This window comes from Girardinichthys multiradiatus, chromosome 15, assembly GCF_021462225.1.
Source record: "Girardinichthys multiradiatus isolate DD_20200921_A chromosome 15, DD_fGirMul_XY1, whole genome shotgun sequence".
In the NCBI taxonomy this organism is placed as follows: Eukaryota; Metazoa; Chordata; class Actinopteri; order Cyprinodontiformes; family Goodeidae; genus Girardinichthys; species Girardinichthys multiradiatus.
This window is the reverse complement of record NC_061808.1, coordinates 40,593,295-40,718,864: the sequence shown is the minus strand read 5'-3', so window position 1 is coordinate 40,718,864 and position 125,570 is coordinate 40,593,295. Positions and strand designations below refer to the sequence as shown.

At 39.4% G+C, this 125,570-nt stretch overlaps 1 protein-coding gene across 2 annotated transcripts; it reads left to right on the top strand.

Moving 5' to 3' along the window:
- Positions 1-42,429: 42,429 nt before the first annotated feature.
- nus1 (NUS1 dehydrodolichyl diphosphate synthase subunit) lies at positions 42,430-112,588 on the top strand. 2 transcript variants are annotated; one of them, XM_047388491.1, is made up of 5 exons: positions 42,433-42,912; positions 76,637-76,768; positions 87,996-88,148; positions 95,544-95,643; positions 111,131-112,588. In XM_047388491.1, exons 1-5 carry the CDS (start codon positions 42,453-42,455, stop codon positions 111,219-111,221), a joined length of 936 nt encoding a protein of 311 aa, XP_047244447.1. In that variant the 5' UTR covers positions 42,433-42,452; the 3' UTR covers positions 111,222-112,588. The 2 variants fall into 2 exon arrangements, with proteins under 2 accessions (XP_047244448.1, XP_047244447.1); XM_047388492.1 differs by lacking the exon at positions 95,544-95,643 and having other exon boundaries at positions 42,430-42,912.
- The last annotated feature ends 12,982 nt before the right edge of the window (positions 112,589-125,570 follow it).

Below are 125,570 nucleotides of genomic sequence, written 5' to 3'. Positions count from 1 at the left end.
TTTTTCCATTATTTTACATAGATTTGATGTTAAAGCTATTGGTACTATAATTGATTCCTTCCAGCTCAGTGGTAATTTTCCCTCCTCCCATATTTTATTATATAATTGTAATATTATATCTTTCGATTTTCCACCAAGTTGCCTTATCATTCTGTACCAAATTTGATCTTTACCTGGTGCTGTATTTTTTGTCTTCCTAAGTGCATAATTTAATTCAGCTTTTGTAAATTCAACATTTAACAGATTATTTGTTTCTTCAACACTCTGTAATACATCTTTATATATAAGTTTTGTATTTTCTCTTCCTTTTCTCCCCTCTTCACTAATATTATTTGAACTGTTAATTTTACTAAATATTCTTGCCAATATTTCAACTTTATCTTCATCTTTTACTATATTTATATTATTTATTTTTAATATAGGATATTAAAACTCTCTCTTTATGCCATTCATTCTTTTAATTATTTTCCAATTTTTTTCTATTTTTGTTTCTTTCCCTATTGTGCTACAGAAATTTCTCCAATATTCTCTTTTTACCTTCTTAATAGTTCTCCTTACAATTGCTCGCTTTCTTTTATAATCAATTAAATTCTTATAAATTGGATTTCCTTTTAGTACCTTAAATGCTTTATTTCCTAACTTTATTGCTTCTTTACATTCATTTGTCCACCATGGTACCATTTTCTTATTACTTTTACACCCTACTTTCCTTATAGAATTATCTGCTGCTTCCATGATTACCTTACAAATTTTTAAATTTACATCATTTATATCCATTCTCATATCTACTTTCTCTAAGTTTATTTGACTCAAGTATCTAAATTTAGTCCAGTCTGCCTTATTAAAATTTAGTTTTTTATTGACACTTATATTCCTATTATTTAAAGTTAATCCTACTCTTATTGTAATGGGATAATGATCACTACCTATAGTTGATTTTTTCACCACTCACAACTACCAGCTAAACCATTTGAAACCATTGTTAAATCAATAACTGATTCCATCCCTGTTCTTACATTGATTCTTGTTCCCCTTCCATCATTAATACATACTAGATTTTTTATTTCCATTAATTCTTCTATAACTTGTCCATTTTTATCATTACAATTACCCCACAATGTACTATTTGCATTAAAATCTCCACACCAAATAACTTTCCCTTCCAAATATTCATTTAACTCCTCCATTATTTCAATTGACAATGTTTTACATGGATTATAAAAATGTATTATTTTAAATTTACCTTCTTGTTCCCATATCTCAGTCACTATATATTCAAGTTATTTCCCTTTCCCTAATACCTGATATTGTATCCCTTGCTTAATAGATATTCCACATCCTCCTCCACTTCTCTCCTGTCGATCTCTTCTTACACCATCATATCCTTTTATCACAAAATCCAATGTTGTTTTTAACCATGTTTCCTGAACACAAATCATTTCTGGTTGTTCTTCAAGACTATCATTATAACCTTTAAGTTCTTGTCCGTTAGCGATTAAACTTCTTGCCTTCCATTGTAATATTAACATGTACTTTCACCAGATGTTCCTTGTCTCCCATCTACCTCCAACTTTTTATTTATGTTCTCCCACGATCCCTCCTTAAACCCCAAAAACTTTTCAGCTCCTCTCACTATTATTTTAATCTTCTCAGTTTTATGCTTGGCTTGGTCAGTACAGTTGATAACATATGCTACGAATAATATTAGTTTTTCTACTGATATTGTAACATTTTCTTCTGACTGTACTTTGCTGTGGAATTTGATTCGCTATTTGTTCAATCTTTCTTGTTTTTTGTTCCTTCACATTTTTAACTGCTTCTGCATAGCTTATGTTTTTAGTCATTTTAATCTGTATGATTTCTTTTGCCTTCTTCCTTACTTCACATCCTCCATACGTAACTCTATGTTGCCCTCCACAGTTACAACATTTTTCTTGTACTTCTTCTTTACATTCTTCAAACTTGTGATCTTCACCACATTTAGGACATCTCTGCTTCCCTTTACAAACTGCAGCTATGTGTCCATTGCTATGTGACCTTTGACATTTGAAACAACGAAGTGGTGGAGGGATATAAGGTCTAACCTGAAAGCTAAGATAACCTATTTTAATGTTTTGTGGCAACTCTTTTTCTTTAAATTCAATGAAGATTGACATTCTTCCTACTTTTTCTCCATTTATTGTTTTTGACAATCTCTTCAAGTTATTCACTTTTGCACCAATAATACTTCTCTTAATTTTATCAAGATCTTCATCTAGAGGGATCCCATAAATCAGTCCTCTAATTTTTTTATTTTCTCACATGATTTTTTTCTCCAACACCGTTTTCTTGCAGATATTATCCACCTTTAAAGCCTTGTTCTTTTGTTCTTCATTTTTACAAACTACCAATAAGTTTCCATCTCTCAAAATCTTTACCATTTCAACATCTCCAATTTTCTATTTTATCTCTCTTGACACCACAATGGGGCTGATGTTATCCTGTTCTTCCTCATTCTTAAGTTTTAATATTAATATAAATTCCTCCCTCATAACTTTCCTCCTAACTATCCTTTCTTCTTCTGAACTGCTTCCTTCCTATTCTCGTTTACTACCTTGAATATCACCAATTCCCTTTCCTTCATCTATTTTATTTCTTCCACGTCCTTTCCCTCTTCCTCTCCCAGCTGGCGTCCACCCTTCAAAATCCATGTCTTCCTCATTTCCTGTCTCCATTTCCAACCGAACCATTCACATACCAGTTTATGCCCAAATCCACCTTTTCCGAATCCGATATATTTCTATTTTTGTTTTTCCCGCGCCGCACCAAAACCATTCTTCTTCGACGTAGTCTCACCGCCGACCGAGCTGCTGGTCAACACCGGCTACTCCTCATGTCAAACTCCTGGCCTGTGTTCAACTCAACTCCTTCTGAAAGAAGCCTGGCCCTAGCAGTGAGTTGCTGGCAGCCTCCTCCTTAAATACTCCTCAGCAAGTAATCAAGGGAATAGAGAACACATGTCACCTCTCCTCCAGGATCCACGCCATCTAGGGGCTAAGCACAGTAAAAGCACCAAACAAACAGACAACGCACAGATCTTGACAAGCTCCTTCTTATGTAATGCTTATTTTCCTCCCCTTTAGTTAAGCTATCTTAGTATATTCTCTTTGTCAGTCCCTCAGGTTTCAGTTCCTGTCTGACAATAAGTTGTATTCTGTATTCAGTATTTCTTAGTATTATTTGGCTCTTTGTTCCCTCTTGGGTTGGTTACTATTTATTGTTCATGTTTTTGGATATCAGTTATCTTAGGTTTTCGTTTCCCTGCTCCTCCCTGTTAACTTTAAATTTGTTGTAATCAGTTTCCAGGTCTCTAGTTTTGTATGTCTCTAGTTTAGGTTCTCTTATGTCTCTGCGTTTCCAGCTTTGTAGCCATAGTAACTTCTATTACCTCAGTTCCCTCACCTGGCCCACCCACCTGTTACTTATGTTGTAAATATGAATCTGAGAATGTTATTTAATATTTAATATAAATATTTTAATAATATTTCGGTCTGTTAAGGGTTGTCCTGTGAATACCAGCCCCATTAAGGTGATGGTATTAGGACAGAATGGAAAGGTGTGAGATGAGCTCTGGCATTATTGAACAGCATAAACTCTGCACACATATGGAATGAATTCACACAATTTCTTAAAATACAAGAATTAATTAACAAAAATAAGTCAACTCAAAGTCAAACATATTTCAATCAACAAACTCTTTACTTTGCTAAAACAATCCAACTAAACTACCAAGCAGAATTAAAGAATAATGAAGACTAATGGACTATGTACAATATAAACAAGTTGATTAAAGATGATTAGAAATTATGACCAAAAAGAGTGATGCAACATTACCATGCAATGTTTATGTTTGAGAACCAAGGATTATCTTGAAGAATCTGGAAATGAAGTTAAGTTAGTCTTGGAACTAACTTAGGAAATAATCAGCAAACGTTTAGACAACCATTCACAATGCAAGATCAGATAACATATTATTTTAATAAAATAATGTTTTAAATAATGATCTGCTGAATAAACCACCCTCATGGATGACTAATTCTCAATGGTGTCTAATTAACTGCTTTTATTTATTGAAATAATATTTGAAGAAATATTATTGAGTATTTTGGAAAAGAGCCAAATCTTTCTGGAGAAATGGGGCTTAGTGGTGTTTACTTATGTATCAAATCTCGTAAATGATGTTCAGGGACTATTATTCACTAGCTTGAAAACCAACAACCTTTCTTTTGAATAGTCTTTAGTAGCACATGTTCTCTACCGGTTAGCCGTTAAGCTAACAAAGAAGCTAGCTAAAGTGCTAAGCTAAAAGATAGCTTAGCACCAGAATCAACACATACCTTTATAATACCAGGGTTAATAAAAGGGTTAAAATGCATAAGCGCGGACGGCGCGTTATGAGCAATGTTCTGGTTAAAACCACCCTTTAAATAAAGTTCATCTTAACTTTAAAACATACAAAGAACACAAACAGGGCCCGTGTGCTGCAGATAGCCTGCTAGCACTAAGGTAGCGGAGTTTCACACAAACTAAACTTCCTAAAATGAAAACGTTTAGATCATTTCATCCTAAACCTATCTGTTAATCTGCCCAAATCTAACCTCTGACCATGTTGAGGGAATGTTGTCCAAGGGCGAAGTTTGAAGAAGGTATCCAGTCAACGACCGGTTGGCTCAGTAGCTAACCTCTGCGTTCGCTCTGTGAACAAAAGAGTTAGCTCCGGAGAGCTGGCGGCTCGGCCTCTCCGCTGCCCAGCTGTTCGTTACCTTAACACGGTGGTGCAGGCCGTAGTAACTTCCTTCAGACTCGGCTTGTAGAAACAGCTTCTCAGCCGGTGATCTCTCTCTGCGACACAGGTTTGCTTCTGCGGGGCTTCGGAGAGAAAGGTAAGCAACTCTTACACCTTAATTTCCCCGTTCATGAATGAAAATACCGGATACACAGACAGTATTTCATTCTACTTAACTTTGCATATGATCGATGATCGTATGGCTTTGGATCCAGTTGAATTTATGTCTTTTTGCCAACAAAAGACATCAGCGCGCTTTCCTCTCCTATCCGGTCCCTCTGCAAGGCCGCGTGGAAGAGAGTGATAAGTGGGAAGGGTGGGGGTCTTATACGGGCAGTGGCATCACTGGGACGTCCTCTGCTACCCCCCTTCCCCCTTTGGAGATGTGCTTTATTTTGGGTAATGGCGCCACAGGAAGTCCGCAGTTATCCCCTTTCCTGGCTGTGCTGGAAGAACGTTAATGCACTTTATTTTGAAAAGTTCCAGAAAAGTCTGTACCGGAGTTTTAATGTGGAAATCCATGGCTGTAGGTCCCAACATCCCCCCTTTTTAGTTCCGAAGAATGGGCTGAAGTCCAGTCTTTGGGGCTAACAATCCATCCTCAGCCATGAGAAAAGAGTCACCAGTTCAACAGTTCATTTTGGTTCAGAGGTTATTGTTTGGACAGGAGTGAGGCAGGCTTGGGCAGAGACTAATACTAATAAAATGTTTTAAAGAGAAAAAAACAAAAAAAACAAAAGTCAAGTAATAATTTTCACACCATAATAATACTGCTTTTAAACCTTACTTTCTGAAGTTCAAACCATAAGAAAGAAAAACATTAAAACAGAATATAGGGTGTTGGAAATTATTTACCATCTTCATACCTTGTTTGATAGATTTTACAGGCTTGCCAGGTCTTTTAGGAACGCCGTTACCTCAGTTATAACACACCTGAAGATCATCTCAAACTCCTCCTTTGTGATGACATCTTTGGAGTGGCTCCACTCTTTACCACCAACCTTACAGTTCGATGTTGCACTGTGAAAAGGTGTTTGTCTTTTACCACCCCCCTGGTTCTGTTGCATCACTTGGGGACTTACTTTGCGCCTCTTCTTAGGCGTGCTCTCTGTTCTCTGTTTAACACTCTAACTTTACCTTTTCCTACTCTGTCTGAACTGACACGTGTTTCCCACACAAGCTATATCTACGAGTCTCCTGCATAGAGAGATTCTCTGTTATGCAATGCATGGTCACGTCATACTGCACGCTAACGTGGAGATTGTGAAGAAACAACGACTAAAAAGTGTGGTCTTTTTCATGATCTGAAGCATAACATCCCTGAAAATAAGCTGTCTTCAAACGGTGGAAATATTCTCTGGGAGGTTTGAACTGTTTTTGCAAAACTGTCAAAGCATTAATAGTGGCTGCGGCTTCATCTCTGTAAACATAGTACTCTTCTCTAAGAGCCTGGCAGAGAGCTGGATAGCTGTCACTAATTTCTGGAGGAAGAGTTTTTATGAACACATGAACACTCTTAGCTGTTGTTTTCCAAATAGGCCTCAGCTTCTCACGATCAGAAGGAAAACGCAAGTTAAGAAGACAATGTTCAACCTCACACAGGTAAGCATCAATATTTGACTCCTGGCTACCTGGATCAAAAACTTCTATGTCCTTAGCAAGGGATTCAGGCTGTTTGAAATGGACACCATGCTTCCAAGGTGGACCACGTCCATCTGAGAACTCACGCTGGTTAAGTTCATGAAATGGTGGAAGATCATGATAAAACCTCTGGGGAAGGAAACAAGTTTTCTCATGATTTAAATGAGAGCTTTGTAATGAATGGACTCGTGCAAGTGGTGGGGGGTCAGGTTGGATTGAGTCACTTGAGAACCACGTGCTTCTCTCCTGGTCCCTAGGGGTCGACACAGAGTCAGAAAGGAGAGGGGTGCCGATCAGGCTGGAAGGGTGCTCCTCCCACTGAATCGGGCCACTTGTGCACGCTGAGTCTGGCACTTGGTCATCTTGGTGGTCGTTCACTGCAATGGAATTTGGCAGGAAACCACTGGAGACCATCTGACTTCCAACACTTCTGTTAAGGTCTGTGGAAGTAAGTTGGACACTTTGGCTAAATTTAGAAAGGGGAGACTCTGACCTAGGTGCTGGATGCCTGCTGTCTGAGTCTGCTCCCTGCTGTGGCTGCTGCAGCTGCTGTGGGTGAAAATGCAAATTGGGTACCTGAACGGTGGGGGTCGGTTCCCCCCTTTGGGGTGAAGCTTTCTTGAGCTCATCTGCCTTCAGGTCCACTAACTTTGCTTCATCTTTCTTGGTCCTCTCCTCAGCTTTTGAGAGCTCAAACTTCACAGCATTCTCTCTTTGAAGGGCCATCTGATGGGCAGCCTGTAACTGAGAATATCTTTTAGCTTCCAGTTGTGATTTCTGCTGATACAACAAGGTAAGTTGACAAAGAACATCTGAAATCAGAATCTCTCTAGTTGGATGTTCAATTAGGTCAAGAAATTCTTGAATCTTTTTATCACATGCAGCAAGGTCAAATTGATTTAAAGCATCTCGCTCATCTGGAGACAAACGGATGAGATCAGCAACCACCACCTTCTGCATCTCCACGTCTGCTGAATTCATAATGGAGTGTGATTCCATCATTCTGGCAGACACTACAAAACAACAACAAAGTTATGAGAATGTTGCTAAAAGCAACAACATCTAACAACTGTATGTCCAGCTATATATGTATATCTGACTATACATATATTGGAAACATTTGATGGTAAAATGGGTGCACCAGTTGATCATTCAACCTGTGACTTATGATAACACTATGCTCCAAATGTTACAATGCTACTCCTTTCTCTAAGGATATTTTCTGATTTTAGCATTAATGTTTCACCTTTCTTGGGAGGAGCTAGTGATTAGACACTACTCTTAACCTTTAAGGGAATTTTGTTTAAAATGCAAAGGGAAAAGACAATTGCTACACCTCCTGAGGGTAATAATTGCAATTTGACTTTTGATTCACCCCCCTTTATGGCAGGCAGGGTGATTAGATTAAATTTCGGATTTAATCTGGCAAAAATCCTGTTCTTTCAAACCATAAAACAAACTATAAAGTTCCTGAATGGATACAGGCATCAAAATTAAGTCAGATACTAAAATAACTGCAAAGTTAATTCAGTTTTAAATTGTGGTCTTACACAAAACACATCCTCTGGATACAGATGTGCAGCAACTGTCGGGACAGTGAGGTTAACTGAAGTTAAACCAAGTCTCAAGTTATTGCTTACACAGAAGAAACCAGACTGAGTCAGAACATCTAAAATTTAGCCTATGTAGCAGAGTTGATTGTTACTAGCACGGAGATATTGGAGTTATTAATTTTGACGAAAGTCTAAAATTGTGAACTCCTGGAGTTGTCACGAGTTATAATGTTCTCTAAACTATAATCAGTGACATCTGATGTTAGAACTCTGATGTTTTGAGTCTTATTGTGACCAGTGACAGCTGGTTTTAAGCTAATCACTTGGTACCTCAATAATGTGCAGTTGTGGTTTTATTCATTCACATTTATGTACAGTGCAAGCTGTTATAATGATAATGCCAGCAAAAGACATCAGCGCGCTTTCCTCTCCTATCCGGTCCCTCTGCAAGGCCGTTAGAGCTGCCCAGCTGTTCGTTACCTTAACACGGTTGTGCAGGCCGTAGTAACTTCCTTCAGACTCGGCTTGTAGAAACAGCTTCTCAGCCGGTGATCTCTCTCTGCGACACAGGTTTGCTTCTGCGGGGCTTCGGAGAGAAAGGTAAGCAACTCTTACACCTTAATTTCCCCGTTCATGAATGAAAATACCGGATACACAGACAGTATTTCATTCTACTTAACTTTGCAAATGATCGATGATCGTATGGCTTTGGATCCAGTTGAATTTATGTCTTTTTGCCAACAAAAGACATCAGCGCGCTTTCCTCTCCTATCTGGTCCCTCTGCAAGGCCGCGTGGAAGAGAGCGATAAGTGGGAAGGGTGGGGGTCTTATACGGGCAGTGGCATCACTGGGACGTCCTCTGCTACCCCCCTTCCCCCTTCGGAGTTGTGTTTTATTTTGGGTAATGGCGCCACAGGAATTCCGCAGTTATCACCTTTCCTGGCTGTGCTGGAAGAAGGTTAATGCGCTTTATTTTGAAAAGTTCCAGAAAAGTCTGTACCGGAGTTTTAATGTGGAAATCCATGGCTGCAGGTCCCAACACTTATAATCTGATTACCTGCTCCCCTCATTCCCATTGTTCATCATTCACATTCCTCTGTATTTAAGCTTTCCGGGTCTCCTCGTTCCTCGTCGCAGCATCCTGCTATTTTCCACTAGTTTCTGTCATTCTTACATTCCTGCATTAAGTTATTTTCGTTCTTGAGTTTTCTGGTTTCTTGTGAATCTTGTTTGCAAGCCTCGGCTTAGCACTTCATTAAAAGAAGATGAATGCTCTCACGGTATGGCTTCCCAGCTTCTATTTGCACCCTGGTCTGAAACAAACATCCAGTCTGATATATTCCTTAAGTTGCACTGCATCCATACGCCAGCAAATTTTAAATTATTATTTTCAAATAAATCAAACAAATACAGAAAACATTTTTCTTAAAAAAAAATAGTATTAAAAGAAAAGAAAACAATAATTAGTCCAGAATGAAAGAGAATTGATACCTTGACTGCCTAATCATAAGCAAATATTTATATAAAGTATAAGATGCCTACAGAGTAGAGCAGAGGATGACAGGATCACTGAGTTTCTGCATCTAAACCTGGAACTGCGATCTCTCCTCCTGCAGTCATGATCTGCCTGTTTTAGGTTTTTGAGTTTGTGTTTATTTCCTTCTTCTCGGCCATCTCTGCCACTGTCAGGATGTGAGATTTTGGACTTTGTTTGTGGTTTTGTGTTTTGTTTTACTAGATGCTCTTGTTTGAAGTTTTGTATTCTTGTTCATTGCTTTTTGTGTTCTGACAATTCTGGTTTCCTTTTGCCTCCCTGTCTGTTCTCCTCTCATCATTAGTTTTCTTCTTTTAGTTGTTAATTACTCAGTTTTTGTTCCCTTTACATTCATGGTCCCTCTTAGCTCTGTTTCTTTTGTTTATCTTTATTCTCCAGTTCCTTGTATAACAGGTTAGCTTTAGTTACTGTTTACTTTTATTCTAGTCATCATTTCTCCTGCTTCATTCTCAGTTTGTTCTTTCAGTGTTTGCTTTTGTAGTCAGGGTTTCTTCATGGTCCCCTTTTTCTTAGGCCTTAGGTTCTGTTGTTTTTCCTGTTCCTTCCAGATTCCTCTGTTTCCTCTATCTTCTGGTTATTCTAGATTTCTTATGTTTTGGTTATTTTACCGTAGTCTCCTGTTCTGCTTGGGTTTGTGTTTCTCCTTATTGGTTAATCTGTTCCACCTGTCCCTTCGGCCTCCCTGTCTCTTTGCCACACCTGTTCTGTGTTTTTTGATTATCTGTCCTTTGTTCTCCTCTCACATCCTACTGTATATGAATTGTTCTGTGCTCTTTGTTCCCTGCTGGTTCCTTGTTGTTGATCATTTTTACTCTGTTCTGCCTGCTCGCTAGACCAGGACTTTGTTCTCTGTTTGCTTCGTTCCTGCAAGGAGTACACATGTAAGTTTTGGATTAGTCATGTTCGTACCTGCAGTGCTTTAATTTTTGCTCTTTTGGAATCCTTAAAATAAAGTTGAAGACTGTTTTTTGAAAAGCCGCATCCAGAACCTTGTCTGCATATTGGTCCACACCAAAACCGCAACATGACAGCCACCTGCTTTTCTGTTTATTTCTGTTTATTAGATTCATTCTGTTTTGTTTTTGTAACTTGTAGTTTTGTTGCTTCCTGGGTTCCTGCGTTAGAGGTGTCTAGTTACATTTCCTTTTAGATCTGGTTTCCCTCCTGTTTATGTTCTTTAGTTAGTTTCATTGCTTACTTGCTTCAGTTCATTTAGATGTGTTTTGGTTACCTCCTTGTACTCCCTGCTCTTCTGTGTTAATTAGTCACTTTCCCTCAGTTCCCCTGCATCTCTGGTCCCCAGCTGTCTACATTCTCCTGATCAGCTCATCTCCCGGTTCATTGGTTCATACTCCATTTCCCTCAGTATATTAGCTTCCTGGTTTTTATTGTTCCTGGCTGGTTCCTCCTGTTAACATCCCTGATTACTACACTGTATGCTTCCCTGTTGCTACCTGGCTCCATGTCCGTTTTGTATTAGTTGCTTTAACTCAGTACGGTCACACTCTTCCACAAATTGGTGACCCCGACGTGATCAATTCAATCTACAGGGAGAGACTTGCAGTCCCCTCCAGAGAACAGAACCTTGGGCGGCTGCAATTCAGGCCCACACCAAAAAAGAAGGTGTGTTTCTTATCTCTTTTCTTGTTAAACTGTTACGGCCCCCCCTCAAGTTGAAGGAGGGAGAACACACAGGATAACCATAATAAAATGTCAGAGTCTTTGTAAGTGTGGTACAATGGGATTTATTTTTCTCTTTTAAAAAAAACAGACCCCAAAAGGATTGAACAACCTGTGGGGGGGAAAGGGGCGGTTAGGTTGTGCCAAATCAAAGAAATAAATAAAACAAAACAGGGCCTAACTGTCACCTAAACTAAGCCAGAAGAAATAGAGGAAAAGAAAGCTCTGCTATTCTAGACTAACAAAACAAGGAAAAAACATTACATGGGTGGCACCAACCTACTTACCTAGTGTGTATAACAGAGAAAAAACTACGTGATGGAAATGTACAGGGTACCCCAAACTTACCTAGCCCACAAACTCCCACCACAAACCTCCAAACAATGCTGGAGAACAAAGCATGTGCCAAAACGCCAGCCAGGTGAAGCCACACCCCCTGCCCTACAGGTGAGCAGTTTATGTAGAGCTGCCTGATCGGCTCCCTCAAGCCAATCAAGGCAAATTGGCATCACTCTGCACTCTGAACCTGTGAGAGACAGGAGACACAAGGGGGGAGAAAAATACACAGTCCAGCAGACATGTAACATAAACTTTGAAAGAATACAGTAGCCTGGCCCTCGATTTGGATGGAAATAGATAGAGGCTTCGGTCTCTCTCTTTTTCTCCTCACAGTCTCCATGACTTTCTGCATGCAGGAGGACTGCCAAAAAACATAAAGTTGGAATTGGCAACTTGGCAGTCTTGAAATGAGTATTCACCTACCGGACAAATACACCGATGTGCAACACTTGCCAATTTTGGTCAAAGGAAACACAACCCAATATGTTTCTTGGGCCTCTGGGGACCCGGTTGGATTGGTTGCATGGTTGCCAAATTTGAAGAAGAAATAGTAGGAGAACTGCTGGCATTGGGAGAAATTAAAGCAATTTGGGCATAATGTCTTGAGACTCCCGCCATGGAAAACATTTTAAAGCAGAAATATGCTGGGATGCTTCATCATCGAGGAGATGGAATTGAATTGAATGCATTTCAGACTGTGCTCTGCAGGGAACTGCGAGCAGAATACAGGGCCAGGGTAAACTCTTAGAGCGCTGAAAGGGGAACCACACAAAAAGTATGATTTAAATAATAAAATAATGTCTTAATTAATTGATAAATTAATTAAATATAAATAAAACAAATGTTTTTATCATTATGATGAAGAGGTGGGTAGAATACCCAAAATGTGTGCTCATGACAGAATAGCACTACTTCAACATAAACATTAAACTATACTTTAACGGATCTCTTATTTATTTTCTTTGTCTGCCATTCTCTCCATCTCTCAAGGCAAGTTTATTTGTAGAACAAATTTCAATGATAAGGCAATTACAAGTGCTGTACATGAATAAAACATAGGAGGAGAAACAAAAAGATATAAAACAAAGTACCTTACAGTGTCATGTTAAAGGCAGGAAAAAAAGTTGAACTATAGTCTAAAACTGATGTTTTAATGAACAGTTTAAAAAGAACAGTTAAAGGCAACTTTAAACAAACGGGTTTTTAACCTTAATTTAAAGAGTTTCAGCACTTTTACAGTCTTCTGGAAATTTCAGTTCAGTTTATTTATATAGCGCCAAATCACAACATGTTGTCTTCTTTAAGAAGATAATTTTATAGAATCAAAACAGACAGATATCAAGTCATTTAATCCACTTGTCTATAAAGTATATTCTCTGAGATACAGGGTTCCAGTTTAAGAACTTTAGAACTGGGGTCATGTGCTCTACATTTTTTTCTCTCACACATTCTCTTTTTGGTTTTCCTACTTTAATGTGCCACCATGTTATTCAAGATGAATATTTTGCCTCTATGTAGAACATTATTAAAATGTTTTTTCTGCCACTAGTACTTTACGGGATGGCTGCGATGAGCTCTAAGGCTTCCATACGCTTAACCCCCAACAACAACAGCATTATGCCCCCGGTCAGGTTTAAACAACCTAACATACGTATAACAACACAAAAAGAAGAGAGAGACAAAGTATTAGTTATTTTACTCGCTTTGCGAGGAGAGACGGTCAGAGATGTGTTCAGTTACAAGTCTCCCAACCGCTCTGAAACCCATCTAACCGCTACCTCTTTTTATTGTCTTTTGGGGGTCCCTAGTTTACAAAAACATTAATTTCTAAAGGATGGGAAAACAACAGCTGCATCGTAAACAAGTCATAAACAGCTTTATCCATTAACAACACATTTCCACAGTCCCCTCCATCTTCCAGGGTCAGTTGCCTTTTGTTCAGTGTAATCAGCCTCTCTTTATGACCTCCTCAACTGGACTGCTTCCTTTCCTGCAAGCTCAGCTCCATTTATGATCTTTGCCTGCAGACAACTCATCAGATCATTTACTCACATACATCATGAATGATTATAAGATCAAATGGTTAAAATAAAGAATAGGAAGAAAATAAGACAAACTTTATTCAATTATTCCAACATTTCCCCCCTGTTTGTCTTATATGTGCTCATATTCTCATATCACTTAAACAGCCACTTCTCTCAGATTTTTAAATGTAAGATTATCTTCATGAGTACAAAGACAATTATACTCAGAGATACTTACTGACATTTAAATCACAGAATCATATAGAAATGGATCTGCGTACAGGTCAGAAAAGTGGTCAGTCGCATCCTCATCATCTTCATCATCCTGATGTTTAAATAACGGATAGAGTTGGGTATCTCTGTCTTCCATAGGAGAAATAGCTGTGGTGATGAGACGGTTAAACAGAGAACGAAGGCAGGGAATTCAACAACATCCACACAATGTCAAAATTGCAGCAAACACTGCAAAGGAAATTATTACTGATGATACTAAAATTTTATACTTCCCAAACACATCCAGCCAGGAGTCCCACATCGAGGCGTCTACTCCAGAATGCTCTTTCATTTTGCCTTTTAGAGATCTCAAACCTTCTATGGCTTTTGTTAGGCTGCCATCAGCAGCAGTGTTGTTAGGTGTAAATGTGCAACATTTTTCTCCGAAAATAGCACAAACTCCTCCTCTTTCAGCTAACAACATGTCCAAAGCAATTCTATTCTGGAATGCCATCAGGGAAGTTGAAGCCAATTAGTCATGAACAGCTTCAAACCCGCTTTGTGTCCAATTTCCTAGTTTTTGTACATTGTAATGGATATAATTGATCCTGTCTACATTCTTGTTCAACGTACACCACCAACAGATACTTGATTCAAATCCTGCGGCTACTTGATCAGTTAATTTATATTAATCTATAGCATCTATGTATGTAGAGTCTCCCTCAGTCTGCCAAGCTGCTTCTCTGCACTTCCTATCACAACAATCATGTGGATTTAACACTAAATAGTCCATCTGTTACTTCATCTACTAACATAGGATATAACCATAAAGTAATTAAGCACAGAGTCCTGTTACTTTTGAAGGTAATCAATCAAACAACCACCACCAAATGTCTCCTCTAGAGACTAGTTTAAAACACTTATTTACTTTTACAATTGTAATACACCATACTGCAATGAGATTTCCCAATTTATTACCTCTCTCTGTCATATTTATACATGTGTAGTTTCCAGTGGTGACTCGCTTATGGAAAACTGATTTATCCTTATCTGCTCTAATTACAGGAAAAAACAGAATCCCAGTGTTGACACATTTCATTAGGATTAGTTTGATTCATTACTTCCATCACACAGAGTTGTGGTATCACAGCTGGAATTACTTGTAATAAAGGCCTGGGACCCATACACACAACACAATCTCTTTGAGTCATGTTAGCTGCTTGCTCTACCATCAATAACCAGTTATTATTTGTTCCTGATACTCCAGTAATAACCTGGAACCAATCATCTGTGGTTAACTTTCCTAACATAATTTTCACTCTCTTCGCTCTGTTACCTGGATTACATTATCAGCTTTATGGAACTTAAACAACTTCTTTTAATAACTAGCATAAGTAGTGGTGCACCACTCTGGTGTCCAATTATTTCCTTCATCAGCTACCATCATGGACCATGAGGTGTCTCTTCTATCATTAGTTAAGTACCATTTATAACTTCTATAATCCTGTCCTTTCCTTCCTCGTTTAGTCAAGCTAATGAGTGGGATCAGCACCACAGCTATGGTTTTAGATTTCACGCACACTTGTATGCCATAAGTATAAGAAGTTTGTTTAGTACACATAGTTAGGTTATCTTGCCTTCCTTGATTTAGCTCTACTTGTTTCATATAACTCATAGCAGGTGTTGATACATTCTGATTCATCTTGACTGGTTCCCAGAAGTACCAGAAAAATAAAAAATCAATATGAGGAAAAAAATATAAACACCCAGCATCGGAAAGCATTGCTAATCCATCTAGAAATCATTTTGGCTGAAATTTTCACTCCTCTAAGTGGTTCCAGTGTCTTAATTGTCTTCACTGACTTTCGGGTCTCTCCAGCCTCTAAATGTCTGGGTCCACCCTATTATCAGTCTATAAATCACTTCCCCTGACGGAGCTTTCAACCAAAATGACCTACATACTCCTCATATAATCAGCTAGTTTAGCTTCTTCATCTAACTCCCACTTATTATCATAGGGTGTTAGCCCTGAGGTGCTTGTAATGTTTAGTTGGAAATAGTTCTATCCGTTTAGAAAATGCATCTATAATGACTAAACAGAACTGTGGTTTAACTCAATAAAATCCATATGAATTGTTTGAAAAGGGTATCTTAGTTTTGAAAATTGTCCCCTTTGTTGTCTTAAATTCCCTTGTGGATAATGTTTTACACATGCTAAACATGTTTTACAAAAATGTTTTTTTAATAAGAATTTTAGAATTTAATCAATATGTTATATAATATTGATATATCTGTCCTACTATTCCCCCCTGTTGAGACATTGTGAAACACGATGGCTCAAATATTGCTTCCATTTATAGGTTCTTTGGTAGGACAGGTTTATTATCTGGTCATATATAGTTTTCATCTTTTAATGCAGCTCCATGATTTTTCCACATTTCTGTCTCCTGTAGTGAGCTTTGTTGTTGCATCTTTTCTAACACTATATCCATTGTCACCAATGCATATTGTAATGGAAATTATTTTATTAAGTGTTCCAAAGTGTATGACCTTTGGGTTACCTCACTCCTCTGAACATCTGTGTTAGAGGAGGAAGCTGTAAAAGCCATTATCAGAAGTTTAATGGTTAAGGCCATTTGTTAGGGTGATGCCTCGGGGAGAGTAGATGGTTGTTCCTAGGTAACCTTGTCACCTATGAACCCGAGAAGGGTCTGGGGTCATAAAACACAGACTCTTTGAAGTTGAGATAACACTGTCATGTTTGGTATAAATACGGTGTGTAAATGTTGATCGGGGCTCTGTTTCACTGACTAACCTCAGTGACAGAGTCTTCAAACGCTGAATGCCTTTGAATAAAACTTATTGAGACAAAGTCCGGATTTTCTCTTGTTATGAGTCAACTTCTATCCACTTTGATAAGAAAATTCCACAACAATTTTAGCGTCACGAACAGGATCTAACGTGCCAGAGGAGACCGCAGGAGGGGGACACGGACGCCTGGCCAGCCTGAGAGTTGTTCTCAGTCCACTTCCATTTTACGGAGGGGAGTTCTGGTGCCCGCCTGCGGCTTCTGGCCGATTGGATCCAAACTATTTGTCTTCAAATATATCTGGGTGAGAAGTTGCTCTGTATGATATAATGTATATTATTATTTTTATCAAACATTAACCATCATCTCCTAACTAATTAATTAGGTTCCAGAGTTGCGAGAGGGAGGACATCAGCTGAGGGCCCGGTTACCCTGCAAAAGGAATTACAGGGAGGTTCTCATTGGTAACAATGGGATAAAGCAGAACACAGGGTTTTGCGGGTGGTTTTTAGCAATTTTCTACACCTCATAAAGGAGAAAAGCCAGACGGGAGACGTGCCGTTGAACAGGTAAAAAGGAAAAAAAAATGGTTCCGGAACCTTGAGGCATCAGGGGTGTCTCCTTCTTCAGACTCTGATTTATAAAATAATGAAAGGAAAAAGTGGGGATGATTGTGTTAAATGTGCTTTAATTTGGAAGATAAGTTTGGTTTTTCACAGCGTGGAAGTTTGAGTGTAAATAAGTTAAAAAAAAAAATGTTAAAACTTTCCTGAAGGAAGTTTCGTTTGTCTTAAATATTGCGATCAGTCGGAAAAGTGAAAAGGGACATTAGAGATGCGAAAAGAAAGTTGTTTTAGAAAGGAGTATAGTTCATGTTGTGGAAGGAAGTGACAGGCAGGTGGACAACTGACTGACTGACTGATAATATTTCTTTGTGCAAAATCTGAACCTATACTAAACTTTTTCTTCTGTCTCTCTCACACACAAATACACACATATATGGGATTTGAGTTCAACATCTGCGTTTTTGAGTTTGGATTTTAGAAACCTGCCCTTCTCCATGGCTACTCCACCAGAGACGCTTCTCCAGCACGGCCTGAAAGAGAGAGATCTGCCTTCCTGTCTGCCTGCTTGTTGAAAATTGCAGTGTGAGTTTCCACAAAAAACGAAACTCAGAAGAAGTCTGGACCCACTGAGATGGACAATGATCCATGCTGTTTGCAAGAGCCAGAAGAGTGATACACTGGATTTATATTGAAAGCATCTTATGCGGGCAGAAGAGAAACCGGAGCAAAGTTTCTTCTTTCTCCCTCCTGGAGAAGTTAAAGTGGACAAAGAATGATTCAATGTCTCACCAACAGACCGGGGAAGGGCCTGGTTGTTTTATGAACTGATAGAGGACTGTGTGCCTGACAGTCTGACTCTGGAGCGATTTAGAAACTGATGGAGGTAACGTACAAACACACACACATTTGCATAAATCTTTTCCTATTTTCTGCAATGAAGAACGCTTATTAATCGCTGCTCGTGTGACGCTTGCTTGACGTTGACAGATATAGCGGGTTAAAATATTATTTTAGGGTTAGAAAAGTATCTTTAAAAGGGTGATAACTTAACTCATTTGATACTTTCCAGTTAATTCTTTTAGAGAAGCAAGTTCTCTTTCGTCGTGGAATATTCAGGGTCAATTATTATAGTTATTAAAAGTTATTAAAAGCAGAGGAAGTTACAACATCTCCAAAACTCAGCACTAACCAAGTGTTTCTATGTTATTCTCAGGACAGATCTCATGAAGGAGCATTTTTATAAAACCCATTGCGTGTGTAACACCTGATGGGTCTCCTTCAGGTATTATTTTCTGTTGTCAGATTTTGTATCCCATAAATCTAATGGGTAGAGACCTCATTAAAACAGGCTTAGTTCTACTGCAGATGGTCTTCATACAGTTTCTGACACAGTACTTACAGTTTGGTGCAGTTTTTGTCCGCAAGTGCTAACTGACGCTTATGGAAAGTACAAATTCATTGTTTTTCACAGCAGCTGCTGGGAAGAGGTTATATTAGGTTTTTCTTCCTCTTCTGATTCATGCAGCATGTTGATTTACACTGTACCTTATATCAGGTCCTGACAAAAACCTATGAAAGGTTTGGTTCTGCAGTTTCCTTTTTTCTCCCTTTGGAGAAGGAAAGGACACCTAATCAGTTCTGTGCTGCACAGAAATATTGAAACACTTGTTGTTTTCTAAGATATCACCAGCTAAAACTTTTAAAACTTTTGAGAGTAATTGGTTTTGTTAAACACATTTCCCTTGGTAAAACAAACCTTTAAAATGAGTATGAAAAATGGGGTTATTTAGAAAGAATCTGATTGGACAGTGGTACCACACAAAAATTAAACTAATCTCATGTTTCCTAAAAGACTCGGCATGAAAAGGCCTTCAGAACCGTGGAGTTATTTTCCACCACAGTACCAAGTTTTTTAAGCATGCTTTTTCTTTATTTTAAAACAGATCTGGTTTTTGTTTTGTTTTTGGCTTTTTAGCATAATGTTTGTCTGAAGCTTCTTATGAACTGGGTTAGAAGCAAATATGATCTGAGGTAAATTAGGAGCTGTGAACTAATAATTTTAAATCTGATTATTATCCAAGCAGAAACAATATATTTAGCCAATCCTTCAATCTCTGCAGAAAGTTAACACCATTGTTCAATGCAGTAGTACTCAACTTGTGGTTCCTGGACTCCTGAAGCCCGTAAGCCATAGATTTTGGGTCCATAAAATCATAATATTTAATTAAAGGTAGACCGATTACTTATTAAAATAGATCTAAGCCAATGATGGGTTCCAGTCATTTGATGGCTTTGAAATGCAATAATACTCAAAATTTCTACTCTGGGGAACACAGATTGGGGTTGAAGAATTTAGTTTTGGAACCAAGGTTAGGATTTTTATAACGGAATAAAAACAAGTAAAATCCTTCATTTTAGGAAAAGAAAAGAAATAAAGGCCCTCTTAACAGTAAGAGGATGGTCGACTCAAACTCAAGTCTCCTTGTTTGATTTCTTAGTGTTTAAAGATTAAAGGAATACATAGGAGTACAAAGATACACAAGGTAATTTCAGATTACTAAGAGATAAAATATTGGAACATTTATGAGCATTTGGATTATTAAAGAGGGGTTCTAGTAATAAGTTTTCCCCAACTCTCAAAATTTAAATAGCCAAATTAAAGAAAATGATGTTTGTTCTTTTTGAAACACTATGTGGGAAAAAGTCCAGTTTGGAGACAAGCTTCTTATCTTAATTTCTGATTAAGTCAAACACTGCAGTTTTGTTTAGTTTGGGTATAACATAAAAATGTCAATGCCGACTTTTTTAATTTCCCCTCAGGGATCAATAAAGTATCTTTGAATTTGAATTGAATTGAATTAAAAATACTTCTTTGCATTTAACCTGAAATTCTGCAATGCAGCTGTGATCAAATTGAGCCGAACAAAAAGAGAATTATAACAATAACTCTCAGGATTGTAGTTATTATTATAGAGATACAGTACAAAGAATTAGCAAAAGGTTTCAGCATCAGTAAATTTGGATTCATTTAAGAGAAAACTGTTGCTGTGCTTCTAAATAGTTTGAGATTTTTTGGACTATGTGCACTCATTTTTAAAAAGGATCCTGACGATTGTCATAACAAAATTGATCAATTATAGCATTAAAAGATATGGCTGAGAAAACATATTCTGAAAAGAGATTGTTAAAAATTTATTTGAATTCTTGAAGCTTCAAATTTGGCCATTTGTCTGTCTTTGATGTTTTGTCTTTGTTTGTTGGAATGAATGTTTGTTTATATGTTGCATGAAACAATAATCCATGTTTAGAATAATGTTTCTAAATCCCAGATTGATTAAAACTTTGAGTTTTCAGGAGAGTTAAGAAGCAGCTTGTTTCTGAGGTAGGTGCATGTTAACAGTTTTGCAGTTTAAGGTTCACTAAGATGGGTTTGAATGAAGAAACTGTGGGTCCCGCCCATAGGCTGTCAATCAGAGGTTAGTTCTGCCTGACTCCGCCCACCTACCAGGTTGGTTCACGCCTTTGTTGTCATGGTAACGATCAGCACCTCCCTTCCTGACTTTTCACACTGTTTAAAAGATGATAAAATCGAAATGCTTGTAGTGATTGTCGCCTTAATAACATGTTTTTTTTGGATGTAGCATGACTTTTAGATTTATGTGTTTTATTATTAAAAGGTTAATGAAATAGTTTAAACTAGTTTGAAGAATTAGTTTTGCATGCAGAATCATTGGTGATTTATTAGATTGAAAGTTTCCCTGGTGCCATTAAAACTAGCTGACAGTTCAAGATATGCCAAGAGTAAGGAATATATTTTTGATAAAGAATCAGAGTCATGACTTTATACTTGGTGGGAATTATTTATTAGATTAAATTTGTAGGGTTTATGCATCCAAATTACATTAGATTTCCAATAATCTAATACTTATCTTCATACAAGACAAATCAGGATGATATGTGACTAATTTCTAAGTGAGACATTGATGAACTGAATAACTAAAGTTTGTGTTTTGTTGTTAATGGAACTGAATTGCAGTTAAAAACATCTGGATTTTCTTTATGTTGCTTTTGTTAAATTCATAGTGACACATAGTTATGTCAGAATTCATTTCTTTGGTTCTAGGTTATGTGATCTTGGTTATTAGAACATTTTTGTACAAACTTTTGCTGGATTGTTGCATGGGTTGGACCCTGCGCCAGCAGAGGGGAATGTCAGAATAAAGCAACATGGGGTTCCAAAAGTTTTAGCACTCATGGGAAAAAGGGTAGCTCATACCTCCAGTGAGGACTTAGTGACAATGCGAGAAAGACGTTGTACTTTGTTTATATAAATGGTGCATAGCTCCCTAAGACCACATTCTGAAAACCTCTCTGAATGTATGGTGTTGATTCTTTTGTGAAATTTTACATCTCCACAGATTAGACCATTTTTGAAATTCTTTTTGGGTATTCTGAAACTATGAAATGTTGACCTGTAATCAGACCTTCCTCAAACATCATGTCACATTTTTGATATTCAGAATATTTAGCTGATGGTCACTGCTAGTATATCAGGTGAAGTCAGAAGATCAATTCTTTTGATTTTGTTGGATGTTCTGATGAAGTTCATGTAGTTAAGCACTTAGGTTTGAGAATGGGACTTTGAATTGAAAATTAGCCAAGTGTTGTGAAGACTCTACCTATTGTTCTCACTTATATGAGATTGAGACAAAGGACACAGGCAAATCTCAGTCCTTTTGAAGTGCTGTGTGGCAGGTCTCCTAATTTGGACATGGGGATATTGCCAAGATCATTTTCTTCCACATCTTTGTGTGAAGATAGGATGTTGTTTTACTGTCAAAACCTGTCCACTGTGTTTTCTCAAGTTTCACAGACGGTGAAGGCTGCATTACCAGAAACAGCCACTTCCACCCTCCAGTCCTTTATTCCTGGCGACTGGATTCTGGTCAGAGAATCTAGGAGAAAACACAGGAAGTCCAGGTGCTGGAATGGCCCATATCAGATCCTACTAGACACCCAGGAAAGCTGCAGGAAAGCTCCAGCTCCTCCAGCTTCATCTGGCTTCCAGGACACAAGTCATCTTCCAACTGGATCATCCATGGCCTGAAAGGTGTGAGGACAGCGGACCACCACAAGACAAAGAACTGTAAGCTGATCACTGGCGAGTGATTGAAGAGGTGGTTGAAGAACACTGTTCTTACAAGGGCACAATAATCCCTTGGGCAGTGCAACGTTATTTCAGAATCTACTTAAGGCCATCGCTTTGCCTGAAAGTTAGAAATCATAAGGTCATTTGCCTCACTGCACACACACCACAGTGAGAGACACATAGGAAACATACAGGGAAGACCTCTACACATTTGCACATAACCTTTCTCTGGATGATGGACTGGTGACGTCTGCAACAGAGAGACAGTCAAACATGCGCCATGATGCTTATTCTCCTTAATTTCTTAATATTTGGTGGCTACTAGTTGCTCCTTTGCCTGGACAGCGAGGGTCAGCCAAATTCTTTTCTCCCACTTTGACATTGAAACTGACTCTGAGGAGGAAATCTCGGATGCTTTTATCTAACTTTCATGTTTATTGCTTGATATCTATCATGGTATTATTACAAATTTAAAATGTGTTCATTTCCACCGTTGTTTAGTTGGACTATGGAAGCCTAACTTCCAGCAGGTTAGAATTCCTGTTTCTAAACATATTTCTAGAGGAGCTTCCTACGACCGCCCATCTGTACCAGACTGGTAACAGGGCAGCTTGAAGCACAGAAGCCACTCAGGAGAGACAGCAGGATTTTTGAGTTTTGTTAATAATTTGTTTTCAGTACCAGAAGAAAGGACATTCCACTTCAAAGTCACGATGCAGCTATATGGAAGATGTTCTGATGCTAATGATTGGTATTGCAAGTATTTTATTACTCTTGTGTTCATTTGGGGAAAGGTACAGCAGAGACAATGTATGGCTAATCTGAGTAATTATGCTAATAATACTCATCAGCTGATTCAAAGAGAGATTAATCACTTTTCTGATTACCATGATCATGCTGATAATGTCTGGTGGCAACTGATGCATCAAACCGTGATGAAGATAAGAAATGACAGTTGCTATGTTTGTTGTTTGATTCCACGTGTTATTAATGATCAACCATTTTTAGTACCTGTTCCTATTGATACTACTTTCTTTCCAGATAGGCAACATAACCAGCTGGTGGTTATTTTTCCTTGAGTGAGGAATTATAGTGTAAGGCAAAGCAGAAATGTTAGTAGATTTTCTAGTGAGATTTATAGAATTCGGGGTAATAGAAATCCGATTAAAGATCCAGATATTTGTACTACACAGGAGGAAAGTAGACCTTATTTCCTTGGGAAGACTGTAGGTTGCGAAGCTATTATATCTGTTTCATGTGCTTTAATCAACAGACATAAATTTGAGTCATGTCTTATCAGAACTGCTGCTTCTACCATTTCAGGATCTTTGGTCCCAGATCCCTTTGTGTTAACTTTTAATCTTACAGCCTTACCGAATGGAAGTAAGTTGTATGACCAGGCAGGTAAATTAACTAGGGTTCTTGTTACTTTTCCTAGTAGAGATGGGTACTCATGTCCTAAGAACATGGTTTGGATGTGTGGAAATAGATCATATCTGTATCTGCCTGCTAATTGGTCTGGAGTATGTTATCTAGCTCATTTACTACCTACAGTCACAACTTATAATTTAATCAGCCCATTATTAGACAGGAAGGGTTCACTGTTCTGACCAAGGAGCAGCAAGCTCTTAGAACATGAGTTTGTAAAGTAGAATGGCTTTGGATTATCTGTTAGCTGAGAGGGGTGATGGTTTTGAAGAATTTTCCTTTAGTTGTGATTATCTTGTAATCAGAAGAACGGAGTTGTAATGGAAATTATTTTATTAAGTGTTCCAAAGTGTGTGACCTTTGGGTTACCTCACTTCTGTGAACATCTGTGTTAGGGAGTAAGCTGCAAAAGCCATTATCAGAAGTTTAATGGTTAAAACCCACAGTTAGGATGATGTGTTGGGAAGGACAGATGGTTCCCAGATAACTTAGTCACCTCTGAACTCAAGAAGGGTCTGGGGTCATAAAACACAGACTCTTTGAAGTTGAGATAACACTGTCATGTTCTGGTATAAATACTGTGTGTAAATGTTGATCGGGGCTCTGCTTCACTGACTAACCTCAGTGTCAGGGTCTTCAAACGCTGAATGCCTTTGAATAAAACTTATAAAGACAAAGTCCGGATTTTCTCTTGTTATGAGTCAACTTCTATCCACTTTGATAAGAAAATTCCACTACAATATCCTGTTTGTGTCTTCTCCCTCTCATCTTTTTAGAGAAATCATTCATATAAACTATTTTGTGATCCTGCAAATCACTTCTAATTTATTTATTTATTATTATTATTTTTTTTTTCTAATTCTGCAGTATTAATGCTGAAACTGCATGGGGAACCCTTAAAATTAAAGGATGGAATAACACTATTGTAGCACTAACTTCAACTGCCATGGAGGCAGAAATCACAGCTCTCACACAATATGGTTGCACACACGCAACACTATCTAGTTTTGAAGAGAAATAGGCTTTTATTTTTATTTTATCTCCATGTTGTTGAACCAGAACTGAAGTCATAAAATGTCCCTTACAATCTACCATCTGAACAAACGGTTTACTATAGTCTGGTAATGCTAAAGCAGTACTGGAAACTAGAACTTGTTTTATGTTGGTAAATGCTTCTTCAGCTTCTAGACTCCATCTTAGTTCAGACGTCATTTTCAGCTCTTCCTCATACATTAGTTTGTTTAATGGAGCTACTATTTCTGCATAATTTGGCACCCAGTTTCTACAATAATTAGTTAGTCCAAGGAAGGACATTATTTGCTTTTTTGTTACTGGTTTTAGAACTTGTAATATTGCAGTCTTTCTTTCTTATACTATTGTGCGTCCTCCTGCGCTAAAATTATGACCTAAGTATTTAACCTCATTTTTACACAACTGTAGTTTCTTTTTACTAACTTTGTGTCCTTCTTCTGCTAAATGTTTTAATAATGCTACGGTGTCATTTTTACAAGTCTCCTCATCAGGAGAGGCTAATAGCACATCATCAACATATAATCAAACCTGACTACCTCCTGGAGGGTCAAACTTGCCCATACTTGCACTCATTACTTGAAAGTATATAGTTGGACTTTCACAGTAACCTTGAGGTAGTCTGGTATAAGTATATCTTTGTCCCTCAAAGGTAAATGCAAACCAGAACTGTCTATCTTTCCTGTTGATGGAGCTTGTTTATTAACTGGAAAAATGGGGGTGTTACATGGTGAATCCTCACATTTTATTATCACCCCTGCAGTTATTAAATCCTTTATTACTGGTTTTATTCCTTCACGAGCATCATATTACAAAGGGTATTTATTGCTTTACTCTGGGCCTGTATTTTGTTTTTGCTCTAATTTGAACAGGTAACGCTCCTTTTACTAAACCCACATCAATAGGATCTGTTGACCATAATTTATCAGGGACTCCACTCAAGAACTGTTCCTCTTGTTCAGTAAGGAATATTGTTGCTTTGTATGTAAATGTATCCCTTCCTCCACGGTCACTGTCCAAAATAATAATTTTCTAATTAATCCTGTGGATGCACTAGTTTCTGTATTCATTATTGTTACAAACCAGTCTGACATCTTTTCCCCTCTGCACTATTCTCCCCATATCATGCCACTTGAGTTCTTTATCCTTGATATTTGTGGAGGTGACCACATGTTGCAGAGCTTCCTAGTGTCTTCCTCCAGCAACTGACGTACTGTTCCTATCTGTATAAACATAAGTTACCATGACTTTTATAGGGGTTACTCTAGTTAATGCTTCTTCATAAGTTTTATCTGGTCCAGGAGTATTTTTATACCACATGGTAATATGTAGATCATCTGGTGTCATCTGATCTTATAGTTGAGTAATAACATTTCTTCCTTCTGTTAGTAAAGCTGTCCCTACGTCTAGGGGTGGCTTATTCAGAACATCCAGTTAATAGTGGTAATAAGGTGGTCCTACTCCTTTTTTCACATCAACACCCTGATGTGTAGTGTCTGTAATCTCCCCTGCTCACTCCTCTCTGACCCCTGTGGTTTTTTGTCCTCTGCCTCTAAATGTTTCCCTTCCTCTGTTGTTTTAATAATAAATCTGCTCTTCTTCTTCTTCTTGCTGAAAAAAGGTGTTGCCTATTTAATTATTTATTTATTTCCTTTTTTTTCATCCTTCATTACTTTTTCTGCATGGAGGGCATGATTAACATAGTCTTCTAGATTTGCTGTGGGGAACCCTATAAAATGTCTCCTACCCAGGTATTAATTGCATCCCTGGAACCAGCATGTAGTGCATTTTTTAACTGCTGTCAATAAGCTCCTTGCTTGTCTTATTGTAGACCACTATGTATTTTAAACACTTTTGTCAGTCTAATCCTATATTCTTCAAAAGGTTATTCCTCATTTTGTTTCACTCTGGCTATTAAAAAGAGTAAAATATTTTCTAAGGTCAGTCATTTTCTACTGCTTATTCCATAGTGGGTTGCAGGGGAGCTGGTGCCCATCTCCAGCAGTCTATGAGCAAGAGGCGGGGTACACCCTGGACAGGTCGCCAGTCCATCGCAGGGCAACACACAAACAACCATGCACACACACACCTAAGGGCAATTTAGAGAGACCAATTAACCTAACAGGCATGTCTTTGCACTGTGGGAGGAAGCCAGAGTACCCAGTGAGAACCCACGCATGCATGGGGAGAACATGCAAACTCCATGCAGAAAGACCCCAGGCCAGGAATCGAACCCAGGACCTTCTTGCTGCAAGGCAACAGTGCTACCAACTGCGCCACCGTGCAGCCATTCCTACACAGAAAAAACCTATGTCATGCCATAAACCTCCGTGACAAACTGTATCAACAGCCTTCAGCGTCTCAAAACAATAATAAAACAAATAAACACAAATAAAACATACATGAGGTACAACCATGGTGGGGATGGATCTATTCACCAAAGGGACTCATTTTAGCCCATCCAATCCTGTCAAACCTCATTAGATCTTTGGTACAAAACAAAAACTTTCCACCTACTCTTTTTACTCCCCTTCTTCTGTCCTGCTATTCTACTTTACAAGTCCATCAAAAATTACTTCTTAGCCCTCTGACCTTTTCTGCTTTCCACAAAAACGTCCATTCTTATCTCCTGCATCACATCTGTCTCTTTTTAGTTACTTTTAACCAATAATCTACATCCTCATAACCTTCTTTGTCCATTTTTCTTAAATCACATGTACTTTTAATGTATTTTTAATTATTGCATCCTATAGATCACCTAATTTTTTTAGAGTTTAAACGACCATCATAATGATATGTGGTTATCCATTTATCTAAATATTTTAATTTTAATATTTTAAATTGATCCTGTGCTTCCATAAATTTCCAATCTTTACATTATTATTCATTTTAGTGTATTTAAATCACCCTTTTCCCATTTCTTTTATTTAAATTTGGTCCAGCATATAAATACCTAGGATATTCTAAATACTGGATTATTCTGCTCAGTAGGGTGACAGAAAAATCTCCTTTTGTGGTATTTCTCACTTCAACTCTTCTGAGTGGAGAATTCTTGCCTTTGCTTCCACAAAAGTTAGTCACTTTCAATCCCACTGCTTTGGTATGAAGCAAAACCTAGTGGTTTAAATCTTCCATTTATTTCTCACATGCACACATTTAAAACGCGGAATTTTCTTAGTATTTTCTGTTTTTTTTTTTTTTTTATATTTCTTAACACTCAAAGGACTCCACCATCCTGGATCACGGAATTTTCAGTATTTTACTAATACTTTAAGCAGGACTCCGGCGCACTGCTGTTACCTGTTAGTGCCTAGGATTCACAGGGTTTGTTTACTTCACGCAATGACCCCCAGTCATTCGTCATACTTTTTTAAATCCAGATTCACTCACCACTTTGTCCTCTCCTCTCTCTCAGAGTTCCGTCAGCCGTCAGATCCCAGCGGGCGGGCCGAAATCCAGTCCCGGAAAGGGTCTGTGTGTCTGTTGAAGACAGCCGTGCGCACGGTCTTTTCCTGGAGTCTACCGACCCGCTGGAACCATCAGGCGTAGTTGGAATCCGGCTCGAAAGGACCAAATTATTGTCAACTCAAAAAGAAGAGAGAGACAAAGTATTAGTTATTTTACTCGCTTTGCGAAGAGAGACGGTCAGAGATGTGTTCAGTTACAAGTCTCCCAACCGCTCTGAAACCCATCTAACCGCTACCTCTTTTTATTGTCTTTTGGGGGTCCCTAGTTTACAAAAACATTAATTTCTAAAGGATGGGAAAACAACAGCTGCATCGTAAACAAGTCATAAACAGCTTTATCCATTAACAACACATTTCCACAGTCCCCTCCATCTTCCAGGGTCAGTTGCCTTTTGTTCAGTGTAATCAGCCTCTCTTTATGACCTCCTCAACTGGACTGCTTCCTTTCCTGCAAGCTCAGCTCCATTTATGATCTTTGCCTGCAGACAACTCATCAGATAATTTACTCACACACATCTTGAATGATTATGCGATCAAATGGTTAAAATAAAGAATAGGAAGAAAATAAGACAAACTTTATTCAATTATTCCAACACTCCCTGTAGGACATTTTTAACATGGTTACTCTCTTCCATGTAGGCTACTGTACTTTATTTAAAAATGTTAACACAACACAGTGTGTGCATATATCCTATGGTATGTCATGTGTTTCTGCATATCATTTCTGATCATGGTGGGCCGCCATGATCAAAAATGCCAGTGCCATTTTTTTTGTCCTATTCCAGCCATGTTTATATCTACATAGTAAATGAGAAAATGCTTTGCGGTTAGGGTAGCAGCAGCAGCCCTGACTGAAGCAGGGATGCTGCTTATTATCACGAGATGCGGCGCAAGTAAGTTAGACACTGTTGGACAACATGCAGCAATATATAAATGTTTAAAATCAGGTTGGGTCCAGATTGGATCTTTGATATAGAATATGACACAGGAATAGATAACATGATGCTCAGTCCTACCGAAGCATATTTAAGTGTATATCAAGGAAGAGGATTAGATTAAAAATGAAGACTTTACTCATATCTAAAGTATTCCTATTAAACTAGGAGATTGATACAAATTCATTTAAATTGTCGGATATTTACGTGGGAATAGCATTCATTGTTAATGATTGCAATACTATAATAAATACAAGAATAAATGATAATTTAGCTGTTCATACAAGGCAATATTTAACAATTCTAATCACTTTAGATTTTTGGGGGAAGTTTTAATTGGCTGAGTCTGGTAATGCATTGATAAGCAAGAAAAGAGATTTATGAGGACATAATTTAAAAAAGTTAAAGAACAGCTTGAAAAACACATTGCAAAGGACCTTAAAGAGCAAAAATATACAAAATATTGTCAGATTTTTAAGAACACAAAATTGATTAACAGAATTTGTATATACCTACACATGCATGTGTGACTGGATCCTTTCTATGTTGTGCTGGTTAATAGTGAAGAATTAGACCGTGACACAAATTATCTCTGGAATGGGCGGTTCCTCCGTTTATTCTGACACGAATAACATACAGAAACAACCACGTCATAGGCTGCCCGCTCCAAGTCCTCTCCTGCAGGACATTACAAAAGGGCTTGCCTGCGACTATGTCGCACAACTTTTAAAACAAACAAAACAAACCTTTTATACACATGACATACCTGACAAAAATAACAAACAGAAACAACCACGTTATGGGCTGCCCGCTCTAAATCCTACAAAAAACAAAAGTATATAGAGAACTGCTACTTTACAATCGTAAATTCACTTAAATATTCACATAATAGAATGGATTTGTATATTACGATGGTGATGAAAACAGAAATGAGCTTAATAAATCTATTAACACCCACCTCTCGTGCAGGACAACATTAGAAAAAGGAAGAGTCTAAGGGATGCAAACAACTTAACAAAACAATACCACAGAAGAAGAAATAAAGAGGAGGGGCTCACATTCTTGAAGTCAAACAATGATAGTGGTTTCTAAAGTGTTTACATTCAGGTACAGGAACAATCTGAATAACAAAATACATTTTGTGTAATTATAACACCAAATAGAATTACAACTCGGTTATCCTTGAGAGATTAATCCATGATGAATCCCAGTCAATACCAGTTGGTACCGGTGTTTTTGCCAAACACCAATAAACTAGACGGGTCGCTTGGTGGGTGCTCGACCTTGGTGGTTGGTCGGGCTGCTGGACAGAGAGGTAAATTGAAGAAGTTGGTAGGAGCATAAACTTTGGGCGGATTGGATAAGCTGTACAGTGAATGTAGCTTTATGACGTCTACATCAGGTGGAAATAGTGTAGAGAAAATGGAGTGGATGATGTCAAGATCAGCTAGAATGAAAAGAGCAATGAAGTCAAGAAAGGAAAGACAGAGAATTTGGTCAGATGGGAGTGAGGTTACAGAAGAGGCTAGCAAAAAGTCAAAACCAACGCAAGTCTGAAAACGCAAAGACAAGTAGAGTCAAAAACTGGGGAGGAGGTTTGGAAAGTTATGGTCGGGTTCAAACAAAGGGAAGGACATTTCAATCCGATTAAACTCACCAAAGCAATTGAGAAGGTAAATGAAAGTATCAAGCTAGCTAGGCTAATGAACAACAGAAAAATATTAATTCATGCTGTAAGCAAACAACAACAGGAAAGAAATCTCAAAATGACAACTCTTGTAGGTGAAATAATCCAAACTTATATTCCCAGTGCAGCTGAAAGACTAAGAGGACTAATTTCAGGAGTCCCTCTTGATATGACAATTGATGATGTCAAACAAGAAATCAAAGGAGGAAGAGTAACTGAAGCAACAAGGATAAAACACAAAGGAGATGGAGTTGTTAAAGACACCATGGCAATAATTTTAGAGTTTGAAAATGTTGTTCCAGAATCAGTGCAGATTGGCTACATAATCTTCAGAGTCAGAGAATATATTCTGAATAGAATTAGGTGTTTTATTTGTTAAAGAATGGGGGATGTAGCAAAGGGAAAGGAAGATGTGCAAGAAGTGGAGGTTCGCACAGAAAGTGTGACAAGGATGCCAAAGTAAAGTGCTGTAACTGTAGAGGAGAGCATTGTGCGGCATATGATGGTTGTATAGTAAAGAGGGATGCCAGAGAAGCTCAAAGAATTAAAATAACAGTGAGGGTTTCATTGCAGAGGCATTAAAGAGAGTTAGGCAAGAAGGCACAAAAGACTCAAAAGATCTAGAGAAACAAATCAGGGAGATACAAGTCAGAATACAAAAGATACACAAGGTAAACAGAAGCAAACTCTCTTCAATTCAACAACTGAACATAATGCTTGTATTCATAAATGTAACGTGGATGAAAACTCAATGATGATGAAAACTTTGTGGCATTTATCTGTCACATTGGTAATGTACAGTGCAAATGAAAAAGAAATGTGATAAAATAAAGGAGATAGTAAAAGCAACAGGAAAATATCTAGAAATGAAAGAAATCCAAGCCAATCAAATCCATATCCTTCTGAGTTCAAAGGAAAATTGTCAAGCAAAAGATTAAAATATTAATTATGGTTACCCATATCCTTCAATGGAATGCTAGAAGTCTAACAGCATATAGATAAGAACTTAAAAATATTGGACTGAATTAGAATCGGCTCCAGAGGTTATTTGTGTCCAAGAGACTTGGTTCAACCCATCGTTAGATGAAATTCCAGGATACAGTTCAGTCTGAAAAGATAGAAGTAACAATAGTAGCGGAGGAGGGTATGCAATGTTCATTAAAGATGGATTGGCATATAAAGAAAATCATATCCCAGGAAATTATGAATGTTTAATGTAGAAATATTTAACTTAAAAGGACTGGAAATTTTAAGATATTTTTTTAATTAAATACAATTCAGTTTTATTTATATAGCGCCAATTTACAACACATGTTGTACCAAGGCACTTCACAACAGTCAGGTACATACATTCCAATTAATCCTAACAATTGAACAGTGCAGTCGGAGTTAGCTTTTTATTCAAATTGGATAAAAAGTTTTTCTATTTAAGGAAACCCAGCAGATTGCATCCAGTCAGTGACTTGCAGCATTCACTCCTCCTGGATGAGCATGTAGAGACAGTGGACAGTCACTGGCGTTGACTTTGCAGCAATCCCTCATACTGAGCATGCATGTAGCGACAGTGGAGAGGAAAAACTCCCTTTTAACAGGAAGAAACCTCCAGCAGAACCAGAACCAGGATCAGTGTGAGCGGCCATCTGCCACGACCGACTGGGGGTTTGAGAGAACAGAGCAGAGACACAAAAAGAACAAAGAAGCACTGATCCAGGAGTACTTTCTATGGGAAGGAAAAGTAAATGTTAATGGATGTAGCTCCTTTAGTTGTTTCATCTAGAAAGAAAGAACACATAAACTCTGAGCCAATTTTCAAGGTTAGAGTCTGAAAGAGAGCACATATAATTAGTTACAGTAAAAGCTCAGTCAATAGCCATGTCTAGGAGAGAGAAAGGGTTAAACACTAAAAGACAGGGCTATGTGGATCATCGGTAGAGGGTGAGCATTAAGTGTTTGCCAGCAGAAGCTCGGACGATTCCCCTCTCCAGAAAGGTGTCACAGGTAGACACAGAGTCAGGCCAGGTGTAGCTTCTAGGAAGAGAAAAGAGAGAACAAGGTTAAAAGCTGAAATAACAGCAAATAATGCAAAATTGGAGAGTAGTGTGAGAATGTAGCGAAGAGGGTGAAAGTGGTCATTATGTCCTCCAGCAGCCTAAGCCTATAGCAGCATAACTACAGAGATAGTTTCAGTTCAGATTATTTAGTTAAGCAAGTTATTTACAACAATGTCATCTCAAGGAACCCCACAAAGGGTCCCACTGATGGTCATTGTTATACTAAAAACCACAATGATTGGGATACCTCTCTCTGTCAGACTGATTATAACCATTGGAAAAGAGAAGGGGTCATACAGGTAGCAGAAAAGGAGGGTGTGTTTGCACCTCAACCATAACTGAGCTGGTTTAGGCTCAACCTGACTCCCCCTTACTCCATCCAACAGGGAGGGAAGAAGACAGAGGTAAAAAATAAGGAAGATAGCTCATGATAAACTAAGCCACTCTAACTATAAGCTTTATCAAAAAGGAAAGTTTTAAGCCTAGCCTTAAAAGTAGATAGGGTGTCTGCCTCATGGACTAAAGCTGGGAGCTGGTTCCACAGGAGAGGAGCCTGATAACTAAAGGATCTGCCTCCCATTCTACTTCTAGAGACTCTAGGAACCACCAGTAAACCTGCAGTCTGAGAACAAAGTGCTCTGTTAGGAACATATGGACCAATCAGATCTCTGATGTATGATGGAGCTAGATCATTAAGGGCTTTATATGTGAGGAGGAGAATTTTAAATTCTATTCTGGCTTTAACAGGGAGCCAATGAAGGGAAGCTAAAATAGGAGAAATATGATCTCTCTTTTTAATTTTCATCAGAACTCTTGCTGCAGCATTTTGGATCAGCTGAAGGCTTTTAACTGCATTTAGTGGACATCCTGATAGTAACGAATTACCATAGTCCAGCCTTGAAGTAACAAATACATGGACTACTTTTTCAGCGTCACTCCTAGATAGGATATTTCTAATTTTGGCAATGTTCCGGAGGTGAAATAAGGAAATCCTAGAAACCTGTTTAATATGGTATTTAAATGACATGTCCTGGTCAAAAATAACACCAAGGTTTTTTACTTTATTATCAGAGGTCAATTTAATGCCATCCAGGTTAAGTGATTGACTAAGCAGTTTCTTTTTTAAAGACTCCGGTCCAAAGACGACAACTTCTGTCTTGTTTGAATTTAGAAGCAGAAAATTTAAAGTCATCCAAGTTTTTATATCTTCAAGACATGCTTGTAGTCTATCTAACTGGTTGGGTTCATCAGGATTTATGGATAAGTAAAGCTGAGTATCATCAGCGTAACAGTGAACATTTATCCCATGCTGCCTAATAATATGACCTATTGGAAGCATATATATAGTAAAGAGAATTGACCCAAGTACTGAGCCCTGTGGTACTCCACAATTAACCCTGGAGTTTAAAAATGATTTATTATTTACATGAACAAACTGGAATCTGTCAGACAGATAAGATTTAAACCAGCCTAGCGCTGTTCCCCTGATCCCTACAGCATATTCCAGCCTTTCTAAGAGAATTTTGTGATCGACTGGATCAAATGCAGCACTGAGATCTAACAGAACCAGAACATATCCATTGGATATAGGTCTGTAATTTTTCAAGTCATCTCGATCAAGCAAAGGTTTCTTAAGTAAAGGTTTAATTACAGCTAACTTAAAAGCCTGTGGTACATATCCATTTACTAAGGATAGATTAATCATTTCTAAAATGGGGCTGGTAATCAGGGAACACTTCCTTAAATAATTTGGTTGGGATTGGGTCTAACATACAAGTTGAAGGTTTAGATGAAGCTAATATTTCTGATAACTCAGGAAGCTCCACAGGATCAAAACAGTCCAAACACAAATCAGGTTCTGCTGTTATTTCCAATGTTGTCTCACTTGCTGAGGATGAAGTAATCATCTTCGGGAGTATGTCAAAGATTTTCTTTTTAATAGAATCAATTTTATTTAAAAAGAATCCCATAAAGTCATGGCTGCTAAGAGCTAAGGGAATGGATGGCTCAACAGAGCTATGACTCTGTGTAAGTTTAGCAACTGTACTAAAGAGAAACCTAGGATTATTCTTGTTCTCTTTTATTAATGATGAGAAATAAGCTGTTCTAGCCTGGCGAAGTGTCTTTTTGTACAACAGTTGGCTATTTTTCCAGATAAAGTAGGAATCCTCTAGGTGTGTAGAGCGCCATTTTCTCTCCAATTTTCTAACATTGTGCTTTAAAGTACGCAGCTCTGAATTAAACCAATGAGCTAGCCTCCTATTAATGATTACCTTCTTTTTCAAGGGGGCTGCATTGTCTAATGCATCACGCAATGATGAAGAAACACTATGAACAAAAGAATCAATTTGTGAAGGGGCAGAAACAGAATTATTGCCCTCCATTGTGCTTTTCAGTGATAATGAGGAAATTAAAAGTGGAACAGATTCTATAAAGGTTGTTACAGCATCGTCTGATAATGATCTTTTCCAATGGTTATCGTCTGATAATGATCTATGAAATTTTCTTTCAGGTGTGGAGTACTCGGTTAAATTAAACTCAAAGGTTATTAAGAAATGGTCAGACAGGACAGAGTTATGAGAGAATATTGTTATGTCTTTACACTCAATGCCATATGTCAGCACAAGGTCCAGAGAATGAAGACAAAGGTGGGTAGGTTTGTTAATGTTTTGATCAAAGCCAATTGAGTCTAAGATAGCATTAAACGCTACATTTAGGCTATCACTTTCAGCGTCTACATGAATGTTAAAATCCCCCACTATAATAACTTTATCTGTATTTAACACTAAATCAGATAAAAGGTCTGAAAACTGATCTAAAAATTGAGAGTAAGGGCCTGGTGGATGGTACAAAACAACAAACAGGAGAGGTTTTAGTGCTTTGCAATTTGGATGAGGAAAACTAAGGATTAAATATTCAAAAGAGTTGTAGCTATTGATGGGTCTGGGGCTAATCCATAAATCAGACTGAAAGATGGTTGCTACTCCTCCTCCTCGCCCAGTAATTCGAGGAATGTGAAAATTTAAATAATTAGTAGGAGTTGACTCATTTATAGTAACATAATCCTCTTGCTGCAGCCAGGTTTCTGTGAGGCACAATAAATCAATATGATTGTCACAAATCAGGTCACTAACTAGCAAAGTCTTTGAAGAGAGATCTTATGTTCAGTAAGCCACATTTAATTGTTTTATTTTTCTTTTTAGTCTGAGTTGTGTTTATTTTTATTAGATTTTCCTGATTTCCTCCTTTTAGATTATTTTTTAACCTATTCAATTTTGGCCGTGGGCGAGACACTGTCTTAATAGGGTAATGAGTGGATAGCAGTACAGAAGCTGCAGAGAGGAGTGTTAAACTACGACCCTGCTTCCTGGTCTGAACCCTGGGTTGTCAGAGTTTTGGAGAACTAATAAATTCGGCCAGATTCCTAGATATTATAACCCATGAAACAATCTAGAGAGTGAGGTATTTTAAAACATTTCAGGAACATCAACAAGGAGAGTAGTTTGGTGTGGTGACTTCAATGCACATATTAGCCTATTGGGGGAAAAAAGTAGATATGAAAGTTCTTGAAATGAAAAGAGAATAGAAATATAGTGAAGTTGAGGTTAAAACCAGCACGTACATCAGACAATATTATTACAGTTATTTCAAAATTATACTGATGGTTTTAAAAATACAACGGGAAATGTGGGAATAGGGATATTCATTCCAGAATATCAACTACGTGTCTTTAATTGATTAACGAATCTGATGTCTGTATACACTGCGGAAATGGTAGCAATTCAGTAGTAGAAAGTATTTAATCAAAAGGAAACCATAGAAAAGATTTTGTTCTGAAAATCAATCAGAGTTTATTCAATTTATCTAGGTGTGGAATAGATATCCAGTTTTTTGAGTACCAGCACATGTAGGGGTGAGAGGAAATGAAACAGCAGATAAACTTCCTAAAAGTCATTTGGGGAAGGAGATAACGGTTCAGATTCCAACTGGGAAAGGGGACGGTGAATCAATAATTTATAGGAAAGAAAATGAAATTTGGCAAAAAGTATGAATTGAAGATAAGAAAGGAAGAAAACTCAGAATTCAAGAATCTGTAATAATGAAAAATTATGGAGAAAGAAGATGTGATTTTGACTAGACTGAGAGTAGGACAGACCTACCTAAATTATTTATACTAGGGAAAAGGAACTATGATAAATGCGAAGGTTGTGGAGAAAAAGAAAATGTGGATCATGTTTTGATAAAGTGCTATAAATATGAAGCTGAAAGAGAGGATGACTGAAGTAATATGGGAAACAGGAAGAGACATGGGTTTTGAAGGGTGGACGCCAGCGGGGAGAGGAAGAGGGAAGGGACGTGGAAGAAATAAAATAGATGAAGGAAAGGGAATTGGTGATATTCAAGGTAGTAAACGAGAATAGGAAGGAAGCAGTTCAGAAGAAGAAAGGATAGTTAGGAGGAAAGTTATGAGGGAGGAATTTATATTAATATTAAAACTTAAGAATGAGGAAGAACAGGATAACATCAGCCCCATTGTGGTGTCAAGAGAGATAAAATAGAAAATTGGAGATGTTGAAATGGTAAAGATTTTGAGAGATGGAAACTTATTGGTAGTTTGTAAAAATGAAGAACAAAAGAACAAGGCTTTAAAGGTGGATAATATCTGCAAGAAAACGGTGTTGGAGAAAAAAATCATGTGAGAAAATAAAAAAATTAGAGGACTGATTTATGGGATCCCTCTAGATGAAGATCTTGATAAAATTAAGAGAAGTATTATTGGTGCAAAAGTGAATAACTTGAAGAGATTGTCAAAAACAATAAATGGAGAAAAAGTAGGAAGAATGTCAATCTTCATTGAATTTAAAGAAAAAGAGTTGCCACAAAACATTAAAATAGGTTATCTTAGCTTTCAGGTTAGACCTTATATCCCTCCACCACTTCGTTGTTTCAAATGTCAAAGGTCACATAGCAATGGACACATAGCTGCAGTTTGTAAAGGGAAGCAGAGATGTCCTAAATGTGGTGAAGATCACAAGTTTGAAGAATGTAAAGAAGAAGTACAAGAAAAATGTTGTAACTGTGGAGGGCAACATAGAGTTACGTATGGAGGATGTGAAGTAAGGAAGAAGGCAAAAGAAATCATACAGATTAAAATGACTAAAAACATAAGCTATGCAGAAGCAGTTAAAAATGTGAAGGAACAAAAAACAAGAAAGATTGAACAAATAGCGAATCAAATTCCACAGCAAAGTACAGTCAGAAGAAAATGTTACAATATCAGTAGAAAAACTAATATTATTCGTAGCATATGTTATCAACTGTACTGACCAAGCCAAGCATAAAACTGAGAAGATTAAAATAATAGTGAGAGGAGCTGAAAAGTTTTTGGGGTTTAAGGAGGGATCGTGGGAGAACATAAATAAAAAGTTGGAGGTAGATGGGAGACAAGGAACATCTGGTGAAAGTACATGTTAATATTACAATGGAAGGCAAGAAGTTTAATCGCTAACGGACAAGAACTTAAAGGTTATAATGATAGTCTTGAAGAACAACCAGAAATGATTTGTGTTCAGGAAACATGGTTAAAAACAACATTGGATTTTGTGATAAAAGGATATGATGGTGTAAGAAGAGATCGACAGGAGAGAAGTGGAGGAGGATGTGGAATATCTATTAAGCAAGGGATACAATATCAGGTATTAGGGAAAGGGAAATAACTTGAATATATAGTGACTGAGATATGGGAACAAGAAGGTAAATTTAAAATAATACATTTTTATAATCCATGTAAAACATTGTCAATTGAAATAATGGAGGAGTTAAATGAATATTTGGAAGGGAAAGTTATTTGGTGTGGAGATTTTAATGCAAATAGTACATTGTGGGTTAATTGTAATGATAAAAATGGACAAGTTATAGAAGAATTAATGGAAATAAAAAATCTAGTATGTATTAATGATGGAAGGGGAACAAGAATCAATGTAAGAACAGGGATGGAATCAGTTATTGATTTAACAATGGTTTCAAATGGTTTAGCTGGTAGTTGTGAGTGGTGAAAAAATCAACTATAGGTAGTGATCATTATCCCATTACAATAAGAGTAGGATTAACTTTAAATAATAGGAATATAAGTGTCAATAAAAAACTAAATTTTAATAAGGCAGACTGGACTAAATTTAGATACTTGAGTCAAATAAACTTAGAGAAAGTAGATATGAGAATGGATATAAATGATGTAAATTTAAAAATTTGTAAGGTAATCATGGAAGCAGCAGATAATTCTATAAGGAAAGTAGGGTGTAAAAGTAATAAGAAAATGGTACCATGGTGGACAAATGAATGTAAAGAAGCAATAAAGTTAAGAAATAAAGCATTTAAGGTACTAAAAGGAAATCCAATTTATAAGAATTTAATTGATTATAAAAGAAAGCGAGCAATTGTAAGGAGAACTATTAAGAAGGTAAAAAGAGAATATTGGAGAAATTTCTGTAGCACAATAGGGAAAGAAACAAAAATAGAAAAAATTGGAAAATAATTAAAACAATGAATGGCATAAAGAGAGAGTTTGAATATCCTATATTAAAAATAAATAATATAAATATAGTAAAAGATGAAGATAAAGTTGAAATATTGGCAAGAATATTTAGTAAAATTAACAGTTCAAATAATATTAGTGAAGAGGGGAGAAAAGGAAGAGAAAATACAAAACTTATATATAAAGATGTATTACAGAGTGTTGAAGAAACAAATAATTTGTTAAATGTTGAATTTACAAAAGCTGAATTAAATTATGCACTTAGGAAGACAAAAAATACAGCACCAGGTAAAGATCAAATTTGGTACAGAATGATAAGGCAACTTGGTGGAAAATCGAAAGATATAATATTACAATTATATAATAAAATATGGGAGGAGGGAAAATTACCACTGAGCTGGAAGGAATCAATTATAGTACCAATAGCTAAACCAGGAAAAGATAAATCAAATCCAGGAAATTATAGACCAATAGCTTTAACATCAAATCTATGTAAAATAATGGAAAAAATGATTAATAGTAGAGTAGTATATTATTTAAATAATAAAGGATATATGTCAAAGTATCAAAGTGGTTTTAGAAAAGGGAGGAGTACTAATGATCCAATGCTATGCTTAGAGCATGAAATTAGAAGAGCACAGATAAATAAAGAAAGTGTAGTGGCAGTATTTTTTGATATAGAAAAAGCATATGATATGATGTGGGTGGAAGGATTATTAATTAAATGACAAATACTGGGCATTAAAGGGAAAATATTTAAATGGATCAAAGACTTTTTAACAAATAGGAAAATACAAGTTAGAATTGGGGAAGTGATCTCAGGAAAATATATAGTAGAAAATGGAACTCCACAGGGGAGTATTATAAGTCCGTTATTGTTTTCAATTATGATAAATGATGTATTTAAAGATATTGGAAAAGTAATGGGATGTTCACTTTTTGCAGACGATGGAGCTGTTTGGAAAAGAGGAAAAAATGTAGATTTCATTGTAAAGAAATTACAAGAGGTTATTATTGAAATAGAGAAATGGGCGTTACAATGGGGATTTAAATTTTCAGTTGAAAAAACCAAAGTAATGATATTTAATCAGAAAAAAATAAACAAGGAAATAAAATAAAAATTATATAACCAAGAATTAGAGCAAGTAAAGTATATAAAGTTTTTAGGATTATGGTTTGATGAAAAACTAAAATGGAATATACATATTCAAAAAGTTGTTGATAAATGTAAGAAAATGTTAAATATTATGAGATGCTTGGCTGGCAGTGACTGGGGAGCAGATAGGAAATCACTAAAACAGATTTACACAGGAATGATAAGATCTAACATAGACTTTGGTTGTATAGTTTATGGTTCAGCAGCTAAAACACATCTGGTTAAATTAGATATTATCCAACATCAGGCATTAAGATTATGTACTGGAGCATTTAAAACTACACCAACAGCAGCAATAGAAATAGAAATGGGAGAAATGCCGTTAGAGTTAAGAAGAATAAAACTAGAAATAAATTATTGGTTAAATTTACAAGGTAATAACTTGGATCATCCAATTTGGGAAATTTTAAATCCATGTTGGGAAAAAGAAAAGAAAGAAATGAAGAATTTTGGATGGACAATTGAAAATAAAGTAAAAGAATTTAAAATGATTGATTTAGAAATTAGTCAAACATCACTAATATCAATTATACCACCATGGATTCTACCAGAAGCAACAGTAGATATGTTAATAATGGAAAAGAAGCAAGATAAATCTTCCATAGTAGATAGTTATTCAGTACAGATACATTTAAATAATTATTATAGATATATTCAAATATATACAGATGCATAAAAAATAAATGAAAAAGTAGGAATAGCTTTTGTAGTACCAGAATTCAATCTAAAAATAGGAAAACGAATTACAGACGGCTTATCAGTATACACAGGAGAAATATTGGCTATATTATTAGCTTTACAATGGGTAGAAGACATAAAACCATTAAAAACAGTCATTTGCTCAGATTCAAGCTCTGCATTATTAAGTTTAAAATATAATCAATCAGATAATAGGATGGACATTTTATTAGAAATATTTCATACATTATACAGAATACAAAAAATGGGCTTGATAGTTATATTTGTGTGGGTTCCAGCACATATTGGAGTAGAAGGAAACGAGAGGGCAGATAAAATAGCAAAGAGGATAATTCAAAATCCTATTAGTTTTATAGTTAAAACAAGTAAATCTGAGGGAAAGAGTTTTGTTAAAGGAAAGCTGATGGAAAAATAGCAAAAAAGGTGGGATGAAGGAAAAACAGGTAGATGGTTTTATAAAATTCAGAAGATAGTAGGAGAAAGAAGAAATGGAAGACGAAATAGAAAGGAGGAAAGAGTGATAACAAGGTTAAGATTTGGGGATACAGGACTTAATTTACAGTTTTTAAAATTCAAAAGCATGATACTGGTAAATGTGATTACTGTGGAAAATATGAAACAATAGAACATGTTATATTAGAATGTCATAAATATGAAAGAGAAAGAAGATATATGAGGAGAGAGTTTGAAGGTATTAAGGAAAAGGTTAATTTATTAGATATTTTGAGGAAGAATTTAGGGAGTAAACATATACAAATAGTGATTCGTTTTTTAAAGAAAACAAAATTATTTCATAGAATTTGATTATAGTAGATACATTTGTGAAAGTAAGGAGGATATAGAAGGGTAGAATACAAAGTATTGTGTATATATATAGGTAAGATTTATTTATTCATTTATTTAATTTGTAGACTTTAAATATATATATATAGATAGACCGACACGAACCACACTCCATACCAGTAAGTGGCGGTAATACTACTAAAAGTGTGTTGCCAACCGCCAATAAAACCAAGAGGAAGAAGAAGAAGCAGCAGAAGAAGAAGAAGAGTTACACACTCTTGTACAGCAGGTGGCGGTATGCACCTTTACGTTATTTGCAATCCGCCAATGAAGGAAAAGAAGAAGAACTCTTGCAGGCGAAAAAGTACGCTCTACAGCAAGAGTCTCTACTCTCCGTTTAAAAGGCCAGAGATGGCACTGCTTTACGGCTTAATATGGCGGGTTCTTTTAGCTGTGGTTCGCATCAAAAGGGCGACAGTTTCCTGGCTCCGAGTCCGTCTTCAAACATGGAGAGGCCGTTTTTGGCAGCGAACAGTGGCCGCGCTGTTGCTGCCAGTTCCTGTGACTGAGTTCCCGGACTACCTGAAGAAGGCCCGAGACTATGATGGCAAAGGCGCTGAAAGCCGTCGGTCCCGCTGGATATCTGACGGGAATTCGCTGAAGAAACTACCGGTTCACATCGGCTTTGTAGTGGCGGAGGAGGAGCTAAGCTACACGGACATCGCCAACCTGGTCGTGTGGTGTATGGCTGTCGGTATTTCCCACGTCAGCGTCTACGATCATCACGGTGAAAACTTTTGTTTGACTCAAATCTTTAGTTTATCATTACTTCGTGTGAGAAAATTATTGACATGTTTTTTTTTTTACGTGCCACGTTTAATGACTTTTCAATCATGAACAAAACAATTTTTATACTTTTATTTGGTAGATGTTTTTATTACACCTGAGTAACCCGTTGTTTTTCCGATGGAAAAAAACAAAATATGCAACATGTTTTAATAATGAGGTGAGATATTTAGGATGAGGTTATAGTCTTATTTTGATGATCTTTTGATCTTAAGAAATATTTTTTTTCCCCCTAAAACTTCTACTGTTGTGTCACTTCAACACCTAGAGAGTTGACTTTAACTCCGTTTCAGATAACATTTGGTGTAAAATTAACTCTATAGTGTCAACTTTTAATGTGACTCATTTTAGTGTCAAAATTAACTATGAAACAAGTAAAAACTCAAATTAACACTCTTGTTTGTTTAGAGTAATATTGTTATTTTCAAGAGTTAATTTTACACCAAATTTACTTGAAAAAGTACACTATATTGTGGAATATTATATAATTGTTCTTTCTCCTCAGTGGAATTTTTTTAACATCTAGACCATATGTTGCTAAAATTGTATTCTACTGAATAGCTTTTCTCATATCTATCAAATCAAAATAATCACAAAGTTAGAAGTTTACAGTGACATTTATTGAATGTTATGATCCACTGCCATGCAGCATCTCCAGAACACAATGCCACCAATGTTCATCAAAGAAAGCGATATGGGACAATAAAGAGAGTAGTGTCATTCGCCTCATATGACTTTGTTCCTCTCCTTGGTCCTTTGTATGTCAAAGGGCCTAACATGAACAGTTGACATCTAACACAACACAATTTTGCCTTGTCCTAGTAACTTTGTAAGCATGAAAATGCTCATGAGACGTTACTGTACATAAAAGCAACATAAGCAGTAACACTTTCTCTTTAACTACAAAAATGGACTCGGTCTGGTTAAAACAGAAGCATTTCAGATTCAACTTTGCCACAAATAAGTAGCTTAGGCTAGTTAATAAACCCACTGTGTTTAGTCCAGTTCACTTTTATAACTTGAACATTACTGGACTCTTGCAATGCCATAGAAATTTCAGAACCTCCTTCTGTTTAAGGACACGATTTTTCCTGGTCCAATGTGCAACCGATTAAAAGTTGATGAAGCTTGCCAAACATATCCCATATGATTTTGAATTGACTACAGCTGTTTATTAAAAACAATTGTGCTTGTCTTCATAGCGCATGCACCAGCTATGAAGTACAGGTCCAATTTTCTGAATGCACCGAGAGTAATAAATGAGGAAATTATGTTTTAGTAAAAGTTTTTTTTTTTTTTTTTTTGTGGTTACAACTTTTGAAATAGTTTGTTGTGATCCACTATCAAATGTTTTCAATATGCACACAATCTTTGGGATAACACTAGAGAAAGTACAATGTTTACTATCTGTAGTAGTAAGAGGAGGAGGCTCCAGGGTGAATTAGTAGATGTTACTAGATTGCCATAGATGACAGGAATGTTCTTGAACAAGCACCACGACTGAGCTACATTTAGTCCAAGATCATTATATTCTCCGCATTAATTCACAGCCACTGGCCTGTTGTTCCTCTTCATGAAGCCATAGTCAAAATGTAGTATTCTCCAATTCAGCTCCCCTACCTTAACATAGGGTTTTTCTCCCCCAAGTGTTTTTCTTCAAAATATTCAAACACAGCTTTCAACTCGTACTGGGCAATACCTTGAAAAATCTCATGCATCACATGAACTGTGACGTTTTCAGTGAATTCAAAATGCATGAACTCTTCACACCTGAACCTGCAACAGTACCTTCCACTGAAAGACTGAACCAGACCAAACAAGCTATGCAAAGCTTATTTATCTCCAGTAACCTGCATTCCAATGGCCATGTTCATGGCCATTGGAATGGAAATTACATCAGTTTCCAACACTTCAATGTCTTGAACAATAGGTGCAAGAATTTCACTGAAGCCATACTGTTTAGGATCTTGTACATAAAACAAGGCCCAGAAGTGTATGTTAGTCGAAAGAGAATTCCATTTTGGAGAGAAGTTTCGTAATGTAATTTGTGAATACCTCGCTTTGAGCCGAGATTTGGGACCTCAATATCATCATAAACATTTGTATCTGTACTGCACTGTAACAAATTGACTTTCAAATTTACAGTAAAATACTGGCAGCAGGGTTGCCAGCCAGTTTCTGTATTTTTTACATTGACATTACTGTACAATGAACCCTCGCTATTTCGCGGTTCACCTTTCACGGTCTCGCTGCTTCACACATTTGCATCGTGCTTTGTGTTCTGCATTCTGATTGGATAAACAGTCTCTCCGGTTCTTCTCTACCTGTGTGCCAATAACGTAGCGGTTTAATATGTACAAGTACGTGAAACAACTACCGACAACAACTACCGATAACTATGTTCTTCTCTCGAAAAAACACACCTGCACTTTAGCCACACACCTGGCTTTAGAAGAAAAAAACCCTACAGAGCGGAGTCAGGATGCAGCGGCTCAGTCAGAAGAGCAGTGAAATATACGTGAGTCACTATTTGTCCTAATGTACCTTGTATTTTTTTTTCATAATCATTTTTCATTTTCTCCTGTTCTAATCCAACTCGGTCGCGGTGGGGCGGTGCTGATCTCCGCAATTTGAAGCCTTCAGTTCGTATTGATGATTAAAATTATTATTTTACAGTACAGTAGTTATTTGTAAAAAAAAAAAAAGTTTATTCAGTACTTTTATTTGTTAAACAAATGCTTGGGCCTGTAAAAAGGTTTTGTTCTTTGATTTCAATGTATTATGGAGTATTTCATTGTATAATAATTGTAAAAAAAATAAAGGTTATTACTTCACGGATTTGGCCTATCACGGGTTCTTTTTGGAACGTAACCCCCGCGAAAAACGAGGGTTCACTGTAATACAAATAAACGGTATCATACTGATAATACAGATAAATTCTGTATTGAAATGAAAAAACAGAAATTTACTGTATTTTTAATATTATTTTTCTTGTAAATTCTGTTATTTTTAGTCCATGAATAAATTCTGTGAATTGACATTTTTAATAGAGTAATTTATTATTTAAATTATTTAATTTATATAAATAAAAATGTTAAAATACTACTTATGAAATACAAAAGCTTTGCTGATGCAAATGTTTTTAATGCTCAATAAAAGAGGATAATATAGTTCCAAAAACAATATTTTATTTTGAAATGATCAGAAACGTTTATAAAAAGATAATACCCCTGAATCTTCTCGAAACCTTCAAAACCAAATCTGACTTCATCAGGGAGAGAAATCCAGATCAGAATAATGTTTCTGAATCAATGAATCACGTAGATGCCTCTAATGCACCATTTGAAATTAATAGGTTTTAAGTGATTCACAGGGGGAAAAAAAGCATTGACTAAAGATTTAAACATATCAAATAGTAAAAATATTACATGTAGTGTATACAAATATGTACAGTATCACTAAGACCTATTTAGATTAACAGAATGACAAGCAGGTCTATTTAGCTGCTTCCAAAAATATACAGAACAAATCATTTACAATATGGAAAAGTTAAGTGACCTCTTGACTTGCAAAGTATAACAGCATGAAACACCTTCTTAATGCAATGTGTCAGAATGGAATCAAGTAACTAACATTTTTACAGCAAATTAAAAAGTAGAACTTAAAAATAAACAAAAACACATTGATACACTTTATGAATAATTGGTGAAGTCATATTAACCTACTTCAGAACGCTATACAACTCACTGACTCTGATAATCCTGAAGTGCAGACATTGCATTGGTAGACTTGCTAAGAAGTGTAGAGACTGACCCAGAGAGCAGAACATTACAAGAGTCTGTACAATAGAATTAAAGGAGTCGATACAGCAGTTAACGTAATATTTTATACCAAGCTGTTTTCTGCCAATGCACTGCATGTACATTTGAATGATCAGAACCAGCCTATGGTGTAGCATTCTGAAGTAAATTAACATTGCTGCATACAGAAAGCAAATCTTGAAACAGGGATAACTTGATGCCAGTGACTTTGGCTGTTTTTTTTTTTTTTTCCACAACCAATAAAGTATTTTTCGAATGTACCATGGTGAAACATTCATAGTTCTTCTTTAAAACAAAACGTATTTATGTAACAATGTCCTTAGGTTTGACTTTTTTGTTTTTCTTCCTGGAACTAAAAATAAAACCAACAAAAAAAAAAGTTCAGGTACTTGATGTCCCACTTACCATCTCTCAGATGGTCTAAGAATGTCAATGTCTACTGGAGAGGAAGGTGTTCCAAGTAACTAGTAAGAGAAATATATATTAAGAAATCTTTTACATTTCACTCAAACGCTATGACACAAATAAACATACGAAGTAAAGACAGATTTATGATTCAGCTTCTCGTTTTTTTTTTTAAAGATGAATAATTGAGTGATAGACTTTTTTTCATCAGTCTTGTGTGGTTTTGTAGCCTGTGTTTGGTATAGCAGTGTTTGTCAACCCTGCTCCTCAAGGCACATTGTCCTACATATATCAAATGTTTTCCTGCTTTAATACATCTGATTCCGGCCATTGCAGTTCAGGAAGAACCTCTTAATCAGCCATTAACTAAAATCCACTGTTCTGAAGCAGGGAAACATCTTGAAAATGTAGGACAGTATGCCTTCAAGACCAGGGTTCAAAACACTTTTACAGGGCAGAGACGAGAGTAAATGAGAATGAGAGAGTAATCAAGTAAAATCTTTCCACATCAGAAGTTCCTCTGCAAGACAGAGGGAAAAAATGTACTTAGATTTATGAAAATTAACTCCAATTTTGACAGTAATACATTTTTCAATCACAGATTTTCACATGAATATCCAACAATTTAACCTTTACCTCTGAATGAACTCCAATGTGCACACTGCTTCCTCCTGGTACTCTCAAGTTAAATACATAGTATATGGCAATAAAGGTGGCAAGGCCAGACTAGAATGTGGCCTGTGTGCCTTCGCAGACGATCTTGCCTTCGATTCAAACCATCCAGCGCACACAAGTTGAGGCGTCTCCTACAATAATAAGCATTTTATTTGTACAGTAAAAAAGACAGAAAAAACAGAAAACCAAAACAGAATATTCCTCTTTATATTTGGTTAACGATAGAATAAAAAATGGTGTCTGCGAATGAGGAAATGAAGGGTGGGTTCAGAAATAAAAAGAACTGCTACTTGCCAAGTAAAAGGAGCTGTGGACTCACTGGAAGGGAGTTTGTTCATTTAAGGTCAGCTGCAATAGCATACCTCTATCAAAGCAAAGACACCAGTGTAACCTAAGCAAGAATTATTGGTAATGAAAAAAACAGTAAACCCTTTTTGACACCCTTTAAATGGACAAGTAACAGCTGTGCCCTCTTTCAGATGACTTTTAAGATGGGAAAGGGAACCAGTTAAATCACTGCAATGAAGAGCACAGAAATCAACATGACAACCAAAATCAGTGCTGCAGAGCTCTTCTATTGGTAAAGGTCTCTTATCATTACGATATCTCTATGAGTGCGATTTAAAGGCATTAAAAGATTTTAAACACCATACTGCAACTAGTCATCACACATTTAAAACTTGCATTTGACAAATTCCTGTGAAATTTCATATGCCTCACATGTGATAAAAGATCCAGATCAGATTTTAAAAATTTCAAATCAGATTGATGCTTGCACAATTGACACTGGACCATTTTGAATGGAGTGCTCATGAATATCAGAAGTGCTTTAATAATACAATTACCTAATTTTCCTTTTTGGTGTTTAGACACCACTGTAATTTTTCAAAACTTGCCACAGGAAATAAATTAAAATAAAAAAAAAACCAATAGATTTCAACCATGCATAAAGTTTCTCAGTTGGGTTTGAAACTACTTTAGGAAATACTTACAGAGTCAAAGCCACAGCAAAAAACCTGAGGGTTGGGGAGGGGTGCTGATTGTTGTATCCTAGCCTAGCAAAGGATTGGGCTCCACATCTAAAAAAATATATTATTTTAAAAATTCTTATTACTATTGCTTGAAAATATAAAACATTCCAAACATATTTTCAGAAACTGACTGAAAGTCTGCTTAGGTGCATCGAAAAGAACACTGCCCAAGGCCTTCGGAAAAAAAACAAAAAAAAACGGAAACGGCGGGTAGCGCTGAGAGGATTATACCACTGCTGCCTTCGCTGGTTGTGTGGTAATGAAAGACTTTCACATTTCTGGTGTATGTAGACATTTAAATATTGACTCCAAAGTTGATAAAATTGGGACATATGTGAATTTGTCTTGAACTACAATCTGATCATAGGTTCCTGCCTTCTTATTTCATCTTTTATCAAATCTTGATCCAATTACACATTCAATTGATTTTACAGTATCCCACTTGCCTGACAAAAATGTGGATCTTTTGTATTCCGAGTTAAGAATTCTGAAAGGATTCTGTAGGTCTTCAAAACATGTTTCAACTTTCTTGAACATTACAGTGTCTCTTTAATTGCTGAACAGGGTTCTCTGACATAATTTTAGAAAGCTTTACTTTTAGTGGTTGCATGGGGTTAAATGAAGCGGTAGCAGACTCTGCGCATGCGCTGCAGCCGACATAAAAAACAGGGAGGCCAGATGTCAGTCAAAGGGCCACTACTCTCATAAAATTCAATTCAGTTTATTTATATAACGTCAATTCACAACACATGTTGTCTCAAGGCACTTCACAAAAGTCAGGTACATACATTCCAATTAATCCTAATCATTGAACAGTGCAATTAGATTCAGTTATTTATTCAAATTGGATAAAACGTTTTTCTGTCTAAGGAAACCCAGCTCCTGGATGAGCATGTAGAGACAGTGGACAGTCACTGGTGTTGACTTTGCAGCAATCCCTCATACTGAGCATGCATGTAGCGACAGTGGAGAGGAAAACTCCCTTTTAACAGGAAGAAACCTCCAGCAGAACCAGAACCAGGCTCAGTGTGAGCGGCCATCTGCCACGACCCACTGGGGGTTTGAGAGAACAGAGCAGAGACACAAAGAGAACAAAGAAGCACTGATCCAGGAGTACTTTCTATGGGAAGGAAAAGTAAATGTTAATGGATGTAGCTCCTTTAGTCGTTTCATCTAGAAAGAAAGAACAGATAAACTCTGATCCAGTTTTCAAGGTTAGAGTCTGAAAGAGAGCACATAGTTAGTCACAGTAGAAGCTCAGTCAGTAGCCATGTCTAGGAGAGAGAAAGGGTTAAACACTGAAAGACAAGGTCATGTGGATCATCGGTAGAAGGTGAGCATTAAGTTGTTGCCAGCAGAAGCTTGGACGATGCCCCTCTCCAGAAAGGTGTCACAGGTAGACACAGAGTCAGGCCAGGTGTAGCTTCTAGGAAGAGAAAAGAGAGAGAACATAAAGTTAAAAACTGAAATAACAGCAAATTATGCAAAATTGGAGAGTAGTATGAGAATGTAGCGAAGAGAGTGAAAGGGGTCATTATGTTCTCCAACAGCCTAAGCCTATAGCAGCATAACTACAAGGATAGTTTCAGTTTATTTATTTATATAGCGCTTATTTACAACATCGTCTCAAGGCATCCCACAAAGGATCCGGAACGTTGCGGGGCCGCGGGGGAGACCAGACCAAACCACCGAGTGCCAGAGCCCGGCCATCCCAGAACGGGCCACGTGTAGGGGCACTAAGTAAAATAATAAACTGGTAAAGTTTGTCCATCCAGAGCCCACTGATGGTCATTGTTATACTAAAAACCACAAGGATTGGGATACCTCTCTCTGTCAGACTGATTATTGTCAGGTTTAACCAACCTAACAATACTTATAACAACACAAAAAGAAGAGAGAGAGACAAAGTATTAGTTATTGACTCGTACGAGGAGAACGGTCAGAGATATGTTCAGTTACAAGTCCCCAACCATTCTGAACAACATCTCTCCGAACCCCCCTTTTTATTTAGGATTGTCCCTGGTTACACTGAACATTAATCACTAAAGGATGGGAAAACAACAGCTGCATCTTAGACAGGTCATAAACTCCTTTATCTTTAAACAACATCTCTCCCACAGTCTCCTCCTTTGCAGGGTCAACTCTGGCCTTTTGTTCAGTGCAATCAGCCCCTCTTTATGACCTCCTCAACTGGACTGCTTCTTCTCTCGCAAGCTCAGCTCCACTTTGTGACCTTAACCTGCAGACAAAATTACTCACACACATCTTGACTGATTATAAGATAAAATGGTTAAAATAACACAAAGGGAACAAAATATAAGATAATAAAAGACTATATACAATTTTTCCAACATCTCCCCACTGTTTATCTTATATTTGCTCATATTCTCATATCACTTAAACAGCCACTTCTTTAGATTTTTAACTGCAAGATCATTTTTCATGAGCACAAATATAATTACACTCAGAGATACTTACTGACATTTAAATCACAGATCCATATAGAAATGGATCTGGGTATACATCAGAAAAGTGGTCCGTCACATCCTCATCACCTCCATCATCCTGAGGTTTAAGTAACGAATACAGTTGGGTTATTTTGTCTTCCATAGGAGAAATAGCTGTGGTAATGAGATGATTAAACAGAGAACGGAAACAGGGTATACAGCAACATCCACACAATGTCAAAATTGCAGCAAATACCGCAAAGGAAATTATTACTGATGATACTAATATTTTATACTTCCCAAACACATCCAGCCAGGAGTCCCACATCGAGGCGTCTACTCCAGAATGCTCTTTCATTTTGCCTTTTAGAGATCTCAAACCTTCTATGGCTTTCGTTAGGCTGCCATCAGCAGCAGTGTTGTTAGGAATAAATGTGCAACATTTTTCTCCAAAAATGGCACAAACTCCTCCTCTTTCAGCTAACAACATGTCCAAAGCAATTCTATTCTGGAATGCCATCAGGGAAGTTGAAGCCAATTGATCATGGACAGCTTCAAACCCGCTTTGTGTCCAATTTCCTAGTTTTTGTACATTGTAATGGATATAATTGATCCTGTCTACATTCTTGTTCAACGTACACCACCAACAGATACTTGATTCAAATCTTGCGGCTACTTGATCAACCAATTTATACGCATCTGGTACCCCACGGGGTACATCTATAGCATCAATGTAAGTAGAGTCCCCCTCAGTCTGCCAAGCTGCAGCTCTGCGCTTTCTATTATTCCAATCATGTGGGGTTACACTAGATAGTCCACGTGTTACTTCATCTACTAACATAGAATATACTGAAACTGGTAACAATAAAGTGACTAGAGCACAGAGTCCTGTTACATTTGAAGGTAATCGATCAAACAACCTGTCGTCACCACACCACCACCAAATGTCTCCTCTAGAGACTGGTTTAAAATACCTATTTACTTTTACAATTGTAATACACCATCCTGCAGTGAGATTCCCCAATTTATTGCCTCTCTCTGTCATATTTATACATGTGTAATTTCCAGTGGTGACTCGTTTATGGAATACTGGTTTGTTCTTATCTGCTGTGGTTACAGGAAAAACAGAATCCCAGTGTTGACACATTTCATTAGGATTAGTTTGATTCATTACTTCCATCACACAGAGTTGTGGTATCAAAGCTGGAATTACTTGTAATAAAGGCCTGGGACCCATACACACAACACAATCTCTTTGAGTCATGTTAGCAGCTTGCTCTACCATCAATAACCAGTTATTATTTGTTCCTGATACTCCAGTAATAACCTGGAACCAATTGTCCGTAGTTAAGTTTCCTAACCTAATTTTTACTCTCTTCGCTGTGGCTTTAGGGGAGAGAGTCGTTTCAGTTTTTACTTCACAAACAAAAAGGTCAAAATTTGGGTCTGATCCTGAAACTCAGACCCACAGGAGAAATCCCCAACATTTTCCTCCTGATGTAATGTGGTCGGAAGGAAATAGAGAGTTATGCGTGAGGTTTATTGTTACCTGGATAGCATTATCCACTTTATGGAGCCTAAACAACTTCTTCTGATGCCTAGCATAAGTAGTGGTGCCCCACTCTGGTGTCCAATTATTTCCTTCATCAGCTACCATCATGGACCATGAGGTGTCTCTTCTATCATTAGTTAAGTACCATTTATAACTTCTATAATCCTGTCCTTTCCTTCCTCGTTTAGTCAAGCTAATGAGTGGGATCAGCACCACAGCTATGGTTTTAGATTTCACGCACACTTGTATGCCATAATTATAAGAAGTTTGTTTAGTACACATAGTTAGGTTATCTTGCCTTCCTTGATTTAGCGCTACTTGTTTCATATAACTCATAGCAGGTGTTGATACATTCTGATTCATCTTGACTGGTTCCCAGAAGTACCAGAAAAACAAAAAAATCAATATGAGGAAAAATATAAACACACAGCATCGGAAAACATTGTTCATCCATCTAGAAATCATTTTGGCTGAAATTTTTACTCTAAGTGGTTCCAGTGTCTTAATTGTCTTCACTGACTTTCGGGTCTCTCCAGCCTCTAAATGTCTGGGTCCACCCTATTATCAGTCTATAAATCACTTCCCCTGATGGAGCTTTCAACCGAAATGATCTTTTTACAATGTGTAAGGTGAATCCAGGTTGATCTCTCAGCTATTTTTACTGCTGTGGGAGTGGTTAGCAATACCTAATATGGATCCTCCCACTTAGGAGAATACCAATGCTTCTTCTTTACACTCCTTATTAACACCCAGTCCCCTGGTTCCACTAGTTGGTCTTCCTGCTGGGAAATAGAACATTCCTCATTATTTAGAATTTGTTTCTGTTGTTTTTCTAACATACTCCTCATATAATCAGCTAGGTTAGCTTCTTCATCTAACTCCCACTGATTTTTGAATTGTGGTAGTCTGTATGGTCTTCCACATAACGTTTCATAGGGTGTTAACCCTGAGGTACTTGTAATGTTTATATATAGTTTTACTAGATCCAGACACTGTGTCCATGGTCTTCCTGTCTCTTCAATACACTTTTTTAGACGATTCTTTATAGTCCCATTAATTCTCTCTACCAATCCAGCACTTTGAGCATGGTAAGCGCAATGGTTTTTAAGATTTATGTGAAACATAATTCCTATTTTCTTTATTATTTGATTTACAAAATGGGCCCCATTATCACTATATATTTTCTCTGGAATCCCATATCTGGGAATTATATCTTTGCACAGTGCTTTTGCTACAGTCAAGGCATCTGGATGTTTAGTTGGAAATAGTTCTATCCATTTAGAAAATGCATCTATAATGACTAAACAGAACTTTTTTCCCTTCACTGTGGTTTAGCTCAATAAAATCCATATGAATTGTTTGGAAAGGGTATTTTGATTTTGGAAATTGTCCCCTTCGTGGTCTTAAATTCCTTTGTGGATTATGTTTTGCACATGTTAAACATGTTCTACAAAAATTTTTTGAATAAGAATTAAATCCATATGTTTTATAATATTGATGTATCTGTCCTACCATTCCTCCCTGTTGAGACATGTGAAACACCATGGCTCAATATTGCTGCCCATTTATAAAGGTTCTTCGGTAGGATAGGCTTATTATCTGGTCACATATAGATTTCGTCTTTTAATGCAGCTCCATGTTGTTTCCACTTTGCTATCTCCTGTGGTGGACTTTGTTGTTGCATCTCTTTTAACACAATATTATCTATATTATGTTGTTTTTCCATTACTAATATTTTGATTTGTCCAGCTGCAGCTGCTTTCGCTGTCCTGTCTGCAAATGCATTCCCTTTAATGACATCACTCGTGCCAGTAGTGTGAGCTGCACACTTACAGACTGCTATCTTTCTAGGGAGGTGTACTGATTTTAACAAATCTTTTAACAAATCAGCATGTGTTACTGGTTTCCCAGTAGATGTTACCATGCCCCTATTTTTCCAATATTGAGCAAATGTATGCACTGTTCCAAATGCATATTGACTATCAGTATAAATAGTTACTTCTTCATCTGCAAATAGTTTGCAGGCCTCGGTTAGCGCAATTAGCTCTGCAGCTTGTGCAGAATAATGTGAAGGTAATTGCTCTGCTTTTAACACTGCTTTTGTCACTACTGCATATCCTGTTTGTGTCTTCACTCATCTTTTCTAGAGGAACCATCTACATAAACTATTTTGCCATGCAAAAGAGGTAAATCCTGCAAATCACTTCTAGTTTTTGCTTCTTTTTCTGCTAATTCTTGACAATCATGTTGAATTCCATCCTCAGGTGTGGGTAACAGTGTTGCTGAGTTCAAAGTAGTGCACCTTTCTATAGTTAAATGCGGTTGTGACAGTAAGGTTGACATGCAGGACAAATGTCTAGCAGGTGATAGAAAGGTCATATTCGTCTGCAGTAATAATGCTGAAACTGCATGGGGAACCCTTAAAATTAAAGGATGGAATAACACTATTGTAGCACTAACTTCAACTGCCATGGAGGCAGAAATCACAGCTCTCACACAATATGGTTGCGCACACGCAACACTGTCTAGTTTTGAAGAGAAATAGGCTATTGGTTTCATTTTATCTCCATGTTGTTGAACCAGAACTGAAGTCATAAAATGTCCCTTACAATCTACCATCTGAACAAACGGTTTACTATAGTCTGGTAATGCTAAAGCAGTACTGGAAACTAGAACTTGTTTTATGTTGGTAAATGCTTCTTCAGCTTCTAGACTCCATTTCAGTTCAGACGTCATTTTCAGCTCTTCCTCATACATTAGTTTGTTTAATGGAGCTACTATTTCTGCATAGTTTGGCACCCAGTTTCTACAATAATTAGTTAGTCCAAGGAAGGACATCATTTGCTTTTTTGTTACTGGTTTTAGAACTTGTAATATTGCAGTCTTTCTTTCTTATACTATTGTGCGTCCCCCTGCGCTAAAATTATGACCTAAGTATTTAACCTCATTTTTACACAATTGAAGTTTCTTTTTACTGACTTTGTGTCCCTCTTCTGCTAAATGTTTTAATAATGCTACGGTGTCATTTTTACAGGTCTCCTCATCAGGAGAGGCTAATAGCACATCATCAACATATAGTAAAACCTGACTACCTCCTGGAGGGTCAAACTTGCCCATACTTGCACTCATTACCTGAGAGTATATACAGGTCCTTCTCAAAAAATTAGCATATTGTGATAAAGTTAATTATTTTCCATAATGTCATGATGAAAATGTAACCATCATATATTTTAGATTCATTGCACACTAACTGAAATATTTCAGGTCTTTTATTGTCTTAATACGGATGATTTTGTCATACAGCTCATGAAAACCCAAAATTCCTATCTCACAAAATTAGCATATCATTAAAAGGGTCTCTAAACGAGCTATGAACCTAATCATCTGAATCAACGAGTTAACTCTAAACACCTGCAAAAGATTCCTGAGGCCTTTAAAACTCCCAGCCTGGTTCATCACTCAAAACCCCAATCATGGGTAAGACTGCCGACCTGACTGCTGTCCAGAAGGCCACTATTGACACCCTCAAGCAAGAGGGTAAGACACAGAAAGAAATTTCTGAACGAATAGGCTGTTGCCAGAGTGCTGTATCAAGGCACCTCAGTGGGAAGTCTGTGGGAAGGAAAAAGTGTGGCAGAAAACGCTGCACAACGAGAAGAGGTGACCGGACCCTGAGGAAGATTGTGGAGAAGGGCCGATTCCAGACCTTGGGGGACCTGCGGAAGCAGTGGACTGAGTCTGGAGTAGAAACATCCAGATCCACCGTGCACAGGCGTGTGCAGGAAATGGGCTACAGGTGCCGCATTCCCCAGTCCTGTGCTACAGAAAAGCAGCACTGGACTGTTGCTCAGTGGTCCAAAGTACTTTTTTCGGATGAAAGCAAATTCTGCATGTCATTCGGAAATCAAGGTGCCAGAGTCTGGAGGAAGACTGGGGAGAAGGAAATGCCAAAATGCCAGAAGTCCAGTGTCAAGTACCCACAGTCAGTGATGGTCTGGGGTGCCGTGTCAGCTGCTGGTGTTGGTCCACTGTGTTTTATCAAGGGCAGGGTCAATGCAGCTAGCTATCAGGAGATTTTGGAGCACTTCATGCTTCCATCTGCTGAAAAGCTTTATGGAGATGAAGATTTCATTTTTCAGCACGACCTGGCACCTGCTCACAGTGCCAAAACCACTGGTAAATGGTTTACTGACCATGGTATCACTGTGCTCAATTGGCCTGCCAACTCTCCTGACCTGAACCCCATAGAGAATCTGTGGGATATTGTGAAGAGAACGTTGAGAGACTCAAGACCCAACACTCTGGATGAGCTAAAGGCCGCTATCGAAGCATCCTGGGCCTCCATAAGACCTCAGCAGTGCCACAGGCTGATTACCTCCATGCCACGCCGCATTGAAGCAGTCATTTCTGCCTAAGGATTCCCGACCAAGTATTGAGTGCATAACTGTACATGATTATTTGAAGGTTGACGTTTTTTGTATTAAAAACACTTTTCTTTTATTGGTCGGATAAAATATGCTAATTTTGTGAGATAGGAATTTTGGGTTTTCATGAGCTGTATGCCAAAATCACCTGCATTAAGACAATAAAAGACCTGAAATATTTCAGTTAGTGTGCAATGAATCTAAAATGTATGAATGTTAAATTTTCATCATTACATTATGGAAAATAATGAACTTTATCACAATATGCAACTTTTTTGAGAAGGACCTGTAGTTGGACTTTCACAGTAGCCTTGAGGTAGTCTGGTATAAGTATATATTTTCCCTCAAAGGTGAATGCAAACCAGAACTGACTATCTTTATCTACAGGTACAGAGAAAAATGCATTGCTTATATCAACTACAGTAAATATTCTAGCATCTGGTCTTAGGGAATTTAATAATTTATAAGGATCAGGAACATACGGGGCTTTCTTAACAACAGCATTATTAACTGCCTGTAAGTCTTGTACCAAGCGCCACCCTGTTGATGGAGCTTGTTTTTTAACTGGAAAAATGGGGGTGTTACCTGGTGAGTCCTCGCATTTTATTATCACCCCTGCAGTTATTAAATCCTTTATTACTGGTTTTATTCCTTCACGAGCATCATGTTTCAAAGGGTATTGTTTTACTCTGGGCCTGTATTCTGTTTTTGCTCTAATTTGAACAGGTAACGCTCCTGTTACTAAACCCACATCAGTAGGATCTGTTGACCATAATTTATCAGGGACTCCACTCAAGAACTGTTCCTCTTGTTCAATAAGGAATATTTCTCATTGTTGTTTCGTATGTAAATGTATCTCTTCCTGCACCGTCACTGTCCAGAATAATAACTTCCTAGTTAATCCTGTGGATGCACTAGTTTCTGTATTCATTGTTGTTGCAAGCCAGTCCGTGGCATTTTTTCCCCTCTGCACAATTCTTCCCATGTCCTGCCACTTAAGTTCTTTATCCTTGAATAAAGATATGTGTGGAGTTGTCCACATTTTATAGAGCTTCTTAGTGTCTTCCGCTAACACTATTTCAGCAACTGACGTACTTTTCCCATCTGCATAAATATAAGTTACCATGACTTTTGTAGGGGTTACTTTAGTTAATGCTTCTTCATAAGTTTTATCTGGTCCAGGAGTATTTTTATACCACATGGTAATATGTAGATCATCTGGTGTCATTTGATCTTGTAGTCGAGTTATGACATTTCTTCCTTCCGTTAGTAAAGCTTTTCCTACGTCTAGGGGTGGCTTATTTGGAACATCCAGTGAATAGTGGTAATAAGGTGGTCCCACTCCTTTTAACACGAAATAATCTCCTTGGCTGAGTTCTGCTTTTCTCTTTACTACAATATGTCCTTCTGAGGTTGGAATTAATGCTAACCCCAGATGTAGTAATCCATCTCGTCCCAATAGATTCACCGGACACTCATGGAACATTAGAATAGATAGCTGACATGACTGTCCATTGGGATCTATTATCCAAACTGGTTCAGACTCGTGTCAATTTCCCACTAGCTGACCTTACTGTTATTTGCTGATCACTATGTCTAGAATTTGGGATTGTTTCTCTACAGGTGGTCCTGCATGCTCCGGTATCACAAAAAAAAGTTATTGATTTTCCATTCAACAGTAAGGTAACTTCAGGTTTTATGCTATCTAAGGAGAGAAGGTCCTGGAAATTTAGGAGGATATCCTGCCCCTGTGTTTTTAGTTTTTAGTTTTCATCGGTGTCTGAGGTACTAGGAACAATTTCACTTGTTATCTGTCCTAGTCATGCTGAATCATTATTTCTCCATTCAGGACAATCTCTGGCCAGATGTCCTTCTTTCCCACAACACCAACACCCTGAGGTGTATTGTCTGTAACTTCCTCTACTCACTCCCCCTCTCTGACCCCTGCGGTTTTGTCCCCTGTATCTAAATTTCCCTCTTCCTCTATTGCTTTGATAATAAATCTGCTCATCTTCTCCTTCTTCTTGCTGAAAAAAGGTGTTACCTACTTTTTTTTTGTTTTTATCCTTCATAACTTTTTCTGCATGGAGGGCATGATTAACATAGTCTTCTAGATTTGCTGTGGGGAACCCTATAAAATGTCTCCTTACCCAGGTATTAATTGCATCCCTGGAACCAGCATGTAGTGCATTTTTTAACTGCTGTCGATAAGCTCCTTGTTCGTTTTCATCTTCTTGTAGACCACTATGTATTTTAAACACTTTTGTCAGTCTAATTCTATATTCTTCAAAAAGTTCTTCCTCTTTTTGTTTCACTCTGGCTATTTCTGCGTAGTCAGCTCTGCGTCTGAACCTGACTGTAAGCCTATTGATTAATCCCCTCACTCTGTCTGTTAGTTCCTGATCATTATGTGCAAGTACTGCGTTACTGTGTATAGGGTTCCAATTTCCCCTAACGTGATGCCAGTCAGTTCCTGTGACTGTCATCCATACATGTTGAACTTCCTCACCATTCAAATGATAAGATCTCCTAAGACTCTCCAAATCTTCTCCACACTGAATGGGTTCCTCTCTGGGGGAGGTTACTCCCTCCACAGCCTTTTTAACATCCTCCATTGTCCATGTTCTATATACCAAAATGGCAGGAGGTTGATTATCTCCAACATTTGGATTGGCCACCTGTATCATGGGATATGCTTCTGTTAGACTAGGGTCCTCGTCATAAATTAATTTAGGAGCTGTTGGAACTATTCTTGGGGAGTGTGTTAAAGTTGGAGAAAAAGTTCTCCCAAAATGTCTAGACCATCTTAAGGAGATCTTATTTGATCTAGTCTGCGGTGGAGTGAGACACTCAGGTGGTGGATCCCGTGGGGGCAAACCTGGATACATAGATGAGTTTACAGCTGTTGCATGTGCCTGTGGTTGCTCATCTATCTGTGCTTCCTGCTGTTGTGCTCCTTGTGGTTGTATAACTACATTTCCTGGTTGTCCCTGTCGAGCCCCAACACACCCAGTCTCATTATCTTCTGCTCTATGAAACAATAATTGTTTCCTACCGCTTCCTTCTCCCTTTTCTTTCTCTTCCTCCTTACGCTTCTTTACTCCTTCCTCTCTCCTTTTAGCTACTTTTAACCAATAATCTACATCCTCATAACCTTCTTTTCCCATTTTTCTTGGGTCATGTTTTGTTTTTTTAATTATTGCATCCTGTAGATTAACTAATTTCTGAGAATTTAGTTGACCATCATAATTATATGTGGTTATCCATTTATCTAAATATTTTAGTTTACTCGGATCCTGTGTTTCTATGAACTTCCAATCTTTGCATTGTAATTCATTTTTTAGTTTATTCTTACTAGCCCCTTTTCCCATGTTTTTATTTTATTTTTTTTATTTCAATTTAGTCCAGTATCTCAATACCTAGGGTATTCTAAATACTGGATTTTTCTCTTCAGTAGGGTGACAGAAAAATCTCCTTTTGTGGTTATTCTCACTTCAACTCTTTCGAGTGGAGAATTCTTGCCTTTGCTTCCACAAACGTTAGTCACTTACAATCCTACTGCTTTGGTATGAGGCAAAACCTAGTGGTTTAAATCCTCCATTTATTTCTCACATACACACATTTAAACGCGGATTTTTTCTTAGTATTTTTTTGTTGTTGTTTAAAATACTTAAACGCAGATTTTACTTAGTATTTTTTGTTGTTTAAAATACTTAAACGCAGATTTTACTTAGTATTTACTTTCTTAATACTTAAGAGGACTCTGTTGTCCCCTATAACCTCAGAATTTTCAGTATTTTTACTAATACTTTTAAGCAGAACTCCGGTGCACTGCTGTTAACCTCGGAATTTTCAGTATTTTCCCCAATACTTTAAGCAGAACTCCGGCGCACTGCTGTTAACCTGTTAGTGCCTAGGTTTACAGGGTTTGTTTCGTTTACGCAATGACCCCCAGTCATTCGTCACACGTTTTAAATCTAGATTCAACTCACCACTTTGTCCTCTCCTCTCTCTCAGAATTCCGTCAGCCGTCAGACCCCAGCGGGCGGGCCGAAATCCAGTCCCGGAAAGGGTCTGCGTGTCTTCCTGATGAAAACAGCCGTGCGCACGGTCTTTTCCTGGAGTCTACCGACCCGCTGGAACCATCAGGCTTAGTTGGAATCCGGCTCTCGAAGGACCAAATTAATGTCAGGTTTAACCAACCTAACAATACTTATAACAACACAAAAAGAAGAGAGAGAGACAAAGTATTAGTTATTGACTCGTACGAGGAGAACGGTCAGAGATATGTTCAGTTACAAGTCCCCAACCATTCTGAACAACATCTCTCCGAACCCCCCTTTTTATTTAGGATTGTCCCTAGTTACAATGAACATTAATCACTAAAGGATGGGAAAACAACAGCTGCATCTTAGACAGGTCATAAACTCCTTTATCTTTAAACAACATCTCTCCCACAGTCTCCTCCTTTGCAGGGTCAACTCTGGCCTCTTGTTCAGTGCAATCAGCCCCTCTTTATGACCTCCTCAACTGGACTGCTTCTTCTCTCGCAAGCTCAGCTCCACTTTGTGACCTTAACCTGCAGACAAAATTACTCACACACATCTTGACTGATTATAAGATAAAATAGTTAAAATAACACAAAGGGAACAAAATATAAGATAATAAAAGACTATATAAAATTTTTCCAACAATTATAACCATTGGAACAGAGAAGGGGTCATACAGGTAGCAGAAATGGAGGGCGTGTTTGCACCTCAACCATAACTGAGCCGGTTTAGGCTAAACCTGACTCCCCCTTACTCCATCCAACAGGGAGGGAGGAAGGTGGAGGTAAAAAATAAGAAAGATGGCTCAGGATAACCTAAGCCACTCTAACTATAAGCTTTATCAAAAAGGAAAATTTTAAGCCTAGCCTTAAAAATAGACTTAAAATAGTCTGCCTCACGGACTAAAACTAGGAGCTGGTTCCACATGAGAGGAGCCTGATAACTAAAGTAAGTAAAGAATTACAATAGTCCAGTCTTGAAGTAACAAATGCATGGACTAATTTTTCAGCGTCACTCCTGGACAGGATATTTCTAATTCTGGCAATGTTCCAGAGGTGAAGGAATTAAATCCTAGAAACCTGTTTAATATGGGATTTAAATGACATGTCCTGGTCAAAAATAACACCAAGGTTTTTTACTTTATTATCGGAGGTTAATTTAATGCCATCCAGGTTAAGTGAGCAGTTTCTTTTTTTAAAACTCCGGTCCAAAGACGACAACTTCTGTCTTGTCTGAATTTAGAAGCAAAAAATATAAAGTCATCCAAGTTTTTATATCTTCAAGACATGCTTGTAGTCTATCTAACTGGTTGGGCTCATCAGGATTTATAGATACGTAAAGCTGAATATCATCAGCGTAACAGTGAAAATTTATCCTATGCTGCCTGATAATTTGACCTATTGGAAGCATATATATAGTAAAGAGAATTGGCCCAAGTACTGAACCCTGTGGTACTCCACAATTAACTCTGGAGTTTAAAGATGATTTATCATTTACATGAACAAACTGGAATCTGTTGGACAGATAAGATTTAAACCAGCCTAGCACTGTTCCCCTGATCCCTACAGCATATTGCAGCCTTTCTAAGAGAATATTGTGATCGACTATATCAAATGCAGCACTGAGATCTAACAGAACCAGTACACACACAAGTCCATTATCTGAGGCCATAAAAATATCATTAGTGACTTTCAGCAGAGCTGTTTCAGTGCTTTGATGAGCTCTGAAGCCTGACTGAAACTCTTCAAACAGGTCATTGCTGTGTAAATGCTCACACATTTGATTAGCAACTATTTTCTCAAGAATTTTAGATAAGAATGGAAGATTGGATATAGGTCTGTAATTTTTCCAAGTCATCTCGATCAAGCGAAGGTTTTTTAAGTAAAGGTTTAATTACAGTTACTTTAAAAGCCTGTGGTACATATCCATTTACTAAAGATAGATTAATCATAACCAAAATGAGGCTGGTAATCAGAGGGATCACTTCCTTAAATAATTTGGTTGGGATTGGGTCTAACATACAAGTTGAAGGTTTAGATGAAGCTAATATTTCTGATAACTCAGGAAGCTCCACAGGATCAAAACAGTCCAAACACAGATCAGGTTCTACAGTTATTTCCAATGTTGTCTCACTTACTGAGGATGAAGTACCGTATTTTCCGCACTATAAGGCGCACTTAAAAACCATTAATTTTCTCAAACAATGATAGTGCGCCTTGTAATCCGGAGCGCCTTATATATGGATCAATTGGTTAATTGGTTGATCCATACTGGTTGTACACGGCGCTCTGTCAAAATATTTCAGTACGACTGGTAAACTACAAAGCCGCACCGCTTGCAGCATTACGGCTACCGTAGTCAGGGGTGTCGCCGAAGTAATAGCGGTAAACACCTGTACTTTGCTTACTCCTAGTCCAACACCACTTGTGTGTGTATAACGACCCCAAAATTGCACCTTTCAAGAGACACGCTTACGATGCTGAGTTCAAACTCAAGGCTGTCAGCTACGTAGTCGAACATGGGAATATGAAAAAAGTTCTAAAATAGGCCATTCATTGAAGGTGCGCCTTATAATCCGGTGCGCCTTATAGTGCGGAAAATACGGTAATCATCTTCGGGAGTATGTCAAAAATTTTCTTTTTAATAGAATCAATTTTATTTAAGAAGAATCCCATAAAGTTATGACTGCTGAGAGCTAAGGGAATGGATGGCTCTACAGAGCTATGACTCTGTGTAAGTTTAGCAACTGTACTAAAGAGAAACCTAGGATTATTCTTGTTCTCTTCTATTAATGATGAGAAATAAGCTGTTCTAGCTTGGTGAAGTGTCTTTTTATACAGATTAAGTAGGAATACTCTAGGTGTGTTGAGCGCCATTTTCTCTCCAATTTTCTAACATTGTGCTTTAAAGTACGCAGCTCTGAATTAAACCATGGAGCTAGCCTCCTATGAATAATTACCTTCTTTTTCAAGGGTGCTGCATTGTCTAATGCACCACACAATGATGAAGTAACACTGAACAAAAGAATCAATTTGTGAAGGGGAAGAAACAAAATTATTCCCCTCCACTGTGTTTTTCTGTGATAATGAGGAAATCAAAAGTGGAACAGATTATTTTAAAGGTTGTTACAGCATCGTCTGATAATGATCTACTATAATGAAATTTTCTTTCAGGTGTGGAGTTGTCGGTTAAGTAAAACTCAAAGCTTATTAAAAAATGGTCAGACAGGACATATAAATATTGTTATGTCTTTACACTCAATGCCATGTCAGCACAAGGTCCAGAGAATGAATACAAAGGTGGGTAGGTGTGTTAATGTTTTGTGCAAAGCCAATTGAGTCTAAGATAGCATTAAATACTATATTTAGGATATCACTTTCAGTGTCAACATGAATGTTAAAATCCCCCACTATAATAACCTTATCTGTATTTAACACTAAATCAGATAAAAGGTCTGAAAACTGATCAGAAAATTGAGAGTAAGGGCCTGGTGGACGGTACAAAACAACAAACAAGTAGTTTTAGTGCTTTGCAATTTGGATGAGGAAAACTTAAGGATTAGATGTTCAAAAGAGTTGTAGCTATTGATTGGTCTGGGACTAATCAATAAATCTGACTGAAAGATGATTACTACTCCTCCTCCTCGCCCAGTATTTCGAGGAATGTGAAAATTTAAATAATTAGTAGGAGTTGACTCATTTATAGTAACATAATCCTCCTACTGCAGCCAGGTTTCTGTGAGGCAAAATAAATCAATATGATTGTCACAAATCAGGTCACTAACTAGCAATGTCTTTGAAGAGAGATCTTATGTTCAGTAAGCCACATTTAATAGTTTTTTTTTCTTTTTAATCTAAGTTGTTTATTTTTAGTAGAAATGAGCATAGCGGCATAATTTCAGCATAGCGGCGACAATTTACAGCGTTGTGGCCCGCTTTTGGCCAACACCTGAAGATGAAACTGATTCTTCCTCTATGGATTCAGTTACTGTTTCAACATTTATGACATCACTTGTGTCAAGAACATTTTCTTGCAGTGAAAACTCACCTTCTTCAACAGATTCTAATGAACCGCTAACATACAGTACAGAGACCATGGATTACTTTAAGGTGCTTCACAAGCCTGTTTTGGTGTACCATGGTCACCTATGCAAAATAAACACTTCATTGTCTGATATGACACTAAATACTCTTGCTTGCAACTCTGGGAGTTTCCTTTGTTTCCCCAACATCTGTGTTGTAGATAGTTTTTTGGAGAAAGGTGAAAACAGTGGTCAAGAAAGAACTCTATGCCGTACCAAAGTCATAATTTGCCTTAAAGAGCTCATAAAGAGCTCCAACAGAACATTTTGCCTTACACGGAATAGCATACTTGTCGATCACCATAAAGAACGTGTAAATGCATTTGAAAGCGGACCCTTCCTCTGCCTCCAGCACGACAACAAGACGTGATAAGACTTTAGTTTTATGTCATGGAACAGTGAAGACTGTTCTGAAGAGTGAAAAAACCTGAGACCAAAGACATAAAAGTCTGGACAGAGGAATCAGTTCTCTCTCTGCAAGAATGTTTTAAGTGTACTGACTGGAATCTATTCAAAATATCGTGTGGTGAAGATTTAGACTCTTTGGTCGATGTTGCATACTCATATTACTTTTTGCAGAGACATGATTATTCCATGTAGACCATGGGCCACTAAATCAGTCAAGTCCTGTTTACACAAGAAATTAATTGCTTTTAAGCAAGGACCAGTTCCTGACCAGCATTTAGCAATAAAAGAATTAAAACTTGAAATTTTAAAAGCAAAACAAAAGTACAAAGCCAAATTGGATAAGAAAATGGCCACAAACCAACTTGGTTCAGCATGGCCTAGTATGAAGACTATTGCTGGACTTCAGAAGCCACATAGCTGCACTCGTGTCACTTTAGATGGTTTTTATTCAGACTCCGATCTGGCAAATGCTTTTAATTAGGCCCGAGCAGGAAGCCTGCAAGGGCCTCTTGTATTCGTAGTGTTTCTTATTCTTTCTTATTCCATTGCCTCTTTGCGGGACAATTTGGGGACTTTGCCTAGCCCCTAGATCAGAATGAGCTTTATTGCCATGTTCGTATACAAACAAGGAATTTGACTCCGGTACACTTTGCTCTTTGGTTTTGTTTTTGCATTACAGAATATACATATTTATAATGTACAATATACACATATATAAATAAAAGGAGCATTTGCAACATCTGTATGCTGTTGTTTTGTACTCTATTGAATGTTCAACAGAGAAACAGCCTGGGGGAAGAAACTGTCTCTGTGGCGGCTGGTTTTAGCGAACAGTGCTCTGTAGCGGCGGCCTGAAGGTAAAGCTCTGAACAGTTTATGTGCAGGGTGTGTGGGGTCTGCAGAGATTTTAGCAGCTCTTTTCCTGACCTTAGACCTGTATAAGTCCTGGAATGAGGGAAGGTCAGCCCTGATTATTCTCTTTGCAGTCCTGATTATTCGTTGCAGTCTGGACCTGTCCTGTTTTGTGGATGAGCCAAACCACACTGAGATGGATGAAGACAAGACAGACTGAATGATGGCAGTGTAGAAGATGACCAACAGCTCCTGTGGAAGGTTGGACTTCTTGAGTTGCCTCAGGAAGTACAGTCTCTGCTGGGCCTTCTTTCGAACAGTGTCTATGTGTGAAGGCCATCTCAGGTCCTCAGAGATGGTGGTTCCTAAGAACCTCAAGTCGTCCACGGCCGATACAGTGTTGTTGAGGATGGTGAGGGGGGTGTATGGGGGTGGTGTTCTCCGAAGGTCCACCACCATTTCCACAGTCTTGAGTGGGTTGAGTTCAAGGTAGTTCTGACCGCACCAGTGGACCAGCCGATCCACCTGCTGTCTGTATGCAGACTCATCACCGTCCTGGATCAGACCAATGACAGTGGTGTCATCTGCAAACTTAAGGAGTTTCATGGACGAGTCCGATGAGGTGCAGTCATTTGTGTACAGAGAGAAGAGGAGTGGGGATAGAACACACCCCTGGGGGGCACCAGTACTTATTGATCTGGATCGGGAGAAGATGCTCCCCAGTCTCACCTGCTGCTGTTGGTCCGTCAGGAAGTTGTTGATCCACTGACAGGTGGAGGCTGGGACGTTGAGCTGTGTGAGCTTCTTGTGGAGGATGTCTGGTATGATAGTGTTGAAGGCCGAGCTGAAGTCTACAAACAGGATCCTGGCGTACGTCCCTGGGTGGTCGAGGTGTTGCAGGATGAAGTGTAGACCTAAGTTAACAGCATCATCTGCCGACCTGTTTGCTCGGTAAGCAAACTGCAGGGGGTCCAGCAGGGGGCCTGTGATGTCTTTCAGGTGCTTCAGCACCAGCTGCTCAAAGGATTTCATGACCACAGACGTCAGGGCTACAGGCCTGTAGTCATTTAATCCTAGGATGGTGGGTTTCTTGGGAACCGGGATGATGGTGGATTGTTTGAGGCAGGAGGGGACCTCACTTTTCTCCAGTCACTTGTTGAAGATCCTTGTGAGGATCGGAGCAAGTTGATATGCGCAGGCTTTCAGGCATGTTGGGGAGACGTTATCAGGTCCTCCAGCTTTCTTTGTTTTCATGCGCTGAAAGAGCCTGTTTACCTCTTCCTCAGAGATCTTTAGTGCAGGCAGAGGATCTGAAGGTAGGGGGTTGGTAGCTTTATGGGAAGAACTTGTTCCTGGATGGGATGTGGAGGAGATGATTTGAGGTGTGAATGGCTTCTTGTCATGTCTGCTGTAGAAGCCATTCAGACGGTTGGCCAGGAGACAACTCTGTTCAGGATGGGTGGAGGGGCTCCTATAGGCAGTCAGGTTTCTCAGACCAGTCCATACAGCTGAAGTGTCACCAGTAGAAAGGATGTTCTTCAGCTTCTCATTGTAGCTTCTCTTGGCTGCTTTGATCTCCTTTGTTAGTATGTTCCTGGCCTGCCTGTACCGCGCCCAATCTCCACTGCTGTGAGCTTCTTCCTTTTCCCTGCGCAGATTCCTGAGGTGTGGAGTAAACCATGACTTGTTGTTCCCAAAGGTACAGAAGGTCTTGGTCTGCACACACATGTCCTCACAGAAACTGATGTATGATGTCACCACATCAGTTAGTTGGTTTAGGTCAGTGGCTGAAGCTTCAAAAACAGTCCAGTCTGTGCATTCAAAGCAGGCCTGTAGCATCTGCTTTGATTCCTCAGTCCACTTCTTAACAGTGTGAACCTTGGGTTTGGAAGCTCTTAGTTTCTGTCTGTAGGTTGGGATGAGGTGGATTAGATAATGATCTGAAAAACCCAGAGCAGCCCTGGTAACAGCATGATATGAGTCCTTTAAAGCTGTGTAACAATGGTCCAGTGTGTTTTTGTCTCTGGTGGGACACTTAATATGCTGTCTGTATTTGGGGAGTTCATTGGAGAGGTTTGCTCTGTTAAAATCTCCCAGTATTATGATGAAAGAGTCCATGTATTTTTTCACCAGGTCTGTAATCAGCTCAGCAAGATGTTTTTCCGCGGCAGAAGTGCAGCCATGCGGTGGAAAATATGAGCCGATTATTATAAACGAGGGAAACTCTCGGTGAATAAAACGGTTTACAGTTTATGGAAAATGACTCCAGATCAGGACTACATGTTTTTCCCCAGCACTTTTATGTCTCTGCACCAACCTTCATTTATATTGTTAGGTATTAATTAGTCAACTCAGAGGCAAGAACGATAGAGTCAGATTTACTTGCAGCAAGGGTAGCTCACTTTTACAGTGCAGACTACAAAGTCTTGGCACCCCTCTCTCTTTATTTATACATGCTGGGTCACACACAGTTCAACAAACATTCAGGGTGTGTGTGTGTGTGTCTGTGTGTGTGTGTGTGTGTGTGTGTGTGGAGTCAGGAAGGTCAGGGTTCATGCGTCTTGATTTTAAACAGAGAGGGAGTGAGGACTTGGTAATCATAACTCACTCGCCTCCCACATATCCCTTTCTGTGGCATGTAGGAGGGAAAAGCACTTAGAGCAGACATGAGTGATAAACAATACAAACGTTTTCAAACCCTAACAGTCCCCCCTTTTTTATCACGAATAAAGTCATCATGATTAGATACATGTAAAAGAAAACACTCTGTGTGAGCAAAAAACCCACGGACGATAAGCAGATTATATTGCGGGAAAAATACTGAGTACAATAATAATATAATAAATGAAAGAAAACAAAATGTAAGAAAAGTAAAAGAATTAAAACAAGCCTTGTTCATGTCATCATTGTACTTTTTCTCATTCCACTTAAATAGCAACTTCTTTCGATTTTCTGCTATAAGAAGTACAATTATGAGTACACTCAGGCGTCAAAGATATTTTCATTTACAACATGTCATCATAGGAGTAGTGGTCTTTATTTTGTAGCTCGGTAGAATAAACCTTTTCTGTGTCATCATAGTCATCTGTCTTTGGGTTCAGTGTGGTGTCAACATTTATACACAGTATTTAAAGAGTATGTGGGTGTTATCTCAACTTAAAAGAGTTTGTGCTTTATGGCCTAGACCCTCTTCGGGTCAGGGGTAACAAAGTTATCTATGAACAGACCTTCTGCTGGTTCCTGAGACATCACCCAAAAGGAATGGGTTTTAACCATTAAACGTCTGATACTGGTTTTTACAGCTTCCTCCTCTAACACAGATGTTCTGAGGAGAGAGGTAACCTAAAGGTCATACACTTTGGAACACTTTAGAGCACTTAATAAAATAATTTCCATTGCATAATGTATTGAATTAGTCATGGGATTCCTAATTCTATAGATTGTATTCTCTGCCTGCTGCTTTTTTAATTTGTAGGCTAGTAATTTGGATGATTTTCCCCCTGTTTCATTTTAGAAAGGTCAGTTTTTTCTGTTTATCATTAGAGTAGATTTCATTCAATTTATTCTTTATTCTATTAATTTCCATTTTTGTTCCCTGATTCAGTGTCTTTTTGTGTGTACACTCAAAGTTTTCTAATTCTGACTGTAGCTGTTCCACTTTTTCTTTTCTATGTTTTTTTTTAATTGGAGCAGTAACCTATTATTTTCCCCCTTCTCAGACACTTTGGGATGCTGAGATTCTTCAAAATATTGCTTTATCTCTGTTCTTATTTGTTCACTCATTTGTCCTAAAATTCTCATGTTTATCCTCCAATTAGTCCTCCTTTTTTCAAATTCCAATATTACATTTAGGTAGATGGGGGCATGATTGGATAGATCCATAGTGTCAATGCTACAATTTATGACCCTGTACATGTCCTTTTGAAACATTAGGTAGTAATCTAGTCGAGAATAAACCGAGTGCGGATGGGAGAAGAAGGTCCATTTTTGTGGGGTTCAATTCTCTCCATATATCAACTAGATCAACCTCCTTCATCATTATTTTTATATTTTTTGGTAAGTGTTTTTCCTCCTGTGTAGCATAGTTTTGATGTGTCTAACACGGTGTGTAGTCTAACATTGAAGTCTCCTCCACAGATTTCCTGTGTATCTGAGACCATGAACTCTAAACTTTGTTTAAAGAATTTCCACTCAGACATTGGAGGAGCATAAATGTTAAAAAAGCTGACCAGAGCCCCCTGTAAATAACCACAGATTAAGACAAATCTCCCCTCTGGATCTTTCTTAACATATGTACATTGAAAATTCAATTTTCTTAAGATTAATATTACAACCCCTCTCCTTGAGCCATGTCTATATGAAGAAGAATATTGGCCAAATCCCCATCTTTTAAGTTTTTCATGTTCTGGATCTGATAAGTGTGTCTCTTGAAGTAGAGACACTTTATTTCTTCTTGCTTTAATTTTACCATAATCTTGCTCCTTTTAATTGAATTTCCTAGGCAATTTACATTATATGTACTTCCTTTTATTGACTTGGTATTTTGCATTTTATGTCCTTTGAAAACTTGTTGACCCCTGCCTAAAAAAAACTACTTTCTCCCCCCGTGCTATCAATAACAGTAGCACAAACATGAACTACACCAAAACTAAGAACATATTAGCTTCCAGTGGTAAAGCTTCTTTCCTGACCTCAGATCTCAGTTGGACTGTGAGAATAGAGGGAAAGTATCTTCCTGTCCTAGTTGTCCTGACTTTTTAAACATCATTTCCTATGCCCGTACTATGCTCTTCATGCTATAACTAATACCACCCACACTACCTAGAAGAGAATACCTTTGAATTAAGTCCCATTTTATTTCTCATAGTTGTTGCCTATATATTTATTCAGCTGCCGCTGAATATTGCAGTATTCTCTGGTCGCCAGAAAAGCTTGCACCTTGTCGTTGCTCCAAGGGGTGATTTTTCCGGATAACTGTGCGAACTCCATCATGTTTCTCTCACTCGCTTGAATGCACGTTTGAAAATGCCGGTTGTTTTTTTTTTTACGCTGGTCGACTCTTACGGTTGGCTGCGCCCACGGCCGATCAGTGAACGCCGTTTGTTCACGTCACGTACAGCCTCGCTTAGCCCTACTAAGGAAGGAGGTACCAAAAAAGTAGGTACCGGTACTGAATGCTCGTGAGGCGAGCAGAGTGGAGCCGAGTCGGGCCAAATCAACCCAGTGGAAAAGGGGCAAAACTGATGTGGCATGGTGCCTTGCAAGCAATGGCTTTCTGGCCAGTGCACGAAAGGGCTGAGGTGTGCAAACATAACATCTATGGTATTTATGAATGTGGTGGACACAGTCGATCGGTCGATGCAGAACAGTTGTGCAATATGCTGGATGGGCAAATTTAGCCTCAGGCGCATTAGAGTCAGGAGGAGCATCTGGAAGAGTGAAAGTTTTCGACCAGTCTGTGGTAAACGGGGAAGGATCTGAGACAGCGCACCCATCAAACATCCAAACACAGAAGCCCGTGTAGTACTTGACAATCGCATCATCTTTTAGGAAATGCTCATCCATCTTTTTTCCTGACAGTTTTCTGTTCTCTAGCAGGCGGTTCTGCATATCTTTAGCTACTGCATTCTTGCTGTTCATTTTCATCTTTTGCGTTTTCATCCACCTCTGACCTCTGTTCAGCTACATCCACCTCAACATTCAGTGCAGTTTAATTCATCTGCTATCTTACCAGTTACATCCTGTGAGGCTGCAGGTGCAGAGTTCTCCCCTCTGGTAGCTCTTTGTCTCTTTATCCTACGGGCAAATGGCTCAGGAGTTGTTGCTTTAAGTTCTGTGTGTCCAAGATGTAAAGAAGGTACCCAGAATCGGACTCTATAAATTCATAGGCTGGCTTCCCTAAGATAGAAATACATGCTTAGACATATGTGGTTTTGCAGCCAATGTAAAATTCCTAGGTACCAAATAGGATTTAAATATGACTTTATTAAACTTCCCTGAGTGGAAATGCTGTGAACACACAAACAGGCTTTGGGAAATGTTGGTGAAGGTGATATTAGATGGCCTTACAGCCGCTACCCATGACATCCGGTGCCTCTTTGTTAGCTCTGCCACCTGTGCTCCATTCTGTTGCTTCCAAGCCCAGAAAACGGAAAAAAACTCACTCCATTTGGGATACGTTTTTTCCCCCTGGTCATGAGAAAGATTTTGGCAGTTAATAATGCCACAACCATTTGTTGTTGTATTGTTTTGTTTTTGTTTTTTTTAATGTTTAATCAAAACAAAACCGCACAGCTCCATCAAGATGCCCGCCTCTACTAGCCTCCGTATGCTACGCTCCCGAATGCATTGCGCTGCTGACGTCGCATTCACAAGCCCTATTGGCGAATGTCGTGATGATGAAAGGGCATGCAATAAATGTTTTGCTCTGCAGCCCTCTGCTGGGCTTTGCTATTTTTAGGGGTGCAAGTAGCAACCAAGACAGGTGGAGAGCGCCTGTGTGTGTCGTTTTAATGTCTTAGTGCCTTGGGGTGATAAGCCATTCTGCAATTGGAAAAATTTCAGTTCCAAATTTCCATCCAAACAATGTTGTTTTTCTGGCTACATCGGCTGTTTTGGCAAAGAAACAATTTTGTTATATATTTTTTTTTATTCATTTAGCAGAACATCTTAACGCTCCCTCAAAACAACATAAATAAAATATTTGTTATAATGGGTGTCAATTAGATATTCATGACTCATATTTCAAACACACACAGAGACACAACACAATATCAACTAGCACCCTTCTTGTATTTTAGTCCATTTTTGTAGTGTTCAGTGTTTTTGGCATGTATTTTGCACGGTAAGAAAACCTCGGCTTCCATTGGAATATTATGTGATTTTTATTAATGATTAATATGCTCTACTTCGTAGTTGTGGTTGGGGGGAATCTGAGCTAAAACTAGTTTTCCCTTTACTTTAAAAGGAAATGGCCTAAATGTATATTTAACCATTACAGTATATGAAAAATATGTGGTTGTAATTTTAATTCAGTGTGACTGAGGGTAAAGAATGTAGGCATTTATACAAATGTAGCATTCTATACGCCATGCAATGGAGGGGATCATGAAATTTGAATTTTCAAATTGTAAAACAAATCCAGGCCAAGTTTCATACAACTTGCTATTAAAATGACCACTGACAGTGGTAAACTATATCATAGCCACAGCTGTCCTGGGCAGAATGACAAGTGAGGCTGCCAGTCAATTGGTGGCACCGAGCCCTCTGACCACCATCAGCAGGCAAGACAGGTGAAGTGTCTTGTGGGTAGAATAATTTGCCAGATTGCCTCAGTGGAATGAATTTGACAGCAGTGTTCAGCTTTCCTTAGTTTAACTCACATTATGCATCTAATTTCTGTAGCTAAATTAAGACTCTTTGAGTCAGGTTTCAAATTAAATGTTTGAAACACCCAGGTTTTATACCAACTGTTTTTTTCTCTGCAAAAGGCAGTGTTGTGCCACCCACTAAAATATGCTTTAGTTGTCTTAACCTTCCTGCAGTCCTGGAGGGGTCACTCAAGTTTTCCCATCTCTTTCGTGGTTTTCCCCACACACCAGGCTGCAGGGAGCCCTCCACATCACATTTCTGACCACTGGCCTAAATGTTTGGTCCTGTATTAGTCAGACCAACCCCGCGTGCAGTTCTTTCTGGCGCCCTTCCATGACATCTGCCTCGCTCTGTACTAGCAATTAGCCAGGACTGTGGCAGGATTAAATGCATAGGCCATCATAATTTATTGCTAACTTTACTAAATATATTCTCAGCTGTCCACGTCAATGTAGGATTATAGCAAACATACAGGTCCTTCTCAAAATATTAGCATATTGTGATAAAGTTCATTATTTTCCATAATGTCATGATGAAAATTTAACATTCATATATTTTAAATTCATTGCACACTAACTGAAATATTTCAGGTCTTTTATTGTCTTAATACGGATGATTTTGGCATACAGCTCATGAAAACCCAAAATTCCTATCTCACAAAATTAGCATATTTCATCCGACCAATAAAAGAAAAGTGTTTTTAATACAAAAAACGTCAACCTTCAAATAATCATGTACAGTTATGCACTCAATACTTGGTCGGGAATTCTTTTGCAGAAATGACTGCTTCAATGCGGCGTGGCATGGAGGCAATCAGCCTGTGGCACTGCTGAGGTCTTATGGAGGCCCAGGATTCTTTGATAGCGGCCTTTAGCTCATCCGGAGTGTTGGGTCTTGAGTCTCTCAACTTTCTCTTCACAATATCCCACAGATTCTCTATGGGGTTCAGGTCAGGAGAGTTGGCAGGCCAATTGAGCACAGTGATACCATGGTCAGTAAACCATTTACCAGTGGTTTTGGCACTGTGAGCAGGTGCCAGGTCGTGCTGAAAAATGAAATCTTCATCTCCATAAAGCTTTTCAGCAGATGGAAGCATGAAGTGCTCCAAAATCTCCTGATAGCTAGCTGCATTGACCCTGCCCTTGATAAAACACAGTGGACCAACACCAGCAGCTGACACGGCACCCCGGACCATCACTGACTGTGGGTACTTGACACTGGACTTCTGGCATTTTGGCATTTCCTTCTTCCCAGTCTTCCTCCAGACTCTGGCACCTTGATTTCTGAATGACATGCAGAATTTGCTTTCATCCAAAAAAAGTACTTTGGACCACTGAGCAACAGTCCAGTGCTGCTTCTATGTAGCCCAGGTCTGGGGAATGCGGCACCTGTAGCCCATTTCCTGCACACACCTGTGCACGGTGGCTCTGGATGTTTCTACTCCAGACTCAGTCCACTGCTTCCGCAAGTCCCCCAAGGTCTGGAATCGGCCCTTCTCCACAATCTTCCTCAGGGTCCGGTCACCTCTTCTCGTTGTGCACCGTTTTCTGCCACACTTTTTCCTTCCCACAGACTTCCCACTGAGGTGCCTTGATACAGCACTGTGGGAACAGCCTATTCGTTCAGAAATGTCTTTCTGTGTCTTACCCTCTTGCTTGAGGGTGTCAATAGTGGCCTTCTGGACAGCAGTCAGGTCGGTAGTCTTACCCATGATTGGGGTTTTGAGTGATGAACCAGGCTGGGAGTTTTAAAGGCCTCAGGAATCTTTTGCAGGTGTTTAGAGTTAACTCGTTGATTCAGATGATTAGGTTCATAGCTCGTTTAGAGACCCTTTTAATGATATGCTAATTTTGTGAGATAGGAATTTTGGGTTTTCATGAGCTGTATGCCAAAATGATCCGTATTAAGACAATAAAAGACCTGAAATATTTCAGTTAGTGTGCAATGAATCTAAAATATATGAATGTAAAATTTTCATCATGACATTATGGAAAATAATGAACTTTATCACAATATGCTAATATTTTGAGAAGGACCAGTAAACCAGTACTCCAGAAAATGTGGTGTTAATGATTAAAATGTTAGTCTTAGTACCAGCACAGAGAATAAACTAGGGAACTCTCATCTAAGGACATTTCCCTGATCTCCATGTTTTCTTTGAAAGAAAACCATAGAATAGACAAAGAAAACTGGCTCCTGTAGAAGAACAAGCAAACCTGACATGAAACACTCCCAGCTGGGCTCTAAACCAGACAGCACCAACTACTAAATCACTTCTTAGCTTTGCAAAGTTGTTTTATATATATTTATATATATATATATATATATACATACCTTGACCCTTTTGACTCATGTATTTCTTTGGAAATATGCCAAAGAATGTTTTATTTTAAATATGTGGAAACAAATTGCAAAAGCTCTTCAGTTGCTTGGATGATTCAGTAAGTGTTATAATAAACTTGTTTTCATTGCTTGGTCAATGAAATGCATCATCTTGGTCACTCTGATTTTCTATAAAATTCCTTTTTGACCTGTATGTCTTATATTAGGTATTTTCCAGAAGAACCACATCTGTCTTCAGGAAGAGATAGTGAAGAAACAACAAAGCTTGTTGGGTGGAGATGACTCTAGATACAATATGGAGTTACTGAAGAGCAGCACAGACAAACCCCAGCACTTTGGTAAGAACTTAAGGCAGCCTCTCAGTTGGGATTTGAAGTATATTTTTTATGTTTACCTGTTTGTAATCTTGTTCAATATAAGCTTCTTTCAACCTGTAATTTCTTGATGATTATGTAAATATTTATCTGTTAATAGGGCTGGAACTTTAGATTAATTTAATAATAGGTGAATCTGTCAAAGTTAGTTAGTTGGCTAACAATCAGCCGTCTGTATTTCCTATCAGCACAGCACCTTTTTTGGACTCTATTGCCGGCATCGGTTCCTGTAGATCTAACCCTGTTTCTTTAGGGGCCAAGAGTGGGATACTTTGCTTTGTCAACGTCTAACTTATTTGCTCTACACTCACACTGTATGCCTGGCAGACAAAAGAGGTGATACTGCCCCTAGATCCTCTTGTAGTGCAATGTAGTTACAAAACCAAACCTTTACATGGTTCTATAATTGGACATCAACATTAGAATTTCAGGTTAGCCTCTTGTTGTTGTCAATTCTTTGCCACGGCCAGCCATTGCTGATACACTAAGCTCTGCAGTTTACAAAATCAGAATGAATTATATTTTCTCAACCTGACTTAGAAAGAAAACTAGATTTTTTTTAGTAAGGTTTAGTAAAGAGGAAGATGCTTCTTGGATGTAAATATCTGTATCTTAATTGCTTGATTTGAGGTCTGGTAGCTGACTAATCCATTAACAGACCAATTTTGAATGTGCCATTGTATTGACTCCCGTTTGCAGAAGCTCACATCCTCATGTGAGAGGCCATGTCAGGGAGGAACAGTTCTGTAGAGCTGGGCACAAAGCAATTTTAATATTTTATTGAAAACAGAAAATGTGAATAACAATGATAAAGAAAGGCTCTCATGGTTTTCCAGTGCTAAACTATGATCTCAGTGTAAGCTCTTCGCTGGGCCCTTATACTATGTATAAGGCTATGGTTTTTTTTGTTTTGGTTTTTTTTTTATGGACTCCGTTGTTGCAGTGGGTGGGCCACAGCTGCAGCCTCAATGTCAGAGGACATAATTTACATAAACAATGCAACTTTCAGAGCCCATAATGAAAACACACACTACAAACAGCCTGGTAGATCACAAGGGTCTTTGAGGTAAAGTTCTAGTAAAGCCCCGGGAAAGTGAAATTACCCTGGCAAATTTGTATCAAAACACGACCTGGGCTTTCAAAAGCCTGGGGCTTTTTACACACAATGGAAAAGGGGCTTCTGTTCTAAATAACAAACACTGCTAATCCACCTCTATTGCTTTTGCCGCTACTCTTTAAATTTTCTCTGATGTTGGAGTCAGACATGTGATCCTCCAGCCAGGTTTCGGTGAAACAGATAGTACTGCATTTTTATAACCCTGCCTGGGTCTTTGTCAGAGCTTCAAGTTCACAAGTTGTTTTTGCCAGTGATCTCACAGTCTCCATTGTGATTGATAGAATAGATAATTTAAACTTTGTCCTTCTCTTTCTCAGCTTCGCTCATGCTCTGCATCCATGATTCAGTGATGTCTCTTAAGTCTATTGGGGGGGGGGGGATACTAGTTGCTTGGTAACACCAAACACCATAATATTGAAATACAATATTCTAGATATCTTAAATGTTACTTCTTAAATAGAAGAATTGATTTATGGATGAAATCACCTTGGTTATCAAACGCTGGTGGTGTAGGGGTTAAGTGCGTGACCATGTGCAGGAGCTATAGTCCTCGATGCGGCTGTCCTGGACCCGGTGACCTTTGCAGAATGTCTCCCCCTCCATTTGCCCTCTTTTCTGTCTACCTACTGTTGGAAAAATGAAAAAAATAAAGGCCTCTAGTGCTGCAAAAAAAAAATATATATATATATTTAAAAAAAAGAAGCAGCTGCTCACTATTGAATTTTTTTTCTTGCACTTTATTAAATTTAATTCAGTCCACTTTATTGATAAAGTTCCAATTTACAACAAATATCATTTCGAGGCACTTTTCAAAAATAATTCATTCCATCCAGGGATTTTTAGAAGGCAGCAGACAAACAGCAAACACAGACACACATATCCGTGAGTCCTTTCTATGTTAAAGAAAAAGTAAGGAGTCAATAGCTGTAATCTCATTTATTGGCTTCATCCAGGAGTGAGACACAGCTAAGCAGATTATCTCTAAATTTGTTTAAAATCTATAGGATGAAAAACAAAGCGTAATTATTGAGGTGGACTCAGTGCAGACTTAAAGCGGATGTCCACTGGACATGTCCGCACAAAGCTCAGTTTTTACGACAATAAACTGCTCAGCAGGAAAAAGTCTTTACATCGTAATTAGGATTGCTCCGATCAGGTTTGAGATCACCCATGAGTTACCGATCGAATGGATTGGCTGTAAATTTATTGACTTAGTTATAAGTTCTACTGGCTACGTGATCTGGAAAAAAGGAACCATAAAATCACCTTAATTTAAAACATGTTTTTACTTACTTTTTCAAGGAAAACTAAATACAAAAAACTTGGCACAAAGGCACAATGGAGCAACTATTCAGTCAAAAGGACAACTGAAAAACCTGCAGTAATCAATACAATACAATATTTATACAAATACAATATTTAACTGCTTGAACAGGTTAAGTAATGCAGAGAGCCAAATAAATCTTACAAAAATTGCCTAAATCAAATAATGTCAAGTAAAAAAGGAAACTCTCAAAGTCAAATGCAGGTTGCATTCACATAAACAATCATAAGATACTAAATCAAAACTACCTGGGAGCATGGCTTTTTTTTGCAAACTTTGTTGTGCATTGTCAAAGAAAAAACAACATAGTGTTTATCTTTTTCAGTATTCATAAAATCAATCAATACAAAGTGTCTATTGCTTCAAATGTGAAATAAAATAGCCCATTTGCTACCCTAACAACATGTATAGGACAATAATCAGAATCAGAAAAGCTTTATTGCCAAGTACGTTTTTGGACATACAAGGAATTTGTATGTAAACCTTGAAACAGAAAAACAGCACAAGTAAAATTAAAGTGCATTTGCTATGAACAGGCAAAAAATGTCTAAATGGAAACATTGTTCATGTTTCTATCCAGAACCTTAATGATAATGAAGGACACAGCCCATTTTCCACATTGTAGCATGGGTTGTGTATGGCTTCCTTCTATATTCATCTGGTAAACTGCCCAACAGAAACTACACAACCACGTTGTTTTTTAGTCTTTGTACCCTTGTTGAAAGGTTTCCAGCATCCAGTTCCAAAAGCATCTTTTGAAATACGTCAAAACTGTACTTAAGAGTTTGGGGATATTTCAGGTCCAAGCATAAGTCAACCCTAGCAGGTGGTAGCAGGCTCTGCTGAGATCCCCAAGGCGGGTGAGTAGAATAGAACCTTCGATGACAATTCCTACATCGTTGAAATGCCCACTTTCATCCCGAACCAGGTACACAGCCATCAATTCAATTCAATTCAGTTTTATTTATATAGCGCCACTTCACAACACGTCGCCTCAAGGCACTTCACAACAGTCAGGTTCATACATTCCAATTAATCGTAACCATTGAACAGTGCAGTCAGATTCAGTTATTTATTAAAATTGGATAAAAAGTTTTTCTATCTAAGGAAACCCAGCAGATTGCATCCAGTCAGTGACTTGCACCATTCCCTCCTCCTGGATGAGCATGTAGAGACAGTGGACAGTCACTGGCATTGACTTTGCAGCAATCCCTCATACTGAGCATGCATGTAGCGACAGTGGAGAGGAAAAACTCCCTTTTAACAGGAAGAAACCTCCAGCAGAACCAGGCTCAGTGTGAGCGGCCATCTGCCACAACCCACTGGGGGTTTGAGAGAACAGAGCAGAGACACAAAGAGAACAAAGAAGCACTGATCCAGGAGTACTTTCTATGGGAAGGAAAAGTAAATGTTAATGGATGTAGCTCCTTTAGTCGTTTCATCTAGAAAGAAAGAACAGATAAACTCTGTGTCTGAAAGAGAGCACATATAATTAATTACACCTGGGATGTCAGCTCTTCTTCAACACTGACAGATGAATTCTCGATGTTCGGTAGATATATACAAGCAGACAGAACATCATCAAAAAAAAAAAAATCAAACCACCTAAAATCAATCAGCTGTCCAACACTGTATGATTAATGCTAGTGATGTCAAAGAGATTTATGCATATATCTTGGTAGATACCTTGTACAGATTTGGAAATAGTTTTAAGCAGCCATAAATGCTAAATAACCCCAGTGATTATGACGTTTTCGGGTTGTGTTTGTAGCAGAACTGCAAAAGATAGCTTGGCACTTCATACATAAGATTTGAAGGTTTTTCTGAATTACAGCATGAAATTAGTTTAAACAGCTATACAGTTTGTCAGTTTTCAACTATAGTATTGGGAATAAACTGGCAGCAACCACACATGCAGGTAAACATTTCTGCCTGAAATGAGATCTGCCTTGATCTACCACAGTGGGAGAACAAGTATTTGATATACTGACCAATTTTGCAGATTTTCCCACTTGCAAAGCATGTAGAAGTATTTAATTTTTTTCATAGGTACTCTTCAACTGTGAGCAACTGAATCTAAAAAAAAATCCAGAAAATCACATTGTGTAATTTTTAAGTAATTAATTAGCATTTTATTGCACGACATAAGTATTTGATACATCAGAAAAACAAAACCTAATATTTGGTACAGAAACCTTTTGCAATTACAGATATCAGACGTTTCCTGTAATTCTTGACGAGGTTTGCACACACTGCAGCAAGGATTTTGGACCACTCCTCCATACAGATCTTCTCCAGATCCTCTGGGTTTCGGGGCTGTCACTGGGCATTACAAACTTTCAACTCCTTCCAAAGATTTTTAATTGGGCTCAGGTCTGAAGACTGGCTCATGAAGAGGATGCTCAGGATTCTCCATAATGTTCTTCATTTTATGAAGAATCCATCTTTCCACAATGATCTCCAGATGTTCCAGAGGAGTCCCCAGAACAGAGCCAGCCTTCTTTATCAGCTTGTTGAGTTTTTTAAGTCCCTGGCTCTGATGCTGCTTCCCCAGCAGATGATGGTAGAAGAGATCACACTCTCCACAACAGACTTATAGAAGATATGCAGCATCTTGCTGCAAACACCAAAGGACCTAAGCTTCCTCAAGAAGTACAGTCTGCTCTGTCCCTTCTTGTAGATGGCTTCACAGTTGCATCTCCACTCTAGTCTGTTGTCCAGGTGAACACCGAGGTATTTATACTCCTCCACCACCTCCACTTCGTCTCCCATGATAGAAATCGTTTTTGACTTATTCCTGTTTCTCTTAAAATCTACAATCATCTCCTTTGTTTTAGTCACGTTCAAAATGAGATGATTGTTTCCACACCATGCCACAAAGCGGTCCACCACCTTCCTGTACTCAGCTTCTTGTCCATCTCTGATCCACCCCACGACTGCAGAATCATCCGAGTATTTCTGCAGATGACAGGAGTCTGTCTTGTACTGGAAGTCTGAGGTGTACAGAGTGAAAAGGAATGGTGAGAGTACAGTTCCCTGTGGTGCTCCTGTGCTGCTGACTACCTGGTTAGACTCACAACCCTTCATTCTCACAAACTGTGGTCTGTTTGTCAGGTAGTCTTTGATCCAGGAGATTGTTGAGGCCTCCACCTGAGTCTTCTGGAGTTTCTGACAAAGCAAATCAGGTTGGATTGTATTAAATGCACTGGAGAAATCAAAGAACATGATCCTCACAGTGCTGCTGGCTTTGTCCAGATGACAGTGGGTTTGTTGAAGCAGGTGTATGATGGCATCTTCAACTCCAACTCCACAGCGATAAGCAAACTGAAGGGGGTCCTGATGGTTTACTGTTTGCTTACTCAAGTGGGCCAACAGGAGTCTCTCTAGGACCTTCATGATGTGAGATGTCAGGGCAACAGGTCTATAGTCATTGAGGACTGATGGGTGAGTTTTCTTTGGTACCGGAACAAGACAGGAGGTCGTCCACAACACCGGAACCTTCTTCTGGGCCAGGCTAAGGTTGAAGAGGTGCTGCAGAATCCCACAGAGCTGCTCTGCACAGACCTTCAGGACTAGAGCTGACATGATCTGGACCTGCAGCCTTGTTCTGATTCAGTCTCTCCAGTTGCATCTTCACTTGACTTCTTGAGACACACAGGTGGAAGGGGGAAGCAAAGGAAGCATCAGCATCTTCTGATATGGTTGAAGGCAAACATGTAGAAGCAGAAGGGTCTAGGGCTGAGGTGGAAGATAAAAAATGTGAGGTGTTGCTGGACAGCTGTAGGTTCTGTGGGTCAAAGGAAGGTTGAATGTCTGTTTGGCTGTGAGCAGGAGAGGAGGATGCTGAGCTTGTTTCTGAACTGAACCTACTGAAGAATGTGTTCAGTTCATTGGCTCTGTCCAGACCTTCATCGGTCCGATCATCCCTCTGCCTGAAGCCCGTGATCTTCTTCATCCCTGTCCACACATCTCTGATATTGTTTTGCTGTTGTCACAGTCAGGTTATTGTCCACGCACCATGCTGACAGATGCTCCACCTCTGCCCTGTAAGCCGTCTCATCCCCTCCTGAGATGAGCCCCACCACCGTGGTTTTGTCTGCGAACTTGATGATGGTGTTGCTCGGGTGGGTGGGGTAGGGTGTAGAGCAGGGGGCTCAGCACACAGCCCTGTGGAGAGCCCGGGGACCTTGTGTGCGCTGCAGGATTTTGATCCATGGCGGCGTGATGTGATACTAATGGTCTTCTTTGAGACTGTGGTACCAGCTCTCTTCAGGTCATAGACTAGGTCCTGCCTTGTAGTTCTGGGCTGATCCCTCGCCTTCCTCAGGATCATTGATTCCACCCTGAGGTAAGATCTTGCATGGAGCCCCAGACCGAGGGAGACTGAACTTCTTCCATTTTCATATAATTGCGCCAACAGTTGTTGCCATCTCACCTAGCCGCTTGGCTATTTTCTTGTGGCCCATACCAGCCTTGTGCAGGTCTACTGTTATACTGTATTGCTTATGTCTTTACACAGCTCTCTCGTTTTGGCCATTGTGGAGAGGTTGGAGTTTGTTTGAGTGTGTGGACAGGTGTCTTTTATACAGATAACAAGTTCAAACTGATGCAGTTAATACAGGTAATCAGTGGAGAACATGAGGGCTTCTTAAAGAAGAACTGACAGCCATGTGAGAACTGATATTCTTATTTGTGTCATGCAGTAGAATGCAAATTAATCATAAAAAATTACACAATGTGATTTACTGGATTTTTGTTTTAGATTCTGGCAATCACAGTTAAATGACAGTTAAAGACTAAAATTAAAGACTTCTACATGCTTTGCAAGTGGGAAAACCTCCACAATCTGCAGTTTATCAAATACTTGTTCTTCCCGCTGTATGTTGTAATTGTTTAAATAGATTATAGACTTTTTGCCATACTGTATTTTGCGAGGTTGGAGCATGGTAAGTAAAAACTTTGGTGGCACAAATACATGAACTTACAGGCAGGCACAAGGTGAAGAAAAGAGGAACATGGTCATCAAATTGGGCAGAACTGTAAGGAAACCGAGAAGGACAAAAACATGGAAGAGGAAGGCAAACAAGAGTGAACAGAAAGAAGTCAGGGGCTTAAATAAATGATGAAGAGAAGAAAGATGACAAAGAAAACCAGAAGGGCAATCGGGAGATGTGGAGCAGCTGTACAGGCAGGGCAGCAGAAGGTAGACTAATTAACCAGGGAGGAGCTGAAGAGAAATATGAAACCCAGGGAATTAAGGCTATATTCATACTTCAGGTCTTGTTGCTAAATTCCAATTTATTTCTTTCTTTTGCTGAAATCAGTTTTTTTCTTTTTTTTTTGCATGGTCATTCAAACTCCTAATTAAATGCAACCACCGTCAGACTGAACATCTGAACGGTTCACGATCCCAAAGCGACCTGTATGCAAAGAAGTAGAATGTAGACACTACACAGTAGCAGTAGCAAAAGTATTAATGTTTTATTACTTTGTGTTATGATTAAGTTCCTGAGCAATGGGATCCAACAATATTATGACATATCATAACAAGATGAAGAAAGGTAAGAAAAAAATGAGATTACATCCATTTACAATGGTCTTTTTTGAAGCATTGGCTTCTACTTCTGTAGAGAAGTCTGTGTGGGTGCATAGTCAGAGCTAGGATGATGACATGAAAGTCTGATGTATTGTGACATGACAGTTCTAACTGTGGATGCTTCAAAAAGATATGTATCTGATTTATTTTGAAAATTGAAATGTTTTAGGAGGTGGGAGGCTGTTTTGACTCCCATGAAAATACTGAATATGGGTTGCATATGATCAAAAACAAAATCGAGTTTGGCCAACATTTGCCTGCAGTGTGAACTTAGCCTAACAAATGTAACAGGAAAGATCTCTAGAATACAAACATAAAAGAATGAACTAATAAGCAAAACACCCACTGTAACAATAAAAGGCATAGGGAACAGATGAAGGAAATACCTAAGGAACATTATACACAGCAAGGAAATATTTAAAAATACAAACAAAATAAAATCCAATCACCACAAGATCATGACGCCTAAGTTGAATTTAGGTTTTCCTTAAACCTGTTTTTTTTAAATTAAGATTTCTGTCTGCTTCTTCCCAATCCTCTTTTGAAGTCGGACGTGGTTTGAGTGAATTTTAGGCATATAAAAAATAAAGCTTAGATAATGTTGGGATTATGAATCTGAGAATATTATTTAATATTAATATTTTATCAAATAATATTTGGGTCTGTTAAGGGTTGTCTTGTAAATACCAGCCCAGTAAGGCGATGGTATTAGGACAAAATAGAAAGGTGTGAGATGAGCTCTGGCATTATTGAACAGCATAAACTCTGCACATATATGGAATGAATTCACACAATTTGATGATGCCACACGTGGGCACAGCTTACGCCATTCCATTGGCTGTAACCTTTAAGAGGAAAAAAAATGGGGAGCCACAGCGATGCACTGAGGCTCTGTCCTTTCCACAGATACCTGGCTTCAAATGTTGCTTGCTGCCTTTTTCTGCTCGTCCCGCGCCCTCTCTCAGATGTGTTTTATCACTGAAAGCATAAAGAATTAAAGCATTAAAAACCTCTGCTGCCATAGAAAAGAAAGATGTTCAATATTTCCACAACTTCAACTAGACCAAACAAATTAGGGGAAAAAATGACTAGTCCCAGTTATGGCTTTTAAGAACTTACATCCCCTATTCATAAGCTGTATACTTGGCTGAAAACGGAATTTCATAAGTATATTGAATGCATATCAAAAGTCATGTAATGGGCACACCTATGTGATAAAAAAAAACCTAACCCACAAATCATTAAGATTCACATGCCTTTATACCATAGTGAACACAAACATGCTCCTGGAGACAGACACACAACACACCTTCTATCACCTTCTAGCCAAAACCTCTGCCTGATAAGAGAGAGAGCGAGCTACAGTAAAAAAATAGGAAATAAAAAGTATGCGCAAATACAGGGGTTAGACAATGAAACTGGAACACCAGGTTTTAGACCACAATAATTTATTAGTATGGTGTAGGGCCTCCTTCTGCAGCCAATACAGTACAGCGTCAATTCGTCTGTGTGTATTGGTGCATTGTCATCCTGATACACGGCACCACCTTCAGGATACAATGTTTGAACCATTGGATGCACATGGTCCTCAAGAATGGTTCGGTAGTTCTTGGCAGTGACGCGCCCATCTAGCACAAGTATTGGGCCAAGGGAATGCCATGATATGGCAGCCCAAACCATCACTGATCCACCCCCATGCTTCACTCTGGGCATGCAACAGTCTGGGTGGTACGCTTCTTTGGGGCTTCTCCACACCGTAACTTTCCTGTGGGGAAAACAGTAAAGGTGGACTCATCAGAGAACAATACATGTTTCACATTGTCCACAGCCCAAGATTTACGCTCCTTGCACCATGGAAACCAACGTTTGGCATTGGCATGAGTGACCAAAGGTTTGGCTATAGCAGCCCGGCCGTGTATATTGACCCTTTGGAGCTCCTGACGAACAGTTCTGGTGGAAACAGGAGAGTAGAGGTGCACATTTAATTCTGTCGTGATTTGGGCAGCCATAGTTTTATGTTTTTTGGATACAATCCGGGTTAGCACCCGAACATCCCTTTCAGACAGCTTCCTCTTGCGTCCACAGTTAATCCTGTTGGATGTGGTTCGTCCTTCTTGGTGGTATGGTGACATTACCCTGGATACCGTGGTTCTTGATACATCACAAAGACTTGCTGTCTTGGTCACAGATGCGCCAGCAAGACGTGCACCAACAATTTGTCTTCTTTTGAACTCTGGTATGTCACCCATACTGTTGTGTGCATTTCAATATTTTGAGCAAAACTGTGCTCTTACCCTGCTAATTGAACCTTCACACTCTGCTCTTACTGGTGCAATCAATGAAGACTGGCTACCAGGCTGGTCCAATTTAGCCATGAAACCTCCCACACTAAAATGACAGGTGTTTCAGTTTCATTGTCCAACCCCTGTATATACATGTATTAACTGATCTGTCTTGTTTTTGTTCATTTCTTTTGATTTAGCTACTTAATGACTGTTTGTATCATATTAACAGTTTGTGAATATTGTTCACCAGTCATACAACTGAACAGAGAGAGAGAAATTTCTGGAAGGGCTGTGCAGCACAGAGCCTTTTCAGAAAGCGCTTTCTCAAAACGTTAATGGCTCAACAGAAGAAGAACATGGTTGTAAATGTGTAGTCTTTGTGCAAACAAGCTAAAATGCTAAACACCCGAATTGACGACATGGCAGATAACGAGAGAAAGTACATATTTAAAAAGTACATTTACGTGCGCTTCCTCTTGTTTTATTAGCGTTTTAACGGAGTCTAAACATCTAAAGATAGTGAATGAAAACTGTTGAACTTATAATCATATTTCTATATAGGCAGCTCTAATACTGACTTTATACTGACTCTAATACTGGGCTTTTATTAATTTTATTAATCAACCATACCTTTATATTACTTTTATTTTTACATGCTGCTTGAATACATTTTTTCAGTGTACTATCCTTGCTGAAACATCATTCACTGCTAAATGCTGTGCGCTTTTGTTTTGTCCTTGTCTTCTCTTTTCGACATAATCAGTGACTGTAAGCCTTAGAATGTGCAAAAGAAAGAACACTGTCATAGTACATTTTGCTCATTTTGTTTTAGTCATGATTCTCGTATATTGACTATAAATGTTTGTCAGTTGTGTCATGTAGACCCATAGTGAAGGTGCTCTCTCCAGAAGATGGGAAGCATAGTATTGTCCAGGCAGCAAGAAAGCTTTGTCACTCTGTGGAGAAGAAGGAGTGGAGCGCTAAAGACATCAGTGTCTCCATGTTGGACATACTTCTCAGAGGTATGAGTCAATTAATATATGTACCAACAAATTAATCAACACACAAAACACTTTTTTCTGCTGTACACAATTTGTTTTTGTCTCCTGAATGTGTTATGATGAATGTGTGTAATCATTGTTGGTCCAGTAATTATAAATCACCAGTCGAAAGTTTAGACACACCCACCTATCCTGAGTAGGAGGGTCTAATTATTTAAATATTTGGACTGTCAAATGTCAACCTTATACTTTACATTAGCTCCTAGTGTAATATAAATTGCCCCTATCTAAATACGTTTTCCTATCAAAGAAGTTCCACTGCTTGATTATGATAATAAACACCAGTTTCTCAAAACATTTACCGTGCAACTCTTCTCCACCATAGATATATTTATTTAATTAAATGTTTATATCTGTAGATTGTATTCATTGTAAATTGTTATTCATAAAAATGTTTTTAAGCACCTCTGTTGACATTACAGACAGGCATCAACTAATCACTTATGTCATTCTTATTTTCTTTTCATTTTATCATGTTATTGTAACAATAAGAAACTCATTAAAACCAGTTGTTAAAAGTAGCAGCAAGGCACACTGGCATCAGCAGTTCAGTTTATATAGACCCCAAAATAACTGTAACTCTATGCGTTACATTAACGCTCAGCTTGGACTCCTGCTTTACTTGCACAATGATCACCTGCACTGTTGTATTGCTCTTGCATCTTATACTGCTCTATACTTACTCTCACTCACTTAAAACTGTGCACATATATTTATATTATATTGTAGATATGTTTATACTGTTTAATTTGTATTGTATTGCACCGACTACGCCAAAACAAATTCCTTGTATGTCCAAAAACGTACTTGGCAATAAAGCTTTTCTGATTCTGATTCTGATTCTGATAAATCTAATCTCAAGACTTTTTAGAGGACAAAAAGGTCTCATTCATATCCATTTATAAAGAATTATATAATCAATGCAGTATAATCCATATCATATAGTCGGATTCAAATTGAATTACAAATCGATCTTAGTTCTAATACAATACAGGCAAATATAGTTTATAATGCCAGTCGGTAAAATGATATTTATCCAAGGAATCCCAAGTAATTGCTTCCAGTTTTTGACTTTGCATTAATCCTTACTCCAGAGGGAACTCAGTGGAGACACTCCAGTAATAAAACTGGGACAAAGGAGTGGTCAGGCCACGAGGCCCAGACTGCCGCTGCTTTGAATGAAAAACTTTAAAAGTCCATCTTCTAACTCCTGGTTGATTTGGGATCAGTCGGACCAAAAACACACGCACCTTGTTGATCGCATCCGCGCTCCATGATCAAGACACACTTGCACAGCAAATCAAACACTTAATCAAGGAGCGGCGCTGGTGCTGCAGAGGTCAGGTGCGCTACCATGTGCATTGTGCAGAGGCTATAGTCTTCAATGTGGCTGTCCCGAGTGCGAGTCCCAGATCTGGTGACATTGTCGAATGTCTTCCCCTCTCTTTGCCCTCTTTCCTGACTACCTACTGTTGAAAAATAAAAAATAAAGGCCTCTAGTGCCCCAAAAAAAAACACTTCAATCAAAATTGCATGAGAATACCTTGGATTAACTACTGGTACTTCTAAATCACCTTAAACTATGCCTCACCCTGCCCAGACCTCTAAATACACATATCCAATTTAATATAAATAAAAGAATGAAATTAGACGTTGATTTCTTCTCTTCCCCGGTTGAGGATGGTTTGGTCTGAAGAAGAAAAATGGGGGGACCAAGGTGACACGCATCTGCGATCAACTCAAAAACGGTAAACTTCTCCGTCCACAACTGGGAAACCCACAACAGGACCCCCCGACCCTGCAGCATGACGGGACAAACTCACCCACCCGGTACCCGGGGCCAGTGTCGGAGGCCGGGAGAGGGAGTGGGCCTTCTAGTCGGGTCTGGGCTGGGGTTGGGGGTCGGGTCTTGGGGATTGTCTGGTGCTGGCGTTTCAGCTCTCTCGGGATCGCTTGGGTTCCCTTGGATCTTGGCCCCTGGCTTTGGGCCCTGGTCTGCCGGGTGGGGAGGTGCCGGGCTCCGGCAGGGGGGTCTTAGCCGGCGTTGAATGGGATGTGGCCCCGCTTTGGTGAAGGGGCTGGCCGGTTGAACTGCTTGGTGGGCCGTGGTGCGCCATGCGGGGGTGCCGTTGGCCGGCGGGGTGCCCAGTAACTGGGGCCGCCGTGGCCTTCTTCCACTGCTTCCTTCTGTGGTTCTGGCCCATGGTCGGGCGCTGGCAGTCAGGTGGCGGAGCATGTCTTGCGACTGCACCGGTGCAGTTGACGGGTTGTGCTTGGCCTGGAGCAGTTGGCCTGCATGGCCCAGGTACCCGGCTGGTGCATGTACCCTCTCGTGGACTGGTGGGCTGGGGCTGCTGGCGCTGTCTGGGGGGATTGGGTGGGCTTGGAGGTGTGCTGCTCTGCTGGCTGTCGTGTCCGGGGGGGATCGGGGTGGTGGGCTGGGGGATGGCGTGGAGGGTCTGCAGCCTGTGGAGTGGAGGGGTTGTGTCCACTTCTAGTGCGTGGGGTCACCAGCGTTTGGATCGGCTGGGTGGCGATGGTGGAGCTGAGCTGGATAGTGTTTCTCCCTGGGCTGTCATTGCAGTGGCAGTGATGTAGTGTTTTTTGTGGCTGAGGGTGGCATGGTGGGGGACACTGGCCCTGGGTGCCTGCCGCTGGCCAGGGACCATTGTCCACAGCCCAAGATTTGCGCTCCTTGCACCATTGTAACCGACGTTTGGCAATGGCATGAGTGACCAAAGGTTTGGCTATAGCAGCCCGGCCGTGTATATTGACCCTGTGGAGCTCCCGACGGACAGTTCTGGTGGAAACAGGAGAGTTGAGGTGCACATTTAATTCTGCCGTCATTTGGGCAGCCGTGGTTTTATGTTTTTTGGATGCAATCCGGGTTAGCACCCAAACATCCCTTTCAGACAGCTTCCTCTTGCGTCCACAGTTAATCCTGTTGGATGTGGTTCGTCCTTCTTGGTGGTATGCTGACATTACCATGGATACCGTGGCTCTTGATACATCACAAAGACTTGCTGTCTTGGTCACAGATGCGCCAGCAAGACGTGCATCAACAATTTGTCCTCTTTTGAACTCTGGTATGTCACCCATAATGTTGTGTGCATTTCAATATTTTGAGCAAAACTGTGCTCTTACCCTGCTAATTGAACCTTCACACTCTGCTCTTACTGGTGCAATGTGCAATCAATGAAGACTGGCTACCAGGCTGGTCCAATTTAGCCATGAAACTTCCCACACTAAAATGACAGGTGTTTCAGTTTCATTGTCCAACCCCTGTATCTTTCTTATGATGTGCTGATCAAACAAAAACCATTTTGAGTTTCACCTGCTATACTCCAGATCATTAAGGAGCATGTGGAAGAAATGCTGGATATAATATAATAAAGATATAATTAAGCCATCCACATCGCCATATGCCAATCCAGTTGTCTTGGTGCCTAAAAAAAGAAATCTCAAACTACGTTTTTGTGTTTATTTCCAGAAACTTAATGCAGCCACACACACAGATGCCTACCCACTGCCGAACATTCAGGAAATCCTAGAGTCTCTTTTTGGAGCCATGATTTTCACCATACTGGATTTGAACAGCGGCTACTGGCAAGTCCGCATGGACTCATGTTTGGATCAGGTGGCACTCAAAATCTGACTTCGCGCCATAAAAGACGACATTGTTATAACTCCTACAAGGGAAGTCACAGAGACACGAAACTTTCTACTATTGATCCACATTGGGCACTGAACAAGATTGAATGGTTGAATTCTGACATCATCGAATCACCACCCCTTGAGAACAGGAAATGTAATGTTTCACTTTGGAAGATCCATATTTGACCCTCTTCACCTAATCAACATCAAACTGTCCCCAGTGACCGGTAACATGATGGTCTATGTTGGTCTACAGTACTGAGAGGTTTGGCTGGGGGCTGTGGCCGTGGTGACATGGAGAAGTCCGACTTCAAACCACGGTCTTACGTTTGGCTCTGAATTACAAACGCATGGTTCCATTTACTCCAGACTGAATATGGTTGATCTTTGTCAACTCCCAAAGAGCTCTATTGAAAACATTGCAAGTTGAATCAAAGGCACCCCCTAGGAATCTTTACCCACTTTATTTTCCTCATACATCATCGGATCCACACCAAATTTTGCTTGCATCATTGTGGGTAAATGCTGAACACATTCACTTTAGCACTGCACCACTTAGAACTAGATGGCATATGTTTCACTGTTGGATCAGAATCAGAATCAGAATCAGAAAAGCTTTATTGCCAAGTACGTTTTTGGACATACAAGGAATTTGTTTTGGCGTAGTCGGTGCAATACAGTACAAATTAAACAGTACAAACATATCTACAATATAATATAAATATAAGTGCACAGTTTTAAGTGAGTGAGAGTAAATATAGAGCAGTATAAGATGCAAGAGCAATACAACAGTGCAGGTGATCATTGTGCAAGTAAAGCAGTGCAAGTAAGCAGGAGTCCAAGCTGAACGTTAATGTAACGCACGTTAATGTAACGCATTAACGTGTCCTCCTTTTAAACTCCAACTTATGCATGCTTGAAGAAGTGTTAAAATATGAAGAACAAGGTGATGTGGAATCCTACTCTGAATAGTGACTGTTAGCTGGACAGTGTGGCAGAGCGGCCAATTTTACATTTTGCTGTTGGCATACGATCGGCTCAAAATCACACGTGCATAGTCCAATTTACACTAAACTGAATATGGTTGATGTTTGTCAAAACCCAAACAGCGCTATTTAATTATATATACAGTACAGACCAAATGTTTGGACATACCTTCTCATTCAAAGAGTTGTCTTTATTTTCATGACTATGAATATTGTAGCTTCAAATTGAAGGCATCAAAACTATGAATTAACACATGTGGAATTATATACTGAACAAAAAAGTGTGAAACAACTGAAAATATGTCTTATATTCTAGGTTCTTCAAAGTAGCCACCTTTTGCTTTGATTACTGCTCCACACACTCTTGGCATTCTGTTGATGAGCTTCAAGAGGTAGTCATCTGAAAGGGTTTTCACTTCACAGGTGTGACCTGTCAGGTTTAATAAGTGGGATTTCAAGCCTTATAAATGGGGTTGGGACCATCAGTTGTGTTTTGCAGGAGGTGGATACAGCTGATAGTCCTACTGAATAGACTGTTAGCTGCTTTTTTCTTGCCATAATACAAATTCTAAGTAAAGAAAAACGAGTGGCCATCATTAATCAGTCAGTCCGAACAATTGGGAAAACTTTGAAAGTGTCCCCAAGTGCAGTTGCAAAAACCATCAAGCGCTACAAAGAAACTGGCTGGAATGGATTTAGGTAAAACTTGGTACACTTCTTCTGGATACAACCTAGAGACAATGTTATAAAAATGGTAATGATTGGCCAAAGTGGCTTATGTGCAAAAAGGTACCTCTGACCTTTCACTTATAAAACATTTCCCCAAAAATCGATTGTTTGGGTTAGGTTACCTAGAGTTTTTAAACTTTCAGGATAAATTCTGTGCTTAATCTCCAAAAGTTCTTATTCTATTTTAATTTCTATTTCAAAACACACCACAGCTATTTACAAAGTTTGATAATAAAGCTAGCAGCTGTATCCATTTCTGTTTAGCCAAACCGTGGAATTTTGCTCACTACTCAAATAGACAATGCCTATAAGCCTTAATAAACATTTTTCAATTTGGACTGCGCACTTGTGTCCAAAAATTGCTAAACATATATGCTAATCATTATTGGTGATTATTTGATTTTGCTGAAAGAAAAAAAATCAACTGGTGCCATATGTGGACAGAGCAGATGAGGGAGGTGCGTGGTTGAAGTCTCCAAAGATTAGTAACAGGTTTTGTGGGTACTGTCTGCAGCCTGCTCAAGACCTTGAGCAAGCATCAAGGGCTGCATTAGTCTGCATTAGCTGAGAGGGGGATGTACACAGCTATCACACTAACACTGGAGAACTTCCATGGCAGATCAAGATTACCATGAGGCCATACTAACTGTTCCATGTCTTTGTTACAAAGTTGCACAGTACTTTTGCAGTGTTCTATATTCATTTTGAAACACCCACCATTCTACCTTTTTATCTGACAATATAAGGCACATCGTATCTCAGCATCTTCAGAATACAAAAGAATATGGAGGCCTAGGCCTTCCACGTTTTTTTACATTACTACTAATGTTCAAGCATAGGCATACTGGCAATTACCCCGAGTAAAGTCACCGGTAAATATACCTCAATGGCTGGCGAGTCCTAACACCAAAAACTCTAGTGTAGGCATTGTTTTTTTCATCACCCAGGCCTATGACCTCTTACAAAGAAGATTTTACCATATACAGTTTTCAACAAACTGCCAGTTCAAAAGCGTTGTGACCTCCCAAATACATCTGTATTTACTCCCATATGGCATAACCGTGCTTTCTCTCTGTCATTTACAGACACTGTCTTTAGGAAGTGGAGTCAAAAGGGTATTAAAGGGGATAAAAGACCTCTGGATTAATAAACGTCTCTGTTCATTTGACCAACTACAAGTATAAAAACAAGTAAAATATGCTTTACAAAAAAAAACGTTTTTTTAAATTATTTGCAGATGAACGCTTTACATTGGACAAAATATCCCATTGTTTGAATCTTTACCTGAAGATAATGTCTTATTCAAGGTTTTACTGGGCCCTTTCTCCACAGATCTGAACGTGTTGGAAATTATTTGGTGGCAATTATGTGTGGAGTTTAACATCTCATTTCCACCAAACTTCCATTCATTACTTAATGTAATGTTTACTGCTATTGACATAAAAATCATTCAACGTGGCTTATGTATTTCTCAACACCAGTTTATCTATAGACTTTCAGTATGCACTGTTCCAATCAGCCGGGTTCAACAACTGTTTTCCATTCTCTTTGTTTAAAAAAGTGTTAACAGAAAACAAAATCTGTGCTACTGAAGTAAAACTCCTCTTTCAGTAGTTCAGGTGATTTAAGGCTTGCATTGTTATGAAGTTTATATAATTCCACAAACACTGTACACAGTCCACTTTTGTACACCTGCATCAATTAGGCATGGTTATAAAATTGTGCAAAAAGACCTTTCCTCCAAACTATTTATACTGCTTAGTAAGTAATATCTTTAATTTTGCTTTAGTTTAAAAAAAATATTTTTGTTCAACTAAAATTAGGCCAACATGATTTATGAAGAACAGCAGCACACGAGGTCTTACACTTGACCTTCTTTTAGACCTGGTGAAGTTTATTTGATTTTGTTTCGTCTTCTGTTCTCCAGCCTTTCTGAAATTATGACATTGGATCCACATGGTCTTCTGTTTTCTTTTATTTTTTTCAGAATCAAAAAATACCCCAGACCCTGAGTTGGTGGTGAAGTTTGGTCCTGTGAACAGTACACTGGGCTTCCTCCCCTGGCACATCAGACTCACAGAATTCATGTAAGCTGCTGTCTGTTTTTTAGATTGTAAATTCACAAACGTTCATGTGGAGCAGTCAAAGCACAGTTAATATCTGCTTCAATTCAATAAAATTCAGTTTTATTTATATATCACCAATTCACAACACGTCGTCTTAAGGCACTTTATAAAGTCAATTCAATCGGATCATACAGATTTCAAGTACAGTGCATATGTTCCTATTAATCCTGACTGTCAAACAGTGCAGTCAGATTCAGTTTATTATTCAAATTGGTTAAAATGTTTTCTATCTAAGGAAACCCAGCAGATTGCATCCAGTCAGTGACTTGCAGCATTCACTCCTCCCGGACGAGCATGTAGAGACAGTGGACAGTCACTGGCGTTGACTTTGCAGCAATCTCTCATACTGAGCATGCATGTAGCGACAGTGGAGAGGAAAAACTCCCCTTTAACAGGAAGAAACCTCCAGCAGAACCAGAACCAGGCTCAGTGTGAGCGGCCATCTGCCACGACCGACTGGGGGTTTGAGAGAACAGAGCAGAGACACAAAGAGAACAAAGAAGCACTGATCTAGGAGTACTTTCTATGGGAAGGAAAAGTGAAACATTATTTTTATAGCTTCTTTAGAGGTTTCTTCTAGGAGATAAAGACAGCGAAGCAGATGAACTCTGAGCCAGTTTTAAGTCTAGAGTATGAAAAAGAGCACATAGAGTTAGTCACAGTAGAAGCTCAGCTAGTTACTATGTCTAGGAGAGACAGGGTTAAACACTAAAAGAGGTCAAGTGTATCATCTGTATAAGGTGAGCATTAAGTTGTTGGCAGCAGCAGCTCAGCTGATGTCCCCCTTCAAGAAGGTGCCACAAATAGACAAAGAGCCAGGTCAGATGTACCTTCTAGAAAGAGAAAACACAACAGAGGGAGAGAACATAGAGTTAAAAGCTGAAATAATAGAATTGGAGAGTAGGATCCCTGAGTTTGATGATGATTTATCATTTACATGAACAAACTGGATTATGTCAGACAAATAAGATTTAAACCAACCTAGCGCTGTTTCCCTACAGCATGTTCTAGCCTTTCTATGAGAATACTGTGATTGACGATATGAAATGCACCACTGAGATCTAATAGAACAAGTCCATTATCTGAGGCCATAAAAATCATTCATCATTCAATCATTCTATAAATCATTAGTAACTTTCTCTAGTTTTGTTTCCATGCTATGATGAGTCCTGAAATTTGACTGAGACTCTTTAAACAGATCATTACTGTCAGAATGCTCATACACTTGATTAGCAACTATCAACGATCAAGCGAAGGTTTAATTACAGCTACCTTAAAAGCCTGTGGTTCTTATCCATTTACTAAAGATAGATTAATCATATCTAAAATGGGGCTGGTAATCAGAGGGAACACTTCCTTAAATAATTTGGTTGGGATTGGGTCTAACATACAAGTTGAAGGTTTAGATGAAGCTAATATTTCTGATAACTCAGGAAGCTCCACAGGATCAAAACAGTCCAAACACAGATCAGGTTCTACAGTTATTTCCAATGTTGTCTCACCTGCTGAGGATGAAGTAGTCATCTTCAGGAGTATGTCAAAGATTTTATTTTTAATAGAATCAATTTTTTTTAAGAAGAATCCCATAAAGTCATGACTGCTGAGAGCTAAGGGAATGGATAACACAGAGCTATGACTGTGTAAGTTTAGCAACTGCACTAAAGAGAAACCTAGGATCATTCTTGTTCTCTTCTATTAATGATGAGAAATAAGCTGTTATAGCTTGGTGAAGTGTCTTTTTATACAGATTAAGTAGTTATACTCTAGGTGTGTAGAGCGCCATTTTCTCTCCAATTTTCTAACATTGTGCTTTAAAGTACGCAGCTCTGAATTAAACCAAGGAGCTAGTCTCCTATGAATGATTACCTTCTTTTTCAAGGGGGCTGCATTGTCTAATGCACCACACAATGATGAAGTAACACTATGAACAAGATAATTAATTTGTGAAGGGGAAGAAACAAAATTATTCCCCTCCACTGTGTTTTTCTGTGATAATGAGGAAATCAAAAGTGGAACAGATTCTTTAAAGGTTGTTACAGCATTGTCTGATAATGATCTACTATAATGAAATTTTCTTTCAGGTGTGGAGTACTCTGTCAAATTAAACTCAAAGTTTATTAAAAAAATGGTCAGACAGGACAGGGTTATGAGAAAATATTGTTATGTCTTTACACTCAATGCCATATGTCAGCACAAGGTCCACAGAATGAATACAAAGGTGGGTAGGTTTGTTAATGTTTTGAGCAAAGGCAATTGAGTCTAAGATGGCATTAAACACTATATTTAGGCTATCACTTTCAGCGTCAACATGAATGTTAAAATCCCCCACTATAATAACCTTATCTGTATTTAACACTAAATCAGATAAAAAGTCTGAAAACTGATTGCGAATAAGGCCCTGTTAGACAGTACAAGACAACAAGTAGAAATAGTTTTAGCTATTAATTCCTCTAAGACTAATCAATAAATCGGACTGAAAGATGGTTGCTACTCCTCCTCCTCGCCCAGTATTTCGAGGAATGTGAAAATTTAAATAATTAGTAGGAGTTGACTCATTTATAGTAACATAATCCTCTTGCTGCAGCCAGGTTTCTGTGAGGCAAAATAAATCAATATGATTGTCACAAATCAGGTCACTAACTAGCAAAGTCTTTGAAGAGAGAGATCTTATGTATGGTAAGTCACATTTAATTGTTTTGTTTTTCTTTTCTGTCCAAGATTTATTTATTTTATTGTTAGTTTTTCATGGTTTCCTCCTTTTTTAGATTATTTTTTAATCTATTCAGTTTAGGCCGTGGGCGAGACACTGTCTTAATAGGGTAATGGGCGGGTAGCTGTACAGAAGCTGCAGAGAGAAGGACGAACTACATCCAACAGGATTAACTGTGGACGCAAGAGGAAGCTGCATGAAAGGGATGTTCGGGTGCTAACTCGGATTGTGTCCAAAAAACATAAAACCACGGCTGCCCTGAAGAACCACTCCTTTATTGAGTGTGTCTTGCTAATCGCCAAAGATTTCCCCCTGTTGTCTATTCCATTTGCACAACAGCTGTGAAATTGATTGTCAATCAGTATTGCTTCCTAAGTGGACAGTTTGATTTCACAGAAGTTTGATTTACTTGGAGTTGTGTTGTGTAAGTGTTCCCTTTATTTTTTTTTAGCAGTATATATATACACACACAGGGGTTGGACGATGAAACTGAAACACCTGGTTTTAGACCACAATAATTTATTAGTATGGTGTAGGGCCTCCTTTTGCACCCAATACAGCATCAATTCGTCTTGGGAATGACATATACAAGTCCTTCACAGTGATCAGAGGGATTTTAAGCCATTCTTCCTCCAAAACAACCCAAAGTGGCTCAATAATATTTAGATCTGGTGACTGTGCAGGCCATGGGAGATGTTCAACTTCACTTTCATGTTCATCAAACCAATCGTTCACCAGTCTTGCTGTGTGTATTGGTGCATTGTCATCCTGATACACGGCACCGCCTTCAGGATACAATGTTTCACTAAAACCAGCCACCACAAAGACAGTTTCTTCCCCCAGGCTGTTTCTCTGACGAACATTCAATAGAGTACAGAATAACAGCATACAGATGTTGCAAATGCACCTTTTCTATTAGATATGTGTATATTGTACATTGTAAATTGTAAATTTGTATATTCTGTAATGCAAAAACAGAACAAAAGAGCAAAGTGTACCGGAGTCAAATTCCTTGTTTGTATGCACGAACTTGGCAATAAAGCTGATTCTGATTGAACCATTGGATGCACATGGTCCTCAAGAATGGTTCGGTAGTCCTTGGCAGTGACGCGCCCATCTAGCACAAGTATTGGGCCAAGGGAATGCCATGATATGGCAGCCCAAACCATCACTGATCCACCCCCATGCTTCACTCTGGGCATGCAACAGTCTGGGTGGTACGCTTCTTTGGGGCTTCTCCACACCGTACCTCTCCCGGATGTGGGGAAAACAGTAAAGGTGGACTCATCAGAGAACAATACATGTTTCACATTGTCCACAGCCCAAGATTTACGCTCCTTGCACCATTGAAACCGACGTTTGGCATTGACATGAGTGACCAAAGGTTTGGCTATAGCAGCCCGGCCGTGTATATTGACCCTGTGGAGCTCCCGACGGACAGTTCTGGTGGAAACAGGAGAGTTGAGGTTCACATTTAATTCTGCCGTGATTTGGGCAGCCATGGTTTTATGTTTTTTGGATACAATCCGGGTTAGCACCCGAACATCCCTTTCAGACAGCTTCCTCTTGCGTCCACAGTTAATCCTGTTGGATGTGGTTCGTCCTTCTTGGTGGTATGCTGCAATTACCCTGGATATGTATATATATATATATATATATATATAAAAAAAAATTTCTTTTTTTTTTTTTTTTTGTTGTCCGATGAGCCAACCCCTCCCTCCTACTTCCCCATGTCTAAAGGGATTGCTCGATCCAGCTCTCCATCTAACGGATCCGGACTTCCCTAAACCTGAAAGATCTTACTGCTCCACAGGAATCACAGTACTTAAGAAATGAACCATCCCACTGGCAGGTAGATTCCCTTGGTTTTTCTTCACGCAGATCCCACTGGGTCACAAAAAACCACTCTGGGGAGAGTGGTGATTCGGCATGCCCCACAAATGAAGATGTCTGTTACCTTGACGGGCCTGTATGGCAGTTTGTCTAACCCATTGCCACCTGTGTTATGATGTAGTGGTTTCTCTCGTCCTGGTCCTTCCCAGCGGATTTTGAGCTGACTTGGGCCCGAGCAGATTGCGCAACAGTCCTTGACCTCTCGCCACCACAGCATTTCATCTTCTGTTGACAGGAATCCTTTTTTAGCAAGTTCCAATTTCTTCAAGGCTCTTCCTGACCAAAGCCCTGAAGTGGTTCTTCGAATGGCAACCACCCCATATACAGTGGCCAGTCTGATGTAGGGTGGCATGGTGCTTGGTTCACTGGCCATCTCTCCGGTTTCTGGTTATCCTTAGCTGAGAATTGGTTTTGAGCTGTTCAACTTCTTGGATCCCTCTCTTCTGTAACAACACTGTGTTACGATCTAATACTTGCTTCACAATGTCAGTGGTGTCGTACTTGGGTTTCACTGCTTTCGACACAGGGTGTTCTCGTGCTCTCACCCACACTCGTTGTCCCTCGCGGAATGGCACCTTAGGAGTTGGCTTCCCTGTTTTCTCATTGAAGACAACTTTTCTCTGTTGGACATAGCGATCCACCTCATCATTTCCACACCAGTGAGCCCCTTCTCAGGTATGAGCCTTCTGGTGCTCCACTTCAAGTTCCAGGCTCATTCTCAACTCGCCGATCTTCTTCCACAGGTCGTGATGGGCCACTAACTTTCCTTTGGCGCTTTCAAATCCATTCTCTTCCCAAATGGATAAGTCTTCGTGCAAAGCTTGTGCACAGTAGTGGCTGTCTGTGATTATCTTTGCTGTCTTGATTCTTCTCTTCGTCAACTCTAACATTCCTTCCAGTACTGCTGTCACTTCTCCCGTCTGTGCACTACCGGGAGTTTTACCTTTCTGGGGGCACCTCTCTTGACCGTGCTGTTTGAGAATAAACCCCCAGTAGGCCATCTGATCCAGTCCTTTCTTCGACCCATCACTGTATAGGACCCACTCTGGCGGCCTTTCTGTCACAGACGGCTCTAAGGGTGTTTTCTTGTTGGCTGGTTGTGCAGAGCCAATCTCAAGGTCGGGGTCCAGCAGGATGTCTTCCCATCTTCCCCACCTTGTATTTGTTGCTTTTGTGCTTTCCACCATCCCTTTCCTGAGATACTTGTGGACTTGGCTCTGAGTGATGACTTTAATCTGCTGTCCTTGTGCTAGGTCTTTTAAGGTGCTCCAGTATCTAGCAAGCACCGCCAACTCTTTTTCTTCTTGGGGGAATTTCTTCTCTACAGATGACAAAGTGTAACTCCACAACGTTACTAACCCCCCATTTTCATTGCTTACTTTCAGCATGGAGTCCTCATCTTCACAGCTGATCTCGGCCACCAACTTTTCAGTCAAGCTCCTCGGTTCCAACTTCACGGCTTCTTGGATTGCTCTTTTGAGCTTATCCAGGTCGTTCTGGTTTGATGCAGTCCATGTCCAGTTTTTCTCTGTCATTTTGTCTTCTCCTTCTCGCTTCTTTAGGCAGGCATATAATGGCTTAGCATATCTTTGATAATTAGGAACATGATCTCTCACATAATTGCAGAGTCCCAAAATCTTTTGTAGATCATTTTCAGATTCAGGTGGCTTGATTTGTGCCAGCTTTTCTCGATATCCTTCTGAGAGTCCCAAATCTGTTGTGACTTGGAACCCTAGGTAGTTCACCTGAAACTGTCCAAACTGGCATTTCTTGAGATTCAGCTTCAAACCTGCTGCTATGATTCTCTCCACCACTGTTTGCAGTCTCTCTAGGTGCTCCTCTTTGGTGTCGTCTGCGATGAACACATCATCTATGTACACTGTTGCTCCTAGGTCACCCAAAACTTCCATCACAGCTGACTGGAACACATTAGGGGAGTTCTTGTACCCCTGAGGTAACCTTTGCCACACATAACTTTTGCCTTTGTGTGTCAATGCTGTCTTGCCTTGTGATTGCTTTGTGAGTCTGAGGGAGAAATATCCATTTGCTAAGTCAATGCAGGATTTATATTTCTTGACTCTTAGCGTCTTCAATGCTCCTTGGGGATTGATTAGGCTGGCTCGGTTTGCTATGGTTCTTCGATTGAGGGCCTTGAAGTTGATTAATGGCCTCCAACCTCCTCCTGCTGACTGGTTTCTTTACTGCTTGAATGGGACTGTTAGTGATGGGATTTAGCTCTTCTCTGATGATTCCTAGAGCACTCAATTATTTTACTATTTCATCCATTTCTTCAACAGCACCCGGGTTCAGGGGGTACTGTCCAACAGGTGGATGCACTCCCCCTTCTATGAGGTGTACATACTTCGGTCCCAAATCTCCACAGTCGTTCTTGAACCGGGCCACATTAGTTGAAGTGATGATCTTCCGTGACTTCTCTTTCCCAGCCGGGGAGAAGTCGCTTTCTTTCAGCTTCTGTTCAGTTACTTCTGGCACATCTACTGCTTTGTACCACTCTTGAGCCCCGGATCCACTCTGAGTCGATCTTACTTTTACTAACCTCGACCGTAGCTGGCTCAGCCTTTGAGATAGAGAGCTGCGCTTTCCCCATGGTTTGTTGAGTTCTTTCAAGTCTGTGACGGTGATGAGGTTATATGGACCCTTCACCCAAATAATTCCTTGCCAAGTTCCATACGGCATCTCTTCTACGGTCCCGTTGGCAAATTGGACCGTAAGGTATCCTGTCGTCTTTAGGCCTCTGCGAGTCATGGATACCTCAGCCCCGGTGTCCACTAGATAGGGTTCTTCTCCCACTTCTGTGTAGATTTCGTCCCACTTCCAGTAGGCATTTTTCAGGGTGACTCGCGGCCGTGTCATCATTACTTGGCAGGCCCCCCGGTCCCTGATCTGCAGGACTCGAAGAGGGCCTTCTTTTCTTCAGAGGACAGTTTGTCGTACTGTTATCTAGGGAGAAAGGTGTTTTTCTTTTGTGGGCCTTGCGATGCTTGTGGTCCGTAAAATCTTCTTTGCGGTTCTTCTCTTCTCTGGAGCAGTGGTCTGTTAGGGGGGTTGGCTGGAGCTTTCACACTGGCCTTAGTTGGTGGTTTGGCCCCTTGTCCTGCCTCTTTCTTCTTTCTTCATAAAACTGCTGCTTCAGATCATAAGAAATCACTGCTTGATCCATCTGTGGAACTGTTGTACCCTGCAATGGCATTTTGGCAAAAGCGATCTCTCCTCTCCTCCCTTGGGTTACTTCTCGAAGGTCCTTCACATATCTAGCTGGTGAGATTGTTTGCTTAAGCACATGCCACACCGGTGCAAGGCGCTGACCTCCATCCATGCGCAGTCTAGCTCTTCTGATCTGGGAGTCTTCATCATCCATGTCTTCCAACACCAACGTCCTATAATGGCTTTGAGCTGTTCCTTGCTTGTCTAAGGGATGGGCTGTTACATGGTTCAGCCACAAGTTTTTAGCTTCGTCACTTTCAGTAGCATTGGTAATCATCGGCCACACATCTTTGATGTAATCTTCATTACTTTCTTCTGATCTTTTTTCTCTAAGGTCTTGATCTTTTTGTACTCACAAAAAACATCAGCTTCAGGGCTGGATGCCGTGTGTTGTTCAGACATTTTCCTTATAGGCTTGCTTGTGGAGCGTGGTGCTGACGGCAGTGGAGGTTCTTCCTCGGCTGACAGCTCATCAACCTGTCGCTCGATCTCTTGTGCATACTTGTATGCGGCTTTCTTTAGTCTTTTTAACATCACATCATGCACAACTCCAACATAAGCAGATATGAACTCGCTGGTCAGGGGCTGATAAGTTGCTAGGGTGTGGTAGGATGGCATCATTAGGATGTTGGCCCATTCTCCAACTGTTGCTTTTATCCTGAGTTCGACGTTGTCTTCCAGGCGGTCAGCCCATACAGCCGGGATGTGATAGTCTCTCTGTCCAGCTTCTGGTATGTACGCTCGACGGCTATCGTTCGCTTGAACCGGCCCCCATGTCAGGTCTCTGGCCATTCTTTCTGAGACCCGGTAGATGTCAAACACTTCCACTGCTTTCTCTTCCCCTTTTCTCTGTCCTACTTTGAGTGGCTTGTGAGGGGTTGCCGGCTGCACTGGGATTGAAAAAAGGCTTTCACTGTCATCACTCTCTGCCCCAGAGGTCTCCTGTTCTGATGGTTCTTCTTCTTCCGAGCCACTGATTTCACTGTCTTCTCTTTCTGGGTTCAAGGGCTCCATTTTAAATGGACTCAGGATCTCCTCTTGGGCTGGACTTTGTCTTATCTTCTTCTTTGCTTTTAAATCTTTTGTTGGAACCTGCTCTGTTTCATCTAGATCTTCCAGGCTGCAACTAGCTAGGCTACGTTCCACAGCCAGCACGGAGGTTGAAGGGGCAGCTGCGTCCCTCTTTGCTGATTTTGGTCTTTTCTCAAGGCGGGACACTTGGTTGGTCTCATATGCTACTCTTATGCAGGTAGCGTTTTTCATCAGGGTGTGATTTGGTTTCACTCCCTTGTTTGATTCTTGATATCTCTAATTGAGTAGGATCTTTCGGCTTCTTCTCATCCATCCTTTCTACTAACGCCAGCTCTCTCTTCCTCCGACTCTCATGCTGGCTAAGGGAAGTGACGATGACTATTTTGGTCAGTGAGGCGTCTGTCAGCAGATTCTTGACTACATGGTGTGCTGTTGCAACGGCTACTTTTTCTGCTGACTCCCATGGCAGGTTATGCGATCTCAGTCCGTCTAGGCATATTGTTACCCTTCTGAGGCCGTGGTTGATGGCAGCATTAATTCCTTCTTCCAGGGCTACCCACATTTTCTCTCTGTACTCTTTCAAGTCTTCGCCCTTTTTGTAAGCGGCAATGGGAGAGTGGATTACAGCATAATAAGCGAGGCCGGCCCCACTAGTCAGATGCACTTTGGTTGCTTTGTTCTTGCTCACTTGTTTCCTCAGCTCTCGAACCTCTTGTTTGTAATCTTCCCCTGCCTGGGCTCTTAACCTTTTTCTGAATTTGGTATTGTGGATCTTGAAGTTATCATTTGTGAAAACTAACAGTCCATCTCCCTCTATGTCCCAGGGGTCTCCGATAACTTGGTAGAGTCGAGTCCCGCTTTGCAGGGAAATTTGTCTTGCATCTGTGGGCATCAGCTCCAGGACTTTCCTCATCATGACTCTGTCTGACTTCTGACTAACCTTTCTTGGATCTTTTCCTTCAAAATCCATCTTTCTTGTCATTTTGGGTTGGTTACTGGCGCTGTTTTCTTTGGTTTCTCGTTCATACTGGAAGGTAAGGTCTCTTACTTTACTTTGTGTGGGGTCATGTTCCCTGTGGCTTGAGGTGTTCGCCATACGTTGGAAGCTTCCCTTATGGCGCTTGAGGGCAGCTGATAAGTGGGCTCTCTGCCTGGCAGTCTCTTGCAGTTCTTGTCTGGCCAGAGCAATCTGTTGAAGTATCTCATCCTTCGGCTTTGTGATGAATGGGGTAATAGTTGGTCCTTGGCTGGGTTCAGCTTTTCTTTGGTCTTGCTCTTGGTCTGACTCAATGCCCTCTTCTTCACTCTCTGTTTCTTCAGTTAAATCATAAGTTGGTATCTCTAAGTGAGCTCTGTGGTCTTTTCTTGGATCTGGTCTGCCAGACTCACTACACTCCTCAAGCAAACCCACTTTGTCGCCGTCTTGGATGGCTCGGAGCCTTTCTTTGAAGTGGCTCCTTTTTCTGATCTCCTTTTCATACTCTTTTAAGCTTGCCGGGGCTCTGATGTCGGGGTTTGTAGGGTACCTGTTCGGTCCAGAGTCACTACACTCCTCAAGCAAACTCTCTTTGTCATCATCTTGCATGGCTCGGAGCTTTTCTTTGAACTGGCTCATCCTTCTGATCTCCGGTTCATACTCTTTTAACCTTGCCGTGGCTCTGGTGTTGGACCTTGTGAGGTACCCATTTAGTCCAGACTCACTAAAAACCATCTTTACAATCGGGTCATATTTTTCGGATGGACTGTACAGTGACATCAGTTTCCCCAGTCCCCATAGTTCAATAAACCCTGTCCACCAACGTAACCATCAACCAATTTCTTCCTTCTTCTGGACTGCCTTGGGGCATGGCACCACGACAAGTCTATATCCATATTTTATCTCTGAACAATAAAATACGTCATCTCTTTGAAGGTGATGTGTTAGCTCACTCTCTAGTGCTTCTTTCGATTGCTCTTTGTTGAAACTGAAGAACATTTTCTTTACCGATGGAACCCATGTTGAACATCCGTCCCCACCTAACAGCACCTCGGTAGATATGCAGTGTAACTCTAACCGTGTTGATGTCGGTTGTTCTGTTGACGGGAGTGGTCCTTCAGCTCCCCGCTCCGTCCATTCCTGCGTTTCACTCTCTTCGTCCATCGCTATGTCTTTGTCGTCTCGAGTTGTCCGTCTCCAAAGCCTCTCGAGGATCCTTCGAGTAAGGATGGATTAAGACTATTTGGCTACTAGCTTTACTGTCTGGGTTTGGTCATTCTACCCTCAATAAAGCCCTAGCCTCACCTGCACACTAACTGAAATATTTCAGGTCTTTTATTGTCTTAATACAGATGATTTTGGCATACAGTTCATGAAAACCCAAAATTCCTATCTCACAAAATTAGCATATCATTAAAAGGGTCTCTAAACAAGCTATGAACCTAATCATCTGAATCAACGAGTTAACTCTAAACACCTGCAAAAGATTCCTGAGGCCTTTAAAACTCCCAGCCTGGTTCATCATTCAAAACCCCAATCATGGGTAAGACTGCCGACCTGACTGCTGTCCAGAAGGCCACTATTGATACCCTCAAGCAAGAGGGTAAGACACAGAAATACATTTCTGAACGAATAGGCTGTTCCCAGAGTGCTGTATCAAGGCACCTCAGTGGGAAGTCTGTGGGAAGGAAAAAGTGTGGCAGAAAATGCTGCACAACAAGAAGAGGTGACCGGAGCCTGAGGAAGATTGTGGAGAAGGGCCGATTCCAGACCTTGGGGGACCTGCAGAAGCAGTGGACTGAGTCTGGAGTAGAAACATCCAGAGCCACCGTGCACAGGCGTGTGCAGGAAATGGGCTACAGGTGCCACATTCCCCAGGTCAAGCCACTTTTGAACCAGAAACAGTGGCAGAAGCGCCTGACCTGGCCTACAGAGAAGCAGAACTGGACTGTTGCTGAGTGGTCCAAAGTACTTTTTTCGGATGAAAGCAAATTCTGCATGTCATTCGGAAATCAAGGTGCCAGAGTCTGGAGGAAGACTGGGGAGAAGGAAATGCCAAAATGCCAGAAGTCCAGTGTCAAGTACCCACAGTCAGTGATGGTCTGGGGTGCCGTGTCAGCTGCTGGTGTTTGTCCACTGTGTTTTATCAAGGGCAGGGTCAATGCAGCTAGCTATCAGGAGATTTTGGAGAACTTCATGCTTCCATCTGCTGAAAAGCTTTATGGAGATGAAGATTTAATTTTTCAGCACGACCTGGCACCTGCTCACAGTGCCAAAACCACTGGTAAATGGTTTACTGACCATGGTATCACTGTGCTCAATTGGCCTGCCAACTCTCCTGACCTGAACCCCATAGAGAATCTGTGGGATATTGTGAAGAGAACGTTGAGAGACTCAAGACCCAACACTCTGGATGAGCTAAAGGCCGCTATCGAAGCATCCTGGGCCTCCATAAGACCTCAGCAGTGCCACAGGCTGATTGCCTCCATGCCACGCCGCATTGAAGCAGTCATTTCTGCCAAAGGATTCCCAACCAAGTATTGAGTGCATAACTGTACATGATTATTTGAAGGTTGACGTTTTTTGTATTAAAAACACTTTTCTTTTATTGGTCGGATGAAATATGCTAATTTTGTGAGATAGGAATTTTGGGTTTTCATGAGCTGTATGCCAAAATCATCCGTATTAAGACAATAAAAGACCTGAAATATTTCAGTTAGTGTGCAATGAATCTAAAATATATGAATGTTAAATTTTCATCATGACATTATGGAAAATAATGAACTTTATCACAATATGCTAATATTTTGAGAAGGACCTGTATAGCTGATTGAGAATGTCAAACCTTAAAGTTTTTCCTCTAATTCTCAGTTCTTAACCACATTTCAATCATACATCTTTTAACTTGTTAATCAAAGACTACTAATTTTATTCAATACATGTGAAAGAATATAAAATCATCATACATCATTTCTTTGGATATACTTGTTATATTTTGGCAAAAGATAAGACAGATAACATGTGGCAGATAATATGTGGCTCCACACAGGCCTCTCCAGTCTCTCAGCTCCAGAATATGAGAACATGCTTGTTTCACTCCCCACTGCTTCAACTGTGTGTTTTAATAATTATTGCATGGATTACACATAAGGATATAAGGATATTTATTGTAACTTTTATGGAGTTAACTGTGAGCAGTTACTAAATGTTGCATGGATTACATGGAAAGATCTCACCTTATTTTGACAATATATATATATATATATATATATATATATATATTTGTTCTCCAAAAACTACTGTGGCTCTTGATACATTGATGATACATTGTCCAACCCCTGTGTGTATGTATATATATTTATATATATATATATATATATATATATATATATATATATATATATATATACATATATAAATATATATATATTCAGTAGAGACCAAAAGTTTGGACACACCTTCTCAAAGAGTTTTCTTTATTTTCATGACTATGAATATTGTAGCTTCACACTGAAGGCATCAAAACTTTGAATTAACACATGTGGATTTATATACTGAACAAAAAAGTGTGAAACAACTGAAAATATGTCTTATATTCTAGGTTCTTCAAAGTCGCCACCTTTTGCTTTGATTACTGCTCCACACACTCTTGGCATTCTGTTGATGACCTTCAAGAGGTAGTCACCTGAAATGGTTTTCACTTCACAGGTGTGCCCTGTCAGGTTTAATAAGTGGGATTTCAAAGCCTTATAAATGGGGTTGGGACCATCAGTTGTGTTGTGCAGGAGGTGGATACAGTACACAGCTGATAGTCCTACTGAATAGACTGTTAGAATTTGTATTATGGCAAAAAAAAAAGCAGCTAAGTAAAGAAAAACGAGTGGCCATCATTACTTTAAGAAATGAAGGTCAGTCAGTCAGAACAGTTGGGAAAACTTTGAAAGTGTCACCAAGTGCAGTCGCAAAAACCATCAAGCGCTACAAAGAAACTGGCTCACATGAGGACTGCCCCAGGAAAGGAAGACCAAGAGTCACCTCTGCTGCGGTCGATAAGTTCATCCGAGTCACCAGCCTCAGAAATCGCAGGTTAACAGCAGCTCAGATTAGAGAACAGGTCAATGCCACACAGAGTTCTAGCAGCAGACACATCTCTAGAACAACTGTTAAGAGGAGACTGTGTGAATCAGGCCTTCATGGTAAAATAGCTGCTAGGAAACCACTGCTGAGGACAGGCAACAAGCAGAAGAGACTTGTTTGGGCTAAAGAACACAAGGAATGGACATTAGACCAGTGGAAATCTGTGCTTTGGTCTGATGAGTCCAAGTTTGAGATCTTTGGTTCCAACCACCGTGTCTTTGTGTGGCGCAGAAGAGGTGAACGGATGGACTCTACATGCCTGGTTCCCTCCATGAAGCATGGAGGAGGAGGTGTGATGGTGTGGGGGTGCTTTGCTGCTGACACTGTTGGGGATTTATTCAAAATTGAAGGCATACTGAACCAGCATGGCTACCACAGCATCTTGCAGCGGCATGCTATTCCATCCGGTTTGCGTTTAGTTGGACCATCATTTATTTTTCAACAGGACAATGACCCCAAACACACCTCCAGGCTGTGTAAGGGCTATTTGACCAAGAAGGAGAGTGATGGGGTGCTGCGCCTGATGACCTGGCCTCCACAGTCACCGGACCTGAACCCAATCGAGATGGTTTGGGTTGAGCTGGACCGCAGAGTGAAGCCAAAAGGGCCAACAGGTGCTAAGCATCTCTGGGAACTCCTTCAAGACTGTTGGAAAACCATTTCAGGTGACTACCTCTTCAAGCTCATCAACAGAATGCCAAGAGTGTGGAGCAGTAATCAAAGCAAAAGGTGGCTACTTTGAAGAACCTAGAATATAAGACATATTTTCAGTTGTTTCACACTTTTTTGTTCAGTATATAATTCCACATGTGTTCATTCATAGTTTTGATGCCTTCAGTGTGAAGCTACAATATTCATAAAACAAAGACAACTCTTTGAATGAGAAGGTGTGTCCAAACGTTTGGTCTGTACTGATACACTGTCGATTTAGCAGGTTTTCCCACTTGCAAAGGATGTAGAAGTCTTTTATTTCTTTTATCATACGTACTTCAACTGTGAGTGACGGAATCTAAAACAAAAATCCCAAAATTCACATTGTGTAATTTTCAAGCAATTAATTAGCAAAATTGGCAGTGCGCGTGTGTGTATGTATGTCACCAGCCACACACATACACACACACACACACGGGTGAGTGTGTGTGTATGTGGGGTCTTTCTGCTTGGAGTTTGCATGTTCACTCCGTGCGTGCGTGGTTCTCACAGGGGACTCCGGCTTCCACCCACAACCAAAAACATGACTATTAGGTTAACTGGTCTCTCTAAATTGCCCTTAGGTGTGAATGAGTGTGTCCATGGTTGTTTGTCCTGTATGTCTCTGTGTTGCCCTGCGATGCCTGTAGACTGCTGGAGATAGGCACCAGCCCCCCGTGACCCACTATGGAATAAGCGGTATAGAAGATGAATTAATATACTGTAAATGTGTATGTATATATGTATTTATCCATCTTGATACCTCCTTCTCTGTTTGTCCCCAGTTCCCTGCCCTCTCACAAAAATGTTTCGTATGAAGACCTGTTTACCGTTCTGCAGCAGTACAGTGCCTGTCAGCAGCGGCTTGGACAATGATGTGCTGATTGTTCTGGGAAGAGCAAGAGGCATGTTGTTTAACCTGGTTAGACGGACTCTGGATTGAAGGTGACGTCCTTCCTGTCGACCGTATTCCCCACTACCAGGCCCTCCTACGTTTTTCTTCTGGATTAAAACATTTGGGACAGCCAAAAGATGAGGAAACCAAGAATAATTGCCCGCTTGTCTTTTATCACTACCTTAGGTTTTATGATGAAGTCACATTCCAGCATTTGTGAAACATTGCAAAGCAATGGAAGATATCACAACAGAGATGGACACTCACTTAATGACTGTTTTGCAAAATCTGTTTTGTCTCCCCAACCTTGGATTCTTTAGCCATCATTACCTTTTGCAGCAAAAAATTAATATCCTTTAAAGTAACAGAGAGAACCATTACATCAGTCTTCAGTTTGTATCTTGTAAAATACAGCCACATTTTTGGATGAATTTTGCCAAGTAGCTTTGCTTTGGAACAGAAAAAAACAGCAGTGTGTCTGACTCTGTGTTCTGCTGGCCTCCACATCAAAATTGTCACCTCCTTTTCATTTTGTAAGCACTGACAAATGTTTGAGTTTGTATGAAATAAAGAAAGGTGCAGTCACTGTGACTGCCACAGAGAAATTGATTTTTTTAAATGAGAGTTCTTAGATAATGTAATTTGAAGCTATTAGACAAAATAATGTTCATGTTTTGGATGTTTAATGATGCTTTTCTAATTTACTTTTGGGGAAGTTCATCTAAACATAATATTTTTACAAGAACAAGTTACCTTTGATGCATTGTTGATGAGTTGTTTACACGTTAAGCACATAATAGACTTTTGGAGGTGAAGAGCTCATTGTAAACGATGTGTAAACCACATGTTGTTGGATCCTAACATTTTGTGTCTATATTACCTTTTTGATTAATGACAGGCTGGAAACTAATAAGCTGGTGCTTCTCTGTTCAAAATACCCAGGGGCACCAATTGGTAGTCTTTGACAACTTCTGTCCAATAAATGGCAAAAAGAATGAACACAAGACAATATTTGTAAATTACACTGGTGTGATTTAATGAAATGATTAAATTAAGTTGCAAAACACACCTGGAAAGCAACATCCCACATATTAAATTCATAAACACATTCTTCTTGCCCACATTGACAGAGTGGAGTCTTCACATTATGATGTTCTGACTCCAGAGAGTGTTCATTTTGTTCATGATGTCTGATGTAACAGTGAATGTTAAGTTCAAGCGCTTTAAATATCCAAATAAGGAGAACAAAGCACAAAACAATAAATCCTTAAAAACACGCAAACCATTACAGAATAATTCAGTTTAAAGGTTATGTGCTAAGAAACATTAAAAGCGTTTCTGAACAAAACGGTCTCCAATTTGCTTTTAAAAAGGCCTGGTTGTGTGATGGTACAAAAATCCAAAAGGAAGCTTAGCTGTTCAACCTCAGCATTTAAGTTTAGTCCTTGCGACATCCGATGAAAGGTGACTGGTTGACCTAAAGGACCTGCCAAGCACACAAACACTTAAAAGTTCAGATAGATAAGGAGGTGCAATGCCGTTAAGAGATTTAATAATGAACTGTAAAAGCTTGAAATCAATTCTAAAACAAACAGGATGTCTGTGTCAAGAATATAACACGGGTAATATGCACACATCGGGTGTTAGTTAAATGACAAGTGGCTGCATTCTGCCCAAGCTGTAGGTGATTGAGACTCAACTGTGAGACACTGACAGAGAGCATTACAATAGTCGAGTCTGGGGCTAATAAAAGCATAAATGGCCTTCACTACGTCAGGACAATTGGGCTTAACGAAGGCTAAACTTTGGCCAAACGATGCAGCTGTTGGCCACAGTCAGAATTTTAAGAGTAAAATCCTTAACAAATATTACCCCTTAATTTTTGGCACTGTTCTTTAGATGAAAAGTCAGAACACCGACAACTGTAGTGGCATTATCATGAAAATACGTTCACTTTTTGTTTATTTATATAGCGCCAATTCACATGTCATCTCAAGGCACTTCACAAAAGTCAGGTTCATACATTCCAATTAATCCTAACCATTGAACAGTTCAGTCAGATTCAGTTATTTATTCAAATTGGATAAAATGTTTTTTCTATCTAAGGAAACCCAGCAGATTGCATCCAGTCAGTGACTTGCAGCATTCACTCCTCCTGGATGAGCATGTAGAGACAGTGGACAGTCACTGGTGTTGACTTTGCAGCAATCCCTCATACTGAGCATGCATGTAGTGACAGTGGAGAGGAAAAACTCCCTTTTAACAGGAAGAAACCTCCAGCAGAACCAGAACCAGGCTCAGTGTGAGCGGCCATCTGCCACAACCGACTGGGGGTTGGAGAGAACAGAGCAGAGAATGAAAAAGAACACAGAAGCACTGATCCAGGAGTACTTTCTATGGGAAGGAAAAGTAAATGTTAATGGATGTAGCTCCTTTAGTTGTTTCTTCTAGAAAGGAAGAACAGATAAACTCTGAGCCAGTTTTCAAGGTTAAGAGTGAAAGAGAATATATAATTATACAGTAAAAGCTCAGTCAATTCCTATGTCTAGGAGAGAGAAAGGGTTAAACACTAAAAAACAGGGCCATGTGGATCATCTGTAGAAAGTGAGCATTAAGTTGTTGCCAGCAGAAGCTTGGACGATGCCTCTTTCCAGAAAGGTGTCACAGGTAGACACAGAGTCAGGCCAGGTGTAGCTTCTAGGAAGAGAAAAGAGGGAGAACATAAAATAAAAAACTGAAACAGCAGCAAATAATGCAAATTCTGTCCTAACCACTGTTTGACAGCAGTAATGCAATGCAGTAGAGAATTTAAGAGCATTGCTGCAGCCTAGCTTCAGAGACAAGTAGTGAAAACTGGTGCTGGGTTATAGTAACCCCAAGTTGCAGCATATAAAATGAAAATAAAAGAGCGGCAAGAATGGAGCCTTGAGGGATCCCACATGAAAGAGGAACACTAGAATTATAAAATTATTAATTATGATACTGGAAGTTTTGTTGGATAAGGAGTCAACCAATTCAGTTCTGTGCCACGGATACCTGACGTAGTGGTTTAATCGGGACTAAAGAACAAAATGATCCACTGTGTCAAAGTATGCTGTGAGGTTCAACAAAACCAGAACCACAGGGGACCTTTGATTGACAGACATAGCTAAAGCGGTCTCTGTTCTATGTCCTGATCTAAAGCTAGACTGAAATTTTTAAAATATGCAGTTGCTCTTTAAAAAAAGCTTTATAAAACTTTTTTTTTCTACTTCCTTGGAAAAAAAAGATTAATTAGATATTGGTCTAAAATTAGGTAAAACTGAGAGATCAAGATGAGGTTTTTTTAAGATGGGGTTTAACATTATTTATTTGATGTTTAAAACAGTTGGCATGGTGCCTGAGTTTAGACAAAAATTAATAAGTCAGGAATAAAGGGCCAACAGGAACAAAAACCTCTGATGGAAGACACGTCTGAAAGAGCAGGAGCAACATAGAGATCTACAATAGTAGATGAGCTAGTGACGCATCTAACAGATGGCGCTTCGTAAAAAGGAAAGAAAATAAAAATCTACCGTGTGTCCAAGGTAATATCTGGTTATGTCAGGCCAAAAGAAGCTAAACGCTTTGAAATTCAGAGGTCAGGGAGTCAGTAGTACAACAGACATGAATAATCCCCACAGATTAAGGTCTTCCTAAATACAGGTCAGGTTTAGCCATTTCTGCGATCTAAACTGTTGAAAAAGAAGCCAGCGCTATCCAGTGCCTTGCAAAAGTATTCTTGCCCTTGGAATATTTTTTTCATTTTGTCTTGTTCTAGCTACAAACCTTATTGTATTGGGCGAATTTGATGCGATAGGCCAATACAGAGGGTCAGGGTTAGCAATTATTTTGCTGGTGGAAAATTACATGTTTTTTCTTTCTTAATCTTTTTTTTAACAAATAAAAAGCCTAAGTTTGATAAGCATTTGTGTTTTATTGATTCTAAGAGATGGTGTCCTTGTTATACTTGTTTTATCTGGATTTCTCAAGATAAGAAGATTCTCAGAGTAGCGCTCAGAATTGTCTGAGTGTCAAGACAAAGCCCAACAGATTTACTTTCACAAGTGGAGCATTACAGCTAATGCTTTAAAGCTCTGCTTGATATTTATAAAAGAAACTATTAGAAACTGCGTTAGTATTATTTCAATTGTTACGGACACGTAGACAGAAACGAAAAGGAAAAAAATAAGCACGAAAGAGAGAGAGGTCGGGCAAAAAGGAAAAGGGAAGAGAAGGAGAAAAGAATCGAGGAGAAAAAGAAGGATGAGGAGAATACAAGATAACACCCTGCTTGCTTCTACACCTGCAGAAACATTCATATTAACAGCTTTTTTTATCAAAAAGTGCACGGTACGTATGAATGCAAGACATATTTAGTGGTAAATGCGGCTCAGTATAGAACATTTGTGTATGTTAATAAATTCATTTTTTGCAATAAAACATTTACCTGGTTTGTCAGTCCAGTTTAATTACTGCTAGCAGTAGTACTAGCTTTCATTGTTTTATGCATCTACAGAGCTTCCTGGAGCTACATATACAGTCTGGCCTGACAGTGAAGTTAAGTACTAGTTTTAAACTTTATAATTCATGTTAAATTGCTATGAACGATTCCAGTAAAGGTAACTGGAAAAATGCTATTGCAGTCTTGTTCAGTAGCTCATAAGTTTTTAAAATTAAACTTCACATCAGGTTTTATTGAAGTTTGTACCAGACTGACAGGAAGACAATCCACTGATCATGAGTTGTATGCACCATTAGTCTATTAAGCAACAATACCCAGCATACCAGGTTCGAAAGGCTGCAGGTCCGGATGGCGTCAGCTCCAGGCTCCTGAGTGCTACACAGATCAACTGTGTGGCATCATGGGATACATGTTCAATATGGGCCTGACCTGGGGAAAGTACAGCAGCTGTGAAAGACCTGTGTGGTACCAATGCCTCAGACCAATCATCCGAAGGACCTCAGCAGCTACAGTCTGGTAGCACTGACTTCGCATCTGATAAAGACCCTCAAGAGGTTGGTCCTCTGCTATCTTTGCTCTCTGGTGAGTTCTTTGTTAGGTCTGCTGTAGTTCATGCAGGCATTATATTTTCTTGCTTACTTTTTTGTTGTTTTAGATTGCACATTTTGTGTGAAATTAAGTATATTTTTCTTGATGAATAAGGAATTATGGGAATAATGTCGGAGAATGGGCGGGGTAATATAAGTTTAAACTTCTGGTCACTCGTTTGAGCGTATAAATATTGTATAAGTAATAATAAATAAATATTGCTCACAGGTTATTGGCTGATCTGTCACAAGAGAGCTGCTTTGTGTTTAACAGCAGCCTTCAGAGACCCGTTTCAGAAAGTAGAGTTAGTGAAAACTCTGCAGTAAGTTCTGCAGTAAGTATGTATATCCCCTGGGTTTTCAGATTCAAAACGCCAGGTAGCCCACCTAACCCTGTGACAAGTTACCCCTGGAACATACTCTGTGAATCAACCCTGCTTGATAGCAGGGTTTATAGAACTAACCTTGGCTTTGGTCTACGTTTTAGCTGAGACCTGGCACAAGGAAAGTGCCAGAAATGGCGTTATCTTTTCTGGAGGAGCCTGTAGACGCTGGAGAGCAAATACTCCTCACAAATCTCCCTTAGGAGAGGGTGATCAGAATGCAATTACATGTCTTATCATTTTCTGGATGAATATATTTTCAAGCATTACAATTTTTCACCACAGTCAATAATTTCTCTTAATAATCTTAGCCTGCACAATGCTGCTATGACACAATGTGTGGTCCTCATTTTTATGCCAACGTCAGCTTTTTGTTTAACATAGGTGATGCAAAAAAACCTTCAAAGGCGACTGTAGTATATCGTGCTCTCAGGAATGTTACTGTTGAACTCGAACTGTCCATGATGTCAATCGTGATTGTCCTCCTTAGCTGTATATATATTCAATTCAATAAATTAAATTAAAAAATACTTAATTCATCCCAAAGGGAAATTAAATGTTGTAGCACAATTTATGAAGGTTTCTTCAAAGAGCTGTTGTAGATGCTGATGGCTGTGGGCAGGAAGGATCTCCTGTACCGGTCCGTCTTACAGCACATCTGAAGAAGCCTCTGACTGAAGACAAACTGTTGTTGTAGGACAGTCCCATGAAGAGGATGCTCAGGGTTCTCCATAATACTCCTCATTTTATGAAGCATCCTTCTTTGCACAATGATCACCAGAGGTTCCAGAGGAGTCCCCAGAACAGAACCAGCCTTCTATATCAGCTTGTTGAGCTTTTTTAAGTCCCTGGTTCTGATGTTGCTTCCCCAGCAGATGATGGCAGAAGAGATCATACTTTCCACAACAGACTTATAGAAGATATGCAGCATCTTACTACAAACACCAAAGGACCTAAGCTTCCTCAAGAAGTACAGTCTGCTGTGTCCCTCCTTGTAGATGTCTTCACAGTTACATCTCCACTCTAGTCTGTTGTCCAGGTGAACACTGAGGTACTTACAGGGGTTGGACAATGAAACTGAAACACCTTGTTTTAGACCACAATAATTTATTAATATGGTGTAGGGCCTCCTTTTGCGGCCAATACAGCGTCAATTCGTCTTGGGAATGACATATACAAGTCCTGCACAGTGGTCAGAGGGATTTTAAGCCATTCTTCTTGCAGGACAGTGGCCAGGTCACTACGTGATACTGGTGGAGGAAAACGTTTCCTGACTAGCTCCTCCAAAACACCCCAAAGTGGCTCAATAATATTTAGATCTGGTGACTGTGCAGGCCATGGGAGATGTTCAACTTCACTTTCATGTTCATCAAACCAATCTTTCACCAGTCTTGCTGTGTGTATTGGTGCATTGTCATCCTGATACACGGCACCACCTTCAGGATACAATGTTTGAACCATTGGATGCACATGGTCCTCAAGAATGGTTCGGTAGTCCTTGGCAGTAGCCCATCTAGCACAAGTATTGGGCCAAGGGAATGCCATGATATGGCAGCCCAAACCATCACTGATCCACCCCATGCTTCACTGTGGGCTTGTAACAGTCTGGGTGGTATGCTTCTTTGGGGCTTCTCCACACCGTAACTCTCCAGGATGTGGGGAAAACAGTAAAGGTGGACTCATCAGAGAACAATACATGATTTGCGCTCCTTGCACCATTGAAACCGATGTTTGGCATTGGCATGAGTGACCAAAGGTTTGGCTATAGCAGCCCGGCTGTGTATATTGACCCTGTGGAGCTCCTGACGGACAGTTCTGGTGGAAACAGGAGAGTTGAGGTGCACATTTAATTCCGCCGTGATTTAGGCAGCCGTGGTTTTATGTTTTTTGGATACAATCCAGGTTAGAACCCGAACATCCCTTTCAGACAGCTTCCTCTTGCGTCCACAGTTAATCCTGTTGGATGTGGTTCGTCCTTCTTGGTGGTATGCTGACATTACCCTGGATACCGTGGCTCTTGATACATCACAAAGACTTGCTGTCTTGGTCACAGATGCGCCAGCAAGACGTGCACCAACAATTTGTCCTCTTTTGAACTCTGGTATGTCACCCATAATGTTGTGTGCATTTCAATACTTTGAGCAAAACTGTGCTCACACTCTGCTCTTACTGGTGCAATGTGCAATCAATGAAGACTGGCTACCAGGCTGGTCCAATTTAGCCATGAAACCACCCACACTAAAATGACAGGTGTTTCAGTTTCATTGTCCAACCCCTGTATACTCCTCCACCAACTCCACTTCTTCTCGCATGATGGAAATAGCATTTGACCTATTCTTGTTTCTCTTAAAATCTAGAATCATCTCCTTTGTTTTAGTCACGTTCAAGATGAGATGATTGTTTCCACACCATGCCACAAAGCGGTCCACCAGCTCCCTGTACTCAGCTTCTTGTCCATCTCTGATCCACTCCACGACTGCGGAATCATGTGAGTATTTCTGCAGATGACAGGAGTCTGTCTTGTACTGCAAGTCTGAGGTGTACAGAGTGAAAAGGAACAGTGAGAGTACAGTCCCCTGTGGTGCTCCTGTGCTGCTGACTTCAGTCTTCTGTGACCATCTTCTCACAGTTATTTTTATTATAGGTTGCTTCTGAACAAGGGGCTTATATTTCAAGCAAAGTTCCCTAGAGGAGGTCTTGCTTTAGAGATGTATGAGTCCTTGACATTTGCATAAAACAAATCCAACGTTTTGTTTTCTCTGGTAGAGCAGCTGACAAACTGTTGAAATGTTGGAAGTGTAGCAGAGAGTCAAGCATTGTTAAAATTACAAGATATTGCCACAAACGCATTGGGATCTTGTGTCTGTACCTTGGCAACAACTGAGCTGATAACACCACAAGCAGTATCGGCAACAGCTAAAGGTGCAATGTATACTGTTGCCAAAATAACACTGGTGAACTCTCTGGGTGAGTTATATTGATGAAAACTTACTGCTAGCAGTTCAATATCTAGACACTTCACAGTAACATGTCGTGGATGACGCCATTTGTTGTTCACAAGTACTGCTAGTCCACCTCCTTTGCATTTGCTGTTCCTCTTTAAATCTGTGTCTGCTCATATGGTCAGAAAACCTTGCAGAGAGATGCTGGAATCAGGGATATGATCGTGCAGCCATGTCTCAGTGACTGACACATAATACAGTACTCCCGATTCTCTGGCTGGGTCCTTTTTATAGATTGGAGTTCATTCAACTTGTTTTACATTGCCCATCATAATCAGTATCAGCAAAAACCCTTCCAGCTGCACAGCATCTGATACTGGGGAAGATACTCATCCAAAAAATCTACTTTTATCCACCACATGAGGAATTTGAGGTCTTAAAAAGAATTAATCAGAATGAAATGTAACAGCCACTCCAACCTGCTGCTACCTTGAGTGGCGCAAACATGTAAAATGTGTTTACAGGGTACAAGTGATGCTTTGGTGGTTTTGATAACTTTCCACCAGGTCGCCAGAGTTGAGTTTATTTTAGTTATTTAGAAGTACTTAGTATTTTACATGATTAAAATGGGCTGTGGGTATTTTTATATTGTTTTGCTCTATGTTTAACCATAGGTTATTGGGACTGTCAAACTGAATCCATTTTAATAAATACTGTAAATGATTCGCAAGGTAGTAATGTTGAAAGTTGGGGGCCTCTAATCCACCAAAAGATTTTTTCTTTGGCAGGGTTCAGAGGGATATTTCAAGTATTTCATTTTTTCAATAGAAGTGAGAAATGCATGTGTTGGTGGAGTAGGACATATGGTTAATAAGTGAAAGAGGAAGCTTTGTGAAGCTCCAGCATTTACAATAATACTAAACTAATAACTGAAAAATAATAACTGAATAATATCTCTCTGTCTGGGGGAAATATTAATTCCTTAATATTTATTTTTTTCTGGTAGTACGGGTTAGTGGAGCATTTTGAGATGCAGAATCCCATGCCCTGGCAGAAAGTGGAATGATAGTGGATCCTTTCCACTTTATGGTACAGACATTTTTGAAATGTTAATTATATGGATGTTGTAAGAAATATCATCTGCCTACAAAGTGATTTTATGTTTGATGTCTGTGTCTGTCTATGATGTTTGTCAGGTTCCATGAGTTGACATTTGTTGTGAATTAGCACTATGTGAACAAACCAAAGCAAATAACCAAAACACAAGACAACCCGAGCAAGGCAGGCAGAGGGGGCCTTGGAAGGAGGGCCAGAAACAAAACACAATTCATGCAGATTGCCAGGAGATTGCCCTGAAGAGGCACAGAGTTCAGGCAGGCAGAGGTGTCGAGACCTTGGTGGCCGACGATGATGACGTGGACCAGGAGGCAGGTTGAAAAGGAGTCTTAAAGGTCTGCGGGGACGGAGGAACAGGTGATTTGGAGGCCAGCGACAGTTGAGAAGGCAAGATTCTGGAGGCCAGTGACGACAAAGCAGGATGCCTGGAGACCGGCTCTGGTGGCATATAGGGAAGCCATGTAGAAGGTGCTTGGAGGTCAACGGCGGCTGAGAACATGCGTCCTTGAACCCCTCTGGATCTGGAGCAGGAAGCAGTGCTGAAGATGATAATGGCTGTTTGGCCAAGGAGGATGAGGATGGCTGGTCATGAGGTGCTGAGGCGTCGAGAAGATCCTCAGAGGGAGGAGCTGGAACAGAGGCTGAAGCATCTGGGAAATGTAGAAGGTGCCAGCCAGACCTTCCGGGACGGGGGAAGAAGCGACTCTGTGACAATGTCGCTTACGGTGAGATGAAGGCGAGACGGCAGCATCTTTGAAAAAGCAGCGTTAGATTGGGCGGAAACATCAGCCGGGTCTGCAGAGGCCGGTGCTGAGGCAGAAGATGTAGGAGGCAGTTCTGGGCCGGTCCGTAACCTGGCGGCGCTAGCACCAGCTGGAAACCTCCAAAGGTCTCCTACATTTCCTCCAGCAACAAGGGAGAGGGCAAGATCTCAATATCCTCCCCATATCTGGCTCTCATTTCTCCTTCCTGCTGCTGGATTCAATGGGACAGCTTCAAGGCTCTGTCTGCTTGGTCCATTTCTTAATTCCTCCTGTCATGATGCGGCCACCCTCACTCTCCTCTGCACTTGGGCCGCATGGTGAATAAAGAAGTAGTTTTAATAATGATAAGCAAAAGCCTTACAGAATGCCTGGACACGAAACATGGCAGGAAAGATACAAGGCAGCATACAAGGTAGATATCAGGTAGAAATCATGAGGAAGCAGTGGCAACTAAAGAACATTAACAAGGTGTAACCAGATCTATAAGGAACATATAGACTAAAACATCTAACTCAGAATTCCCATGATATAATCTAAACAAAAGAATGAAATCTAATAATTCTGAATGAACTGAAACAAAGCAAGTGAAAACATGGCAGTTCAGAGAATGTAAACAGAACTCAAACTCAAAACCCTAAACACAGGCAGATTATGACATTTCTTCTTCATAGCTTGGCAAGCAGCTCCTAGAACATTACAAAAAAATAAACTAATCGATTTCACCATTTAAATCCACTTTTTGCATTTGTTCATTTCTAATACCTCTAAAGGTTCCTCAATTAGCTGAGCTGAAACGCCCATTTTGTTTTATACTTCTCTACATTTAGTTCTATTTCAGTCACTTCCTACAGTTGTTTCTTTGATTTCTTGCCAAGAACAAACACTTGCTAGTAAACCTGAAACCAGTGTGAATTCAATTGCTGATTCTATATTGCCCCCTAAATTGATTCTGGTTCCACGCCCATTATTCATGCAAACCAAATTCTTAACTTCCATTAACTCTTCCACAATTTCCCCATTTTCATGGGGAAATTGGTTGCTCCAAAATGAGCTATGTCCATTAAAATCTCCACACCAAATTACCTTACCTTCTACACTCACTGGCCGCTTTATTAGGTACACCTTGCTAGTACTGCGTTGGATCCCCTTTTTGCCTTCAGAACTGTCTTAATCCTTGGTGTTATAGATTCAACAAGGTACTGGAAACATTCCTCAGAGAGTTTGGTCCATATTGACATGATAGCATCACACAGATGCTGCAGATTTGTCGGCTGCATCCATGATGAGAATCTCCTGTTCCACCACATCCCTAAGGTGCTCTATTGGATTGAGATCTGGTGAATGGAGGCCATTTGAGTCCAGTGAACTCATTGTCATGTTCAAGAAACCAGTCTGAGATGATTCGTGCTTTATGACATGGTGCGTTATCCTGCTGGAAGTAACCATCAGAAGATGGGTACACTGTGGTCATAAAGGGATGGACATGGTCAGCAACAATACTCAGGTAGGCTGTGGCGTTGACATGATGCTCAATTGGTACTAAGGGGCCCAAAGTGGGCCAAGAAAATATCCCCCACACCATTACACCACCACCACCAGCCTGAACCGTTGATACAAGGCAGGATGGATCCATGCTTTCATTTTTTTAACACCAAATTCTGACCCTACCATCCGAATGTCGCAGCAGAAATTGAGACTCATCAGACCAGGCAACGTTTTCCAATCTTCTATTGTCCAATTTTGGTGAGCCTGTGTGAATTGTAGCCTCAGTTTCCTGTTCTTAGCTGACAGGAGTGGCACCCGGTGTGGTCTTCTGCTGCTGTAGCCCATCTGCCTCAAGGTTCGACGTGTTGTGCCTTCAGAAATGCTCTTCTGCATGACTTGGTTGTAACGAGTAGTTATTTGAGTTACTGTTGCCTTTCTATCAGCTGGAACCAGTCTGGCCATTCTCTTCTGGCCTCTGGCATCAACAAGGCATTTGCGCCCACAGAACTGCCGCTCACTGCATATTTTCTCTTTTTTGGACCATTCTCTGTAAACCCTAGAGATGGTAGTGCATGAAAATCCCAGCAGATCAGCAGTTTCTGAAATACTGAAGACAAGCCCGTCTGGCACCAACAACCATGCCACGTTCAAAGTCACTTAAATCACCTTTCTTCCCCATTCTGATGCTCGGTTTGAACTGCAGCAGATCATCTTGTCCATGTCTACATGCCTAAATGCATCGAGTTGCTGCCATGTGACTGGCTGATTAGAAATTTGCATTAACACGAAGTTGGACAGGTGTACCTAATAAAGTGGACGGTGAGTATAAATGCCTCCCAAGTTTTTTACTTGGATTGTAAAACTTGATTACTCTAAATCTTCACTTTTTGTCCAGATTTCACAGATAATATATTCTAATTCTCTTCCTATATCTAAGCATCTATGCTGTACTCCCTGTTTATATGAATGTGATACACCCCCTCCTGAACCTCCTTCTCTGTCTCTTCTGATGCTCTTATATGCTTTAATGAAAAACTCAAGATTTGGTCTAAGCCAAGTTTCCTGGATGCATATAATATCTATATCTTCATAAGAGTTGTGATAAATCCTTTAAATTCTTGTCCTTTTGAAATTAAACTTCTGGCGTTCCACTGTAACAGTTTTTTTCTATCCTCTCTCCCTTTCCTCCTAGCTTCACATCTGCCCCTAATGTCTTATTTATATGCTCCCAGGAGTTATGCCTCATGCCAAAAAACCTCTGTTCCATTTATAATTATTTTACTTGCACTGTTTTGTGCTTCACTTGATCGGTACAATTTATTACATCTGCTATGAACAATATCATATCAACTGTAAACACTATGCCTGTTACTGTCTGCTTTTGTTCTGAATTGCTGAACCTTCCCCATTTCATCTTTTGCCCTCTGCACTTTCTTAGCAGTGTCTGCATAGCTTATATTATTATTAGTTTTGACTTGTTCTATTTCCAGTGCTCTTCTCCTGACCTCACAACTTCCATGGATCACCTAGTGCTGCCCCCCACAGTTACAACAAGAACCTTGTCAATTTTTATATTCATCATATCTATGCTTTGCTTGCACTTTGGACACCTCTGCCTGCCCTTGCATGCTGCAGCAATGTGTCCATACCTCTGACATTTATAGCATCTAAGAGGAGGAGGAATGTGGCCTAACTGGGTAGCTCATACAACCTATTTTTATCCTTTCAGGCAAAACAGCTTCTTGAAACTCCAACATAACTAATAAACTATCCATTCGTTCCCCATCAACTGTTCTCATCAATCTATTGAATTTGCTGACCTCACCTCTTGAAATACTCCTAAGCTTCTCCCAGTCTTCACACACTGGGATACCTGTAGATGAAGACTGAATTACTTTAGTCCCCCCAAGATCAGTTACCATTTTTTAAAATAAATATTCTGGGTGTTAATCACTTTATGTTTCTGCTCTTTTGTTCCAACTAAAATCAGCATATTTCAAATCTCTGAGAGTTTTTGAAAGTGTTACTTCTCCAAACTTCTTTTTTAATTCTCTTGACAAAGCTAATGGACTTAGTTGCACTCCCTCATCCTCCTTCCTAAATTTTAGGATTAATTTGAATTCTTCTTTAACAGCCTTTTTGTATACCACATTTTCTTCATCCAAACAAATTTCTTTTAGGCTCTGTTTATTTCTCTGTGTCCCCAGAGGATTTTTCTCTTCCCTTTTATTTCTCTCTCATCCCGACGCTCTCCTACCGTGCACCTGAGTCCATCATCACCTTCATGCTCAACATGAACAACATGAGCAAAGTTTGTTCTGACAAGTTTCCTCACAGTCCTAAGGGTTAACCATGCTAACGGCCTCCTACAACCACTCTCACCAGCGACTGCATCATAAGTAACAGTGAAATGTGGAGAAAGTGGGTTGGATGATACCACGTTTTTGGGAGGAGGGGTTTACATTACCAGACTATGATGCCATTTTCCTGACAAATGAAAATAAATAAGGAAAATCCAGTTATTCATGCAGAATATATTTGTAAGTCAGAATGATATTATTTTATTGGGG

Excerpts from the sequence above, each read along its gene's own strand:
- nus1 (XM_047388491.1), top strand. The coding sequence starts at position 42,453 with ATGAAGGAAAAGAAGAAGAACTCTTGCAGGCGAAAAAGTACGCTCTAC. Across the intron at positions 42,913-76,636 it reads CAGCGTCTACGATCATCACG|GTATTTTCCAGAAGAACCAC; the intron begins GTGAAAACTTTT and ends GTCTTATATTAG. Across the intron at positions 88,149-95,543 it reads GTTGGACATACTTCTCAGAG|AATCAAAAAATACCCCAGAC; the intron begins GTATGAGTCAAT and ends TATTTTTTTCAG.